We start from the raw sequence: 143,571 nt of genomic DNA on the forward strand, positions 1-143,571 counted from the left end.
TCATTAGGATATCTTCATATGTAACAGTAATGAAACTTTGTTGTTTCAGTAGAGCAACTCAGATGTAACATTAGTACTGCCCATTTGAAATGAGTGCCCTTCCTTCGTTGATGGCCTTTCTCATTGGAACGAAACAATGTATATACACCTCACGTACGAGATCCATCTTGGCGATAGTCCATGTTTCATTTATCTTGGTGTAAATTTTCTTGAGAGTCCCATCATTATTGAAAGAAGCTGGATCCACACTCAAGAATGACTGTGCAGCACACACACAAAAAAAAGGTTGGAAAAATAAGAAATGAAAAAAGCTAAATAAAAGATGAGTTCGAGGAATTCATTTAGAAATAGAAAGTCACAGGTATTGTATCATTACCGTGGCCAACTGGGGGAAAGCAAATTTAATATCTCTTGTTTTATTCTCTTTAAGCATTTGAAGCTGGTCAAGATTGAACTCATAACTCCACAAAGCCATTACTTTGTTACCAACCAATCCCCTTGCCTTGAAGGAATCATAGAACTCATCGTACGTAATGTGAAAGTGATCAATCTCAATGAAAGGTGGCCTTGTAGAAAAAGGAAAGGAGATATAATCAAAACTTACTACAAGAAAGATGAGCGAAGTGCTACACCAAAAGAAGCTTCAGTTCGTATATAAAACTAAATTGGTTTATAATTTATAAATCAATGTGTGCCTCATATATACACTTATTTTTGTTCAAGGAATATAAATCTACAGCTTTAACTCTGTGTCCCTTAGGTGCATTGCTGCCGATAAGAACTTGCACGTCTCCACACCGTGGCCTTCTTCGTGGCATACCAAGCACACCGACTCTTTGGCTTTGTCTTTCTTAGCCTTGGACTTGTTCTTCTTTATTGCTTTTTCTTTCACTTGTTGTACAAAGGTCTTCTTACGGTCAACCTTGTTCCTAGGCCTCCCTTGTGGATCTTTTGCTGGAGGGTTCTTGAACTTTGTTTGTTTCACCCCTCTCTCCACCTCCTTTGCACCCTCAACTACATTTGGGGGATCATTTTGTCTTGAAATCAATGCTTTCGTAGTTTCCTTCGCCTTTTCCCTCAAATGATCGATCCCTTGTGAACCCACCATGTACTCTTCTGGACCCACACAAGCATCAGCAGCCAGCTGTGTCATTTTCCTACACAATGCATTGTACCTCAGCTTATTTGTCGCTGGAACACCAAACACTGGTTCAGGACCTGACAAATGTTGAGGAACTTTCAGCGTAGCTTCTTCAGACCACCTATGCAGCAGATACTTCTGCGGTACATGTTGCACATCAAGTGTAGTAAAGACTTTCAGGATGTGAGGACATAGGAGACCATCTTGGTCAAACATGTTGCAAGAGCAAGTGTATGTTTCAGACCCCTGATTCGCAGCAACATTGTATGTTTTCAATGTCACCTCACCTTCCTTGTATACTCGTTTCAACACCTACAACATAAGTACAAAATAGGGGTACCATCAATTTACAAAGTCACCCAGAATTATTGTTTCAATGGACTCTAGATTCTGTTTCACTAGTAATGAATAACATGTTTCAGTATTTTTGTAAAACAGAACATCTATGTATGCTGCAACAGAAATGTGCAGTCTGTATGTACACCTTACCTGCACTGTCATTTGGCTTCCCTCTTTAGCAATCGAATCTATAGTTAATGCCGTGGAATCACGCAGCAACTCTTGAAACTTGAAGAAAATACTTCTAGTGTAGAACTTAGATACTTGCTTCTCAATTTGAGACCTCCCCCACAGCGGTGGATTTGTCGTTTCACCTTTTGCTGCTTCTCGATACTCCTTCTCAATCCTTGTTTCCATTATGTACTCATATTGGGTAAGGAACTGCAACACTGAGTCCTGTGGGTGCACCATTGTCTTGAATAATGCATTCATACTCTCAGATCTTCCTGTTGTGCTTGTGAAGGGAAAGAAGCATTTCTTGAAATATGCAGGTGCCCACATAGACTTGGTTGAAGACATGTTTTGAAAGTGATCATTGCTATGCATATCATACTTCACCCCTATGTTATGCCACAACGTCTCAAACTCCTCTGGAGACTCGGTGAAGTTGATGCAATAGTCAAACTCATCTGCAAATTCTGGGTTGTTTCTAATTAACCAACCAAACTTCTCACAAGCTTTGCTGACCACATGAAACTTGCAGCACCTATGTGTTGTAGAAGGGAATACCTGTGCTATTGCAGCTTTCATGGCCCTATCCTGGTCAGTCATGATGTTGGTTGGTGCTATTCCACCCATTGCATCCTTGAGCGTTTGAAGCACCCACACAAATGTTTCAGTAGTCTCATCCGGAAGCAGAGCACAACCTAGTAGGATGCTTTGGGCATGATTGTTGATCCCAACAATTGGTGCAAAGGGCATGTTGTAACACTCTCGTGTTAAGTGAACTAAAACATGACATGTCATCATGAGCATTGCATCGTAAATTCGTTAAGCACACACTAATGCATTAACTTAAAATAAGTTTAAATTGGATGAATGTGTTTAGGAAGTAAAGTGTGTTTATTTTATGTATGGATGTTTGTTTTGGAGTTTAAAAACCTAGTGTGAAAGTTTTTCCGAAAGACTTAGGGGGGAAACCCTAGTTTTCAAAACCTTAGATTTGTCCCCTTTTGTGTGATTTAAAAACTAAGCAAAATTTGAAGTTGAGTTCAAAAGCAAAGTTGTCGATCTTGTCAAGATGTACAACTTTGGTGTTTTGAGTTTTTGAAGTTTCAGTACAAAATTCAAAGTAATTTTGAAAATACAAATTTCCGAAAAGTGTCCCCTTTTCAAACTTAAATCTCCAATTCAAAATCTGTTTGGAATTTTGAAAAGTGGTCAACATGAAAGTTGTAGAGCTTGAAAAGTTGAACAACTTTCATGTTGGGAGTTTTTCAAGTTGTTATGCAAAATCAAAAGTAATTTTAGAAATTCTGTTTTGCCCCAATTCAAAAATTTGGAATTGAGCTTGAATTTCCAACTGTTTGGCTCAAATTCATCCTTTTCCATTTCAAATCAGTCTTTGGTCGTTAAAGATGTTTGGTAGCTCATCAAATTTTACACAACTCTTATTTTGGCATATTTTCATCTTCTATTCAAAATCTCAGAGTAATTTTAAGTTTTCAGAAAGGGTATTTTGGGGAAAAGGGGGATAAGCTCGGCCCCTGTTCATGGCGGTGTACCGCCGAGCGTCGATCGGCGTTTGCCGACTCGTGAACCGCCGTTTCATCTCGTCCAAGCACGTGCTCGCGTCCGTGGCAAAGTGGAGCAGCTGCTGGCGAAGTGGAGCGCGACGTGCCCTTCTCTTCCGCGAGCACCGACCTCCTTTTCGCCACCGGAGCACCGAGGAGCAGTACCTTGTCCCCATCCAAATTGGCCGTGCTCGATCCTCCTCGTATCAAATTGAGCCGTCCACGATGTTCGCCACCTCCTTGCGAATCCAGAACACCACCAAGCTCGCCCCATAACCCTCTCAATCGCCGGGACACCTCCATCCTCTCCATCTCCGGCCAGAACTGCCGCCGTGGGGCTCTTACCGTGGCCACGGTGTTCTAGTCGGTATCATGTTTCCCTGGCAGCTGTTTCGAGTTCCTCTTGTGTTCTAGTAGCTCATGCTCTCTCTCTTTTCCTTTGGGCGCGAACAGAATCGCCGGAATAAGCTCGCCGGGGCCGGAGCGCCCGCCCGATCGCACTGTCACCGTCGCCAGCAACTTCAACTGTTTCTCCCGTCGTGGTGATGTGAGCATCGTGTTCCCTATACCTCCTTGAAGCTCCTTGTTCCTCTTGTCTACGCTCTACCGAGCTCTAGTGTCCGGTCTACGGATGACCGCCATGGCCGTCCGCCATGCTCGCGGCCGAGGTAGAAGGAGGGAGGTAGAGTCTCTGCGAATAGTACCTATGGGGTCGTTAACTCGAGGCGAAGCCGATGCGCGCGCACGCGAGGGCCGAAGGCCTCTCTACCGGCCGCTGGAACGGCGGCAGTGTCGCCGCGCGTGAAAGGGACGGAGCTGACAGGTGGGGTCTGCCTGTCAGTGTCCCGTGTGAGAGAGAAGGAGAGGACGCGGGCGTGCGCAGCGCGCATGCGGGCCGGAAGCAGTGGGCCGGTCTGCGGCCCAGTTTCGAAGCAACCCACTGCACAGTGTCTTTTTCTTTTTCTTTTGTGCAGTTTTTGCTTGATATTTGAAATTGTGTATTAATTTGTGTAGTGATCCAAAAATAGTGAAACTTTTTGTATAGCTTACATAAAATGGATAGAGCCTAAGAAAAATGTTAGGTTTGATTTTCTGATAATTTTCATGTATGCATAAATTGCCTTTGTATATTAATGAATAAATCTTCCATGATTTTTAGTAAATTATGGGTATATCCAAAAATCATGAAATTTAAAATGTAAGCTTGTGTTAATGTTATTTAGCTTCATGATTAATTTCAGCTCTGTTTGATCAAGTATGCTCTGTTTCTTGATAAAGCTATTTAAAATGCTTATAAAAGAAATAGAAATAATTAATCCCTTTAGGCTTTGTGTGATATTTTGGATTGATTGGCAACCAGTGATTACTTAGCATGATATGCTCCCTGGTTATGGTTTAATTCATGTACATGATCCTTATGATATGATAGGTCCACAACATTGCTTAATAAAGATAATAAAATTGATTTAGTAATAATCCATGTTTTTGGGTAGCTAAATTAATTTGTTTCTTTACCATGAAGGTAAAGTGTACTCGAGATAATCATATTTTGTTGTTATCATCTAAGAACATGTAACCTGTCTTTATCATGCCATGAGTATATCATAATCATGCATATGCACTTTTACGTATAGAGTACGCTCCGGAAGAATCTGATTCCCAGTGGGTTTCTTCCGAGTTTGTGGATCCTTCGGGTGTTGTTGAGTTGCCGAACGTCCCCTCCGACCAAGGCAAGCCCCGGACATTAAACCCTATCCTTGTATTTTCATAAAGTTATTTATATCATTTGAGTTAATATGATGCATTAGGTGAATAGGAGTTGAGTGAATCCTATTTGCTGCATTATCTACCTTGATGATTTCCATATTAACCTTGATACCTGCTTTATGAAAATGCTTAGTATGCTTAGCCCTGCTTATTAGATAAGTTTTCAAATGAGAACGTTTGAAGGGTCGTTGTGGAATACTTTTATGGTTAATAAAGTTTAAACTTGAGACCGGTCGGTGGACTTGCTTTAAGAATGGAGTCTTAAAGTAGTGTCTCCAACTGAGTCGATTAAGGACCGTACCGTTGATTGGCCTGTTGTGATTGAGACCTTTGAGTACAGCCCACATGCGCTGGTAAGCCTTACCTATAGCTATTCCGATACTTGAGAACGGCTAACCGCGTACTGGGAGTGGAAAGATGGCGAGAGTAGCGTGTACCCACCTTACGGATCTGAGATGACCGGGAAACATCTAGATTGGCTGTAGGATGGTGGTGTACTGTACTCTCGGGTGACGCTGGACCCGTTCTTGTATGGGAGGATCTATAGAAAAGGTTGACATATGCAAGATTAAGTTCTACATATGTCGTGTGGTACTGAATCCCCAGCTGGGTTTAATCGATTCGAATCGCCGTGTTTCCTCGGATATGGAGCCTCAATCCTCACCCCATCATCGTAGTAATAAGTGAATCTTTGGTATAAGAAAGAGATGTTTTGCTTATGAAAGTTGGATAATGATCTTGGCTAGCTATAAGTGATAATCTTGAGTTAAAACTTGAAAGTAAGCTTTACTCTTAGTAAGCTTTTATGCAAAAGAAATATTTGATCTTGATAAAGCTTTACCTTGAATCCCTATAGCCTGCATACCTGAGTCTTCATCTCTTTTATAGTCGGTTAAGTCTTGTGGAGTACTTTTGTACTCAGGGTTTCTTAACCCATGTTGCAGGTGAGTCTGTTGATAATCCTTTTGATGGTCATGGTTATTTTACTCTTGTGGAGGAGAGTGATGATGATGAACCTGATGTGTGACCTTGGGCAAGTAAAAACTTGTTGTGTGATCTATGGTTTATGTAATATAATGTTCCGAAGCTTTTATGTATCAAATACTTATGGTTTGTAAACTATGAACTTAAGTTTCAATCTATGTTATGTAACCTTTCCGCTTTTACTCTGATTTCTCTTATCTATGAAATGTGGTAATACTGTGATACTTGATGAGGGAATTCCTGAAAAGATTGTTACGTGGATGATTCGGGTTTCCCGAGGACACCCGACAGTCTTCTTGAGTCATTTGGAACTCGTGCACGTCGATCAGAAGTCTTTGGGACAATGATGTGTGCATGTGGGCCACTTAATTCAGGAGGTTCTGCCACAGCTGGTATCAGAGCAGGTTTCCCTTAGAAAGTATAGCAGTATTCGGTTTTGAAAACTTCAAAAGTTTTTGAGTCAAACCAAATTTCAAATTAGTTTGAGTCCAAATTGCTTCTAAGCTTGTCTTATGCTTCTAACTTGTCTCAGTTCATTCTTTAGACTTATCCTTCTATCTAAATGGATATGTTCTTAGTATAATTATGGTGATATTTATATACAAGGAACAATGCTTATAATGTTATAATATTGCCCTATTTATGAAAAGAACGTTTATGCACTTTTATATCAAGTGCCTAACTTAAAGTTAATTATTTGTTTGATGTATGCTTGGTTCGTAAGTACGTTTCATGCATCATTATTGATAACATGTAATTAACTTTCCTCCTTAGAGTTGTTAATAATTAGAGGTAATATGTCCATCTAATTGTAAAACTCTATCCTTTAACCTTGGAACATATATAGTTCTAATATTCAAAATAAAAATATTTTGGCAAATGGCTCGTACCCGCCTAACCGCTCGCAAGTCCACCGGAGGTCGTGTCCCCAGGCACCAGTTGGCATCAAGGGATCCGCCACCCTCCGACAGCAGCGACAGCAGCACTGATAACTCCAGCGACGGAAACGGGAGTGACACCAGCGGAGGTCCTCCTTCACCAAGGACTTACAGGCTTATGAAGAATGATCTGCGCCTGATGCTCACTGACAACATCAATATGGAAGTTCAGCTGTACCATATGGCGGGGTATGTGGTCAATCTGGAAGCCTATGCCAACACCCTCCATGAGGAAGTGCACCAGCTGCAGGATGCTCTCAATCCACCCGAGGCTCCTGAAGCAGCAGAGGAAGGACCAGTTGTCATCCAAGTGGATAGTGATACTTCTGAGGATGAAGCAGAGGAACCAGGAACTCCCACTCCAGATGAGGGTGTTACCACCAGTGAGTCGGAGATGGATGACGACTAGGTGTTGAGAAGGCAAGAAGTATGACCGAGTGTGATCTTCTGACTTTGTAACTTAGTTAGTCAGAAAACCTCTAGTATGGGAAGTGTGTAAGATAGTGGTTTCGGAAGTCCTGCCCAGGAGCGGACTTGTATGATAAATAAGATGAACTGTTTGTGCTATGTAAGCCATGATGTATGATGTTTAAGTAAGTATGTTAATTAAAGTGTGATGTGTTTTTAAACAGATGTCTGCTAACAACCATGGAGCTAGTTCGTCCCAGGGTGGGGATGATTTTCCTAATGCACCACCAGTTCCACCCTCTTTGGCTGATGCAATTGCAGCATTGGTCAATGCAACAACTCTGTTAGCACAAAACCAGAATGTTGGTCAGCGTGGCCGTGGTCGCCATAACCGAGAGGAAACCACATATGTTGACTTCACAGATACTCGTCCCCCAGTTTTCACAAAAGCTGATGAACCTCTTGAAGCTGAGGATTGGCTTCGCACTATGGAGCAAAAGTTCAGTCTCATCAACTGTACTGAAACCCAGAAGCCAGCTTTCGCCGCTCAGCAGCTGAGAGGAGCAGCAGGAGTTTGGTGGGAAAACTTACTGGCTGTTCAACCAGCCCGTCACCGAATCACTTGGGGAGAATTCAAGGAAGCCTTCAGGGCTCATTACATTCCTAAGGGAGTTATGAAAATGAAGCTCGAAGAGTTCTTAGCTCTCCGTCAGGGGGATGACTCAGTTATACAGTATATTGGAAAGTTTAATCATCTGTCCCAATATGCAATTGAGCAAGTCAACACTGATGAAAAGAAGAAGGATTGTTTCATGAGAGGCTTGAATACAAAGCTTCAACTGATGATGGCATCATGTGGCAATATATCTTATCATGAGGCAGTGAACATTGCTATCTCCAGTGAAGAAAAGAACCGCAAACATAAGGAGGCTAAGAAGAAGAAGGGGTTTGTCTCAGGGTCTGGATCATCTGGCGGCAACAAGAAGCGCCAGAGGCTCATATATCATCCAGCTCAGCAGTTCCGCCCATCTTATCGTCCTTCTTATCAGCCACCTCAGCAGCAGAATATGCAGAGGAATTTTGCAAGGCCGCCAATGCCATTCAATGTTCAACGTCAGCCAAATGTTCCTGCCATTCGTCCGCCAATGCCACAAGCTGCAAACAACCCTTGTTACAATTGTGGGAAGAGTGGACATTTTTCTCGTGAATGTCCATATCCAAGGCAAAATGTTCCAAATGTCAACGCACCAAGGCCAGTTGGAAATCAACAAACAAATCAGAACAAAGGTCATGCCCAGAATCCGCAGAAGGGTAAAGGTACTCAGAAAACAGGAAGGGTTTTCCATACTCAAGTTGAAGCTATACCTGAGGGAGAGCCAGTGATGCTTGGTATGTTCCCTGTTGCCCAACACCCAGCACTTACACTTTTTGATTCTGGAGCATCACATACTTTCATGAATAGAACATTTGCGGAAAAGCATAATATACCTATTGGTGCAACCAAAGATGAGTTCTTTATACAGTCACCTGGGGGTCGACTATGCACTAAGGAAATGGTACATCAGGTGCCAATAGACTTGGGTGGATATATATTTCCAACATCCATGATAGTGTTAAAAGATCCAAGTATAGATGTGATCTTGGGTATGAACTGGATGAGCCAGAGAGGTGCAGTTATAGACACCTTAAATAGAACTATCAGGGTCAACTTACCTTATAGCAAGTCTCAACTTCTTATCCATCTTCCTACCCTTAAGAGAGCAGTTGAGCAAGTATGTGCTACCTCTGTTAAGGAAATCAAGGATATTCCAGTGGTCTGTGAGTTTCCTGATGTGTTTCCAGAAGATTTACCTGGTTTGCCACCGGATCGTGATGTGGAGTTTGAAATAGAGCTCAAGCCAGGGACAGCACCAATATCTAGAAGAGCTTATAGAATGCCACCAAAAGAATTAGCAGAATTGAAAACGCAGTTGCAAGAATTGATGGATAAAGGTTTCATTCGACCTAGTTCATCACCATGGGGTTGTCCGGCAATCTTTGTGAAGAAAAAGGACCATACCTTGAGGTTATGTGTGGACTATCGTCCTTTGAATGAGGTAACAATCAAGAATAAGTATCCTTTGCCCCGTATTGATCTTCTCTTTGATCAACTAACCGGTGCTAAGGTATTTTCAAAGATAGACTTGAGATCTGGGTATCATCAAATTAAGATCAAGCCAAAAGATGTTCCGAAAACAGCATTCACTACCCGATATGGTCTGTATGAATATCTGGTCATGTCTTTTGGTCTGACAAATGCCCCAGCACATTTTATGTATTTGATGAATTCAGTGTTCATGCCAGAGTTAGATAAGTTCGTGGTGGTATTCATTGATGACATTCTCATCTATTCCAAAACTAAAGAAGAACATGAAGAGCATCTCAGGATAGTGTTGACTCGCCTGAGAGAACATCAATTATATGCTAAGTTTAGCAAGTGTGAATTCTGGATAGATGAAGTTCAATTTTTGGGTCATGTCCTGTCAGCTGAAGGTGTTGCAGTAGACCCAAGCAAAGTTCAAGAAGTTCTTGACTGGAAGTCACCAACTTCAGTACATCAAGTTCGGAGTTTCTTAGGATTGGCGGGGTATTATCGCAGGTTTATCCCTGACTTCTCCAAGATCTCTAAACCAATGACAACACTGCTGAAGAATGATACCAAGTTTGTGTGGTCATCCGAGTGTGAAGAAGCTTTTCGGACCTTAAAAAAGTTGTTGACCACTGCACCAGTGCTAGCTCAACCTGATATTGAAAAATCTTTTGATGTGTATTGTGATGCTTCAGGCAAAGGCATTGGGTGTGTACTAATGCAAGAAGGCAGAGTCATTGCATATGCTTCACGACAACTTAAGCGTCATGAAGAGCATTATCCAACCCATGATCTAGAGTTGGCAGCTGTAGTCCATGCTCTGAAGATCTGGCGACATTATCTATTGGGCAATACTTGTCACATATATACTGATCATAAGAGTTTGAAATACATCTTTACTCAGTCAGAGTTGAATATGCGCCAGAGAAGATGGTTAGAACTGATAAAAGATTATGATATTGAGGTACATTATCACCCAGGCAAAGCCAATGTGGTGGCAGATGCACTCAGTCGAAAGAGCCATTGCAATTGTCTGGAAGTCAAGCCTATAGACCTTACCTTATGTTATGAATTTGAAAAGTTAGGTCTTGAGATGATTCCACAAGGGAGTTTGACAAATATGACAGTTCAGTCATCCATCAAAGATCAGATTATTACAGCCCAACAAGAAAATAAGGGTATAATCTTTTTGAAAAGAAAGGTTCAGTCTGAACCAAATTCTAAGTTCAGAATAGATGAAGTTGGAGTGATTTGGTTCAAGGATCGTTTAGTAGTTCCAAAGGTCCCTGAACTCAGAAAACAAATTCTTGATGAAGCTCATGCAACAAAACTTTCAATCCATCCAGGTAGTAATAAGATGTATCATGATCTAAAACAAAGATTCTGGTGGACTAAGATGAAGCTTGAAATTGCTAGTTATGTGGCTAGATGTGATACTTGTCAAAAGGTGAAAGCAGTTCATCTTAGGTCTGCTGGAGAATTGCAACCGTTGCCAATTCCATCTTGGAAGTGGGATGACATTAGTATGGACTTCATAGTGGGTCTACCTAGAACAATGAAAGGGTTTGATTCCATATGGGTTATTGTTGATCGTCTGACAAAATCAGCTCATTTCATTCCTGTAAGAAAGAAGTATCGAGCTTCCATCTATGCTAAGATATACTTTAACAGAATTGTAAGTTTACATGGTATTCCAAAGACTATCGTATCTGATAGGGGGACGCAATTTGTAAATGCTTTCTGGAAGCACTTACATAAGTCCTTGGGTACTAAACTTCTGCATAGTACAGCTTATCATCCACAGACTGGGGGCCAGACTGAAAGAGTCAACCAAATCTTAGAAGATATGTTAAGATCTTGTGTGCTCAGTTATTCAGAGAAGTGGCACGAATGTTTGCCTTTAGCAGAATTCTCTTATAATAATAGTTATCAAGAGAGCATTAAGATGGCACCATTCGAAGCTCTGTATGGCAGAAGGTGCAGGACACCTTTGAATTGGTCAGAACCTGGAGAACATAGTCTCTTCGGGGTTGACTTAGTCAAAGAAACCGAAGAAAAAGTCAGGCTCATTCGAGAGAATATGAAGATAGCACAGTCCAGGCAAAAGAGTTATGCTGATAAGAGACGCCGATCTCTTAGCTTTGAGGTTAGTGACTATGTATACCTCAAAGTGTCACCTATGAAAGGAGTCACTCGTTTTGGAGTAAAAGGAAAGTTGGCACCTCGATATATAGGTCCATATCAAATCCTTGAAAGATGTGGAAAGGTGGCATATCGTCTAGATTTACCACCACAGTTGTTATCAGTACACAATGTGTTCCATGTCTCTCAGTTGAAGAAATGTCTTCGAGTGCCTGATCATATCATTCCTGTTGAAGGAATTGAGTTAAAGCCTGATCTGACATATTCAGAGTATCCTATCAAGATTTTGGATCAAAAAGATCGAGTCACTCGTAGAAGAACTATCAAATTTTACAAGGTGCAATGGAATCAACATACCGAAGAAGAAGCCACGTGGGAATCCGAAGAGTTTCTCTTAGAACGTTTTCCTGAGTTCTTTTCTTCTGTCTTATCCTTGTAATCTATAGTATAATGATCTACCCCTGTTTTTGTAAAAGTTGGAAATGGAAGTGCTTGACAAATTTCCTTTTCCAGTAGTTAGCCTTTAGGGTAAATCTCGGGACGAGATTTCTTTAAGGGGGAAAGAGCTGTAACACTCTCGTGTTAAGTGAACTAAAACATGACATGTCATCATGAGCATTGCATCGTAAATTCGTTAAGCACACACTAATGCATTAACTTAAAATAAGTTTAAATTGGATGAATGTGTTTAGGAAGTAAAGTGTGTTTATTTTATGTATGGATGTTTGTTTTGGAGTTTAAAAACCTAGTGTGAAAGTTTTTCCGAAAGACTTAGGGGGGAAACCCTAGTTTTCAAAACCTTAGATTTGTCCCCTTTTGTGTGATTTAAAAACTAAGCAAAATTTGAAGTTGAGTTCAAAAGCAAAGTTGTCGATCTTGTCAAGATGTACAACTTTGGTGTTTTGAGTTTTTGAAGTTTCAGTACAAAATTCAAAGTAATTTTGAAAATACAAATTTCCGAAAAGTGTCCCCTTTTCAAACTTAAATCTCCAATTCAAAATCTGTTTGGAATTTTGAAAAGTGGTCAACATGAAAGTTGTAGAGCTTGAAAAGTTGAACAACTTTCATGTTGGGAGTTTTTCAAGTTGTTATGCAAAATCAAAAGTAATTTTAGAAATTTTGTTTTGCCCCAATTCAAAAATTTGGAATTGAGCTTGAATTTCCAACTGTTTGGCTCAAATTCATCCTTTTCCATTTCAAATCAGTCTTTGGTCGTTAAAGATGTTTGGTAGCTCATCAAATTTTACACAACTCTTATTTTGGCATATTTTCATCTTCTATTCAAAATCTCAGAGTAATTTTAAGTTTTCAGAAAGGGTATTTTGGGGAAAAGGGGGATAAGCTCGGCCCCTGTTCATGGCGGTGTACCGCCGAGCGTCGATCGGCGTTTGCCGACTCGTGAACCGCCGTTTCATCTCGTCCAAGCACGTGCTCGCGTCCGTGGCAAAGTGGAGCAGCTGCTGGCGAAGTGGAGCGCGACGTGCCCTTCTCTTCCGCGAGCACCGACCTCCTTTTCGCCACCGGAGCACCGAGGAGCAGTACCTTGTCCCCATCCAAATTGGCCGTGCTCGATCCTCCTCGTATCAAATTGAGCCGTCCACGATGTTCGCCACCTCCTTGCGAATCCAGAACACCACCAAGCTCGCCCCATAACCCTCTCAATCGCCGGGACACCTCCATCCTCTCCATCTCCGGCCAGAACTGCCGCCGTGGGGCTCTTACCGTGGCCACGGTGTTCTAGTCGGTATCATGTTTCCCTGGCAGCTGTTTCGAGTTCCTCTTGTGTTCTAGTAGCTCATGCTCTCTCTCTTTTCCTTTGGGCGCGAACAGAATCGCCGGAATAAGCTCGCCGGGGCCGGAGCGCCCGCCCGATCGCACTGTCACCGTCGCCAGCAACTTCAACTGTTTCTCCCGTCGTGGTGATGTGAGCATCGTGTTCCCTATACCTCCTTGAAGCTCCTTGTTCCTCTTGTCTACGCTCTACCGAGCTCTAGTGCTGTAACATCCCTGATGTTACGAACACTAAAACTGGATCATGTCATCATAAGCATTTCAAAGCATATTTGTTGAGCACATCATTATGCATCAACTTAAAATAAGTTTATTTTGGTTGATTGTGCTTAGGGAATTAAAGTGTGTTTATCTTGTGAAGTGATGCTTGTGATGGTTGTTTAATCCCTAGTTAAGGAGGGTGGTAAGGAAATAGCTAAGGAAAAACCCTAATTTCAATCCTAGTTTTTACCCCCTTTTGTGCAATTTAAAAACTAAGCAAAATTTGAGGATGAGTTCAAAAGAAAAGTTGTAGATCTTATCAAGATGTACAACTTTGGTGTTTTGAGTTTTTGAAGTTTCAGTACAAAATTCAAAGTAATTTTGAAAATACAGATTTCCAGAAATTGTCCCCTTTTCCAATTTGAATCCCCAATTCAAAATCTATTTGGAATCTTGAAAAGTGGCCAACATAAAAGTTGTAGATCTCAAAAAGTTAAAAAACTTTCATGTTGGGAATTTTTCAAGTTGTTTTGGAAAATCAAAAGTAATTTTGGAATTTCTAATCTGCCCCAATTCAAAATTGGAAATTTTCCAATTTGAGATTTGAATTTCAAACTGTTTGGCTCAAATTCGTCCCTTTCCATTTAAAATAAGCATTGGACCCTTAAAGATGTTTTGTAGCATTCAAAATTCTGAACAAGTTTTATTTTGGCATAAATTTGACTTCTATTCAAATTTTGGGAGTAATTTAAAGAAAAACCAGAGAAGGGATAACTCTCTGCTACAGTGCACCGACCAACGTCGGTGGCCAACGCCGCTCCGTGGCGCTGCCGAGCTCGCGCTGGCACTCTGCATGAGAGCCCACGCAGCTGCTAGACAGCTGACTTGCCGCCTTCTAGAGCTCGGCCACCCTGACTCGCGAGCTCCATGTGTGTGGACTCCTCTTCTCTTCTCTTTGAGCTCGCCACCGCCATCGCCGTCGTCTTACTGGCCACCCCGAAAATTCGTCGTCTTCATAGCTCCTCCGCCTCCCCAGTGTTTCTCTTTAGCTTCGCCCAAAGCCTATCTACCTCTTGAGCTCCCCTGCGCGCGCTCTAGCCCACCATAGCGCCTGCTTCACGCATCTTCCTCAGCTCCGGCCAAAAGCGCCGTCGAGGAGCACCTCACCGTGGCCAAGCCACTCTAGTGCATCTCCACGGCTGAAAGGCACCGGTATACACTCCCGGTGAGTCACTGATGCTCACGCGCCCTTCGTTTTGCTCTCTACCACGCAGTAGGTAGTGGGCCGTGACATCGCCGCCAGTCTGCACAGCCGAGCTCCACCTCCGCGTGGCCATGCCTCTGCAGGCCACCTCCGACCGAGTAGAGGACACCATCAAATGCGCATGAGTCCGAGAAAGCTCCCTCGCCACTCCGTTGCCACAGATACGCATCCCACCGTCGAAACCGCAAGCTCCGACGAGCTTCCTCTGTTTTCAGTTCGCGCCAGGGACTTCGCGTTTGAATTCAACACAAGGCAAGGGTCTAACTGCGAAGTTCGTGACTCAGGTGAATAGTGCCATCAGGACCTGTTTGTAGATGTTTTGTTAGATCTTTGGAAATTCATATCTAGAGTTTGGTAGCTCCAATTTTGGTGAACCAAATTTTGTTGTGCTCCTTGAGATGTCTAGTTTTTATTAAAAATATGAAACTGACCATGTTTTGTAGTAAAATAATTAGTTATGATTTATGTCTTTTAATTATGCTTAAAGGGAAGAAATTCATATCTATTGCTGTATAGCTTCTTTTAAGATGAAACTTTTATGGTAGGCTAATGATTATGTGTGTGTGCTGTGGTTAAGTTTTTAGATTCATTGGATGAAATATGATTAAGTTATTAATTTATCTTGTTTAGTGCTTATTAAATAGTTTACAATTAAACTAAAAAATTAATAAATGTAAAATATGGTTCCTCTGCCTTTATATGAGATTGTTATATCATATAGATACATAATTTAGCTATGTGTTTGTAGAAAATGTCGAGTTTCTTATTTATCTTGCTGTTACATGCTTCCTTGTGATGGAAATTTATCTTTTTCATGGAAATTGCTATACTTATCCAAATGGCATGAAATTTATACAATAGACTTTTGAGAACATATATGAGCTGATGTAGTTTTCTCAGAATTTACTGTGTACTTTTGATATATGGTTATTACTTAGTCTATTTATCTAAATAAATTAATAAAGACATGAAATGTATTTATTTAGGGATGACCATGATATTTTTCTAGTATCTCTTTGATGTATTTCAACTTTTGGTGAGCTGGGTTTTGCCCAGGTCCAAGTTTGGAACATAAATGAAATGTTATTTGTCTATAATTAAATTATTAGTGATTTCTGGACAGTTTCTGGAACCTTATGAATTGCTCTAGGTAAATAATGTTGGATATGAAACTTGTCTATAACAAAGTTGTATAGAATTCATGTATCTAGCTGGTGTTAAATTTTGGTGGCATTTGGCCCTATAGTTTCTGAGTTATGCCTGTTTAAATTTAAGTTCAGAAATGGTTCCTCTCTGTCAAATTCTGGATCAGTTTCTGTAGTTGTGAAATTACAACCTACTAAACTTATGAATCATGCTTTCATGATAAAAGATGAATTGTAGTAATTTTCATAAGCTTTCCAAAATGTTATGGATCATGAATTTTGATGATCTAGAACTCTGGTTATAGATGTATGAAGTTTAATGTCTGATTCTGTCCAAGGTCTGGACAAAATTGTTTATTCATACTGTTTGGCCATTTTATCTTTTAAATCAGTTCTCGAAGATAATAACAAAGTTGTAGAAAATTATCTAAGCTTTCCAGAAAGTCTAATATCATCTTTATTGGATGTTTGGATCTCTAATTATGGTTGAATGAAGTTGTGTATATGCTGCTGTCCCGGTTATGTGTGCAAATAGAGTTGTTTGTTTTTAGCTAGCCTTTAGCTTAATTTCCAAATTAGAATTTGAGTGCTTTTGGGATTGTGTGATGACCTGAGGTCATTATCTTTAATGACCTTTGGCACTTAATTATTGTTTGATGTTAATACTTAATTACTGCCATTAATATTTAATTAAGAATTGAATAAGATAAATAGAAAACCTAATCATTTTAGGTTTTGATTGATCTTTGGGATTGATTGACAACCAGTGGTTACTTGGCATGATAGGCTCCCTGGTTATGGATTATTTCATATAAATGATCTTTGTTGTCTGATAGCTACACAACCTTGCTTAATGAAGATGATAAAATTTGCTTAGAAGTAATCTATGTCTTGATAGCTAGATTAGTTTATTTCTATACCATGAAGGTAAGTTGTACTCGAGGTAGTTATGTTTGTTGTTATCATCCAAGAACATGTAATCTGTCTTTATCATGTCATGAGCATCTCATTGATCATACATATGCACTTTTACGTATAGAATACGCTCCGGAAGAATCAGATCCTCAGTGGGTCACTTCCGAGTTTGAAGAACCATCTGGTTTTGCTGAGTTGTCGAACGTCCCTTCCGGTCAAGGCAAGCCCCGGACATTAAACCCTATCCTTGTATTTTCATAAAGTTATTTATATCACTTGAGTTAATATGATGCATTAGGTGAATAGGAGTTGAGTGAATCCTATTTGCTGCATTATCTACCTTGATGATTTCCATATTAACCTTGATACCTGCTTTATGAAAATGCTTAGTATGCTTAGCCCTGCTTATTAGATAAGTTTTCAAATGAGAACGTTTAAAGGGTCGTTGTGGAATACTTTTATGGTTAATAATGTTTAAACTTGAGACCGGTCGGTGGACTTGCTTTAAGAATGGAGTCTTAAAGTAGTGTCTCCAACTGAGTCGATTAAGGACCGTACCGTTGATTGGCCTGTTGTGATTGAGACCTTTGAGTACAGCCCACATGCGCTGGTAAGCCTTACCTATAGCTATTCCGATACTTGAGAACGGCTAACCGCGTCCTGGGAGTGGAGAGATGGCGAGAGTAGCGTGTACCCACCTTACGGATCTGAGATGACCGGGAAACATCTAGATTGGCTGTAGGATGGTGGTGTACTGTACTCTCGGGTGACGCTGGACCCGTTCTTGTATGGGAGGATCTATAGAAAAGGTTGACATATGCAAGATTAAGTTCTACATATGTCGTGTGGTACTGAATCCCCAGCTGGGTTTAATCGATTCGAATCGCCGTGTTTCCTCGGATATGGAGCCTCAATCCTCACACCATCATCGTAGTAATAAGTGAATCTTTGGTATAAGAAAGAGGTGTTTTGCTTATGAAAGTTGGATAATGATCTTGGCTAGTTATAAGTGATAATCTTGAGTTAAAACTTGAAAGTAGGCTTTACTCTTAGTAAGCTTTTATGCAAAAGAAATACTTGATCTTGATAAAGCTTTACCTTGAATCCCTATAGCCTGCATACCTGAGTCTTCACCTCTTTTATAGTCGGTTAAGTCTTGTTGAGTACTTTTGTACTCAGGGTTTATTAACCCCTGTTGCAGGTGCTGACTTAGACTGCTAATGGAGGTCATGTCGGTGGGCGCGACATGATTTATCCACCTCTTCTACCTTAGAAGCTTCACCTAAGATGCTTCCGCTACTCTATACACCTTTTGGAAATTTAGTTAAGTTTATACTTCATCATATGTTGTAAATTAAGTTATAAATCTTCCGCACTCTGATCTAAGTTATTTTTGTAACAAATGTTGTAATGTTGTGGTAACTCCATGTTGATCCTGTATGAGTTAAAACGTGGATGATTCGGGTTTCCCGAGGACACCCGACAGACTTCTTGAGTCATTTGGAACTCGTGCACGCTGATCAGAAGTCTTTGAGACAATGATGGGTGCATGTGGGCCACTTAATTCAGGAGGTTCTGCCACAAGTGTCCGGTCTACGGATGACCGCCATGGCCGTCCGCCATGCTCGCGGCCGAGGTAGAAGGAGGGAGGTAGAGTCTCTGCGAATAGTACCTATGGGGTCGTTAACTCGAGGCGAAGCCGATGCGCGCGCACGCGAGGGCCGAAGGCCTCTCTACCGGCCGCTGGAACGGCGGCAGTGTCGCCGCGCGTGAAAGGGACGGAGCTGACAGGTGGGGTCTGCCTGTCAGTGTCCCGTGTGAGAGAGAAGGAGAGGACGCGGGCGTGCGCAGCGCGCATGCGGGCCGGAAGCAGTGGGCCGGTCTGCGGCCCAGTTTCGAAGCAACCCACTGCGCAGTGTCTTTTTCTTTTTCTTTTGTGCAGTTTTTGCTTGATATTTGAAATTGTGTATTAATTTGTGTAGTGATCCAAAAATAGTGAAACTTTTTGTATAGCTTACATAAAATGGATAGAGCCTAAGAAAAATGTTAGGTTTGATTTTCTGATAATTTTCATGTATGCATAAATTGCCTTTGTATATTAATGAATAAATCTTCCATGATTTTTAGTAAATTATGGGTATATCCAAAAATCATGAAATTTAAAATGTAAGCTTGTGTTAATGTTATTTAGCTTCATGATTAATTTCAGCTCTGTTTGATCAAGTATGCTCTGTTTCTTGATAAAGCTATTTAAAATGCTTATAAAAGAAATAGAAATAATTAATCCCTTTAGGCTTTGTGTGATATTTTGGATTGATTGGCAACCAGTGATTACTTAGCATGATATGCTCCCTGGTTATGGTTTAATTCATGTACATGATCCTTATGATATGATAGGTCAACAACATTGCTTAATAAAGATAATAAAATTGATTTAGTAATAATCCATGTTTTTGGGTAGCTAAATTAATTTGTTTCTTTACCATGAAGGTAAAGTGTACTCGAGATAATCATATTTTGTTGTTATCATCTAAGAACATGTAACCTGTCTTTATCATGCCATGAGTATATCATAATCATGCATATGCACTTTTACGTATAGAGTACGCTCCGGAAGAATCTGATTCCCAGTGGGTTTCTTCCGAGTTTGTGGATCCTTCGGGTGTTGTTGAGTTGCCGAACGTCCCCTCCGACCAAGGCAAACCCCGGACATTAAACCCTATCCTTGTATTTTCATAAAGTTATTTATATCATTTGAGTTAATATGATGCATTAGGTGAATAGGAGTTGAGTGAATCCTATTTGCTGCATTATCTACCTTGATGATTTCCATATTAACCTTGATACCTGCTTTATGAAAATGCTTAGTATGCTTAGCCCTGCTTATTAGATAAGTTTTCAAATGAGAACGTTTGAAGGGTCGTTGTGGAATACTTTTATGGTTAATAAAGTTTAAACTTGAGACCGGTCGGTGGACTTGCTTTAAGAATGGAGTCTTAAAGTAGTGTCTCCAACTGAGTCGATTAAGGACCGTACCGTTGATTGGCCTGTTGTGATTGAGACCTTTGAGTACAGCCCACATGCGCTGGTAAGCCTTACCTATAGTTATTCCGATACTTGAGAACGGCTAACCGCGTACTGGGAGTGGAAAGATGGCGAGAGTAGCGTGTACCCACCTTACGGATCTGAGATGACCGGGAAACATCTAGATTGGCTGTAGGATGGTGGTGTACTGTACTCTCGGGTGACGCTGGACCCGTTCTTGTATGGGAGGATCTATAGAAAAGGTTGACATATGCAAGATTAAGTTCTACATATGTCGTGTGGTACTGAATCCCCAGCTGGGTTTAATCGATTCGAATCGCCGTGTTTCCTCGGATATGGAGCCTCAATCCTCACCCCATCATCGTAGTAATAAGTGAATCTTTGGTATAAGAAAGAGATGTTTTGCTTATGAAAGTTGGATAATGATCTTGGCTAGCTATAAGTGATAATCTTGAGTTAAAACTTGAAAGTAAGCTTTACTCTTAGTAAGCTTTTATGCAAAAGAAATATTTGATCTTGATAAAGCTTTACCTTGAATCCCTATAGCCTGCATACCTGAGTCTTCATCTCTTTTATAGTCGGTTAAGTCTTGTGGAGTACTTTTGTACTCAGGGTTTCTTAACCCATGTTGCAGGTGAGTCTGTTGATAATCCTTTTGATGGTCATGGTTATTTTACTCTTGTGGAGGAGAGTGATGATGATGAACCTGATGTGTGACCTTGGGCAAGTAAAAACTTGTTGTGTGATCTATGGTTTATGTAATATAATGTTCCGAAGCTTTTATGTATCAAATACTTATGGTTTGTAAACTATGAACTTAAGTTTCAATCTATGTTATGTAACCTTTCCGCTTTTACTCTGATTTCTCTTATCTATGAAATGTGGTAATACTGTGATACTTGATGAGGGAATTCCTGAAAAGATTGTTACGTGGATGATTCGGGTTTCCCGAGGACACCCGACAGTCTTCTTGAGTCATTTGGAACTCGTGCACGTCGATCAGAAGTCTTTGGGACAATGATGTGTGCATGTGGGCCACTTAATTCAGGAGGTTCTGCCACACATGTTGTACCGGTTAGTGCAGAACGTCGTGTCAAAGAATATGCAATCCCTGAAGCACTTGTACAACTCCCTTGATCTGCCATCAACCCAAAACAACCCCCTTACAGCATTCTCAGCATCTAGCTTGATAGCATAGAAGAAGCTAGGGCTCTCGGCTTGCAACTTCTGAAAATACTCTAGGACAGCATCCATGTCTCTGTACCGTAGTCCTGCCCTCAAGTGTGTCCTCATATTGGAGACATCCTTACTGTTGAAGGTTAGGTTTCCCACGCCTCCATGGAAGTCTCCTAGCACTGCCATGATTTGCATGGTGGATATGTTTCGATGGTGCAGTGTCTTCAATAGCTCATAATCTGCCCATGATATTCGTCTGTGCGACCGCAGCTGCATTACCCTGCCCTTTATCTTCACCAAAGGGTGTGTATGCTCTGCTTGAAACACAACAACCCTCCACCTTCCGTTACGTAGACCCACAGCCATATGTGCCTTACAATCTGCCTTCTTTAACGTGCTTCGTTTCCTTGTTGCAGTGGTCATTACCGCTGTTGCACTCTTCTTCTTGGATGTAGCTGCTGCCGATGATGATGCATTACTCGATGCACTTTCTTCCTTTTCACCAGGTGTAATCCTTGCATGCGAACATTCAAACTCCTTCCTTATCAATTGTTTAGTCACACGACTACTTCTTGATGAGCCTATCCTGATACTGAATCCCATCTTGAATGCATAAGCGTTGTACACCCTCCTTGCTTCATCTATTGTATCAAACTCCATCCCTTCAAATGGAACAATTGGTTGGGAGCTAACAACGTCCTGTTCTTCTTCATACACCAACTCGTCATCAGTTATCTCCACATCAACACCCTCAAACGGCTGAACTGCTGCCCCGTTAGAAAGACTCTGATCAAGAATAGGGTCAATGGAACCCTATGTTACAAATACATTGTCAGATTACACACGCAGTCAACAACAGCTAATTATTTTGAAGGAAATAAATAATTTTAGTTAGAGTTTCCCAGAAACATACTTCTGAAACATAGGCAGCCCTGTTAGTGCTTGAAGTTGCAACAATCTGGTGATGTCCACTAACAGAATCGTCATCAACCTCCTGCACGTTTCAAAGTGTCATCATAGAACACACAGCAGAACACACAGACAACCAAAATTCTTGTTGCAGTGGACTCTGGTAAATATTTGAGTACTATTGTAACACAAGTTTCAGTAGCAAAACAGAGGAATTACACGCTGATTGGGTTGATTTGAATTCGTCACCACCATCTCCTTGCCTCTGGTGATTGCAACAGGCACTCCGTCCCTTGATCCCCGGTTTGGGCCCTCCTTGCGCCCGTCTACCCATAGATCTGTCTCACGGCCCTCAACAATCGCCGGGGGACGGCAACCCGTGGGGATCTCGGCGTTGGCCAGCAGATGAGACATGAAGCGGTCGAAGGCGACGGGGGAACGGGGTTTGCCGGTGCCAGCGCGGGGAGGACCTCTGCGGAGGGGAACACGGAGGAGGGGAACTGCGGGAGGATGGGCGGCGTGGCGAGACGGGCGGCGCGGCGGGATGGCTTCGCGGGGCCACGCGGACGGCGGCGCGGCGGGATGGCTGCGCGGGGCTCCGCGGACGGCGGCGCGGCGGGATGGTTGCGCGGGGCCGCACGCGAGCGCGCCGCGAGTCGGGCCGCACGCGAGTCCGGATTGGTTGGGTCTCTGTCCGTTGGTCGGGTGTTAGGTGCGTCCGGACACACACGTACGAGCCGGACGTCCGGGCGCTAGGTGGACCGTATTTTTTTTCTTGTCACGAAGACATGAGTTAAGATAAGACTAAAGAAAGTAGTTTAATTTAGCTCTCTCTTATTTCTTTCTTTCATCTATGCAGCTGTTTTTCCTCTTGCACCAACTACTCACTCTAGCACTTGAATCAGCCGCTAGCTGAAGATTGAGGCCCCGTTCGTTTCTACAGGAACGATTCCTGGCCGCATAATCCGTTCACAAATTTATACAAACCAGGAATTATTCCAAGCCGTTCCTGGCCTGTTCCGACGTAAACGAACATGGCCTGAGGTTGTTGACGAGTGATCAGTATGGTCATACCACGCGTGCACGTACGCCAGCAGGCCGGCCAGTGTCAGCTCGATATAGCCGATGGTCGTCTCTAGCGGCTGGGGCCAATAAAATTCAGGACTTCGGGGAGCTGATCACGGAATTTCTTTGTGGTGATAATATAGAACAACGATACTTTTGAGTTTTTTCTTGGAGGAGATCATGCGAATATAGAAGGAATGGGCCGGGATATTTTGACGAGGGAGATTATCATACTATTGATTGAGCTACCATTAAACCTCAAATGAATTTTATCAAGATGGAATACATTTGATATATACCAAAGCTCTACTATAACGTTTCCCTAAAATATAATGAGGGCTTCATATATCCTGTGCTGGTGAATCATCACTTTCCATTAAAAGAGTATTTTAATTCCTAGGTGTGGCTCAAACTGTCAATAAGGAATAACTAGTTTTGTTTTTTAAAAAAAGGATGTGGTTATGCATTATTTGTCCAACGCTCACGGAAAAGGATGCTACACCAAATATTTGGCATGCCTGGTCACCTCAAAACTATAGTGATTCTCACATACCATCAGGAATGAAAATGGCCAGAAGTGGTACTATAATACACAATACAAAAACAACCGTTACAGAATGTTTTTTTTTGTTTTTATCAAAATATCTAATAATGAAAAAGAGTAAAAAAATGTTGTGCTAAAATTTGAAAATAGCATTTGTCATGTTTCCATAACAAATTAACAACATAAATAAAAAAAATATAGAATCATACCTTACTTTTCTCCAAGAATATATTTCCTTTTATCATAGTGTTAGTAGAGAAAAAAACCGAGAGTTGTGCCCCTAAGTCAATGCCTACGCCCTCCATGTAGCCTCCTCTATCATGTAAAACAAGTAGGCCTTGTTTAGTTTACCTCTAAATTCAAAATTTTTTTAAGATTTTTCGTCACATCAAATGTTATGGCACATGCATGAAGCACTAAATATAGATGAAAACAAAACCTAATTAGATAGTTTATCTGTAATTTATGAGACGAATCTTTTAAATCTAGTTAGTTTATAGTTGAACAATAATTATCAAATACAAACAAAAATATTACAGTATCGAAATTCAAAATCTTTTCACAGCTAAACAAAGCCGTAATCTCCTAAGGGCGGTCCCCAATAGCGCCATAGCGGTAGAAATAGCTAGTATGTAATATATTTTATTATACTTGGACGAGAGAGAAAGGTAAAAAACGATCTCGCTAGTGCTTGCTCAAACAGTAGTCTCGTACACAATCCAAAAAGTTTAGGCCTTGTTTCTGAAAATTTTTTGATTTTCGGTACTATAGTATTTTTATTTTTTATTTAATAATTATTATCCAATTATAGATTAACTAGACTCAAAAGATTCATCTCACAATTTATAAGTAATCTGTGTAATTAGTTTTTTTTTGTCTATATTTAATACTTTATGCATATGCCGTAAAATTCGATGTGATAAAAAGTTTTTAGTTTTTGAGGTAAACTTCAAACGAGGACTTACTGACACTCCATTGCCTTTTGGTCTACCATGCGCACAGCCCTGTTTGGTTGCTATGTATAGAGTACTAAATATAAATTATTTATAAAATAAAAAAAAATACTACTGAAGAGTATTTGACAAATATTACTCAATTATAGACTAAAAGATTTGTCTCGCAAAAATACATGTAAACTTTATAATTAGTTATTTCTTTTATCTATATTTAATATTTTATGTATCTGCCGTAAGATTTGATGTGACAGAAAATCTAAAAATTTTTGTAAAATCTTTTAGTAACTAAACAAGGCCTACGTGGGTGAAGGTGAACAAGCCTCCGCTCCACACTGTTCATCTTGCCAGAATACAGAAGGCACTATGTAGTCACGACCATCACTCTTTTTTAGTGAAATCCAACAAACATGCTATATACTCAATTCTACACAACCAAACATGCAGATTTGTCCCTGACCGCTGATCTTTTTTTCTCAAATCGACAATCATCTAGGTTTCTAACATGTATCATATTATTCTCCTTGAAATAATTTTGCATTTTTTAATCCAACTTTTACCGTACACATGAATGAATAAACGATTTACAAGGTCATGGACACTTAATCCAACTTTTACCGTACACATGAATGAATAAACGATTTACAAGGTCATGGACACGCGCAAAATCACTAGTAGTGTCATCTAAAAGGGTATAGAGGTTCAAGAATTTGTTCAAAAGTCATGAGTATATCTTTATTTGTTCAATGTTCACAGCAGTTATGCGACGATGACATCCATCTGCAACAATTTGACAAAAGAAAACAGACGGATAATTCCAACTCACTCTTAATTAACTGTGTTGTAATCTTATTCTTCGGCCTGATGATCAGTGCATGATCGAACAAATTAATGCCAAAGAAAAACTCACAGCGGCTATATCTCAAATAGATAGTACTAGTACTACTTATTATGCCGTAGATCTTTGCTGAATCTACGTATAATATTAACTCAACAACGGACGCGAAATCAGCAGTAACAGTGGCACTTGTGGTGGCCACCGCGCAACTTGCACTCGCCGCCGCGGCAGGAGGTCTCGCACCACGAGTTGCAATCATCGTTCTGATTCGAAGAGCACCCGTTTATCTGGTTCTGCGAGCCCCATGAAGGATGGTCGTTGCAGCACATAGGATTGGACGAGGCTGCGGCAACACGCAGATATATCACATGGACAAGAAACAAAGCATGCATTCCGTTAGCTATTAGTTCTAAACAAAACTGACAAACGATGGCATTATAGAGCGAGCTGCAGCTACTGAGAGAATCAGGCGTTGTCATCGTCATCGTACGTCGAATTATTACCTGCCGAGGCAACAAGAAAGGCGAGCACGATGAGCACAACTACTGCATCTTTACGCTCCATGATGCTCTGTATAAGAATTTATTTACGGGCTAGCAGAAAATATTTTGATCTCGGTCGATGATGTTATAGTTCGTCTTTGGGTGCCTACGGCTATTTATACCTATAGAGACAGCAATGACTTTTGATTCTGCCAGTGTCCAAATTAAAGCAAATTAGTATTCTGTTATTTACCATGTACGCATATCATCAATTCATCATTATAGAGGGATTTATGCCGTATACAATTATATCGAAGTTAAATAGTTTCCTATATTTTTTTATCTATTTCCTTCCAAATTGTTCCAAAAATGAATGTCTTCTAAACCAAAATACAGGACGTATGCAGAGGAAAGCCGGTTTTCAAAGTTCACCTCGAGGCTGGATGCATAGGTAGGGCAGCATGCATGCGATTCAGAACGATACATTCATATAGTATTGGTCGATAGCGAAAGTGCTGTAGCCTAAGTTACAAGAGCCTTAGAGCATCTCCAATTGTTTGGAAAAATTCACTTAGAAAAAATTGTCATTTGGCAACTTGCTAAACCTTTTGGCAAGTGAATTTTTCTTGTATTCTCCAATTGTTTGGTAAATTGGGCTTGGTAAATTGTTCGAGGGCAGGGTCGAATGTGGGATATGAAGTCGATGTATTTAAATTTATATTTCATCCATACATTTCAAATTTATATTTCATCCATACCTTATCGAACATCTGGGCACAACAACAGCTGGGGAATAATCATGCAGCAGCAGCAGCAACAGTATGGAGCAGAGAGCAGCATCTTCCGATTGCCTAATCATGCAGCAGCAGCAGCAGTCTGTCGCCGAGAGCATGAGCAGAATAATCATGCAGCAGCAGCAGTATGGATATGGCAGAAAGCAGCATCTCCTGATTGCCGAGAGCAGCAGCAGCAACAGTATGGAGCAGAGAGCAGCAGCAGAACCATGCAGCTCATGATTGCAGCAGTAGCAGAACCAATCAGCATCAGCAGAACTCACTCGCGGCCGGGATAGCAAGTCACGCCGAGCGCGGATAGATCCGCGCGCGACCCCTCCGTTTTCCAACTTGCCAAACTTTAGCAAGTTCTATTCCAATCTGTTGGAGAAGGATTTTTCTTCTTTTTCTAAATAAACAAGGATAGCAAGTCATTTTTCCAAACAATTGGAGATGCTCTTTGTTTAGTTCTAATTTTTTTTTTGAAAAATGACACTGTAGCACTTTCGACTTTAAGCCTTGTTTAGTTCCGAAAAGTGAAAACTTTTCGGTACTGTAGTACTTTCGTTTGTTTGTGACAAATATTATCCAATCATGGACTAATTAGGATCAAAAGATTCGTCTCGTGATTTCCAGCTAAACTGCGTAATTAGTTTTTATTTTCATCTATATTTAATGTTTCATGCATGTGCCACAAGATTCGATGTGACGGGGAATCTTGAAAACTTTTTGGTTTTCAGGGTGAACTAAACAAGGCCTTATTTGATAAACATTGTCCAATCAAGTAGCAATTAGACTTAAAAGATTCGTCTCGTGATTTACACATAAACTGTGTAATTAGTTTTTATTTTCATCTATATTTAACGCTTCATACATATACCGCAAGATTCGATGTGACGGAGAATCTTGAAAATTTTTGGATTTTTTGGGTGAACTAAACAAGGCCTTAGTAGTGTCTAATGTCCGGTGTTCGATTCTATATGAAAGTGAATATTTTATGATTTAACGGCGTTGTGCTTTCAATAGTAGGTGATGTTCTCGTCGACAGTGAGACGTTTATGATAACTTTGTCAACCTCAAGGGTTCGTCGGCTCAATCTTCGAAGATGCTCATATATAGAGGTATATTTTGTGTGCTTGTGTTTGGTAAGCGTGCGTGCATTACGAGTATTTGCATCGTATCGTGTAATCGCAAAAAGAAAGTTATCGATTGGTAAGGTACCACTTTCGTCCCTACCTAGTACGCCAACATGGAATGCCGCGTCATTGTAGGATCAAGGACCTGTGTTGAAAGTTATGGTGAAGGAGCCCACATTATAGTGGTTATAAGAGTCTCCGTAGCACCTCAGTCTCTGGGTTCGATTCAACGTGAGAGCGAATTTTCTAGGCTTTAATGACATTGTGCTTTTAGTGGTAGAGGACATTTCTATCAACAATGAGGTGCTTGTGGCGACTTTAACAATCTCGACATCATTTGTCGGCCTAGTCTTCGAAGATACTTACAGAGGTAGGATTGACATGCGTGCATATACAGATGAGTACGTGTGCGTTGTCAAATTGAGCTTTCAGAAAAATTTATAAGATTAAGTAATAACCTGCCTGAAAGTGATGGTGAGCGATAGTAGAATTGAGCTTTTGGGGAAATTTGAAGGACGTCAAAGGTTAATTATTTAACCCTTAACTCATTACTTGAACGAAGATCTCGACGGAGACAGGGCCGTATGTATCCAATCTAAGGCTTTCTTTGTCTACTAGATCACTAGATGGCCGTCATCATGAAAGTGGTGGTGAGGAATAGAGAATCGAGCTTCCGAGAAAATTTGAGGGACGTCGAAGGCTATTTCGCCCTCAACTCATCATTACTTGAAGGAAGATCTCGACGGGACAGAGCCGTATCCATCCAAGCTTTCTTTGTCTACTTGAAGGCCGTCGCCATGCAATCATCCATGCTGCAAATTAAACACACATCCAATATCCATAATTCTTCCACTAGTCCCCGACGCCGACGCGCGTGCACGACGACCCTAGCTGTGTGGATTACCCTCGCTGCATGTCTCAGTCTAATCGCAAGACCGGCACGCAAGATAGCAAATTTCTTGACAGGGACGGTACGGTGCTCCGAACGAACTGCCGAACCCAAATTCAAGTCGCGGCGGCTTGTTCGAGCGTCGCTCTCTCCGCACCTGCAAAAATGTCCGGATGGATGGGTGTGCCAGCCAGGGTATGCTACGAGCTAGTGACCTATACTTACTCGGTACCACATCCACAAAGTGGACCGTTTGAACAGGTTGATTGAATGATGGATGAACCGTGGAGGGCGACGAGCGAACGGACATGGCAGATGGCACATTATTTTGGCACTACAACTGCCTCAAGTTGACCTCTAGCACATGACCAACGGAAACGCACATTTTTTCTGGATCATCGAAAGCTATTATTTTCATACCAATAGGCGTTTGTTCTGAAAAGACTTCCACTCCAGATGACAAATCGATCCGCCGATGTGACCTGCGGTGATCAAAAGCCGGTGGTGGTGGTGGTGATGGCAAAAGCGAACAAATAATAGACGCCAGCGCCATCAACGCCCGCATCGCACTCTCGGATACCATACGATACGTCCCGAAAGGCGAACTGCAGGAAATGGTGCGTACGTGGGAAACGTACGTGCAGTACGTGTGTGTGCCGTGTGCGGTGCCTAGCACTCACCGTGAGTCCGTGACGCCGCCGTGGCCACGCTCTCACTGGGCAAGCCGGCCGCAAGTGAGCATGTGCAGCCATTGGTTTGGCGACGTCCACGCGTACGCCGCGGCCGCGCGACCGTTTGCACGCCAGGAGATTTCGCGCGTAGAATTGGTCATGCATCGCTGCGCGAGGCCGGCACAAGGTGAGTCGTGGACTCCGCCACGGCGGCGCGCGCGCATGGTTCTTCTGCCACTGCCATCCATGGAGAGCACATGCCACGCGCGCGCTTTTTGTCACTGGTGCTGTGGTGCACGCCTCCTCAATTTGGCCAGCCCATCGCACGCCCGCGGCTCGGCGCTCGGGCACGCGCGCCACAGTCCAGGAAGGGCCGGCCGCCGGCCGCCCGGCCGGGCCTTGCGCTTTTACGAACACTGGAACATGTCTTGAGCTCCCCGGGCCATCTCGTCCCGTCTTCACCAGCTCAACTAGCGGGGGGCTAGTGAGTCCTAGCTGCGCCAGGAACGGTCTGTTCACTCATGGCGCGAGTCTGTCTATATAATGACTACGCTCAGCACCCATTCCTTTAAACTCAACAATACTGAAAACACTGCCGTTTCCAAGAATACAAGCACAAGCCATATTTCTCGTGTTCAGGTGCGCCCACAGCTCAGATTGTCCCAACACTACTGCTGATTTCAGATGCTGGAACGATCCAGGGAATGAACCCACACGGAAAAGCGAGGAACACCTAGTTTTGGTGCGAAGCCAGCAGTGATTTCCACCTGATCGAAACAAGAAATTAAAGAGAGGCAGCGTACAGGAACATAAATTTCACAAGTACTTTTCAGCGGAGGAACAATATTTTCCTCTCACAACATTTCAGCATCAGCCAAATTTCAGCGAAACGATCAGGGAAGAAGCTCCACGCTAAAAAGCACAATTGCCATCTCAGTTCGGCACAATCCATTGCTGATGCGAGCTCAGAAACCAGGCTAACTGACCAAAACAAGGTCCACGAGATGACAGGCTTATCAAGATGACAGTGCTAAGTACCCAGCGAGCTAAACAAAGGCTGGTTCTTCGTGATGGCTTGGACTTTGAAGATGCTGAAGCTTAACAGCTCAAGATAAGAGGCAGGAAAGGTGAGCAACACAGGTAAACTCTACGAACCAAATCAGAACCAAAACGGATGGGTAAGGCCAGGATTTGACTTGCCTTGTTAAGGTCAAGAACCAAATTGGCACTGGCCCAAAATGCACTGACAGAGAACCAAAACGGATTGGTTCACGGCATGACAAGGCAGATTGGTTTTGAACAGATGCGTCATAGTTGAAGTGTAGAAATGGAGATGACCGATCCATAACTCTGTATGTGGAAGTGGCACTGCAGCTCAAGCCTTAAGTATCCGTGAATGCAACCGACTGGACATCATATGTTTCTAGGTTTCCAGCTCACAGATTTATTGGTTTTCAGCAAAGACAAGAAATGTTAAAAAAAGTTAACATTTTTTCACTCACCTAAAAGGAAAGGGTAAATCCATCACATGAACTTAACTGGTATGAACCCCATTATCTAAAAATGCTGGTATCGATCCTCACATGATTATCGAATACCGAGTGTTTCCAAACCAGGTGTACAGAATATTGGTGTTCGTGTTAGATTAATTGAACTGAATTTATGTTTGTCAAAGACAACAAATGTGAAGAAAACACACAATTCATAGAATGGAGAATGGACAGTACACGGGTCGTGGTGGCAAAAACCAATGAGCTATATTGAAGAGATACAGAAGACAGCTGCAATAATGCATGTTCAACTAATTGTTTCAGCACAAGCCCAGCGCATGAACTGAATGTACTAATGTAATCTGGAAACACAAAACAGTGGTATAACAAAAAGTGGTACCATCTACTAAGCTACAACAAGGCTAGGGGTGGCATAAGAGACGCCAACAACACAGTCGAAAATATCCTCTGAAGCATAATATTTCATAATATCAGCTCACCTTAGCACACCAAATGTTCAGGAAGAAGCTGGGCATGTATTCACGCCGTCCTTGCAATCACGTGTAAGCTCGTTGAACGTCTCCACGTGCCTCTTCCCCCTCAAGAATACCTCCGTGTCAACTGCAATCCTCATGTAACCATCAAATTCTACTGGCTTACCATTGCTCAGCTCCTTAGTTTCAGTGAACCACTCACTATTCTCATCCCACAGGTACTTGAAATCATCGAGGAAGTGTGTTTTATACTTTTCCTTAAGTGGGTCAAAGAACGATTTGTCAGGCTCATTGGTAGCAATGTACAAATACCGGCCAGCACCAACCTTATCATTAAGTGACGCAAGAATACTGTCTGGCGAGGTATCTCTATCAAGGTTTGGCCAAAGTCGTGTGTTCTGCGCTTTCTCCCCTCTGACAACATGGACCGAGTCGAAGTCCCAGTTCATCCGTGAGGCAATGGCAGATACAATCTCCATCAAGCGACGAGATTTCCACAGGAAATGCCAAGGGCGCTTGATTACTCCCTCAGTCTCACCCTCACACACACGTGACCAATAGTTATCAGGCTCAACATTCCCAAACTTCCTCATGATCAGTGTGTCCTTGATGTCACGAAGTTTCATTGGGGTCATCCTGATGTCTTCAGTGTAAAAGTTCTTGAGCCTATCTTTCTTGTGCCACTTTCCCCAATCTTGCCAGAACTGGCTTTGGTCGATCACAGACGCCGATTGCTTCAAATGCTCAAAGTCAAAGTAGAGCCTGAAATCTCTATCTTCATCCTTGCCACTCGAAGTATACCGTGCATTGAGGCAGACATTCAAGTCCATGACAAGAGTCCGGTTCAAGAACTGTGCCTCACCGAGCGCACACAAGAACCCCCAAATGAAGTGGTTCATGCTCTTGCACCTCTCGCCACCACCAATGTAAATGAGGTACTTTCCACGGCTGAAATCGGACTCAGAAGCAACCACTGGCAAGCTGTCATTGACAGCTTCACCAACAACAAACACCGGCTCCGCTGCAGCCCCAGCAGCCTCATTGTTGGCAGTGTTCTCATCCAGCCTAATCTGTGTCTTAGCCGGCACAAAGTCCGTCACTGGCGCATCCTGCTTCCCCTTCTTCCCTTTCTTCCCCTTGCGCCGTCCGTTGCGCTTGGCACCCACACCCGAGTGGTACTCACCCACGGTGTCGACGACGAGGGTGCAGGTGTTGATGTCGCGGGTGAGCGTGAACCGTCGGTAGTCCTTGTAGTATGTGGTCCGGCCGGTGCCGATGGCGTCGGCAGCGGGGCGGAAGCGCCAGGCGAGGTCACACTCCATGGGACTCCCCGGCACGGCCACGGGACGGCCGAAGCGGTAGAAGTGGAGGTCGGGGAAGCGCTCGATGGCCGCGCGCATGAGCAGGTTGAAGAGTTCCCTGTCCCCCGTGCAGTCCACGGGCGCCTCCGTGTCGCAGGAAACCGCCTCCGCAACGGCGGTTTCCTCCGCCACCGCCGCACCTTCGCCCGTGGCGGCATCAGTGTCGACGGTGACGGCCCGCTCCGTCTCGGGCTCCGTCTTCTCGGCCTCGGCGCCAACCTCGGAGAGCTTGATGAACGGGACGGCCTCCGCAACGACTTCGACACCCCCAGCGGCGGCCTCGCCGGCGGCGCCAGTGGACGAGGAGTTGAAGTCCTCCCCGGTGCGCAGCACGGAGTCGTCGGTGAGGAAGGTGGAGGTGGATGTGGAGGAGGTGAGGAAATCGGTGAGCTGGTGCGAGGACGGGTGGAGGAGCGGATCGTCGGGGCTGTGGACCGCCGCGAGGAGCGTGAATGCGAGCACGGCCGCCACGAAGAGCGCGAACAGGAGGTTGCCCCCCGACCGCAGCGCGGCGCGCAGGTCCGGCACACCGCCGCGCCACCGCCGCGCGGACAGTGCCGCCGCCCGCCCCAGCATTCGCGCGGATCTGGGTTGGGTTCGGATTGGGAGTGCAGTGGGGGAATGGGAGTGAGGCGGGCGAGGGATCTGGCTGCTGGATGGGGGTGAAGGTGAACGCCGACAAGGCGACAGGACGCGAGCGAGGGGCCGTGAACGTCACTCCTCCGTTGTTTTTTTCCTTGTTTTTACTGGGAAGCACGCGACCGTCGGCAGCGGTAGCTTAACGGAGTTGCAACATTTGTCGATCGGCTCTTGTCAAAAAAAAAAACATTTGTCGATCGGCCAGCCGGCCCGTTGACTGATGCGGAATTGCGGCCCAGGGGTTTCGGGTCTGTGCTTCGGGGTCTGACGGGTCGCGTTGGGCCAGGGTTATCCATGGAACTTTTCTATTGCGCCATTTTCTTTTTTAGGGAATGTCATGAGGCGAGCTTTATTATCGAGGGCCTGTTTAGTTCCTAAATAATACAAAACTTTATAACCTAAACTTTTTTATAAATTTTACAAATGCAAATTTTATAGGTTGGTGTTTAGATGCATGCCAAATCTTTTGGTCTATAACAAACAAGTGTGAGAGTATGCACGTCACCCAAGACCATTTTACACAGTTTTAGACCTTTTGTCTCCTAAAACCCAAAAATTTACAGGATACCTTTTGGGTAAATTTTATAAGGTGCTATTTATTTTTCAAATACAAAAGAGTGGTCTAAACCCAAAATTAAACAGACCCTGAACAATTAGTTTTCAAAAACTAAAAGCTCGCCTATTATTTAAGTCCTTGAAGTACTTGGAAGGTTTGTTTCAAATTGTCAAGGAACAAGTATTTTTTTAACAAGATCGTGTAGTTGTAAATACACGATCTTTTCATAGATCCATTGTAATCTTGAAATTCTATAAAAATGGAAACAGCAACTTTAGTCGCCATCTCCATATCTGGTTTACTTGTAAGCTTTACTGGGTATGCCTTATATACCGCGTTTGGGCAACCCTCTCAACAATTAAGAGATCCATTCGAAGAACATGGGGACTAATTGAAGTAAGAAGTCTCCCCGGAACTGTGTGCTACTCGATTTGCATCCCTTTAATAGTGTTCAATGGAGATATTACCGAAGTCCATCCACAACGAATACATTTCATCATAAATTGCAGCCGCCGAAGTCGATAAAAATTCTCAGGTCTCCATTTTCAGGCTGTCCTCCTCCACCAAAAAGCACTTCCCATATGTTTGGATCTTGGTTAAGGAGCTTTGCTCCAAGTTTAAGAGGCCAAATAATGGTGGGAATGGCTGCCATGTGTTGGGTCTGTGGTTGAATAGAAACGATGCAGTGTTCTAAGGAATAGTTGCTAACTCCTACTTGCAGGTAATTTTCAGGGGATCCTTTTGGATCAGACAATGGTCCCTGCTGTCTAAAGAGGAAGATGGGAGAATGATGAAAGAAGGTTGCAAGCATCTTGAAGGAATGACGCTTCAGCTCTTTGGCTCCCGTGTTTGGAAGAATCACAAAAGACTGGAAGCGTAAAGCCTTCCGGTGTTGCTTTTTGAAGCTGTTCTTAGTTTTCCCGTGTTGATTTTGAAGCTGCTGTTAGTGTTTTTTTAATGTAAGACCAGTAAAGTGGCTGTTAGGCTTTTCTGCTGGTAGTCTCTTTTGTAAGGCACGGTGAAGTGTCAGGTCTTGTCCGCCTAGCGGAGCTTGGGCTCAGTTCGATACCTGTTTGTTTTAAGCTATAAGCATTTTTGTGAATGTGAAGGCTGGGATGCTTATTCCATGATTAAAAAAAATATGTCATCAGCTACCCACCCCCAAAAAACTAGCTATTAGAACTCTAAAACTAGCCATTGGCCATGTAGAGTGTAGAACTTCCGCACTTGTCAATCCAATGGTTAGTTTCAGTGTTCTAAATTTCCACCTCTCTTGAAAACTCACATGTATACACAAAGTCAAGTCAATCGTGTCAATTTCTCATACAAGATTTATTTATTTTTATTTCACTAGCATTTATTATGAGCCATGGAATCTATGTGATTTAATGTTACACTAAGTCTAATTAAATTCAACAAAAATAACTATCTCATTAACATTGACACAAGTGTTACACAATAAATTATATGTTCCGCTGTAAGGCCAGTCTCAATGCATAGTTTCATGGCGCAGTTACTAAGACTATAAACTAGATAACCGAGCCACAAGAGTTTCATGGGGATGAAACTCCTCTCTCATCTGATGAAACTCCTTCATTTAATGACTCTGCCAAATCAGCAATTTTGCTTATGTGGTACCCTATTTAATGTGCATGACACTCCCATGAAACATGCATTGAGACTGGCCTAATGCATCTTCATATTTGCTATAATAATTAATTAAATGAGAGATTTATAACCATAGATTTTCTAGGTGTAGATTTTTTTTTCAGAGTGTAGGTGGACGTCACGGACAGATCGGAGTTAAGGCCTCGTTTAGTTCGCAAAAATTTCCAAGATTTCCTGTCACATCGAATCTTTGGTCGCATGCATGGAGCATTAAATATAGACAAAAATAAAAACTAACTGCACCGTTTATCTGTAATTTGTGAGATGAATGACAATGTTTGTCAAATAAAAACGAAATGCTACAGTAGCCAAAAATAAAAAATTTTGCGAACTAAACAAGGCCTAACTGTGCCACCAGCCCGTCACTCCTCATGTCATCGTCATTTTGTCAAAAAAAAAAGATGAGGAAGAAGAAGAAGTCCCCGCAGCGTCGACCTACCTAAACTGGTCAATTGCCAAGCCGCTGTACTCGATAAAAAAAAAAAAGCTGCCAAGCCGCCTCTGACGAGAGCCGTGACGTCCGAGCACCTGCGACAACCTGTATAAAGTAGGGCCCCGCGCCAGTCCGCAGAACTCGCCTAGACGCCTACAGTAGACACACACACGACACGGGCAAACCCGCACAACGGCACAAGCAAACCGCAGCTCCCAGCGTGCTCGCCATCTCACCGACCGTGCCGCCGGCAACAAGTCAGTGAGCAACTCGCCATGGCAGCAGCGTCGTCCACCACGCCGCCGTTCGACGGCCGCGTCGCGATCGTCACCGGCGGGTCTCGGGGCATTGGCCGCGAGGTGTCCTCCCACCTCGCCGCGCTCGGCGCACGCGTCGTGGTCAACTACGCCTCCAACCCGGGCAAGGCCGAGGAGCTCGTCGCAGAGCTCGCCTCGCGCGGCCTCCGCGCCGTGGCCGTGCGCGCGGACGTCTCCGACCCGGCCGCCGTGCGCGCGCTCTTCGACCGCGCCGAGGAGGCCTTCGGGTCCCCGCCGCACATAGTGGTCGCCTGCGCGGGCATCATGGACGCCAAGTACCCCGCGCTGGCCGACACCGCCGTGGAGGACTTCGACGCCACGTTCGCGGTGAACACGCGCGGCAAGTTCCTGGTGTGCCGGGAGGCCGCCCGGCGCATCCCTCCCAACAGCGGTGGGCGCATCGTGACGTTCTCGTCGTCGACGGTCGCCGTGCTGACGCCGGGTTACGCGGCGTACGCGGCGTCCAACGCCGCCGTGGAGGCGATGACGAGGATCCTGGCCAAGGAGGTGGCGGCCAAGGGGATCACGGCCAACGTGGTGGCGCCGGGCCCTGTGAACACGGACCTTTTCTTTGCCGGGAAGGATGAGGCGTCCCTAGAGAGGGTGAAAAAAACCATAGGGCGTATAGCCGAGACGACAGAGATCGCGCCCGTGGTGGCGTTCCTGGCGAGCGAGGCCTCGTCCTGGGTGAACGGTCAGGTTATCAGGGTCAACGGGGGCGTCGCGTGAGTGCGCCGCTCGCTGAAAATTTTACGTTGTGTTGGTGTGCTGGCATGCGTTGATAGTAGCAGTATCTGTATGCGTCATTCATGATATTTTTGTCTAGCCTGGTTTCATAGTACTACCATGTTACAAGTATTCAGCGGTGCCATGTATTTCTCAACACGTCAATCTATGTGACTGAGTAAAAAAAGTTGTTCATCTCATGCTCCAGGAAAATGATCTTCAGTTCTCAGTTGCACACTTGTACGGTTGTTTGGGGGGAAATGTCGTAGCAAACGATTATGCTGACAACAGGCAGGCAATCACCTTCGCCTGTTATCATCATCCGCGCCTTCGTCGAACACACCAGATGAGCCAACACGGAAGTCGAGCTGCTTCTGATGTTTCTGCCTCCGCCGCTCGTCGAACTCCTCCCACCCCTCCACCTGTTTGGGAATTGGAACAGGTCAATTTGAGAATGCCTCTATCAGAGCCCAAGGCCAAAACTTGTGCAGCCAATTTAATCAGCTATAAACACGTGCTTTACTTGTCTCAAAAAGGAATAAATATATAAAAACTGCATCTCTACTAGGCCACTGCTAACAAATGATGATATTAAAAACATAACTATTATGGGGTGTAACCATACAAAGCAGATCACAATACATCAATGAAGGGAACAAAGTAGTATCAATACTAACAAAGTGCGAAAGGGAAAGTATGAACATGCACGGGCAGGCATGCATGGAAATGGTACCTGTCGAAGAACATCATTTGTAATTTCTGTGCCATGGAGATCGAGTGTAATAAGCTGCGAGCACTTTTTGAATAACGTTGCTGGCAAGGACGTCAGGCCATTGTTCCTTATATGCAAAACCTGTTGAATAAATTTGTTTCATATAAAGAATGTTACACACTGGTAGATATATTCCTTATATGCAAAACTTGTTGAATAAATTTGTTTCATATAAAGAATGTTACACACTGGTCGTTAATGTGCAATTGTGAATGAAAAATGAGAACAAATCTGTAGCAAAAAAAAAGACACAAATAAATATTACCCTCAACAAATATTGTAGAAGAGCCAGAAGCAGCATAGTACAAAAGTTTCATCAAGTTAAACTGAACTGGTCCACTGATAGGTGTTAATGAAATAATAGTATTCAAGAACAATTGACTCTTTGTGGCTGTCCCAGGTCACAAACCCAAAGTTCCATGCATGATATACTGAGAAACAAAGAAAATAACTCCGCTTTCATAAGACCACAAAACTGCATGCACAACTTTTGTTGTACACTATTAAATCTCATACATCATGTAGCTCTGCTGCTATGCACTGGACTAATAACTTGGTGCTCATTTATAAACCTTCTATGTGAACATATTTGCAATTGGACAATGAATATTTTGTGGTATCCTCCATATTGTGAAAATCATTGCTATTTCACAATGAGACATTTAGAATTTTAACAAATTAAGATAACACAATATGCTAATTCAGCACTTCATTTGCTGTAAGTGATGATACCTCAGTATATCATCTTAGTAATTTTATGTTTTTGTTACCAATGCACCTTTCATGCATCTAAAAGCACACACCTTAAGATTACAAAGGTACCCAAAGGCCTCTGGCAGTTCAGTTAAGAGATTTGATGACAGGTCAACCTGAAAATTTCAAAAATCAGGTTCAATACAGAGTGCTCTACAAGAATATACGAGGCAGAAGCAGGCCATATAAGAGGGACAACACACCTCAGCGAGAGATTCACAATCTCCTATTGATGAAGGCAATGAAGTTATCCTGCCAACAAGTGTAAACAAGTCAAATGTGGCATTCACTATAACATTTAAGTTTTAATTCCTTAACAAAACAGTACTAGTATAATTTTCATAAGTAACAGAAAAAAAAGCATTTCCTTCTCCCAATAATTTTTTTCTATGATAGAATAGAACTAATAACAACCTACTAGTGTTTGCACATTACTAACTAAGAAGTGCCCTGAAAACAGAAACTGACTAAGGTCTTTGACTTTTACTGGGCTGCAAATGTACTCTTTGGGTTACATAAAAATAATAAAGTTGTATTAAAAATAGAATCAGCACTATATAGTTATAGCCGTCAGCAGTCTCAATGTCAACTCGTAAGAAATTGGTCTATCAAACCATCCAGACATGGTTCTTTTCAACCTTCAACATGATTGACAAACAGTCAATCTCAAATGGGAACACATCAGTAACATCGTATCACTCTTGATCTGAAGCATTCCTTTACAAGTATGTAGAATTAACAAAATTACAAAATCGGAATTCAGCTATACATATGTAAAAGTATGACAACAAATAAGGTACTGCTAGCCAAAAATGATGAGTTCTGGCACAAACCTATTGTTACTTGCTATGAGAATCTGGAGGTGCTTCAGCTGTCCTATTTCTATAGGCAAATTATCAAGCCTGTTATTTGCAACACGTAGTTCACGTAGAGAAGTCAGCAAGCCCAAAGTTGATGGCAAGCTAACCAGTCTGAAAGATAAAGAAGAAAGTGAATGATCACATTATCTTATTTTTATGTATAACAAAAACATGTTTATCAGTCATCATGCCCAATAACACTAAGAAGATAAGAGATACTGTATTCTAATTAGAACTATGAAATATCCCCTTTTTGTACCAATGTGATACTTTACAAGTTTACATACATCTTGGTGGCAGGAGTCAACTGCGAAATTTTCTATTCAACATGTTGACAGAAATATAGGTGAAAAACAATGCGGTCATGAGGTTTAGTTGCTCAATAGGATAATTCAACTATCCCATTTCCCATTTAACTGAAAAAAAATCATGAATACGTATAGGCATCTTCAGAGAACTAGTGGGATGTTTAGCACAATAATCTGCACCCGATTAACCACTCAGATGCATCTCCTGCCTCAAGGCTTCCACCACACACTAAAGAAAAAGTTAGAAGCCAAGATTTAGTATGCACTCTTATACTTTCACATATGGCATGTTTCAGCTCTTTCTGTCACCTATTGGTTGATTATAGGCCAATACTTAGCTGCTAGCTCGCAGAGCAAAAGTTTGAGAATATAAAGAACAAAAAACAGTTTTGGAGAACACAGCTATAAACATTGCTTTATATCCACTGGCAACATCACAGAATATTCATAGTGTACTACTATGAATAACAGTAACAGGACAAGAGTTTCAGAATCGGACATACCGGTTTTTGCTTAAAGATAAATTCAATAACTTTTGAAGACATGATAGACCTTCCCAGCAGATGCTATCATCAGCTATATCATTGGCAGTTAGGAGCAATTTCTGCGATATAAAATTAAGTCATGGACGCACAATTATAGTTCCTTATGGAAGGAAAAAATAACCCAATTCACTCGGTGGGAAAGAATAATTACATTTAGAGATTTAAGAGCAGAGATTTTGTGTGGAATTTCCTTGATACTGTTGTTGTTGATGTCTAGTATTCGTATCGAGGGGCCACAATCCCAGACTTCTTCAGGCACTACCTATAGAGAAAGACACCCACAAAGATTAAGTCTAACTTTGTTCAAAGGGACTTGGTATAGGAAAATAACCAAGTGATAACAAATCAATATCATCAAATCTCATAAGGCAGGAAGCGATGAATGTTGAGTGGTTCAGGCAACAGTAGCATAAGTGGACAAATAATTAAATAGCATATCTGTTTCTACATTTGGTGATAAAACTGTAGGCACCAAACTGAGATGCCATAACTAATTCAGTATATAGTTTACGGGTACCGACCAGCGACCATTGAGTCAATCATGACCAGAAATCTACAAAAGGATCCTTGCAAAACTAGCGTTAGATATTTTCTACTAGGGTCTGTTTGCAAATTGTAATACAGCATATAATGGTATTTCTTCATGACCAATATGCTGAGAGCACTTCCATTGACCACAGGTAGATTTGTAGATTTCACAAATTCAAATCACAATTATCCTATGCCAATATGCATCCGCAGGACCTTCATAAAAGTGATTCGAACAAATCGGAATAAGATACCTTCAAGTCACAATCATGTAGCGCAACAACACCTGTTAACTTCCAGCGCTCAGATCGACTTTTGGTGACAACTGCCTCTGGTTTTTGTGCTTGATTCTCCTTAGCATTTGAAGGCCTTCTTACAGTTGTTGCTGAGCTATTGCTATTCTTTGTGATAGGACCATCCTGTTTAAGAGTAGACAAAAAAAAAAAGAAGATTATGTAAACACTCCACATTCACTGGTCAAATTAAGCAAGTTACCCTATTGTCTATGAAACACTTGTCAAGTACAAGGAACAACTGAAGTTTTCCTCTCTCCACTTCTAGCTACCAGCACAGGTCACCCGTAAAAACTAAAAACTTAAGCACATGCTCATGGGCATCCTACATTCCTACTCCTACTCAACAAATTCAATGTTAATTGTTATAATCTGAACGAAGTAACAGAAAGACCACAGCAAAGCAGCACAGATATGGGGAATTAAGACAGATCGAGGTCACTGATGCCTTACCCCCTGATGAAGCCCCTGCGACGCGATGAGCATGACCTTGGATCCGTCCACTACTTGCATCGAGCTCAGGCTTGCGGCATCCTCGAGCACTTTGCCTGCGACCACGAGGGAGTGAGGAGTTAGTTACTATGGGAGCGAATCCGCGGACTCAGGAGGTAAAAAGGGGGTCTGCGGATCGGTGCCTTTGCAGATGAGCTTCTGGCCGCGCGGGAGGACGTTGGTGAGCGGCTGGAGGAGGCGCTTCAGCTCCGCGCCGGAAGCCGCGGCCGGGACCTCCACGGGGATGGTCCGCCCGGCGAACTTGACCTGGACGGTGATGGTGGTAGGCGCGGCCTCCATTACCTCTGTACCGTCAGTCCGTCACAGCCCAAAGGCACGACTCATCACAAGTCCGGATTATGTTTGGCCTGTGCTCTGTTCAGATTAGAAACAACTTTTTTTTCCCATATATTCTCCGGTTTTTCTTAGGCCTTGTTTAGTTTCACCTAAAAATATTTTTTTCCAAAATTTTCCGTCATATTATAAATCACACATGTATAGAGCAGGAGTATTAAATATAAATAAAAAAATAACTAATTATACAATTTGCTTGTAATTTGCGAGACGAATCTTTTAAGTCTAATTAGTTTATGATTGGATAGTAATTGTCAAATATAAATAAAAGTGTTATAGTAAAAAAAATCGGGTAATGAACTAAACAAGGCCTAGTTCTTTACTCTCTTCTCATATCAAATCAAGTTATAAAAAGTGACTTCCGCATTACTATAAAACATTACGTCAACAGTACAAGAACTTGTCTTATACTTCATCCATCTTCAAAAGAATGCAATTTATAGAAAGCATGCCACTCAAGCAGTCCAAGTTTGATCAAATTTATAATAAATAGTATTAATATTTATGTCTCTAAATAAATTTATCATGAAAAATTTTATATGTGTTGGCACAAAGACAATTTAAAAATTGACAATTATCTTCTACAGTTAGACAATGACAAAAAATCAATATTTTATGATACAAAGATAAATATGAATAACAAATTATAAAAGTAAAAATTTACTTGTACTATAGTACAAGAGTGTTGCCTGAAATCATCTTAAAATTCAGGCACCTGAAATATAGGAGAAAAGGGATGTGCTAAATTTCAGGTGTCTAAATTTTAGTTTTCCTTTGGGCGATGGTTATGGCATATATTTCATACTAAAGTTGCAGTTTTAATTCGTTATAATTTCAGTAAACAAAATCTGTAATTTCGTTAGACAAAACCACAAATCTGACAAAATCTTATATGTATTGGCACAAAGACAATTTAAAAATTGACAATTATTTTCTATACTTAGACAAGGACAAAATTTTGATATGTTATGACGCAAAGATAAATAAAAAATCACAAAAGTAACAATTTACTTGTACTAGTTATAGTACAAAGAGTGTTGCCTAAAATCATATTAAAGTTGAGGAACCTGAAATATAGGAAAAGTGCTATTCTGTCAGTCAAAGGGAAATATGGACAACATTAACATTGGTGGTGTAGAGCCCTTGTTACGTAATAACTTGATATGATGTTGATATATTCTCAATCTACATGGAGCTAAAGGAAAGAGGGACATATAGATGGAGTCCTAGAGATTGACACGTGGGTCTACCCTTCGTGTGGAACCTACTGGTCAAAACATGAGCCATAAGTAAATATCATCATGACACATGTCACATTGGTGCAGGGAGTGAAATACCTCTATGATATAACGAGACAAGTTTTGATAATGTCAAGATATATTTTGAGAGTTCAAGGTTTAGTTTACATCATCGTACGAGTCACTAGTATAAAAAAGCTCTACGCTGGAGCGTAATTTTTATAGATGGTTTCAATTAAAGAATGTCTGTAGAAAGAAATTGGCTTGCCCGACTCAAAAACCACGTATGAAAATTAATTTTCACTGGCCAGTAGAAATGGTACATTTCCACAGGCGATTTCTTAAGAAAATCGCCAATGAAATTGATTTTCACATGCAGTTTTTCTAACAAAGAAATCATGTATTTTCTACCGGTGGTTTTCCTAAGGAACCGCCACTAAAAATCATATTTATATGGACGTTTATTAAGAAAATCGTATGTAGAAATAATTTAGAGCAAACAACTATAGGACCACACAGAAAATTGGGGATCTATGTGGGATTTAAATTTCTGTCGATCATTAAGTATTTAGAGCCTCTCACGAGGGATCTTTTTACAGCTCGGTTCGCTGATTGTATTTTTAATGAAGATCATTTCCTAGCATTAGGGGAATAAATGTACAAAAAGATGAATGGCGAGAAATTAATTGGAATGCAGAAGGAATTTCATTCTTTGATCCATGTACTATGGAAACTAAACTTCAGGTTCAGAGACTTATTGATTTGCAAAATATTGCAAACAATCTGCCAGATGTGTTTACTAACTATAAAGATGTTGTTAAATCTTTCTATCCTGCAAGTAATGTGCCAGAAAGAGTGGAGGTACCAAATAAAACCACTCAAATAATCCCTTTTAGAAACAAGAGGGGGAGAGGCAATTCTAAGGTGCAAGATAAGAAACAAAAGCAAGTACTAATTGAAGATTAACTTTCTGTTGATGTACACCTAGTGACTAATCAATATCTCTTGGAAAGATTTGATATATTACCTAACCCACTTATGTGTATAAACACTAAAATTGGGACATCAAGAAACCCTAGATCAATCATTTTGGGAAATCATGATGATCTATTAAGGGTAGACGAAATTGCCATTAATTATATAGTGACTGGAGAGTCCTATGATCGTAAAGCTACAATTTTCGACATTTATTTCTCTGAACAAATTGCTAAAATCCTTCACAATAATCCAGATCCAAAATCCATGGTAGAGTGTAAAAAATGCTCGGACTGGAATAAGTGGAAGGATGCAATAGAAACAAAGATAGCCTCGCTTTCGAAAGGGAAGTGTTTTCGGCCGTATTGCCAACACCTCCTGGTATCCATCCTGTTGGATATAAATGAGTTTTCATCCGGAAACGAAATGAAAACAACAAAGTGGTGAGATATAAAGCAAGGCTTATAACAGAGAGTTTTACACAAAGACCTGGTGTTGATTTCAACGAAATATATTCTTGAGTTATGAGTGACAAAACTTTTTGATATTTAATATCTTTGGTAGTGTAAAATCGTCTATCTATGTAGTTGATGGAAGTAGTGACTGCATATTTATATGGGTCATTGGATTCTGAGATATACATGAAAGTTCCTGATGGAATTAGTATACCAAATTTTGAGGCAAACCACAACATGTTTTGTGTTGAATTGCAGAAATCATTAGAACCAGTTAAGTGAATTACTTATACATAAAGGATACACAAATAATGATGATTATCCATGTGTCTTCATTAAGAAATCCCAAAAGGGTTTTTGCATTGTATCTGTATATGTTGATGATACAAATATCATTGGCAACCAGCATGACATTAATAAAGCACGTCATCATTTAAAGGCGGATTTTGAAATGAAAGATTAGTATCAAACCAAATTTTGCTTAGGTTTACAACTTGAGCATTTTCATCTGGGATTTTTATTTCCCAAGCTGCCTATATCTAGAAAATGTTGGATAAATTCAATATGGATAAAACATACCCATGTAAGACCCCCATGGTTGTAAGATCTTTGGATATAGAGAAAGATCCTTTCAGACCTAGGGAGGAAGGAGAAAAGATTTTGGGATCTGAAGTTCCATATCTAAGTGCTATTAGGGCACTTATGTATCTTGCTAATAGTACCCGGCTGGATATTGCTTTTGTAGTTAATCTATTAGCAAGACACAGTGGAACTACCACCAAGCGTCATTGGGTTGGATTTAAGACCATATTTAGGTATTTTAATGGTATAAGGGATCTTGGATTATTTTACATGAAAAATCAAGATCAAAGTTTATTGGGTTGTACGGATGCTGGCTACTTATCAGATCCCCATAATGGTAAATCTTAAATTGGTTTTGTATTTCTAAATGGTGGAATAACAATTTCTTGGAAATAATCATCCAAACAGACATTAGTGTCTACTTCCACAATCATTCTGAGATCATTACATTATATGAAGCATCGCGTGAATGTGTATGGCTTCGCAGAATGGTAGACCACATATTAAAATCATGTGGAATTGGTGCACTTGATACACCAATAATTATCTTTGAGGATTATGCTGCTTGTGTTGTACAAATAGAGTCAGGATATATCAATAGTAACATAACAAAGCATACTACTACAAAATTATTTTTATCCCCATGGGTTACAAAAGAATGGAGAAATTGAGATTTTGCAGACTAAGTCATGTGATGATCTAGCAGATTTATTCACTTTGCCATATTCTATGTTTCACAAATATGTTGAAGGATTTGGTATGATGAGACTTAGGGACTTGCAGAAATCAAAGAGAGTATCTCTTAATAAATGATCCATTTGCATCATATTATACTCTTTTTTGTATGAGTTTTACTCTAAAGTTTTTTCATATAAAATTTTTAATGAGAGAATATCTGCATTTTATATATGTCATATCATCCAGTTTTTCCCATAAGAAGTTTTTTTGAGATGATATTTTAAGACATTATTATAATGATTATCATGGTGTTTTTCCTTTATTTTTCCATCGGATTTTGAGGAGTTTTATCCTGATATATCAAAGCATTTCTAATTTTTCCACAAGATTTTTCAAAGGATAATAATAGCGATAATTATGATGAATATTGGAGTTATCAGAAGATAATTGATCAGGGAGAGTGTTAAGAATATTCTTATATTCTTAGTGATCAATTGAAGGCTAATTAGTAACTGCTAATAGCAGTTGTCGCCACGAGACATTGTCGTGGGAGTAGGAACTCCCCGCTCCATCTAGAACTGCTCCATTGAGAATGTGTATATATACTTTTACTGTTCATTAATAAAGGACACACTTTTATTTTTACTGTTCCAATCTACTGTAACAAGAACATAGCAGTAGACCTATCCAACTAGACAACGCCTTATGTAAGTTGAGTTATACTGCATGATCCCCACTAAGTACACTCCTATACTACCGTACTTTTATTCAACAAAAAAAACGCTCTCGTACGGTACACGCATTTCTTCAACTTGTGTACGTGTGTGTGTGTGTGTGGGGGGGGGGGGGGGGGGGGGTAGATGCCACTATATTTGAACACCTGTTGGCTGTCGCGCTTAGACCCTTATTAGACGAAACCACCATTGACCCTGATGACCTGCCCGTTCACCCATACCGCGGCGTCGCTGGCCAGGAACGCCACCACCGGCGCCACGTCCGTCGTCTCGGCGATGCGCCCCATGGACTGCTGCTCCACCTTCCGCAGGAACGCTTCGTCCTTCCCGGCCAAGAAAAGCTCGGTGCGCACGGGCCCCGGCGCGACCACGTTCGCAGTCACTCCCTTCGCCGCCACCTCCTTGGCTAGGATCTTCGTCATCGCCTCCACGGCGGCGTTGGTCGCCGTGTACGCCGCGTATCCCGGCAGGAGCGTGCCGACGATGGACGACGAGAACGTCACGATGCGGCCGCCGCTGTTGGCTGGGACTCGGTTCGCCGCCTCACGGCACACGAGGAACGTCCCGCGCACGTTCACCGCGAACATGGCGTCGAAGTCCTCGACGGCGGTGTCCGCGAGCGCCGGGTACTTGTCGCTGAGGACGCCTGCACAGCAGACGACGATGTGCGGCGGGGACCCGAACGCCTCCTCGGCGCGGTCGAAGAGCGCGCGCACGGCGTCCGGGTCTGACACGTCCGCGCGGACGGCCACGGCCTGGTGGCCGCGGGAGGCGAGCTCCGCGACGAGCTCGTCTGCCCTGGCGGAATTGGACGCGTAGTTCACCACGACGCGCGCGCCGAGGGCGGCGAGGTGGGAGGACACCTCGCGGCCGATGCCGCGGGAGCCGCCGGTGATGAGCGCGACGCGGCCGTCGAGCCGGAGCAGCGACGACGTGTTCTCGGCGTTTGCGGCTGCCATGGCTGCTGGCTGCTTGCTGCCTTAACCGCGGAGTCACGCACTCTAGTCTTGTGTCTTGTGTGGTTGCTCAGCACGAGTTTTGTTTTGCTACTATGCTCCACAACGCGCGATGGCTGTGGATTTATAGAAGGTATTATAAGTAGTCAAGGCACGTGCGATCGTCTCTCGAGTGGGATGTGACATGGGTAGTGACAACTCACAATATTAATTCTTTCTTGACCGGTATAGCACCGGTGTGGCAGCTTCGGCAGGTTGATGACGTACAAGGTGAGAATATATGGAGCAGGCAGGATTTCCTGTGAGTATGCACACATTCTTATCCTATGGCCTTGTACTCCATATCAGAACTCACAATATTGAAAACTACCTATCTAGCTGAAAGAAAGGTTTAAAAATACAAAAAATTGCCTCGTTAGTAGAACACCAAAAAGATCCAAATGTTACGAACTACTCCTTTCATTCTAAATTGTAAACTTGTTTCGGCTTTTCTAGATTTTCTAGATATATATCTTTTTAATATGCATTTTGAGTTTTTGACATAGTTTACATATCTAGATGCATAACAAATAACATGTATCTCGAAAACCCAAAACGACTTGTAATTTAGAATATGAGATATATTTGGAATAGAGAGACTACATCATGTTTGCCAAAAGCCTATTTTCATCTCCTCAATGAATACACAATTATTGATATAACATGTATGCATGATTAAGTGTTTATGAATCCCTATGATTTCTATCTCAGTGATGTCAGCTTTCTCTATGAGACTTTAAGAGACAAGCTGAATCTGCTAAGGCCAATGGGCGATGGTTGTTGTGTTCGTCAATTAAATCCTTCATAACCAATGTCCTATATTTTTTTTTGATGAGGATTGGGTGCAAACCACCCTCTCACTCCAAATGCAATAGATCAAACAGGGATCCCACGATGAAACGTGTGCCTCCAAAGTCAACATCGGAGCCGGTGTTGGCTCATTTGTTGTGAGAGAAAAACACTGCTAAATGACTGACAGATTCGGCTGATACTTGAGCTTATTAGCCGAATCTGCCAGCCATTCAGCAGTGTTTTTCTCTCATAACAAATCAGCCGACAATACTTTCTGTCATGGTTTATTAGCCAAACGAACAAGACACCGCCACCCAAGATCCTCCGCCGTCCCGAGCTAGCCTTGCAGATCCACTCTACCTCTGCCTCCCCAACAGCCGCACCACCCCTATACAGCCTCGGCTTCAAGAGCGCCTCTACAGCGGTAGATCGACACATCGACCTGCTCGGGACACCTCCACTGCCGCCGCCATTCCACACCAGGTGACAGGACCGGATGATGACCTGGTGGTCTTGGACACATCGGAGCAGCTCGGTAAGCCATCCTACATGGGCATCATCAAGCGACCTGCAATCGAAGTTATGGTGGCACACCTATCCCAACCCCAAGTGGCTCTAGCCCTCAAATCCACCATTACCATGCCAAGGGGAAACATCTACTACCGGCGTGGTAGCTCTACCGCTCTGTCCTGTTGCCGCATGTCTCCTAGAGGCCACCATGACGACTGGTCTCCTCGCCGTGCTACGCTACATAGCCAGGCTACTGCACTTGGCGTCCACCTTCAATTCGCTTGAAGCTGGTTGGTTCGAGGCAAGAGTGAAGTGTTGGTGGTGTAAATTTTGCTGCGAGCCAACCTCAAAAAGTGTGCAACACCTCAAGCTTTCAAGTCGAGCGCCGCGTCATCCTCCAAGCCACTAGCGAGCAGAGTACACCACACCCTCCTCTACACTTCAAGCTTTTTGCCTCAAGACTAAAGGAAGGTGCATTGTGTGCCTTGCCATGGACCATCATGCTGCTTCCTATCTTGACCTAGTTTGGTGCTTCTGCTGCCACAGGCTTGGCCACCGAGAGAAGGACTGCAAGTATGCCTTTCTTCGAGGAGAAAATAAAGAACATTGTTCACCAATGTCGCTAGCCCTAGGGCCTGATAGATACACAATGATCTTTTTTGAATCCAGGATATTATTAAGACGGATGTTGTCAAGGTTGCAAATGCTTTCTACTCGCTATGGATAGGCAACATGGACATCTTAAATTCAGCAAATGTGGTCCTAATTCCAAAAAATATGGCACCGAGTCCATTACAGATTTCATCCTATTAGCTTGATTCATTTCTTCATCAAAATCATCGCCAAGCTATTGGCACCATGTCTAGCACCACACATGAGCTCCATCATATCCACAACACAAAGTGCTTTCATAAAAAAAGAAGCATATATGATAATTTCATGGCCGTTCGCAACACAGCAAGAAGATACCACAACTCTAAGCTATCAACTCTATTCCTCAAGCTTGACATTAAAAAAGCTTTTGATTAAGTGAAATGAGAATATCTATTGAACCTAGTAAATATTTTAGGCTTCCCTCGTTGATGGCAAGATTGGATTGCTGCACTCTTTTTCACCTCTTCTATGAGGGTGCTGCTGAATGGCATTCCAAATGGGCCGATGAAGCATGGTAGAGGGCTACAACAAGGCAAGGAGATCCCCTCTCAGGCTCTCACCTTGCTATTCGTCGTAGCCATGGACCCCCTATAAAAATTGCTTCATCTAGCAACAGAAATGGGTATCTTTCTAGACTAAGGGGAAGAATGACACAACTAAGGGTGTCAATGTACGCGGACGATATGGTATTTTTTGTCAAGGCAACAAGGGAGGACCTCCTCAATTTTTTTGAGGAGGCTTTGGGGCTCAAAACAAATTTATAGAAATCAACATTCATCCTGATTCACTACGAAGGATGGAATCTAAACAACATTCTAGCCAGCTCTCCTACTAAGGTCTCACGTTCCCCAATCAAATATCTAGGATTGCTGCTAACGGCCAAACGCCTAAAGCGAGTGGACTTTCAAGCATTGGTGGACAAAAGTGATCAGCAAGCTCACCCTCTGGAATGGGCGTCAAATGAACCCAGTAGGCTACTTGACCTTGGTTAAAGTGGTCATTACATTGTAGACACTGTACTTCCTCACAGATTGCATGCCCCAATGGAAACACTCAAGGACATTGATTGACAGAGGAAGAAATTCCATGGGGCGGGAGCCAAGGTGCTATCTAGAGGAACGTGCAAGATAAACTAGCCTTGATCAACAAGACCCAAATATTCAGGAGGCCTAGGCATCCTCTATCTTAGGAAGTTTGTGAGCAGCATTAGGTTGTGGTGGCTATGGCCAGGCACATCGATCCCGTTGACAATGGGGACAACAGACACCCTCATATGGAAATTCAAGGAAAATGGAGAATATTCTGCTTCGTGAGCTTACCATGTCTAGTTTATAGGTGCAACCCACAATAACTTTGAAACAATTACATCAAAATCTTGGGCATCAGCTGGCTTGCCATTCAGAACCGATTCTAGACTACTAACAGATTGGAAGCTTGGAACTAGCCAAATCAAAGGATCTGCCCACTTTTGTAGACTACATGCAGAATTGGGTCTACATCTTTTCAAAGACCGTAGGTTCACAAAGCGTTTATGGAGCGAAAGCATTGTTTGGACGACAGATCATAATTTGCACCCCGAATGCCTCGCCTAGTGACACCTTCGAGAAGTGGTGGACGACCATATCAACTGTACCTAGTGCAAACATGAGAGGCCTCCACTCGATCATCATCCTAGTTTGTTGGGAAATTTGAACGAAAGAAATACGAGAGTATTCCAACAAGTGGAGTCCACAAAATTTAGGGTGCTTTAGAAGATCAAGGAAGAGGTGAGAGTGTGGATCATGGCGGGTGCAAACACTACTGGAAATCTTATCTTTGCCGAGTGCAATATTTCAGGCACTCGAGAAACAAGTTTTTTGCCGAGTACAAAAAAAAAACACTATGCAAACAAGACACTCAAAAAGTAAGTACTGTTCACTAATTTGTTATTAGAGAAAAACACTCTTGAATAGTAGGCAGATTTGGCTCGTAAGCTCAAACGAATAAGGCCTAAGTTATTATCCTTAATTACCTTTGATTACCAATAGTTTATTCTTCTTTGATTACCAATAGTACATGTGTACGTAAAACTCGACGGATAAAACTTGAGTTTACATGATCGTGGTAGGCACCACACGAGGCAGAACCTCGCATACCCTCATACGTAGGAAAAAATCTACATAACCCCCTAAACTATTAAGGGTGGACTACTTCACCTCCCGAACTATAAAACTGGATATTCTACCCCCTAAACTTTCAAAACCGGTCAAATAACCCCTAGAGTGGTTTTGGATGGTGGTTTTGTCTTTTTCTTTTTTATTTATTTCCGCTAAATCTTTGAAAAATCATAATAAATCATAGAAAAATCATAAAATGAAAATTTCAATTTTGTTGGACTTCTAATGAGTAGATCTACACAGTGAATATATAATATGGTATACTTTAGTATAAAGTTTTAGTTGTAGCTTTAAATCTATGTTTTTCTGTAATTAAATTAAATAATTGATATATGCAGTTCCTATGATCCAATTGTGATGAAATTTTTATGGTGGGCTCATTATTGTATGCTTGAACTATGATAAACATTTCATACCCAGTGGATCACCTATAACTTAGATATCAATTTATTTAGGTTTATTCTTGTTAAATCTATGCTTTATCTATAACTAAGTTATACGTGATCCATGAGTATGAAACTTTTACCATAGTTCAAGCATACAATAATGAGTCCACCATAAAAATTTTATCACAATTGGACCACAGGAACTGCATATATGAATTATTCAAATTAATTACAGAAAAACATAGATTTAAAGCTACATCAAAAACTTTGTACTAAAGTATACCATATTATATATTCACTGTGTAGATCAACTCATCAGGAGTCCAACAAAATTAAAATTTTAATTTTATGATTTTTCTATGATTTATTATGATTTTTCAAAGGTTCAACAAAAATAAATAAAAAATAAAAAGACAAAACCACCCTTCAAAACCACTTGAGGGGGTTATTTGACCGGTTTTAAAAGTTCAGCGTGTAGAATATCCGGTTTCATAGTTTGGAGGGTGAAGTTTGGAGGGGTTATGTAGACTTTTTTCCTCATACGTACGTTATTTGAACTTCGTTTCGACCTTTTCAGATGCCATGGATACTACTACAATCTACAACTGAAGAAACTGTGCTGATTACTGAACACGAAGCACCCTTAGGCGAAGCCGCCATTGACCCTGATGACCTGGCCGTTGACCCAAGACGCGGAGTGGCTCACCAGGAACTTGACGACCGACGCCCCGTCCGTGGTTTCGGCGATGCGGCCCATGGACCGCTCCTCGACCTTCGGCACGAACGCCTCGTCTTTCCCAGCCAAGAACAGCTCCGTGCGCACGGGCCCCGGCGCCACCACGTTCGCCGTCACCCCCTTGGCCGCCACCTCCTTGGCCAGGATCCTCGTCATCGCCTCCACGGCGCCGTTGGTCGCCGTGTACGCCGCGTACCCGGGCAGGAGCGTGCCCATGATGGACGACGAGAACGTCACGATGCGGCCGCCGCTGTTTGGCGGGACGCGCCTGGCCGCCTCGCGGCACACGAGGAACGTCCCGCGCACGTTCACCGCGAACATGGCGTCGAAGTCCTCCACCGTCGTGTCCGCGAGCGCCGGGTACTTGGGGTTCAGGAGGCCCGCGCTGGCGACCACGATGTGCGGCGGGGACCCGAACGCGTCCTCGGCGCGGTCGAAGAGCGCGCGCACGGCGTCCGGTTCCGACACGTCCGCACGGACGGCCACGGCGCGTTGGCCGCGCGAGGTGAGCTCCGCGACGAGCTCGTCAGCCTTGCCGGAGTTGGACGCGAAGTTGATCACGACGCCGGCGCCGAGCGCGGCGAGTTGGGAGGAGATCTCGCGGCCGATGCCGCGGGAGCCTCCAGTGACGAGAACAACGCGGCCGTCGAGTGGGAGCAGCGACGACGTGTTCCCGGCGTTTGCGACTGCCATGGCTGGCTCAACCCCTCGCGGCGTCACGCACTTTAATTAGTCTTGTGCTAGCTTGTGTTATGTGTTGTCTCAGCACGAGTTTTGCTATGCTCCACACCGCGCGATGGCTGTTGTGGATTTATACAAGGTTTGCCGATCTTCTCTCGGGTGTGGAATGTGACATGGGGAGTGATGACAAATGACAATATTAAATATTCCTCCCGCTCCATCCTGGTTACCAGTAACACTAACACGTACCTACCACCAAAGTCTTGATATAGCACCGGGGTGGCCACGCCAAGAAATCGGCAGGTTGATGACGTACAAGGTGAGAATATATAGATAGAGCTACGATCACTGCTGCAGAATTAGGCATTAGCACCGGTGTCGGTAACGACATGTTGCTTCGGTTTCCGAGCCAGTACTGCCTTTCCGGGACTAAAGGCCCACCCTTTAGGCTCGGTTCGGGCAACCGTGGCTAAAGCCCCCCTTAAAGGGTCCTGCTTAAAGGGTTTCTTTTTTTTTTCACTTCTTGGGTTGCGTTTATTGTTTTTATATAATAATAATAGGTTTTTCAATATATTTTTTGCTGATACAATAATATATTTATATTACACGCATATTAAGCATATATAAATGAAAATTATAGGCTTAGCTTAATAATTAAGCTTTGCCTATAATAAAATGAATAGGCCACATCAAAAATTAAATAGATATGTAAAAAGCTTTATATATATATAGTTTTATATGTACAAAATTCGTAACACATATATACATAGAGTTTTTTCTCCCAATGATGTCTACAAACGATACAAATGATCATCGTTGTTTGGAATAAGAGTTTCGTTGCCGTTGAAGTGAAACTCGCCGTTTAGATTGATCACTTGCTCGCGGAGAAATCCTGCTATCGTCTCTTGGATAGCTTTGATTCGGTCTTTTTGTATGACCTTTTCCCTCAACCATTCCGTCTTTAATTTAAAATAAATAAAAAAGGTATTAGTTATCTAAATTATTCAATATAATTCAGGAGATAATGAAAAGAGACATGTAACGTACTTTGAGCGTCTCTGTGGGTGTTTGATTGACTTGTGCCATCATAAATTTGCACACGTAATATGCACATAGATTGTTCCCCCTTCTTGTCTTAAACACTACTGTACGATACATATATATATAAAATATTCACGACCACGACAATAAGAAGGCTAAAAGTTAGCGAAAGTTTGCTAGCTAGTAGAACTTACTTGTTTACTCCCTCTTTCGACACTTTGTACTCCATCAAAATCTTCTGCCCACACTTGCCACAAGTAATGAGAGGGAGTTCCGGACGGTATCGCTTTTGAACCCGTTGAGAGACCGAAGACCCGGTCACGGTTGCCATCTACTATCCATACTCAATTTTTAAACAATTATAAATTCCACATTTACTAGTAAACATGTATGATTAAAGAAGAACCTAATAATATCCTTTATTTGTCTAGTTACTTCAACAAATCTTCTAAATTATACAATGGACATTATGTAGTAATAAAAATAAATCAAGTGATATTAACAAACCAATTAATTTGAACTATCCTACTTTCTAAGATCATAAAAAGATACTATAATTCATTCTTGCAAACTACATTAATACTAGGTCAACCATAAAATATGATATATATATATATATATGGATACTAATTCATGTGAATGATTCGGAATAACAACGTGGATTTGAGCTAAAAATAATGGGAACATCACAAGCCAAAAACAACATGAAAAAGACAAGAAAGACAAAAGTTAGTCACCTCCAAACACGAAGAAACGATGACGGGGTCGAAGAAGATTAACAATGGGCGTCGGAGATGAAGAACAAATGAGGAAGAAGAAGCTCCAAGAACAACAATGGTGAATGGTGCTCTCGGTTTCAAATGGGCAGAGAGGAGGAGGGATCCGGCCTATAAACCGGACCTTTAGAACCGGTTCAGGGACAAAACCGGTGCTAAAGGGTCACCCTTTAGCACCGGTTTGAAGCTTTGCCTCGGCCCGTGGCGCTGGCCGGTGCTAAAGGGGACCCTTTAGCACCGGTTGGTAACACGAACCGATGCTAAAGGGTTCCTGCCCTGACAGCACCTGTCAGTAGCCGTTGGGCAGGACCCTTTAGCACCGGTTCGTGTTACGAACCGGTGTTAAAGGGGTTTTTAACCTCGGGCCGCAAAAAAGCCGAGGTTTTTAACCATTTTGGGCATCAACCAATGCCTCATTCTGTAGTAGTGGATTTTCAGCGAGTGTGCACACACTACTATCCTATATGGCCTTGTACTTCACATCAATATGAAAAACTACGTATCTAGGTCAAAGATAGATTCAAAAATATAACTATTCCTTATATTCTAAACTGTAAGTCGTTTTAACTTTTCTGGATATATATTTTTTTTTAAATATATTTTGACGTAGTGTACAGTAGATGCATATAACAAAAGTTATGTATCTCCAAAAGATAAAAATGACTATAGTTTGGAATGGAGGAAGCACGTTATGGTCACCAAAAGTCTATTTTCATGTCTTCGATGAATACAGAATCATGATATAATATGTACGCATGATTAAGTGTTTGTGAATTCTTACAATTTCTATCTCAATGATGTCCGCTTTCTTTGCGAGACTTCAAGAGACAAGCTAAATCTGCTAAGGCCAATGGTTGGCTGTGTTCATCGATTAAATCCTTCATATACCATTGTCATGTATTTTTGTTGAGTGCAAATGTGCAATTACCATTTTGGCTAGACACGCATAACAACTAAAGTTTTGTAGCTTTCTCTTCTTATTAATTGCTTTGTTCATGTGCTTAGGCCAATACCAATGTATGTTTTATGGGAGTTTATGTGCATTAAATAAGTTAGTGTGATTGTTTTGTTCCATTTTTTTTTTGCAAAATGGACACTGTAGTACTTTCGTTTGTATTTGACAAATATTGTCCAACCATGGACTAACTAGGCTCAAAATGTTCATCTCGTAAATTACAGGTAAATTGTATAATTAGTTTTATTTTCATCTATATTTAATGCTCCATGCATGCGTGTAAAGATTCGATGTGACGGAGAATATAGAAAATTTTGCAAATTTTTTTGGAACTAAACAAGGCCATAGTTTAAATGAAGAGAGAGATGAAAATAGTTTTATAGAGATAAAACTTGTTTATACTGTTTTCAATACCAGTGAGTCTTAGAATAAGAGCCATGAAACGTCCACTGACACTGGTCTTAGTTTCACGAAACCTCGGACGACCATAGACATATTTCTTAGTTGTTAAGTCTCTTTCCACGTAGCAAAGACATATCTCCTCATTGCAAACCCTTTCTCCATGCCATAGCTATTGTAGAACCACATTCTTCTTAGCTAAGAAACGTCTTGCTAACAATTTCATGATGATAATCTTATAGCTATTCACTCAGATAAACCATCTTTTCTTGCATCTCACATATTGTTTATGATAAGAGTTACTACACAAATATCAATTCACTACCACAGAATTGACTTTCACTGCTGGACCATCGTTGTTATTTCTTACAAACCCGCAGGGATAGTGACTGCTGGTCTATCACTGGCTCACTACTGGTTTTTGGCTTGAATAAACAATGATAGGACCACCCGACACTGTCGGTTTCTGGCAGGAACCGTTACTGATATTGCGTCATCACTGCCCATTTTTGGCTTGAATGGGCACCGCACAAAAAAACTTTATAGGTGTGTTTGGTTCGATTCCTATATTAGCCTGGCTAGTCCAACCAAACCAGGCTAGTACAAGCCTGCCTCTAGCAAGCCAAAATATGATTGTTTGGTTGCCTGCGCATTTGAGTCAGGCTAGGATGTGTTCGTGTTTGGTTGGTTTACTTGGTTTGCATACAGTCACCTTTCTCACGCTGGTGAGTTTATCCCTCTCTCTGTCTCTCTCACACATTGCCTCGAACAGGTTATGGGCACAACCTGCTCCGGCTCCTTCACCGCCACTGACATCGCACCTGGCCGGAGGCCGTCATCCAGTGCCTCCTCTTCCTCCTCGCCGCGGGCATGCTCGTCGCGCTCCACTCCCTCCCCCGCGGCGCCGCCCTCGGGCTGTGCCGCTCCAACGTCGGTGGCTCCTCCCCGCCCAGTCGCACCGACGCGGGAAGGACTGGAGTGGGAAGTTGACGCCTTTGCCCCCTAGACGTCGCCGGCCAGAGCCCACTACTTTCCGGCCAGAGCCCACTACTTTCCGAATGACGCTGCCCAGCCAGAGCCCACTACTTTCCGCCGTCGCCGGAGCCGACCCCTCCGTCTCCGCGCGCGGCAATTGCATTCTCCTTCGCCTCGCCGTCGGCTTCGAACCCGTTCCAGACGCCAGCCGCGTCGAATCTCTTCTAGATGCCAGCTGCGTCCAACCCCTTCCAGACGCCGGCGGCGCCGAATCTGTTTCAGACACCGGCTTCGGCCACCTCGCAGGTGCCGTCCCTATCGCCCTCGCCGTTCTACTTTAGCTTCTAGCACCAGCAGCAGCCGCGGCCGCAAGTGGCGCCGGTGGGGGGAGGGGGAGGTCGACGGCGATGGGGACGCGGCAAGGAAGACGGTGGAGGATCAGGGGAGGGCGATGGCGCGGTCGGCCTCGACTCGGTGGAGGAGAATCGGTAGGTGAGAGAGAGCACTGACGAGAAAGCCACACAGGGCTGGCTCGGGCCTAGCTCCAGGAGAACGGCCGACTCGGCCGTTCGATCCTGGCCAGGCTCCAGGCTTATGGCCGGCTCTGGTTAGCCAGGCCCCAAGCCCAATTCAAGCAACCAAACATCTAAAAACTGGCTAGAGCCATAGCTACAATGGGCTGCCAACCAAACACACTCTATAACTTTCTCATATGGTATTCGTTGAAGATGAACTTTATATCAAAATTATGTTACTTTTCAAGATATACAACTTTGTAGTCCAAATATTTTTGATTTAAGGTCATTTGCATGTCCAAATGTGTATCATAAGATTTTATAGAGTTAATACCAAAGGAGTACATATGCTCTAAAGTCACAAGTGAGTGGTAGAAAATGATCTCAATGGAGGAACAACCAAACAAAAGTAGTAGATCTCTAAAATTTTTCCAACTTTGTAGTTCACAATTTTTTATTGGAATTTGTTTTGATATTGAAATGTTTGTTTCACAAGATTTTATAGAAGTTAATACCAAGGGAAAATTTGCCACGCGACATCCCAAATGACCTCTCTTTGCTGGTGGACACTAAAGATAATCAGATTTGCTGAAAGACATTCTACTTTTTGTCAAATTTGCTAGCAGATACTGCGTCTATTAAAATATCCATTTTCAGGCTTTTGAGGAGAGACAAGCACAGGAAATGTCCTTTCTGCCCATGTATTTTCTTCTTCCTCTTGCCCCCTTTGTTTTTTTCCTTCGCTCACGTGACTGCGCTGTGGGCACATGGGGATGCTCGGTTAGGCGGCAACTAGGGAGAAGCACGCACAGACAGTGGCCATGCTGCTGGTGCCCTCACGTGCACGAGCTCTGTATAGGGCCATCATTTGGGTGTACATGCTTGCAAAGAAAATTTCAAACTATTTCGACATAGACGGGGCATACATGCTTCACAGAGCAATACAACCCGTCTAATGTTATAATAACTAAACACTTGGGTTCCCAAGTTTCTGTGGTTCATATGCATTATGATGCCGTATTGGTCTCAAATTTTTTCTTATGCTTGTGCCATGGGTGATCAAACCACCAAGTTTGGGTTTTTTCTGAGATCGTTTGCTACTTTTTTGGTTTAATTGAATTTTTGCGTGACGTCACCGGTTAATTAGAGGTTGTACTGAGGCTACCCCTGAGTCGATCCGGAATGGTGCCAAACTTTACCATAGGGTCCCATGTGCCCTAGGGACCAATTTTCGGTCCATGTCAATGGAAAAATTCTATTGTGCCCTATAAGTAAGTGGCCCTCTTTTGTCTTGTGTAGCACAACAAAAAATATATTAATATTAAAATGATCAGAAAAATCTAAGATCTTGTGTGGGGCCATCATTTGGGTGTACATGCTTGTGAAAACAATTCAAACCATTTCAACACAGGTGGATCATAAATGCTTCACAAAGGAATCCAACCCATCCAATGTTACAATGACTAAACACTTGGGTTCCCTAGGTATGGTTCATATGCATTCCAGTGCCATGTTGGTCTCAAACTTTTTCTCGGGATTTCACGTACCACGGGTGGTGAAACCAAGTTTGGGGTTTTCTTGAGATCGTTGCTACCTTTTCTAATTTAATTGAATTTTCGCGTGACGCCACCGATTAATTAAAGGTTGAACTGAGGCTACCCCTGAATCAATCAGGGGATGGTGCCAATTGCCACAGGGTCCCATGTGCCCTAGGAACCAATTTTCGGTTCATGTCGATGGAAAATTCTATTATGCCCTACATATAACTGGTCCACTTTTGTCTCGTGTACAAAAAATATATTAATGTTAACAATGATCAGAAAAACCTAAGATCTTGTGTGGAGCCATCATTTGGGTGTACATGCTTGTGAAAAACAATTCAAACCATTTCAACATAGGCGGATCATAAATGTTCACAGGGAATTCAACCCATCCAATGTTACAATGACTAAACACTTGGGTTCCCTAGGTTTCTATGGTTCATATGCATTCCGGTGACGTGTTGGTCTCAAACTTTTTCTCGGGATTTCACGTGCCACGGGTGATGAAACCACCAAGTTTGGGGTTTCTTTGAGATCGTTTGCTACTTTCTCCAGTTTAATTGAATTTTCGCGTGACATCACCAGTTAATTAGAGGTTGAATTGAGGCTACCTCTGAATCGATCCAGAATGGGGGCCAAACTTTTCCACAGGGTCCCATGTGCCCTAGGGACCAATTTTCAGTCCATGTCGATGGAAAAATTCTATTATGCTCTACAAGTAACTAGCCCTCTTTTTTCTCATGTAGCACAACAAAAAATATATTAATACTAAAAAAGATCAGGAAAATCTAAGATCTTGTATGGAGCCATCATTTGGGTGTATATGCTTGCAAAAAAATTTCAAACCATTTCAACATAGACGGATTAGGAATGATAATATCTCAATTTATTCTCTTTGGGATTCTAAAAATCTATATATAAAAACATCACTGTCTTAGGGTCTAGAGTTTAAAAAAGAGTTTTCTATAAGAAATATTTCTAAAAAATTCAAAAAAAAGGTTTTTAATCTTATACACTGTAGTTAGCTTATAGCAAAAATTAAAACAAAATTTGACCAGGGTTTGAATTTGGGTCTTCATTAGGTATAAAGTTTAGTGCCTTGACCGCTATGCTAGAATAGTGTTTTGTGGTGGGTTGATTCTTGATTGTTTATATTTTTATTCGATACTATCGCAGTCGGTTTCAGCTAAAACAAAAACAAAAGAACTTGAATAGTGTTTGTGGTGGGTTGATTGTTTATATTTTCTATTCGATACTGTCACAGCCGGTTTCAGCTAAAACAAAAACAAAAAAGTTTTTCCACATAAGGTTTGAACTTGGGTCTTAAGGTTTAGAGTTTACTGTCCTAACCACTGTACTAGAATAGTGCTTGTTGTCGATTGATTATTTATTTTTTATTCGGTTGTGTCGCAGCCGGTTCCAGCCCTTGTCACTGTTGGTGCCAGCCCTGCCCCGGCACCGGCAGTGAGTCACCCTCATCACTGTCGGTTTTAGCTTTGCCCTGGTAGTGATGATGGGGCACTATAAAGTAGCAGAGCATGCGCTGGTGAAATATTTAGCCTCTTTCGAACTGGCGCGTCGCTCTATTCCTGCACGCTGGCATACTAGCGTCTCCACCCGTGCCCTCTTCTTCCCCGATGCTGCAGGAGCACCACTGCCACCCATGCCCTCTTCTTCATCGACGCCGCCCGAGCACCGATGACACTATGTCGTCGTCTACCTCCTCCACACGCACCGCCATACAGTGGCGGAGCTAGAAATATTTTCTAGGTGTGGCGGCTTATAATGATCAACCATGTATAATATAACTATCAAATATGAGGACACTATGAAATGACTTATTGGGACATTATCAAAATGTTTATATTACTTTGTGATCAGCAAATAAAATAGACATGGGAGACAGTGGCTCCGCCATTAAATCCATCAGTCCTGTATAGTGTTTCACATATATACATAATAGTCTTTCATTCTTTTGTATAAAATTTAGGTATGGCAGTTGTCGTACCTTGCCAGACAGCTGCCTCCGCCCCTGCCGCCACACCTGCATCTCCAAGGACAGAGACCCCTAAGAGCGCATAGAGAGATGTTACCGCGCTCCCACAGTGAGTGCCTTTGGTGCCATGCCCCATTGGTGTTCATTGAAATGCTTGTGAGGCTGACAACCTTGTGTAACTGCCTTTTTCTCTTGAATGTGTAGCAAAACTTCAAATTTTCTTACTAGCAAATGTTTTTTGACCTATGTGCTTTGTTATGCAATAATTTTTATGCACCAAATAAACTATTGTAGCATGCGGTGTCTTCAAACTATTATATCTAGAAACCATAAGATGATTTGACATTTGTAGATACACTACTATAATAATATACTTAAACATAGTGTACATCTAAGCATATAACAAAATCCATATATCTAAAAAAAGCCAAAATGTCTTGTGGTTTGAAATCGAGAACTTTATTTGGACATGAAAAACAAAACTATGCACATTTGAATTTTCCATAGACAAGGACCCAACCTGGCCCGACCTGCCTTCCCCGAACTCATTCTCTTCTAAGGTCGCTAGAGTTGGGGAAGAAGAGCAGGAGGGGGATTGAGAGCAGAGGACACATCTACACTAGGGTAAAACCCCTACATCATGGAGGATCTAGAGTCTTGTGAGACTTTAGATTAAATGAAAATTATAGTTTAAATGAAATTTCCTCGGTGCTTAGTGAAAATATGACACTGATATTACTAGCAGTTGCACACATCCAAAACTCACCTCTATCATGACACAGGCATGGCTCGTCACCCAACTAAAGATAGGCAACAAGAAGGGGTAATTTTGGTGGGATGGGAGAACCGCATGATCTGACAAATGCTAGTGGTGACAATCACGGTAAGAACAAGGCACCATGGACCCCTACCTATTGTCTCTAGCTAGATCAAGATGACCATGTAACTTAGGTATCATTTGACTAGGTAGCCATACATGTTAATTAATTCAAACAGTCGTAGCTTACTTGATGTACGTAGCAGGAGGTTCAGTGGATTGATCAGCCAGAATGTTCTAGCAACAGCAAGGCTAGAACCACATGAGGTCTGTCAAATGTTCTAGAAGGCCCCAAGGCACACTGGACTTCCACTTACTTTGACAAAGTCGATGAGCTGCTTGCTCCTAAAAAAGTAGCATCCAAATACAAGACTATCATCGGGGCACTTGCAAGGAAGTACATCCCTATAAAGTACAGGAAGTGGATCGGGAAAGAAGATGACCCGTGGAGGGTTGTTGAACATGTAAAGAATGTCATATAGGGAATGGATCCCAAAGTTTTTCACTTTCCCAAAGGACTGTGACATGGAGACAATCAAGAAAAGAACAAAAATGATCATTGGGATATTCTTCAAGAATTTTAAGGGGTCATTGTATAGGGAGTTTGTCATTAATAATAAAGAGCCAAAAATAAAGAGCCACGCTGAAGGACTTCTGGGAGGATTTCAAGGATTAAAGGAATACAAATCAGTACTTGGAAGTGAGCAGGAAGAACAAGGAGAACTCAGAGAAAGCTACGCTTCCTCACTAGTTCAGCTCTCGAGGCTACTTTGGTCAGATCAATAAATTTCATGAAAAACTTCACGAGGTGGATAAACATGGTGTTCAGCCTGAGACTACCTTTGGGAGCCTAGATCGTTAACTTTCTATATGGCGAGGGGGTACACCACGACGTGGATAGGAGCTTTAGCTCTAAAAATCCATCCATGAACAACCTTGTCACAAAGACCTATGAGGTAAATAAGAGGTGAAACAAGGGACCCACTCTTCTTTTAGGGATGATGACATGCTTACCCAAGCGCTTGGAACCAAGGAGCATGGTGGTCATACTAGAGGCTCTGACACCATTCCTTAGAAACTTGCATTTGATGATGATTTGTACACTGGTCGGAGCTACTCCAAGGGTAAAGTGGCCAAAGAGTCATAGGTTGAGAGGGCTCTGAAAGAGATGGAAGCCAATTTTGACAAACGGGTCGAGGAGAAGGTTAAAGAAAAAGTCAAGGAAATGTTGGCATCTAAGGGAGCACTAGAACCTATTGGGACTAGCACTGGTCCACAGGTCATGGGTCGTAGCAGCTACAAATCGACCCCGCCCGACAATGTAGAGGTGAATGTGCCTCATCTGATTGATAACATCACCAAACCTATGCCTGTCAAGTTGTACATCCATCAGCAATGGACAACTGACAAGGTGGCGCTCGGCCAGGCCTAGCCTATGGGAGATGAGGTAATCTATGGCCACCCAATCCCATTACGGTATGCCTACATCAGCATTAATAATATACTTGATAAGAAGTATAACAAGGTCCACGTTGATTACCTCATACATCAAGACAGGAAACGCCTTGTTCAGAACAAGGGTGCTCATGTCGCTTGATGCAAGCACTTCATTATGCTTGATGACCAGTTGTCTTCAGATGATAATGATAGGGAAGAAGACAAATTGCCACTGAGAGATCATGAACCCATCTATCACTCTCCTATGCCTCAACATCCTACCTCTTCCTTTCCTTCTCCCCACACCAGACAAAAGAGGTTTTCCTTCTCCTCCTACTCCACATCACACCTCTTCCTATCCCTAACCCTAGAGAAAAGAGGATTCTCCTCCCCCTCCTCTTCGTGCTTCCCTACCAAGATCTAAAGAAGTGCCATCTCGATGTATAGAAAGCACAAGGGCAAGCACAAGGGCACGATCAGCGTTGAAGAGAGCACCATGTGCTTCGGTAGATAAAGTTCCAAAAAACGACTATAAGGAAGAAGCCGATGGATAAGGTAGAGCCTGTCAAGCATCACTACACAGACCCATGTGTTATTTTTTAGAACTTAATCACCTCGCAACCTAGGTGGATGAGTGTCACCAATACAGATCGGTAAGACAAGAGCAGGCACAATGAAGAGAGAGCCTGAAACCAAGAATTTGAATATCAGAGAACAATAAAGAAGTTTGTTGAAGATAGGGCATAAGCGAAGAGCAAGCTGAGTTACTTTATCTACAAGAAGTAGGCAAGATTGAAACGGTGAGCGTCGCATACCAGTATAAATGTGGGGAACCTTTGTTGAAAACTTGGAGTGAATATAATGATTTGCCAACAAATATGCGTCTACTGCATGACTATTACATTATTGATACCCAAAGCAGATAGTACACCGATTTGAAGCTCTCATCTTATCTAGAGTGGTGTTTGGGTGACAAGAAGAACACTGCATCATATTATCATATCAGATATGACTTCCTATTTTAGCTCTTCCACAGGTGTGTCCTTGACAACCAAATTATGATGTTGTGGAATTTATAAGTACCATTCTAGTACAATGCTATAATATACCACTTCAACAATGTTTAACATATCCCATGCTTTATGCAGGTGGTTGGCTTCATATTGCGCTGAGAAAAAGCTTTGGCACATTGGATTCTTGTACCCAGTGATAGTAAATGAGAAAACATGCAGAGGCGATAGAGGATATGACAAGGCCCATATGATAGATGTGGTGACCATGGCCGTCAAATATTTCGTCCAATAGAACACAACGAGCATGTTTCTAGCCTACAATTGCAAGTATGTGTTCTCATCCTTTAATTTGGTCATCACAACTATTTTTTAAATATTTTGATTAACTAGGACTTTGTGATTGCAGGTCCCATTTCATCTTTTTCAATATCAAACTTTATGAGTCATGTATCGAGGTGTGGGACTCTAAGACGAAACCACTTTTTTCTGTTGCTCCCTTATGCACAGTGTTGAATGAGTAAGTGAACCCAATAACATATTTTTTAATCACATAGAAGATTCTCATATTTTTTTATTTTAGACATTATATAACATTGTCAAGGCACAAGTGGTTGTGCTCCCAACCCCACTATTCGAGGTTCACTAATAGAGCAGTCGATGGCAAACAACGAATGCAGGTGTTGACAGTTGTTATTGTTCATTATAAACCATCCACTTCGTGCATATAAATGATCACCAATAGAAACTTAGGGTTTTAACTGATAATTTCCACAAGTTTTGATGAATTATATTTTTCTATAAGGTTATGCCAGAATATAAAAGGAGGATTAGACCATCAAATACAATGAAATTTAAGTGTGACAAAATCTATCTTAGACGGATCTAGAAGACACCAAAAGGCACTCAGCGCTAGGGGGAGCCCGAGAGACTGCTAGGAGGGGCTGACCGGGCCCACCCTAGTGTCGCCCAACCCCCATGGAGGGATTTCACCGCTGTCTTCTAGAAGCTTCCTCCACCACCTTCTAGAATGCATCTCCACCATTCCTTAGGTCGGTTTGATCCAAGGGTTGACGTCCTCTCCACCGGGCTATAAAACCAGACTTGACCCCCTGGAGCAAAGGAATATATGCATTAGATCCAAGAAATCTAGAAATTAGGGTTTCTAGAGATTAGAGAGAGCTCTAGTTCTTCAATTTCTAATTAGTAGAGTCTTTCTAGCAAGGTTCAAGTAGCGTTGGGCAAGTTGCTCGGGATTCCAGATCTGTTTGTCTAGAGACTGTAATTTTATCATTGTATATATTTATGACTTTGCTCTATTTCAATATTATGTTGCTACTTATTACATTCTTAGTTTGCTCTACTTATATATTTGATATGATTATAATTGATAATGAGTATATGCATATATTCATAGAGCGGTTAATCTAGTACTTGAGTGGGTTAAGTGGTATGTATTATATAAGCATGGTGCTTAGATATTATTTACCTACGGAAGAACTCTATATGTCGGTCCACATGGTAGATCACGAGTGTGACAAACCTGTTGAGTCCTCTAGAGTCCACTCCCCGTATATAAAACAAGTAGAACCGGATCACGAAGGAGCACACTCTGTTTCCAATCATCCCTAGTTGATGTTCCCTATGCTATATTTAAAGTTGGTTATGCTATAAATGAGAGTATATATTTTACTTAACATACCCTGCTAAAGCATAAGAGAGGTTGGTTTATCAAAGGTATGCACATTTATTCACGTCATAAATATTGGTCTCACAGTCCTTCCTAGTGGTAAAGTATAAATAACGATACCTGGAATATTTCTGAGTGAAATGTTACAACAGGTGTATTCTATTTGTGCGCTTGCGGATAATTTTTATTTTATATTCTTAAGTGTGATGATCATAAGTACAACCATATTTCTGATATCATGCTACAGATGACAACTTAGTGTGTAGTGATGTTAGAAATGTCAACAATGGGTTCTACGTATTGTGGGCAATATACCATTACGTTGGCGGGAAAACAGAAGCCTCACATAAACCGGTGTGTATGCTTCCCATATCATGTATTTCGATGGAACAAACTACTATTTTTGCTAATATTTGTTTATTTCGAGACAACGGAATGAACTGAAGTGTTGCAGGCTTCTAGAAGGCGACATCCAATGTTTCCACGATGTGCTAGCAGCCTTCATTATGGATGAGGTGTGTAGTAAGAAGGGGTTCTTCTCCCTTTGTTAGGCCAAGACCGAGGATCACAAGCAATATGAAAAGCTACCTATGATAAGTTACTGTAGAAGAGAATTTTGATGGACATCTGGTCATGTAAATCGCTCTATTTTTGTAAAGTCATTGTTACAGAATGAGGCATTGGTCGATGCCAAAAATGATCAAAAACCTCGGCCTTTTTGCGGCCTGGGGCTAAAGACCCCTTTAACACCGGTTCGTCACACGAACCGGTGCTAAAGGGTCCTACCCAACGGCTATTGACAGGTGCTGTCGGGGCAGAGACCCTTTAGCACGGGTTCGTGTTACCAACCGGTGCTAAAGGGTCCCCTTTAGCACCGGCCAGCGCCACGGGCCGAGGCAAAGCCTTTGGCACCGGTTTGTAACACAAACCGGTGCTAAAGGGTGACCCTTTAGCATCGATTTTGTCCCTGAACCGGTTCTAAAGGTCCGGTTTATAGGCCGGATCACTGCTCCTCTCTGCCCATTTGAAACCGAGTGCACCATTCACCATTGTTGTTCTTGGAGCTTCTTCTTCCTCATTTGTTCTTCATCTCCGACGCCCATTGTTGATCTTCTTCGACTCCGTCATCATTTCTTCGTGTTTGGAGGTGACTAACTTTTGTCTTTCTTGTCTTTTTCATATTGTTTTTGGCTTTTGATGTTCCCATTATTTTTAGCTCAAATCCATGTTGTTATTTTGAATCATTCACATGAATTAGTATATATATATATATATCATATTTCATGGTTGACCTAGTATTAATGTAGTTTGCAAGAATGAGTTATAGTATCTTTTTATGATCTTAGAAAGTAGGATAGTTCAAATTAATTGGTTTGTTAATATCACTTGATTTATTTTTATTACTACATAATGTCCATTGTATAATTTAGAAGATTTGTTGAAGTAACTAGACAAATAAAGGATATTATTAAATTCTTATTTAATTATACATGTTTACTAGTAAATGTGGAATTTATAATTGTTTAAAAATTGAGTATGGATAGTAGATGGCAACCGTGACCGGGTCTTCGGTCTCTCAACGGGTTCAAAAGCGATACCGTCCGGAACTCCCTCTCATTACTTGTGGCAAGTGTGGGCAGAATATTTTGATGGAGTACAAAGTGTCGAAAGAGGGAGTAAACAAGGGTCGTATATTCTACAAGTGTCCGGATCATAATGTGAGTTATTTTCAGATATTTGCTTATATATGTGCATATTTTTTAAATGATATTAATTAAACTTTTGATTCTCTCTTTTAATTTCAGTGGGACGGTACCGGCGGATGTACAGGTTGGTACTGGGTGGAAGAATACATTGAACACATTAAGAAATCTTTTGCACAGGTGGTTGAGGCTGAAGGTGGTGAGGCAGTGAGCCGACGAAAGGAGTTCAATGATGTTGATCAAGCGAATGATCTATCTATTATAGTTGGGATCGGACACGAACTAATTATGTTGCTTAAGTGTGTTGACGGTTCTTAAGTATCAATTTTAATTATCAAATAAACAAGGGAAAGGACCCATATGCAACCAACACCTAGAATTAGGGTTTGATCTGACAGAATTCCACGAGTTTTGTTGTTTATCTGTTTCTGCAGGGGGTTATCCGGAAATAAGGAAGAAAGGCCCACATGTCGGGATTACATAGAGATAACAACGCACCACACGATTTTCTACCATCCAGAAGACTCCAGAAGCCACGGGAAGAAGACAGAGGCCGAAAGGGGCCAGGCCCAGGGCGCCCGCCCCCTATTGGATCTAGTTCGGGACTCTCTTCGCACGGGATATTCCACTGACCTATTGGATCAAGAAAAACATAGTACCACCTCGTCTACCGACCCAAAAACGCATAGAAGGGAAGGACTATATAAGGAGACCCCCCTGGCCCCTGGAGAAGACATGAAGAAATTATCATAGAGACTGAGTGGTGCCCTCGAAGGAAAACCTCTTCTCTAATTAATATTTCTTTTTAGGCTTAGCAACCAATGTAAGGTAGAAATAGATCTTCTAGTTTCTACTAGATTGAGAGAGATAGAGTGGAGGTGTAGATTGGAGGAAGCCCGGCCTGTCGGTGTCTACTCCAAGCTTGTACCTGCGGGATCAATTTCTCCTCACCCGAAGCTTGCTCCTAGGATTTTTCAGTATTTCGACTTCTAAATTCTAGTAAGTTCTTGTTTTATTGTTCTTATGGTTTATGAGTTTACTTTAATCTCTTTGCATAGAGTTTAGAGTAATCATTGCTGGCGTAAACGTGGTGTTTAGGCTGGGGTACTCATAGATATTCCCTGACTAGCTGGACCGTGGTAGTAGTGAGGAACGTGACAATTCCGAGTTACCTTTGTAGATCACATCTCGTTAGCAGGAAGGATAGGGTTTATAGGTGCGGGTTGAACATCCTTTGTGGTGTCTAGATTCCGTTAGCCTCCCCATTAGAACAATAGATCATCCTTATCAAGGTTAGAAGGAGACTACGGTTCCAGTCTTCTCTATTTATCACTCACATCGAAAGACATTCTTTGTGCCTAAAGGTTAGTAGTAATAGACCGGTTAGTCAGATGCACTCTTTCTCCTAGTGGTAAAAAAATAAATACGATACTCTGGATAACCTCCCGGGTGAAGTGCTCACCGATATCCGTGCGCTTGCGGATCAATTCCTTATTGCGTTCCCAAATATGAACAAGCATTTCTGGCGCCGTTGCCGGGGAGAAAGACGGTTGCTGAGATAACCTGAGTCTTACTACTAGCTTGTATCTATACTTTTATCTTTTCTTATCTTTTATATTCTTTATTCTTACCTTATGGAAAACCAAAATTCTAAATCGATCCATGAGTCTGCAATCCCTTCAGCAACTGACCTTTTACCATGGGAATCATCATAGCCTATCCAAACATCCCAGTATAAGTTAAGTTCTAGGTTGATTGCCATGATTCAAAACCTATCTTTTTCGGGAAAGGAAGACGAAAACCCTTACCTTCATATTAGAGATTTTGAGCAAACATGTGATTGTCTTCGCATTGAAGGCATTTCTGATAAAACTTTACGTTGGAAGCTTTTTCCTTTTTCCTTAAGGGGAGAAGCTAGACAATGGTACAGTCAGAAGGTAAGTCAACAACAAGGTGAATGGGGAGTTTTACGAGCCAACTTTTGTCTAGATTTCTATTCCCTTGACCGTATAGCCGACCTTAGACTTGAAGTCCTATCTTTTAAACAAAAAGATAATAAAACTTTGGGAAAATCCTAGAAATGTTTTTCTGATCTTTTAGAATCTGGTCCAAACCTTAATCTTGAAGACCATGTTCTTTTATTCCACTTTTTTCGAGGTCTTCATAAAAATCACAAACAAATGCTACACACAATGTCTAGAGGTTCTTTCTTTCGCATCCCTGGTGATGAAGCTAGAGTGATCCTAGATAGAATCCTAGAAGCTGAGATGGATAATACCCTTCATGATGAAACCTACGAAGCCGAAGTAGACACTCTACCAAATTCTTTAGCTACTTTAGCTATCCCAAGTTCTGAGCCACAAGAGGAAGAAATTCCACCACCGGACTTCATGCTGGATATAGAATCCGATCTTTTTGCCGATTTTGGAAATATTTCAAACTACCATTCTATTGACAAACCCCAAAACGGTAAGTTTAGCATTTATTTGCCAAGTGAATATAAATTGAGAGAGCTTATCTCAGTCATGAGTAGCGAATGGTTGGAGGAATCAGAGCTTTCCTCTGAGGTGATCCGTTTGGACACACCCTCTATAACTATACGCTGTGCTTATAATTCTGATCGATTTAATGCTCTTTATAATCCTGTTGTGGGGATCAACATCATGTCTGAATCTTTTGCACTTAAACTATTTAAAAATCTTGTCTTAACCCCCACAACAAAGGTCATAAAGGAATCTTCGGGACGATTAGTCCCCAGTCTTGGAATTATTAATGTCCTACCTCTTACGGTAGAAGGCTCCAAGGTTCATTTGAACTTCTATATCTTTGATACATGGGACTTCGACCTATTGATAGGACAACCTTTTAGAAGACTCCTTTATGAAGGTCATACTGGAAAGCTACACATTTCTTTTGGAAAAACTTTTAAATTCCCGATAACAATTTCACATTCCTTAAACAATAAGGCCGAGTCATATCTTTTGCCTGATCCTATGGAGGAGGTAAAGGCTGCATCTCTAGAGCTTTTAGATGAACCAGACTTAGAAGACGAAACTCCTTTCTTCACTGAAGAAGAAGACGAACCTTCTGAGCCTGAACCCTTAGATGAGTTTGCAGAAACACCTAGACCTCCCATAGAGCTTAAAACTTTACCACCCGGTCTTACCTATGCTTTCCTAAACAATAATCCAGAGTTCCCTGTAATCATTAGCGATAAACTCACTCAGGATCAAACTCTGCGATTAAAGACCATTCTTGAAAAACATCACTCAGTTTTTGGCTACTCACTTCAAGATCTTACAGGAATCAGTCCTATGATTTGTACCCATCGTATTCCAACAGATCCCTCTGTTACACCCTCTCGAGAACCCCAACGTAGACTTAACAACACTATGAGAGAGGTAGTTAAAAAGGAAGTTATAAAGTTGCTGCATGCAGGGATTATATATCCTGTGCCGCACAGTGAGTGGGTAAGCCCAGTGCAAGTTGTGCCTAAGAAAGGAGGCATGACTGTTATTATGAATGAAAAGAACGAGCTAATTCCACAATGCACCGTCACAGGATGGCGGATGTGTATAGACTATAGAAAACTAAACAAAGCCACGAGAAAGGATCACTTTCCTTTGCCTTTCATGGATGAGATGCTAGAGCGGTTAGCAAACCATTCGTTCTTCTGTTTCTTAGATGGATATTCAGGGTATCACCAAATCCCGATCCATCCCGATGACCAAAGCAAAACCACTTTTACATGCCCACTTACCGTAGAATGTCTTTTGGGTTATGTAATGCACCAGCTTCTTTTCAAAGATGCATGATGTCTATATTTTCTGATATGATTGAAGAGATTATGGAAGTTTTCATGGATGATTTCTCTGTTTATGGAAAAACTTTTGATAGTTGTCTTGAAAACTTAGACAAGGTTTTGCAAAGATGTGAAGAAAAGCACTTAATCCTTAATTGGGAAAAATGTCATTTTATGGTTAGAGAAGGAATAGTGCTAGGACACTTAGTGTCTGAAAGAGGTATTGAGGTAGATAAAGCTAAAATTGAAGTAATTGAACAACTACCTCCACCTGTGATTATAAAAGGAATTCGAAGCTTTCTTGGCCATGCTGGTTTTTATCGTAGATTCATAAAAGATTTTTCATTTATTGCTAGACCACTTACTCTTTTGCTAGCCAAGGATGTTCCTTTCGAATTTGATGATGCATGTCTAACATCTTTCAATTTATTAAAGAAAGCACTCATCTCTGCACCAATCATTCAACCCCTGATTGGTCGTTGCCTTTTGAAATTATGTGTGATGCTAGTGATTATGTTGTGGGGGCAGTATTGGGACAAACTAAAGATAAGAAGCATCATGCAATTGCTTATGCCAGTAAAACTTTGACAGGAGCTCAACTTAATTATGCAACCACTGAAAAAGAGCTTCTGGCTGTTGTCTTTGCCATTGATAAATTTAGATCTTATTTAGTTGGAGCTAAAATAATTGTTTACACTGATCATGCTGCACTAAAATATTTGCTCACTAAAAAAGATGCTAAACCTCGCCTGATTAGATGGATCTTATTACTCCAAGAATTTGACTTAGAAATAAAAGATAAAAAAGGAGTAGAAAATTCTGTTGCAGATCACTTGTCTAGAATGTATTTTAAGAGTCCACAGGAAACCCCCATCAATGATTCACTCCGGGATGACATGCTCTACGGGATTAACAGGTCTGACCCCTAGTATGCAGATATTGTTAATTTTATGGTTTCAGGGTAGGTACCACCAGGAGCAAACAAGAAGAAGCTTATTCAAGAAAGTCGTTCACATATATGGGATGAACCATACCTCTTCCGAGTATGCTCTGATGGCTTACTTAGGAGATGTGTGACCACTGAGGAAGGATGGAAGATCATTGACAGATGTCATTCATCACCATATGGAGGTCACTATGGAGCATTCCGTACACATTCAAAAATCTGGCAGTGTGGATTCTACTGGCCTACAATGTATGAAGACACGAAGCAATATATCAGAAGATGTGGGCCATGTCAAAGGCACGGAAACATAAATACAAGGGATGCAATGCCACTCACCAACAACCTTCAGATTGAGCTCTTTGATGTCTGGGGAATAGACTACATGGGTCCATTTCCTCCATCAAAGAAGTGTGAGTACATCTTGGTGGCAGTTGACTATGTCTCCAAGTGGGTAGAGGCATTACCCTACAAGCATGCCGACAACGTCAGTTCAAAGAGGATGTTTGAAGAAATTATATTTCCAATATTTGGAGTTCCCAGAGTAGTGATAAGTGATGGAGGAGCACACTTCATCGACAAACGCTTCAAGCAATATCTATCAAAACATGGAATCCGTCACAACGTCGCTACCCCTTATCATCCTCAGACAAGTGGCCAAGCAGAGACTTCCAACAAACAAATCAAGAATATTCTTCAGAAGACAGTAAATGAAATGGGAACAGCGTGGAAAGACAAGTTACCCGATGCACTCTGGGCATACCGGACAGCATACAAGACCCCAATTGGAATGTCTCCATACCAATTGGTGTACGGGAAGACTTGCCATCTACCTGTTGAACTAGAGTTCAAAGCACACTGGACCATAAAGAGATGGAATATGGACCTGGATGTTGCTGGAGATTATAGAAGAATGCAACTATCAGAATTGGAAGAATGGCGAGAGAAAGCATATCACAATTCAAAGATTTACAAAGAAAGAGTCAAAAGGTGGCATGACAAGAGAATCAAGAAGAAGGAGTTCACACCCGGAGATAAGGTATTACTTTTTAATTCCAGGGTGAAGCTTTTCGGGCATGGAAAACTCCGGAGCAAATGGGAAGGACCATTCAAGGTAATTAACTCATCATCCCACGGAGCTATCACACTTCAAAATAGCGAAGGTACGTTATTCAAGGTAAATGGTCAACGTCTTAAATTATTTTTAGAGCCCAATGAGGAATTTGAAGAAATAGACGTAGTCCATTTTTACCTTCCCATGGAGAATTAGAGCCCGACACTTTTAGTCTGATGTTTTTGGGTCATATATATATTTTTCTGAATAATTTCGCATCTAGAACCGCGCTCGGAAAAGTGGGCCCACAGAGGGGCCAGAGAGAGGGCGGGCGCCCAGCTCAGGTGGGCGGGCGCCCAGCTCCTGTTCCCCCTCGGTCCCGACTTTCTCTGTTATGGAAAATGCAATTATGGTAATTCGAATAATCCCTCAGATAGAAAGTTTCGCACGCACGTCGACGGGAGAAACCCGGACAACCCATAGAGGCACTTTTTGACCCCTATATAAATAGACCCCTGACCTCAGTTTTCAAACACCAAACCACCAAGCCTTCTCTCCTTCAATTAGAGCTTGATTAGTTCCTTGCTGCTCCAATGGCCGAGAAGTACCACGATGATTGGGAAGTCGTCCCCTTCAACCTCAACATGGAGCCTATGGAAGACCCCGATGCCCGTGCTCTCGTTCCGGCCAACACAGAAAGACAGCTAGAAGCCATGCCATTACGCCAATGCAGCTCCGCCAAATCCTACCATGCTCAACCAGTTCTCACCGCACCGCCACAACCCCTACTCCTCAAAGGATCATCATCCAAGACGAAGACCACTATCAAGGTGCCAACCGGCACGAGGATCCTTCCACCTAGACCTAATGAGAGGGTCGTTGGAGTCAAGACCAACCGAAGCGGCGAGATCAGCAGCGTTCGCTACACTACGGAGGAGGAAAGGCCTTACTTTAAAGGGATTAGAGCAGCCAAAGTCCGTTTCATCCCTCCAAAGGCAGCCCCGAAGCACTCTCTCAATGCTTTCGAGACACCTCCCAAGCGTCGCAAGACTATAATGGATATTGATGAGGAAGTTCGCAGGCTAGATAGAGTTATTATAGACCTCCAGTCCTCGATTAATTCCCTCACTAGGCAGCTCTCTAACCACAACACCATTATATTAGGCCTTAGGCAGGATCTTGCCAGTGCCAACAAGAAGATCAAGGAATTAGAGCGCCGCTAAGTTATCTAGATTAGACCTTGAGGCAATACATCTTAGTCATTTATCTTTAAATTCGGTTTAGGTTTGCTATTATCATCAGTTTACTATTATCATCAGTTTGCTATCAGTTTGCTACTAGTCTTTTGTAATAAATGCCTCAAGATTAATAAAGAGTATTATTATTATTATGTCTTGTGTGTCTCTACTTTATTTTTGTGCAAGAAAGCAGAAAACAAGTATGGGGGAGATCCCTCAACATGCTAAACATACTCCGACCACACCACTCCACGATTCAGGTACACACTCTGCACACTTTACTTTACACATACATATTTTGATTATGCAGATTACTGTTTCCGACATGATAAATTAAAAAGATTAAAATATTTCTAATCATGATTAATCTCAATCTGTGATATTTTCTGGAAACTTGCAATTATTATAAAATCATTTTAAAACCCTGTGTTACTTAAGTCAATATAGAATATGTGATGGTAGAGTATGAGTTTCTTATTCTTGATATCATTGTTGCTTGGAGAATTTATTTCAAAATATTCAAAATTCTAGCTACCATCCTCAGTGTTTTATATGCCTGATAAAACTGAAAATATTAATTATGATTACAAAAGCTATCTACTCTGTATTGAGTTTGTTCAAAATGAGTTAGACCCTTGTTGAGAGATTTATCATGCTCCTAAGATCAAGACATTATTTCAGAAAGATTCACTCTTCCGAAGTATTATTGCATTAGAGGCATGGGCTATGCAAAAATAGAGATATTTCGAGGAAATAAAAAGGAGCAAGTGCTCGATAACCTCACAGAAAAAATGGACAAGTGTCCGGCAGTAGAATTAGGGGTACCTCGGTATCCACTTAAAAAAAAATGATAGCCCATGGTCTCTCTAATAAGCAATATGCCAGCAAGAGTTGACAAAGATTTTAATTTCCAAAGTCTTTGATCTAAGAGTATGACATTCCCCTCCTCGGATCCCGTTTTGATCAGGCAATAAATGCAAATTAAGTATGCTTGAGAATTTTTTGCAAAATAAAACAACCTCAGTGAGATATATAAAAGATAATGAGTGATCTGAGAAGAACCTATGAGGATAAAAAGGTCTGCTAACTTTCTTTCAAAAATATACAAAAGCTCCAAGTGACAGGATTGAGAAGAAAGGATCTTTACTCTTAACCATAAACATCCCTGACTATGGTACACAGTGGATTTTTAACACCCTGCAAATATAAAGAATGTTTTAAATGTTTACCCTAGATATTTTTTCTTAAAAATCCTTTTCTCGAGGACGAGTAAAAGCCTAAGTATGGGGGTATTTGTTGACGGTTCTTAAGTATCAATTTTAATTATCAAATAAACAAGGGAAAGGACCCATATGCAACCAACACCTAGAATTAGGGTTTGATCTGACAGAATTCCACGAGTTTTGTTGTTTATCTGTTTCTGCAGGGGGTTATCAGGAAATAAGGAAGAAAGGCCCACATGTCGGGATTACATAGAGATAACAATGCACCGCACGATTTTCTACCATCTAGAAGACTCCAGAAGCCACGGGAAGAAGACGGAGGCCGAAAGGGGCCAGGCCCAGGGCACCCGCCCTGGTGACCTGGGCGCCCGCCCCCAGTTGGATCCAGTTCGGGACTCTCTTCGCACGGGATATTCCACCGACCTATTGGATCAAGAAAAATATAGTACCACCTCGTCTACCGACCCAAAAATGCATAGAAGGGAAGGACTATATAAGGAGACCCCATGGCCCCTGGAGAAGACATGAAGAAATTATCATAGAGACTGAGGGGTGCCCTCGAAGGAAAACCTCTTCTCTAATTAATATTTCTTTTTAGGCTTAGCAACCAATGTAAGGTAGAAATAGATCTTCTAGTTTCTACTAGATTGAGAGAGATAGAGTGGAGGTGTAGATTGGAGGAAGCCCGGCCTGTCGGTGTCTACTCCAAGCTTGTACCTGCGGGATCAAGTTCTCCTAACCCGAAGCTTGCTCCTAGGATTCTTCAGTATTTCGACTTCTAAATTCTAGTAAGTTCTTGTTTTATTGTTCTTATGGTTTATGAGTTTACTTTAATCTCTTCGCGTAGAGTTTAGAGTAATCATTGCTGGCATAAACGTGGTGTTTAGGCTGGGGTACTCATAGATATTCCCTGACTAGCTGGACCGTGGTAGTAGTGAGGAACGTGACAATTCCGAGTTACCTTTGTAGATCACATCTCGTTAGCAGGAAGGATAGGGTTTATAGGTGCGGGTTGAACATCCTTTGTGGTGTCTAGATTCCGTTAGCCTCCCCATTAGAACAATAGATCATCCTTACCAAGGTTAGAAGGAGACTACGGTTGCAGTCTTCTCTATTTATCACTCACATCGAAAGACATTCTTTGTGCCTAAAGGTTAGTAGTAATAGACCGGTTAGTCAGATGCACTCTTTCTCCTAGTGGTAAAAAAATAAATACGATACTCTGGATAACCTCCCAGGTGAAGTGCTCACCGATATCCGTGCGCTTGCGGATCAATTCCTTATTGCGTTCCCAAATATCAACAAAGTGCATTTTAGTTTTGGTTTTTTTTAGTGCTAGTTGCGATTGTATTTGTTGTAGCCAAGCTTTCCTAAATTAATCACTATGTATCTTGGACATGTTGTGCAATAAGATGAGAAACTATATATGTGCATGGTTTTCATAATATATATGTTATATTTAATCCAGATGGTAACACGTAATTGGATGTATAATGCCGATCGGCGCTCCGAAGAGTTCATTAATGGTGTGCACTATTTCTTAAGTGTGGCCGAGACAAATAAGTGGGACGGTTTCATGTGCTGTCCATATGCCGTGTGCAAGAATTTGACGGAATATTCTAACTCAAGAACTCTTCATTCACACTTATTAAAGTCTGGTTTCGTACCAAACTATATTTGTTTGGCCAAACATGGAGAAAGCGGGATTATAATAGATGAAGATGATGAAGAAGAAGAAGAAGAAGAAGAATTGGACCATGCCAATATTATTGCTCAGTACGGTGGCTTCAATGATGTTGCAATGGGGGGAGATAATGAAGAAGAGGTAGCGGCAGAAGATGATCGGGGCGATGATGCTTTTGGTGATGCCATCCGTGATGCACAAAGAGAATGTGAAAATGATAAAGAGAAAGCCAAGTTTGAGCGCATGCTAGAGGACCACAGGAAATCGTTATATCCCACCGCTGAAGAGGGGCAAAAAAAGCTGGGTACCACACTAGAATTGCTGCAATGGAAGACAAAGAATGGTACATCTGACAAGGCATTTGGGCAGTTATTGAAGATCATAAAAAAGATGCTTCCGAAAGGCAACGAATTGCCCACCACTATGTATGAAGCAAAACAGGTTGTCTGCCCTTTGGGATTAGAAATCCAGAAGATACACGCATGTCCTAATGACTGCATCCTCTACCGTGGGGAGGAATACGAGAATTTGGGTGCATGTCCAGTATGTAAGACATCACGGTATAAGATTAGACGAGATGATCCTGGCGTTGTTGAGGGTGAAGAACATCATAGGAAGAAAATTCTTGCCAAGGTTATGTGGTATGCTCCTATAATACCACGATTAAAATGTCTTTTTAGAAATAAGGACAATGCAAAGTTGTTGCGGTGGCATAAAGAAGACCGTAAGATAGACAATATGCTGAGACACCCTGCCAATGGATCCCAGTGGAGAGCGATAGACAGAGAATTCTCAAATTTTGCAGATGATGCTAGAAACTTGCGGTTCACCTTAAGTACAGATGGTATGAATCCTTTCGGTGAGCAGAGCAGTAGTCACAGCACTTGGCCAGTTACTCTATGTATCTACAACCTTCCTCCATGGCTATGCATGAAGCGGAAGTTTATTATGATGTCGGTGCTTATCCAAGGACCGAAGCAACCTGGCAATGACATAGATGTCTACCTAAGGCCATTAGTTGAGGAACTTCAACTTTTATGGAGCAAACCAGGAGTTCGCGTGTGGGATGAGTACAAACAAGAGCACTTTGACCTGCGAGCATTGCTGTTTGTAATAATCAATGATTGGCCAGCTCTGAGTAATCTTTCAGGCCAGTCAAACAAGGGATATAATGCATGCACACATTGTTATGAAGACCTTGACTGTGTATTTTTGAAAAAATGTCAAAAGGTCGTGTACCTTGGCCACCGTCGGTTTCTTCCTGTGAACCACCCAGTACGAAAGAAAGGCAAGCATTTTAAAGGCAAGGCAGACCACCGGACCAAACCTCTCAATCGAACCGGGGATGATGTACTCGAAATGGTCAAGGATATAAAAGTGGTATTTGGAAAGGGACGAGGCAGCGAACCTATTCCCAAGGATGCTAAGGGACAAGTATCCATGTGGAAGAAGAAATCCATATTTTGGGAGCTACCTTACTGGAATGTCCTAGAGGTCCGCAACGCGATCGACGTGATGCATCTGACAAAGAATCTTTGTGTGAACTTGCTCGGATTCATGGGTGTCTACGGGAAGTCTAAGGATTCACTTGAAGCACGACAAGACTTGCAGCGCATGAAAGAACGAGACAACCTGCATCCAGAAAAGACAGATGATGGACGTCATTACTTAAGCCCTGCTAGCTATACTCTGAGAAAAGAAGAGAAGGAAAGCATGTTTGAATGTCTTAGCAGCATCAAGGTCCCATCTGGATTCTCCTCCAATATCAAGGGAATAATTTTAATGTGCCAGAGAAGAAATTCCTGAACTTGAAGTCCCATGACTGTCATGTTCTAATGACGCAATTGCTACCGGTCGTTTTAAGAGGAATTTTACCTCCACACGTACATCTAGCCACCGTAAAGCTATGTGCATTCCTCAATGCAATTTCCTAGAAGGCAATCAATCCAGAGCAACTAGCTACTCTGCAGAATGATGTCGTTCAATGTCTCGTCAGCTTTGAGTTGGTGTTCCCTCCATCCTTCTTCGATATCATGACACACCTCCTAGTTCATCTGGTCAAAGAGATTCGTATTCTCGATCCTGTGTTCCTACACAACATGTTCCCCTTCGAGAGATTCATGGGTGTCCTAAAGAAATATGTCCATAGTCGTTCCTAGCCAGAAGGAAGCATTACCAAGGGCTACAGAACAGAGGAGGTCATAGAGTTATGTGTTGACTTTATTCCAGACCTTGACCCAATTGGCATTCCTGAATCTCGACACGAGGGTAGACTCAGCGAAAAGGGAACACTTGGGAAGAAAACATATATTGGTACGGGAGACGATTACTTCAATAAAGCACACTACACAGTTCTCTAGAACTCCTCATTGGTGGAACCATATGTTGAGGTACACAAAGATTTCCTACGGTCCCAGTGGCCTGGGAGGAATGAAGCTTGGATAATGCATCAGCACATGGAAACTTTTGGCGATTGGTTGCGCAAAAAATGTCAAGGTGATGAAAACATTGATGAGCAGCTTTATTTGTTGGCCAGGCAACCATCATGGCATGTCCTCACGTACAAAGGGTACGAGATAAATGGTAACACATTTTACACAGTTGGCCAAGATAAAAGGAGCACCAACCAAAATAGTGGTGTATGCGTGGATGCCACGGATCCAAATGGGAACAGACAAACATATTATGGACGCATAGAAGACATATGGGAACTAGTCTATGCAGCTAATTTTAAAGTTCCATTGTTCCGGTGCCAATGGGTGAAGATGACCGGAGGTGGGATAAGAGTCGACAAGGAGTATGGGATGACAACCATGGACCTTAACAATAGTGGGTTCAAAGACGAACCATTCGTCTTTGCTGCAGACGTGAGTCAGGTGTTCTATGTCAAAGATATGTCTACGAAACCAAAGAGAGGAAAAAATGATGACCACTCAATCATCAATGAGCCAAAGCGCCACATTGTCCTTTCTGGGAAAAGAAACATTGTCGGAATTGAGGACAAGTCAGACATGTCAGGCGATTATGAAAGGGATGATCGAATTCCGCCCTTCATAGTCAACAAAGACCCAAGCATTCTGTTAAACAATGAGGATACTCCATGGTTACGGCAGGATCATAACCAAGGGTCATACGTCAAGAAGAAGTTCACTGTTGTGTCGGCTTAACATAAAGTCATGTTTAATAGTATGTGTTGTAAAATGTACGAATTCTGAGAACTGTATGAAACTATATTTGAGAATTGTGAATTTTGAATTCATGACTTTTCCATTTTGATGAGTGGAACAATATTGGTATTCATGACTTTTCCATTCGAGACCATCTATGGTTCCGAAACCGCTGCGTGGCTATGAATTCTATGAAAATTAAAAATTCAGTGGTTCAAACTTTTCCAAATGAAAAGTTGACCATTAGACAAAATATAGAACTTGATGAGTGTAGAAAACTTTGTATTCATGACTTTTCCATTTGGGACAATCTAGGGTTCGGTCAAATGGTGTTTTTGTAAAAACCAATGCTTTGACTTTGGTCAAACTTGATCAAACGGCCCATTTGATGACTTCACATGAAAAACTTTTGAATACAAAGTTGTTAGAGATCATCAAGATCTACATTTGATATATTGACCATTTTTCCATTTGGATAAATTTGAGCCAATCCTAAGCACATTTGTTCAAAATCCAAGATGGGTTTTGGTCAAACTTGGTCAAATAACAAACTAAATTACTTCAAATGAAAAATTTTTGAATACCAAGTTGTTAGATATCATCAAAATCTAAACTTTTTATATACACAATTTTTCCATTTGAGAAAGTTTAAGTTAACAATACGCACCAATTCTTAAATCTCACACAAACTATATGAAACTATATGTGTCAATTGTGGATTTTCAACTACACCTTCCCAAAACTTTTTCAAATGCAAAAATGGTCTATATATTAAATGTAAATTTTGATGAGTGGAACAATATTGGTATTCATGACTTTTCCATTCGAGACCATCTAGGGTTCCGAAACCACTGCGTGGCTATGAGTTCTATGAAAATTCAAAATTCAGTGGTTCAAACTTTTCCAAATGAAAAGTTGACCATTAGACAAAATGTAGAACTTGATGAGTGTAGAAAACTTTGTATTCATGACTTTTCCATTTGGGACAATCTAGGGTTCGGTCAAAGGGTGTTTTTGTAAAAACCAATGCTTTGACTTTGGTAAAACTTGATCAAATGGCCCATTTGATGACTTCACATGAAAAACTTTTGAATACAAAGTTGTTAGAGATCATCAAGATCTACATTTGATATATTGACCATTTTTCCATTTGGATAAATTTGAGCTAATCCTAAGCACATTTGTTCAAAATCCAAGACGGGTTTTGGTCAAACTTGGTCAAATGACAGACTAAATTACTTCAAATGAAAAAATTTTGAATACTAAGTTGTTAGATATCATCAAGATCTAAACTTTTTATATACACAATTTTTCTATTTGAGAAAGTTTAAGTTAACAATACCCACCAATTCTTAAATCTCACACAAACTATATGAAACTATATATGTCAATTGTGGATTTTCAACTACACCTTCCCAAAACTTTGTCAAATGCAAAAATGGTCTATATATTAAATGTAGATTTTGATGAGTGGAACAATATTGGTATTCATGACTTTTCCATTCGAGACCATCTAGGGTTCCGAAACCGCTGAGTGGCTATGAGTTCTATGAAAATTCAAAATTCAGTGGTTCAAATTTTTCCAAAGGAAAAGTTGACCATTAGACAAAATGTAGAACTTGATGAGTGTAGCAAACTTTGTATTCATGACTTTTCCATTTGGGACAATCTAGGGTTCGGTCAAAGGGTGTGTTCATCAAGATATATTTTTATATGATTTTTTATTTGATGAAAACTATACCCAACTAGCATTCCTAGTAATAAATAACAAAAATAAAAAGTTTTACGTCAATATGATGTGAAAATAAATTTCCAGTTGATTGGGTATAGTTTTTGTAAATTTATTGGAATAATATATTTTTGCATTAACAAAATACTAAACATTTCTTACAAAATCATTGCAAATTATAAAAATACAATAAGATATTTAAGGTTAAAAATTTTCATGTGTACATTACAATATATGTCACTGTTTAAAAAATATTATGCAAAATATTTAAATTACTATATAATTTATAATATAAACTGTATATATAAACAATTGAAAAACCCTAAACTAAAAAATAGGGCCTTTAGCACCGGCCCATAGTGGGAACCGGTGCTACAGGGTCCTGAAAATTTCAGGAGCCCGCCCTAGCGCGCGCAGGACCCTTTAGCACCGGTCCGTGGCTGGCACCGGTGCTAAAGGGTCCCTTTAGCACCGGCTGGTAATACGAGCCGGTGCTAAAGGGTCACCCTTTAACACCGGCTCTTGTTACCAGCCGGTGTTAAAGACCCTTTAGCACCGGTTCCAGCCACGGAGCGGTGCTAAAGGGTCCGACCCTATATATGTGCGCAGGAGCACTGGATCCGGCAGTTCATCTTCGTCTTCGTCTCCAGCGCCGCCGGGTTCATCTTTGCCGCCGTTGTTTGGACTCCGTCGCCGCCGCGACCGTCTCCACCAGCGCCGCGGCGGCCCTCCACCAGCGCCGCGGCGGCCCTCCGCCAACGCCGCCGCAGCGGGCCACCACTTCTCCACGTCGATCTCAAGAACTCCGGCCGTCGATCTCCTCGCTCCTATGTAGATCAATCGAACTTCGGCTAAATAATCTGCAAAATGAATGAATTGTTATGATATATATATATAATAAATGTATATATATATGTATATATATATATAATGAATGTATATAATAAATATATATTTTTATGGATTGTATATTTTAGGGTTTTGTAATTCTAGTGTTTTGTATATTTAAGGGTTTGTACTATTATTCTATTATTTTTAGTATATTATTTTAGTATATTAGTAATTCTAGTGTTTTGTATATTTTATTGTTTGTACTATTATTCTATTATTTTTAGTATATTATTCCAGTATATTATTAATTCTAGTGTTTTGTATATATATTATTGTTTGTACTATTATTCTAGTATTATTTGTTTAGTATATTATTCTAGTATATTATGAATTCTAGTGTTTTAGTATATTATGAATTCTAGTGTTATTGTTAGTATTATTTTTTTAGTATATTATTCTAGTGTATTTCTTATCTTATATAGAATATATATATGTATGGTTGCAGACATAGAAATGGCTGACCGTGCTCATGATGATCCTGATTATATGGAAGATACCATTCAAAATATAATCGACGACGGTAGTCAGTACTTTATTTATTACCACGAGATCATGCAAGGCAATCCTACTGAGCAACAAGAGGGCAATGCCCCTGAGCAACAAGAGGGCAATGCGCCTGAGGAACAACTTGTCGTGCAACAAGAAGAAAATACTGGCGAGGTATGTAAATGTAAACATATATAATTAATGCATCTCTTACATTAGGTTTTAGACTTACTAGGTTATTAATTTAGTATTTTTGTTTCTATATCTACGTGTAGCCTTCTGGATCGACCTCTACGGGGAGAAGCGTACCTCCACGAGGGCCAAAGAAGCCGTTGGAGGGCAGCTATGTAATCTCTGAGTTTGAGATAGCTACAGGCAGACCACTTGGTGAACATGCAAATAAATATGTTAGTCACTGTGGATATCTTGTGAGAGATTAAATACCGATCAGTGCTCGTGAATGGGGAGAGAAGCGAGGTGCTCCTGAGATCAGTTTTGTCTCTGATCGTGACAAGGAGTTAGTTTGAAAAGCCGTCACAGACGTTTTCACCTTCGACACCAACGATGAAGAGTTGAAGGTGCAAATTTATGACTGGACTATGAAGAAGATGGCAGTACTCTTTCAGAATTGGAAGAAGACTTTGTACAATAAATATGTCAAAAAAAATAAGACTCCAAATTTCAACCTCAAGCAATATGTAAAACTGAGGGCCTTCTGGGATGACTTTGTGCAGTACAAAACATCAGAAGAGGGCGAAGAACGAGCCATTAGAAACAAAGAGAATGCAAGTAAAAAGACATACCACCATCATATGGGATCAGGTGGTTATAAGAGTGCTGTTCCCAAGTGGGACCGAATAGAACAGGAGATGCTTGCTAGGGGGGTCACACCCGAGACAATAGCAAAGAATTAGAGCGAGCGCTCCAAGCATTGGTTCTACGGTCATGGGGGAAGCGTGGACCCAGACACCGGGGCGCTAATTTGGGGCCAAGAAATCTCTAGAGCAGCAGAGAGACTAGTCCGTGCACGAGAGGCGGTTCAGTTTGGTGAGTTCAGGCCTAACAGGGAGAAGGATGAACTCACCTATGCGCTTGAAAATCCTGAGCACGGTGGGCTTACGAGAGGCTATGGGGCAGTTCCGTGGCTGCAATCATTCCAAGCCGATCAAGATGCCTACAGAAGCCGCCAGAGAAAGAAGGATGAGGAGGCAGAGCGGATCTGCCGCCTGGAATCTTTTGTTCTGCAGTCAGAAGAGCGCGAGAAAGCTCGTGAAGAATGGATGTAGGCGGAGATTCAAAGGCAAGTGCAAGCAACACTTAGTCAAATGACGAAAGGGCAAGGTACATCACAGCCTGAGGTCAACGTTAGCCCCCCAGGCCAGTTGAAAAGCAGCTGCGCATCCACGGAAGTACCAACCATTCAGGATGACACGAAGCTACACTTCCCTGTGGATGATGTCACAGAGGCTTTTACTACCTGTGAGCTGCATGTACCAGATGGGAATGCAACAAAAAAGGTGGCTATCGCTGTTGTCAACCGTATCGATCGAACGAGAACTCCAAGAATCCATAATCGACCAGTACCTGGTGGATATGCTAGCGTCTCGGTTGATAGGGTTGAGAAAGGTTGTGGCAATGTGCCTCTAGACATAGAAGGAGGAGACGGAGAGAAAACCTTACGTGAAGCTGAGAAGACATTTATTTGTTGGCGCAAGCACTTCATAATTATTCCTCAACATAGGTTTGTGTGTGATTTTACTTCTTATATTATTTATTATGTATTGAAATTAAAAAAAGTTTGCTGATTGTTTTCTTTGCAGGGACTCCTCCAACCTAAGTCCAGTTCTCTCCCCAGCGCATCATAGTGCTGCGGGCGGTGACAATGCTGGATCTCCTCCAACACCTGCGGCGGCCACACCGACCCCGCCACCGCCTCCACCACGGTCTCCACCTCCTCCACCGAGGTCTCCAACTCCTGCACCGCGTTCTCCAACGCCGAAAAGATCGGCCCCACCACCTCCACCGTCTGCACCGCCCTCTCCAAAGAGTGCACGGTCGGTCCCCTCACCTCTGAAGCGAGGTAGTCAGAAGCGGTCCGCCCAAGAACGACCGAAGTCATCGGTCCCACCTCCAAAGAAGGCTGCCTCAGCAAAGAGAGCTAAGACGCCAGAAAAATTATCTTATGAAAAGAGTGAAGAGGACTTAATTGCTGCATCCAAAGCTGAGGTCAAACAATTTTTTGATAAATTAAAGGAGGATAGCAAAAAGCGGCGAAACCCAGAAAAGCCGTACTTTTATGTAAAGCCATCGGAACTGAGGCAGAAGGTGGCGGACCAGCAAAAGAAGCAACGCGAAGCTCAGAAAAAGCCAGCACTTTCACACTATGAGCGGTCTCTGGTCAAGTCTTCACAGGCTAGGAAGAGAGTAGGAAAGGGGGTCCCACAGCTCGGAGAAGTATCAAAGCCGGTGCCCCCTTTGATTGTGCCAAATCAATACGTCTCAAATGAAGACTTGATGCCAAAGAAATCCTTAACGTTGTCTGAGCTAGACTCGCTTGAGCGTTACTTTGGACAGAGCAGATGAAATATAGAAGAAATTGCCGCTATTCTTGGTTGCCAAACATTTGAAAAAGCTGAGGTAGTTGATCAATATAGGGCAAGATATGAACCGGACAGGAGTCTATTCGACCCTCAACGTTTACATGAGCTTGGCAGACAAATGTTTGCAATAAACAAATGGTGCATTGAGGCGTCTAAAAGGGGAGACAATTGGATTTCTGTTCGTATTAGACAACATCACTACTTCCGTAGAGATGACCTCATATACGTGCAGTTCGAAGAAGTGCACCAATTATGTCACCTCGACGCTCTCGACAAATCTCTTGTCAGCTGCTTTTGTCTGTAAGTATTTTTTTCTTTTTATTATACTTCTAACTTCTTTAATTACATGTATATAATCCTTACACACTTAGGATTTGTATGTATATATGCAGGCACCCAATGAGAGAGCTCAGAATGAGAAATGACAATAGTATTGGGTTCGTTGACCCTTATATTGTTTTCAAGGCTCCGCAGGCAGTGTGGACAGCAGCTCATGAGACAGAAGTCTGCACCAATCTTATGAGGTTCTTTGTGAACCAAAAAGAAAAACAAAAAATACTCTTCCCCTTAAGCTTCTAGTGAGTTATATAGTTATTAAGTGCATGCATATTTTATTTTACTTATTATTACTCGAGACAAGTTTTATATAGTTATATATAGGTCTGACTATATATATGTGTGTAAACAGCTTTCACTGGATACTCATGGTCATTGAAATTCCCAAGAACCGGTTGATAATCTTTGACTCAATGAGAAAACTACAAGAAAATTATCAACAAATGGTCAACATTATTCAAAGGTACGTAATGTCGATCTCAGATAGAAGAATATCATAATATAACTCTGTAATTATTAGTTCACGATCCACAATGGCTGTGTGTAGGGTTTAGAAAAGATTCATTGACCGTGAACATCTCAGTGGATGTAAAGCGCCGCTTAACATAATACATCCACAAGTAAGTTCTACTAGCTAGCAAACTTTCGCTAACTTTTAGCCTTCTTATTGTCGTGGTTGTGAATATTTTTTATATATATATCGTACAGTGGTGTTTAAGACAAGAAGGGGGGAACAATCTATGTGCATATTACGTGTGCAAATTCATGATGGCACAAGTCAATCAAACACCCACAGAGACGCTCAGAGTACGTTACATGTCTCTTTTCATTATCTCCTGAATTATATTGAATAACTTAGATAACTAATACCTTTTTTATTTATTTCAAATTAAAGACGGAATGGTTGAGGTAAAAGGTCCTACAAAAAGACCGAATCAAAGCTATCCAAGAGACGATAGCAGGATTTCTCCACGAGCAAGTGATCAATCCAAACGGCGAGTTTCACTTTAACGCCAACGAAACTCTTATTCCAAACAACGATGATCATTTGTATCGTTTGTAGACATTGGGAGAAAAAACTCTATGTATATATGTGTTACGAATTTTGTACATATAAAACTATATATATAAAAAGCTTTTTACATATCTATTTAATTTTTGATGTGGCCTATTCATTTTATTATAGGCAAAGCTTAATTATTAAGCTAAGCCTATAATTTTCATTTATATATGCTTAATATGCGTGTAATATAAATATATTATTGTATCAGCAAAAACATGTATTGAAAACCTATTATTATATATTATATACAAACAATAAATAGAACCGAAGAAGTGAACAAAAAAAAAGAAACCCTTTAACACCAGTTGGTAATACCAACCGGTGTTAAAGGGTCCTGCAACGTGGCAGCCCTGGCAGGACCCTTTAACACCGGTTGGTATTACCAACCGGTGTTAAAGGGGGGCTTTAGCCCCGGTTACCCGAACCCGAACTGGGACTAAAGGGTGGGCCTTTAGTCCCGGAAGGGCAGCACCGGCTCGGGAACCGGGACAACAGGCCCTTTCCGACCGGTGCTAATGCCCGAACGTGTGGCAGTGATATTGATGGATTTGTGATGTTTTATTTCTAATTTAAATTACGAACACTGATTCCACCAAAAAAAATATAAAATAAATTATTAGAAAAAACCAAAAACAAATAGCTACTGGCTAGCACCGAACCGGTAGTGATGGCAACAGTAGCAGCTTGAGCTTGGAGCCGGTAGTGTTTCTAAACCTCTCACGGTCAGTTTGAGCCACAAGCCGACAGTGATGGCATGAGCATCACTATCAGCTTGATCCAGCAGTGATGTTTTGAGAATCACTATCGGCTCAAGCGACAAGTCCGTAGTGTTAGCTTGAGCATAGTGTTAACTCAACTGACACTGCCGGCCGGGGGGAGCCTTGCACCGGCACTCTTGGCTCCTCATCACTGGCGATGTTTCTGAACGGTAGTGATATGAGCCCCTATCACTGTTGATTGTGTACTGCGTTCAAAATCCATCAATGATGGGGGATTTTGAACTGCTATTGTTATGAAAAACAGGGGTAGTGGGAGTTCGCACTGCGAGATGGTTCAAAATGGTAGGAACGGTTTTGTCTTAAAAACATGCTCGAGCCAGCTTGTTGAGCTCAACCGAAAATGACAGTCATTTTATGGTTATTTATTTATGCTGCTACAAATTCATTTGTTCTCCCTTGTCAAAAACAAAATTTTCTAGTATAGCATCCCATGTTTTGAGACGCTGCCCGGAACAATCGCTGGCGCCGCAGCCCTTCCTGGCCCATAGAGCGCTCGGTCCCCCTCCAGTCTCCCATCTGGCGATCTTACTGGAGGCTAGAGGAGTGGGGACCCGATCTCTCCATAGGTTTTAGTTTCATTAATCCTTGTTCTTCTAGGTGTGGTTTGCGGCATCGTCGTCAACAAGGTGGTGGCGACGATGACACACTAGAATAAGATCTCTTTGGCCTCTCCCTAACCAACGTTTGATTTGGCGTTGACGAAAGGCCAGAGAGAGTTTGGTCTATCAGATGTGTTGGTCTTCAGATCTTGGTAGATAGTTAGTGTGTTTATCAGGGAAGTAGTCAGATGGCTTTCTTTATGGTGTTTTAACCTCTTCTTTTGGTTTGTTCTATTGCAAGTTCTGACATCTTCAGTACTCTATCTTGATTGTAAAGGATTATAATAAGCCTTGTATTCCTTGGAGGGTTCCTCCAGCTGATATTTTTTTCAATGTGTTCTAGGGCCTTGTGTAGTTCCCAAAAAGTTTTGCCAAAAATTTTAGATTCTTCATCACATTGAATCTTGCGGCACATGCATGGAGTATTAAATATAGACGAAAACAAAACTAATTATACACTTTACCTGTAATTTGTGAGACAAATCTTTTGAGCCTAGTTAGTCCATGATTGGACAATATTTGTCAAATACAAACGAAAGTGGTACAGTACCTGAAATCCCAAAATTTTGCCAACTGAACAAGGCTAGATACCAAAAAGTTTTTGGATTTTGACATTGTAGCACTTTCGTTTTTATTTGACAAACATTGTCCAATCATGGAGTAACTAGGCTTAAAAGATTTATCTCGCGATTTATAGGCAAACTGTACAATTAATTTTTGTTTTTATCTATATTTAATGCTCCATGCATGTGCTACAAGATTCGATGTGATAGAGAATCTTGAAATTTTTTGATTTTTGAGGTGAACAAGGCCCTTGTATGGCGAGGGTGTTCGCAGATGTCCCTTTCCTTTGTTGTCTCCTTAGTACGTTCTTCAATCTTCGACAAGCAATGCACGAACAAATGAAGATAAGATAACTAATTTGGTCTTTTGATGCACTCTTGTTTTTTAAGGTCTTTTTGTGTTAAGTCGTTCTTTTGTATAAGCTATTGTTTTCTTGATATATATTAGATATGACACACTTAATATCTTGATTGTCTTTCTCAAAAAAGAAAAAAAAATCTTCTCTTCCTCGCCAGACCTAGCAAAGCAGTCTTGCTAGAGATCTGCGTCTGCCCCGCGTGCAATGTGCATCGCATTAACTATCAATTTTCTGGTGTCCGTGCTTGCGCTGCATGTTTATCGGCTACTCCTGGATTTGTCAGAAGTCAAATGCGCGAACCTCGAGGTCGTCGTCTGACGCGCAATGTCAACGGCTGCCGCAATACGAAGTCGTTCTAGGCGTTGTTTAGTTCCAAAAATTTTTGCAAACAGGCACTGTAGCACTTTCGTTTGTATTTAACAAATATTGTCTAATTATGGACTAACTAGGCTCAAAAGATTCGTCTCGTCAATTTCGACCAAACTATGCAATTAGTTTTTATTTATATTTATATTTAATACTTCATGCATGCGTCTAAAGATTCGATGTGACGGGAAATCTGAAAAATTTTGCAAAACTTTTTGGGAACTAAACAAGGCACTACTGAATTGGCTAATATACATTGTTTACATTGCTTCTTCATTGCCAATTGTTACTATACTATATACCACACCCATGATTTCGATACCAAATTCGAGCAAAACTCTATAAAGAGAAACAGGGAATTTTCTGCTAATAGAGAACATTTCCGAATTACTCACTCAATAGAAGTCTATCTCCGTGATCGCAGTACGTCCCAGACACGAAGGCCTGTGCCGCGTCTGGCACCAGCGGCCGTAGTAGTCTATACGGCCTCTCATGGTTCACTGATGGTAAGTTGTTATACTTGCCCGTCATTTACTGCCAGCATATATCCATCGATCACCTACAGTACTCGTAAGCCAAGAATCATGTATGTTCTAATAGTCATAAATCACCACCATATATATAAACAGTCAACACTTAGCAAAGTAAGCCATAACGTATAAACACTCAAGTGGACATCAGGAACTTGCTCAATGCAAACCAAAAGCCTCAAAAGCGACAGTTTAATAGTTCAAATATCTGCATGCATATATGCAAGGGGTACACTTAGCGGTGTGCATATGGTTGAATCGCTACCGGCTATACGATCCCATATGCATGTCCCATGCACGTACGGTGTCAAAATCGATCAATTACAAGTACTTCGAGGTCGCCTATGCAATGTCAACTAATAACCACGACTAGATCTCACAGAATAATTGTAATAATAAGACAGCAATATCATTACTATCAATCTCGCATTTATTTTGGCCTCATATATGTGGTTGTTTATTAAACGGTCATCAAGTGCGTGGACCAAACTCTTTCCCTGAAGCTTCGATCTACATATGGGATCCAATTAAGCACTTGTGCTTACTTCTTGATTAAATCAAAGTATTCTAATCACATATCGTAACAGCACCACTTTCTACTTAGATAGTACTCTCCACTTGAGTGTGTAATGAACTTGTCAACTGTACACAACCACAACGTGCTATTAAGATAATTAACAAATGCCTGTTTGGAGCACTATAAATGCCCATGCAAGCTTTAGCTCAGCAACCCACCTCATCTCATCTCACACTAGTAAGGGCACACAATGGCAGGCACTAAACTAGTAGCCCTAGGTCTCATTGTCCTCATGAGCATAGGATTAGCCAATGCTGCAAGGGTGACTAGGTACTCTAGATCCGAAGGAACTGGTACTGGAGAAGGTGGTGGTGTTGGATATGTGAATGGTGGTGGCTCTGGATCTGGCAGTGGCGCGGGATCTGGCGAGAGCGGTCCAAATGGTGTCCATGCTAGTGGTGGAGGTGGAGGTGGCGGCGGTGGTAGTAGCTACAATGGTGGCTCTGGGTATGGTGGTGGGTCTGGCTCGGGTTCAGGTTCGAGCCAGTATAGTCAAGGTCCATATTATAGCTACAACGAGTATTCTAATGCCGGTGGTAATGGAGGTGGTGGTGGAGGAGGCCAAGCTGGAGGTTACTACGGGTCTAGTGGACACGGTGCTGGCGGCGGAACCGGTTATGGCTCTAGTGAAGCTGGTACGAACTGGTATGGACAAAGTCATGCAAATGCTAATGCAAATGGCAATGGCGGTGGAAAAGGCACTAGTCAGAATGGTGGTAGTGGCGGCGGTCAAGGTGCCGGATCTGGGTACGGTAATGCAAACCCATAGATGTTTCACATTCGAGAAGATGGAGCCCAACTTGTGGTGTTTTTTTTTTAAGATTGTTACCTTAGAGTTTACTTACTTTTGGTTGTAATCTTTATTGTATCTGCTAGGTTTTCTTACAAAATAAAGGGCTCCATCCTTGTATTGATGCGGAAAATTTATAGCTTTAAATAGATAATTAGGGATAAATGAGTATTACACTGATGTTCACGTAGAAAAAAAAATACCCTCATCTTGAAATATTTCTTAGATCCTTCATGAATTTAGCTTGAAATCTTGATGAAGAACAATGATCCGTATTCAATGATTGGAAGCCTAATAACAAAAACACCAGTCGATCAATCAGTATATATCTCTTCTTTACAGAAAAATTAATGATGACAAAAGTAAAGACATCCAACTACACACACGTAAACACTTCTCATGTGCTCGCAAGCAGCATTGGGCCTTATCAAAAAACAAGGAAAACAATTGCTGAGGTTGTGTTAGGCTCACAATGGGCCTGCTAAATAGGAGGATCTATCAAAGATTCAAAGCCCAAAACCATCCACCACCGTCTACTCGTTCGGTGGTTAATTTCGCTTTGAACAGATATCATTGATATTATGTCTTTTTTTTTAATTTATAATTAGCGATTTAGATTTGAATACAAATAATGTAAAATATGTTAAATAGAATATAATTAGATGTCAATGTTATAAATACACGATTTAAGTATTTAGATAGAAAAAGACTTGTATTCGACGTTATAATGTAAATCATGTAGAAAAATCTTATGTTAGAAAAGATAGTTTCTTATACAATCTTCTATACTATAGAAACTATTAATGATTTCATGTATTTGAAGTGCTCAGGATCTACTACCTTTATTGTCGTCCCAGACCATGGTGAGCGCGAGGCTGGAGAGGCCAAACTGACATGTACGGGTTCACGGTTCGCCTCCAAATTTTTAGGCATTGTTTAGTTCCCCCAAAAAAAACTAAATTTATTTTAAAATTTTTTATCATATTGAATCTTGTGGCATATATATAGAGTATTAAATACAGATAAAAAATAATGAATTGCACAATTTACCTGTAATTTGCTAGACAAATCTTTTGCGCTTAGTTTGTCTATAATTAAATAATAATTGCTAAATACAAACGAAAGTGATATAATATTAAAATAAAAAAATTCAGATGCCCTGTTCTTCTCCATCCGCAAGAGCTTGTCAAAGGCCACCGTACCGTCCATGCACCTCAGAGGCTCAGAGGTCAGGACACGCTGATGCGGGCACTGAGACGCGATGTGCACTACCAGGTCACATGGTCCTCAATGTAATTCATCATCTTACAACATGTTTGGTTGAAGGTGTTAAAGTTTAATAGTTGTAGTTTTTTTATTTTATTTGGCAATTAGTATTTAATTATATACTAATTAGGCTTAAATAATTTGTCTCGCAAATTACGCTCTAGCTTTATTTTTAGTTTCGTAAATAATTTATAATTAGTACTTCATACATATATCTAAACATTTGACATAATGGAAGTTAAAAACTTTACCAATAAAAACCAAACAAGGCCTTACATGAGCACTCCGAAGACATTTTTATGGCCGCTCATGGGAAGGGGAAGGAGAGCAGACACCAGGAACCATCGGATGGATGACTGTTCAGTTCCTATAGCACGAATGAAGAGGTCCCTGTCTAGTGACATGTGAACTAGGGATGAAAACGGATCGAATACGGACGAATATTATTAATATTATATTTATTTTTATATTTCTGGTCGGATTCGGATTCGAATACGGATATTGTCAACCATATCGGATAAGATATGATTAAATATCGATATTACAAATATACAATTTTAGTACTCGAATACAGATACGGTATCGGATATTAAATATTTGGACTCGGATACAGACAAATTTGTACCCCTCTAAAAGAATTCGGTTTCAAATACGGTCGGAAAATATCCGTACCATTTTCATTTCTGCATGTGGTTGACGATTGTTCAATTCCTGTAGCACGAATGGGTTTTCAAACAGCTAACAAGCAGCTATGATAGAAAGTACTATTCACTAATTTGTTGTATGAGAAAAACATTGCTAAATAGCTGACAGATTCGGTTGATAAGTTCAAGCGAACGGACTGTAAATTAGGCGATAGTAGCTCACAACAACTAAATTGTATGTACGATTTGAACAAAAAAAACTATACACTTCTCAGATAGTTATATCTACAGAGAGCTCCCCGGTTCTGGTTCTCCTATAAGTTTATTGTACATGTACTTTTCATGCTACCACTAATATAACTTTGTACAGGTGGTTTATAACCTATTTGCACATGCGTTATTAGAACCGTCAGTGCTAGGAGCTAGTGAAAATAAATCTTTCCACTGGCGGTTCAGACAACCGTGTGTGAAAATATAAAATGAGTGTGTTAAAAATAAAAAAATCCTAGAAAGGGCCCACTGGAAAGTCATATACTTTTTCCGTGTAAAATTGCGTGCTACGCGGATGACAAGATTCAAATCCGCAACCTCCCCCTCGCACATAACCTTCTCTACCACTCCACTGTAATACCCAATTTTAAGGACAAAACCAGATATACACCATATGTGAGTTTTAGAAGTCAGATCTCACATATAGCTACAATTAAGGGGTAATATCAAAAGACAATGCATAAATATATAACGTACTTAGTATAAAAGAAATAACCTTTGATAGCAAACAACGGATCAACAACTCCAACTTCGGGTATTAACTTCTCTCTACAGGATCCAACTGACTGGTTGATCACAAGCCCAAAACATCTCCTGAGGTGTGGATTCTTATTTGATTCAATGCCAACTTGCTCTTCAATATTATTGTTGATAATACTCAGCTTCATCATACTCATAACATCCTTCAAAAGCAGGATCATTCTCTTCCTACATATCCGCGAAAGGCATCATCTAGGACTCCTGAGTCATGGGGTACTACACTTCATGTCATCAAGTGACTAATATTAGTAACACGGCAAGGATAGATGATCATAACCATAGAATATCTCAAAAGACAACTCTCACTTCAGCATGCATCATCCCGTGATATCATGGTACTACCCCCTTAAGATGAGATTGACAGGGGGACACTAGGGACTAGTTCTCCTATCCTTTTTTGGACGCTACACATCATAGTCTTTTAAATTTATTGTACCAAGTCTCTTAATCCAAGGTTACTTTCATCACTAAGTTCCAACTATTGGTACCTTTATCACAATCAAGTTGTTTCGCTCTCCATTACGTATAACTTTGCAGACTTTGGTGTCATCTGATCCTCATAAACATAACTCTCAATCCATAAGTATCAGCAATGACATATATCCCCATTAATATTCTCTAAATGGGATGATATCTTGAGTCAAAACCAAATTCACCAAGCACTTGTACTTTTATATGATTTAACTTTTACCAATCATTCTCCTTGTAACTCCTTTAATTAGGCTACCTCTCTTAAGAAAAGTCAACTAGGGGCACAGGAAAGGTAGCTTGCATGTTTTCTAGACAAGTTAACTAACATTGAGAACTTCTGACATCCCAAAGAACTTATGTGCAAGAGAACAATAGGTATCCTGAAATTTTCTCGTGATATGAAAACACCAGCGTAGTAAAATAGGTATAACTCTTATTCTGTTAATCCAATAGAGTTGTAGCTTATACCGTTAGAAAGGTTATGAAATTATCTACAACTTTCATGTAGAATACCTCCTTAGGTTCTGTCTTTAAGCTTAGATAAATCAACCAAACTTAATATCCATCTTGACAATGTCTCAGCAAAGGTGCAGTAACTTCCAGAAGTTATATCTCGAGCTACTTAACTCATCTGGAGATGATCCTTACATTTTTGAAAAGCTTAGGACATCCTCTACAACTTTCATATACAACTTGTTCCGAGATTCTGACTTCAGTTCGGCTGAAAATAGGAAATTACTAGATCTGTCCAGTTTTTGAAACAGAATAGAAACATCCAAGTGTAAATACCATATCTCAGATTCTACTTATCCAAATAAGTTCCAGCTTATACTGTTGGAAATCTTAGAAAATTTGTCTACAACTTTTCTATAGAACACTTTTCCAAATTATATAGTATATTTGTCAAAAATAGTAATCAACCGAAACTGGTCCAGATTCTTAACAGCCCATCTGTATCATCCAAACCATAATAGCTATGAGGGTGATTCTTGCGGTCAGAGAAAGATCTTGATCACTGAAGTACTGCTCACCGTCTAAACTCGATCATCGATCACACAAACAATCGGAGCCAAACATACACGAAGCAAACAATAGAACTTGAACAAACACCAAACAATAAAATGATTTGAAAACTAATCTAGCTACAAGCATCCATATATTGTAAACTCCTGCACCCATAAAGGCAGACGCACCCCTATCAGATTTATTCTAGCTCCGCCACTGGAAACGGACATAAAACGAATAAACAGCGGAGGTATTATGAAACAGTGGCAAAATCGTAATTACGCTTATCTTCTACCCTGGTCGTCGTTTCCTTCTGGACGTGGTCTGATTGGGCTGCTGCTGTTCGTGGAGGGAAGGGCAGGAGTTGCTTGGCCAATGGGTTAGCACCACGGGAGACAACGCTGCAATCTGTTAACGAAGGAAGATGGCTAAACATAAGCCGGAAGCAACGGGATCAGCATAAATAGCTGCATACACAGATCGAGTAGATAGGCTCACCATTGCCAGCGACGGTGGCTCGCTGTAGGAGCCGAGCGGCCACATGGAGTTGACATAAGGACGAGGTCAAGCTGCATACGCTAGGAGCTAAGGCCTTGTCAGCGGCTGGTCACGGTGACACGTACATAAGCTGTAGGTACATAGAGGTGATGAGGAACCGGCTGTTGATATTTGGTAACGCAATAAGGAAACGATCCGCAAGCGCACGGATATCGGTAAGCATTTCACCCGAGAGGTTATCCAGAGTTATCATATTTATATTTTTACCACTGGGAGAAAGGGTGCATCTGACTAACCAAATCTATTGCTACTGTCCCTTTAGGCTACAAAGAATGTCTTTCGATGTGAGTGATAAATAGAGAAGACTGCTGTTGTCAGTCCTTAAGTATCAAATTTAATTATCAAATAAACAAAGAAAATGATCCAAATGAAATCAACGTCTAGACTTAGGGTTTTATCTGACAGAATTCCACGAGTTTTGGTGTTTGTCTATTTCTACAGGGGGTTATGAGGAAATATGAAAGAAAGGCCCACACGTCGGGATTACATAGACATATTAATGTGCTGCGTAATTTTCTATCATCTAGAAGACTCCAGAAGCCACGGGAACGAACGAGAGGCCGAACGGGCCCGGGGGCAGGGCGCCCGCCCACTCCCCTTGGGCGCCCGCCCAGTTGTTTCCACCAGTACACCATTGCAAAGATCTCGTCGAGCTGATCGAAATGCATATATTATTTGCTATATTTGGAGTTCGGAATCAAAAGATATTAATAAAAGAAGGACTCCACATAAAAGAGCTGCGGGATTAATTGGGCCCAAATCAGATTTTGGTCCATTAAGGCCTATGTGCATTTTAATGAGATATGGTGGAAAGTTTAGTACCACATCGCCTGCTGAACCAAAAACGCACAGAGGAGGAGGACTATATAAGCAAGGCCCCTGGCCCCTGGAGGAGGACAAGAAATTATCATAGAGATTGAGGGGTGCCCTCGAAGGAAAACCTCTTCTCTAAATAATATTTATTTTTAGGCTTAGCAACCAATGTAAAGTAGAAATAGATCTTCTAGTTTCTACTAGATTGAGAGAGATAGAGTGGAGGTGTGGATCGGAGGAAGGCCGGCCTGTCGGTGTCTACTCCGAGTTGTACCTGCGGGATCAAGTCTCCTAACCCGAGGCTTGCTTCTAAGATTCTTCAGTAATTCGACTTCTAATTACTAGTAAGTTCTTATTTTATTGTTCTTTGGTTTATGAGTTTACTTTAATCCTCTTCCGGTTGAGTATTAGAGTAATCACTTGCTAGCGTAAACGTGGTGTTTAGGCTAGGGTACTCATAGATATCCCCTGACTAGCTGGACCGTGGTAGTAGCGAGGAACGTGATATTTCCGAGTTACCTTTGCAGATCACATCTCGTTAGCAGGACGGGTAGGTTTATAGGTGCGGGTCGAACATCCTTTGTGTTGTCTAGATTCCGTGAGCCTCCCCAATAGAACAGTAGATCATCCTTACCAAGGTTAGAACGAGACTACGGTTGCAGTCCTCTCTATACATCACTCACATCGAGAGACATTCTTTGTAGCCTAAAGGGGTAATAGCAATAGATTTGGTTAGTCAGATGCACCCTTTCTCCCAGTGGTAAAAATATAAATACGATAACTCTGGAAAACCTCCCGGGTGAAATGCTCACCGATATCCGTGCGCTTGCGGATCATTTCCTTATTGCGTTACCAAATATCAACAAGCATTTCTGGCGCCATTGCCGGGGAGTAAGACGGTTTGCTGAGATAACTTTGAATGTTGCTATTATCTTGTATTATACTTTTATACTTTTATTCTTTTATCTTTTTATCTTTATGGATAACTCAAATTCCATATCTATTATTGAATTCTTTGCACCTTCAGAGACTAGCCATAGACCATGGGAGTCAACACGTCCTGCCCCTAATTATGATCTGTGTCCGGAGTTGATTGCAATAGGTCAAAACCAACCCTTTTCTATAGCTGAGGTCCTATCTTTTAATCAAGAAGATAATGCACTTTTAGCTACACCTAGGGAATCTTTTAATCTTTCTATAAATTCTGGTTTAGACCTAGCCTTCATTCGTGGACATCCTTCTTATACTAGTCTTCATAGAAAAATCTTAGAGATAGAGAAGGAATCATCTCCCATACAAGGAGAGGAAGTTTCAATAGCCGATTTCCAAACATTCCAATCCCATGATTCGGCTATCCAACCCATCCTTGAGCTTAACAATTTCTACTATGCTCTTTCTCTTGAACCTCTCGATAATCCTATGAATCTCTCTAGACATCCCATGCATAAGAAGGAGGATCGAGAAGAGCAACATCAATGGCTAGAGGGCATTAAAAATCCATGTGCTATCACCATTGAATGGATAGATAAAACAAACTTGAGAGACAATCCTAGAGAAATTTTAAGCATTCATGAAGAATCATCCTTGGAGTTTGAGAATGAGAGAAACAATAGTGAGCATGGAAGTTATTTCATAAATACCTCACCCAGTCCTTGCTCATATAAAACATCTCTCCAATCAATTTGTCTCTCCATCCTTACCACATTTGAGATCTCCAACCCCCTCTTCCTTTCTATTTATAAAAACTTTAAAAGAGCGGTTGTCGATGCATATGTCTATAATAAATATTGCAGATCTCGTTGAGTTAATTGATGGTTTCCCAAGGACAAGCTTAGTGTCCTAAAACAAGCGCTTCTAATTATTTGCAACATTGCCTTGTGTATTGAGCATATAAAGATAATTGTAGAAATATTCCTTCGGGTATTCTTGCCACTAACCTTTCTAGGATTGGAGCAAGAAGATCGGATGAATGACAAGCACAAGGTATGTCCAACCAATCATCATGCAACATTGAATTAAATTCATCCAATCTTGAACTTTGTAAAATTCAAGCTTGGGGGGAGTACTTTACATAAAAACATCTTTTGCCATGTTGCTACGTTGGTTGTCCTTACCTTTGAGACATGCTCAATTTGTTAAATATTAATTACACTACTTCATCTCCACTTAAGTAGATCTCTATAAATGCTCTCATGCTACCTTTATTTGCTTTAGTATATGCCTAGGTTTGGAATAGTTTCATTATCTCTTAATTAAGCATGGTGCTTAGTTTAGGAATGATGATCTTACTTCCAAGGGATTTTAAATTAAGCATGGTGCTTAGGTTAAAATGCCCTTCTAAATCAAATTAGACATGGTGTCTAGGTTGATTTTTGAGCCGATAGTATGCTATAGTAGATATTGGATATTTTGTTGGACTAACCCCTGCAGGAAAACTTTCAATATCAACCTGGGAAGTCCTGAGATAAACTCGCATTGGAGATGAAGAAAGTGACACATGAAGTTTAACAATTTGCACAAGAAAGACATAGCTCATTCATCATAAAGAGGTGATTCATGGAGGGTGCCACAAACACGATGCACAACCGCTAAAGAAAAGGAAAGCTTTCACAAGGTGATACTGTACCGTCACTCTTCAAGTAAGGTAACATTTTAAGGTACTTGACTATCACTTTTATAAGCTTCTCCTTGGTTCTGGCGTTCACATAAAATAAAGAGACAAACATGTATGATCTGTAACTCCAAATTAACCAACTCAATTAATTCAACATGTTTAGTTCTTTAATCTTTGTTCTTAATACTACCTTCGTGATCCCACACTCCTAATCATATAAGCTAAAATGTTGCACATTCAATATTTGGAAGATATAAACAAAACATAAATATAGATAGATTATCTTTCCATTAGGTTGAGCCATATGATCTGACAAATGTTTTAAATGCTACATCTTATTATCCACCAACTTTGTCTTGCTCACTATGCTTAAGGTTAGAGAAGAACAATTACACTTCTGGTTCTGTTGGTGTTCTCCACCAACAGGGCCCATGCACTTGATCTCGGCCTTGTCTCTATAAACAGGTACACTTCAAGCAAAACAAGGAGGAGTTTTATAACTCCTAGACTCCACCAAGTGAAGGACCTGGATCTACGAGCACAAACACACTGAGCAGGATATTGCCAACACCGCACTTCGAACTGCTGGGCAATCAAAGAACATGGGTGACACCGTATCAAGAGGTGCAGACGTCAAGGTCCATACCTAATCAAATGATGCACCTAAAGGATGAAGACAGTGAGAAGTCTTGACCAGAATACTTAAAACATTGGATCATTGTCGGAGGAGGTCAAGATCGTCGACTCAAGTCACCTTTCTTGATCAAGAAGGACGACCCTGGTGTTCCAAGCATTGAGTGCACAATCAACAGATACTCTTTCAGAAGACACTCTACGACACCGGATCTGACGACAACATAATGGACGCAGTCACTTATCAGCTCCTGCATGGAACCATGCCCCTACAACCAATATACATTCAGCTCTAGATGATTTTTAGATCATTGACATGGGAGAAGACGAGTATGATCCACCCACCATCCTTGGAAGACCGTTCCTCAACACTATCAAAGCAATCGTCTACATTGGAACCGGAGAAGTCCACATGCACTTCCCCTCTGAGAAGGTACGCCGTATTTTACTGACCCTAACTATATAGTTGAAGACTCTAAGCAGGTCAGGACAAGAAGAAGACAACGCAACCGCAACCAGAGGAGGCAAATCATCAAGGACAGGTGGGCAGACTACGAATGAGAAGTGGTAAGGTCTGAAGACATACAGCTTGAACAGAACTGTCCTGAAGAGACCGTAGCACCGAGTCAAGTGTGGAGAGAGAAGATAGTTACACACGAAGAGGAGGCACTGCCGGAACCACCGACTACGCCACCTAGCGAATCCCAGGACGATTGAAAACACAAGGAGTCCCGTTCGGAGGACTTAAAAACACCGAACGTCTTGCCATGAGGTAAACTTGGTAGTTATCTTTTTCCTTCAATTATTTAAAATAGTTTGCTTAGTTAATCAGGTTCATATCATCTTGAAAAGAAAATAAAAATGTTAAAAAAACAGTAAGCCCCATGTGAGTATACGAGTGGCATAAAACCCATAAATATATTTACTGTGGTGGCATAAAAATAAAATAAATATATTTTCATTTTACAATAAAAATATAAAAATAATAAGTGCATGATCCTGCTAAATAAATAACATTTATTGAGGAGGCTCAACATGATAAAGGCTAGATATTTATGCTAACACTTAACCAGTTCCACAAAGCTTTATTGTCTATTTGAGCTCCACAGGATTCAAGGATCAAAAAAGACTAGCAGACGGAGGACATCCTAATCGCTGTCAGGGTACTGCCGACATTCAAATATACCTCCGTCACCTGCTAGCTACATCAGAAGAAATTACGTCAAAATCCAGCTTGGGGGAGAGCACCCCCATTTATCCAGCTAAGTATTTCTACCTATCTTTATACTTATATTATGTTAGAATATTAAAATACATAAATTATGAAAAACCCAAATAAAGATTTTGTGCTTTTATATATATATCTTTGCTTAGTTTGCTAAATAAATAAATAAATAAAATTTGCTATGAACCCTCATGATAAGCTCTCTCATGGAAATGATGAATAGTTGCTCTGCCATGACTAGTTCTCAAAATTGAAATCTCTCTCAAGTTTATGCATGACTGTTATGAAGTAAGATTTGCTCTAAACCTGAACTTGTGGGAAGAGTACTTGATCTAAAGTCTAAGTCGTTAACGGATATGATATGGGAAGGTTGAGCTACTGTTTATCTGTTCCTAGAGATGCTAGAATTCTGGAGAATTTTATCTTTGAAAAATCTTTAAAATAACACATGATGAGTTCCTATATGATGAGAGTTTAAATTCCTACCACAGCCATATATACATGCTTGCTAGACTTTGAGCCACATATTTACTTTTTACTGCTTATGAGCATTGAGTGTGGTCAAGCTGTGTAGACCCTTAGGAGCTTGTCATGTGGTTAAAATCAAGATTCACTTGCACGTTCACTCATACAAGCTACTTCTACTCCGGAAGTACCATCCACATATATCCACTCATTTCCATCTCCACATTCACCCAAAATTATTCTACTCCTAATCCGGGAGAGAATAGCCAAAAATATTTTCCTATCCCTGTTATTCCCTGTGAAATACATGCTCGAGTTATCTTGGTTACTACCACTTGCTATATTATCTCAGGAGATGAGTGCTCTAAAAAAAGAAAAAAAAAGGAAGAAAAAAATACGAGGAAATAAAAAGGGGCAAGTGCCCGGAACCTCGAAAAAAAAGTGAGACGAGAGGTAAAAATGGACAAGTCTCCGACAGTAGAATTAGGGGTACAAGATACCCACCTGAGAGGAAAGAAAAAGAAAATATAGAGCATCTCATTCTCCCCAAAAAGGTTCAGAGTGCAAGAAAGGTATGTATCCCCCAAAAGAGCAAAAGTAGAATTAGACTTTCACCATGATTATCATCATCATCACCATACACCATTCATTCGCCACACATGCACATCTTGATTTGACTTATTGACTTGATTCTCTAGATCCATGGTTTGACTATGCAATAAATGTCTTATAAGTATGTATTAGCTGTCTCCCACCTATGAGCTCCAGATATCAGAACCTTATTAGAGTAGGGTGAGAGAGAAGGCAATATCACTATGCCTCATACCAAAAATACCACATACTTTGAGAGAAGGCATATACCATTACTTCCTTGGTAAGGATCCAAAAATACCACAAAAGAGAGATCTGAGAGAGTCATATAAGGAATCTCTGAGTTTTATTTGAAAATCTGCAAAAACCCCAGGGCTATAGCTGATCAAGAATAAGAAACATGGCGCTTGACTTGACCGTTCTATCTTTTAACTGCTCAAGACACAAGTGAAGGTTACAAGCCCTATGGTGAAAGGTAAAATGAGTAAAGTTTTAAGTCTTAACAGTTTATTCTAACTCAGAGATGAGATCTTGCTTGAATGCGTGTGTACTTTTAAGAAATGAAACCACTGCAGAAACTCTTGAGTTCATCCTTGCTCATGGACGAGCAAGAGGTAAGCTTGGGGGAGTTTGTTGACTGTCCTTAAGTATCAAATTTAATTATCAAATAAACAAAGAAAAGGATCCAAATGAAATCAACATCTAGACTTAGGGTTTTATCTAACAGAATTCCACGAGTTTTGGTGTTTGTCTATTTCTACAGGGGGTTATGAGGAAATATGAAATAAAGGCCCACACGTCGGGATTACATAGACATATTAATGTGCCGCGTAATTTTCTATCATCTAGAAGACTCCAGAAGCCACGGGAACGAACGAGAGGCCGAACGGGCTCGGGGGCAGGGCGCCCGCCCACTCCCCTTGGGCGCCCGCCCAGTTGTTTCCACCAGTACACCATTGCAAAGATCTCGTCGAGCTGATCGAAATGCATATATTATTTGCTATATTTGGAGTTCGGAATCAAGAGATATTAATAAAAGAAGGACTCCACATAAAAGAGCTGCGGGATTAATTGGGCCCAAATCAGATTTTGGTCCATTAAGGCCTATGTGCATTTTAATGAGATATGGTGGAAAGTTTAGTACCACATCGCCTGCTGAACCAAAAACGCACAGAGGAGGAGGACTATATAAGCAAGGCCCCTGGCCCCTGGAGGAGGACAAGAAATTATCATAGAGATTGAGGGGTGCCCTCGAAGGAAAACCTCTTCTCTAAATAATATTTATTTTTAGGCTTAGCAACCAATGTAAAGTAGAAATAGATCTTCTAGTTTCTACTAGATTGAGAGAGATAGAGTGGAGGTGTGGATCGGAGGAAGGCCGTCCTGTCGGTGTCTGCTCCGAGTTGTACCTGCGGGATCAAGTCTCCTAACCCGAGGCTTGCTTCTAAGATTCTTCAGTAATTCGACTTCTAATTACTAGTAAGTTCTTGTTTTATTGTTCTTTCGTTTATGAGTTTACTTTAATCCTCTTCCGGTTGAGTATTAGAGTAATCACTTGCTAGCGTAAACGTGGTGTTTAGGCTAGGGTACTCATAGATATCCCCTCACTAGCTGGACCGTGGTAGTAGCGAGGAACGTGACATTTCCGAGTTACCTTTGCAGATCACATCTCGTTAGCAGGACGGGTAGGTTTATAGGTGCGGGTCGAACATCCTTTGTGTTGTCTAGATTCCGTGAGCCTCCCCAATAGAACAGTAGATCATCCTTACCAAGGTTAGAACGAGACTACGGTTGCAGTCTTCTCTATACATCACTCACATCGAGAGACATTATTTGTAGCCTAAAGGGGTAATAGCAATAGATTTGGTTAGTTAGATGCACCCTTTCTCCCAGTGGTAAAAATATAAATACGATAACTCTGGAAAACCTCCCGGGTGAAATGCTCACCGATATCCGTGCGCTTGCGGATCATTTCCTTATTGCGTTACCAAATATCAACAACTGCAACCGTAGTCTCCTTCTAACCTTGGTAAGGATAATCTACTGTTCTAATGGGGAGGCTAACGGAATCTAGACACCACAAAGGATGTTCAACCCGCACCTATAAACCCTATCCTTCCTGCTAACGAGATGTGATCTGCAAAGGTAACTCGGAATTGTCACGTTCCTCACTACTACCACGGTCCAGCTAGTCAGGGAATATCTATGAGTACCCCAGCCTAAACACCACGTTTACGCCAGCAATGATTACTCTAAACTCTACGCGAAGAGATTAAAGTAAACTCATAAACCATAAGAACAATAAAACAAGAACTTACTAAAATTTAGAAGTCGAAATACTGAAGAATCCTAGGAGCAAGCTTCGGGTTAGGAGAACTTGATCCCGCAGGTACAAGCTTGGAGTAGACACCGACAGGCCGGGCTTCCTCCAATCTACACCTCCACTCTATCTCTCTCAATCTAGTAGAAACTAGAAGATCTATTTCTACCTTACATTGGTTGCTAAGCCTAAAAAGAAATATTAATTAGAGAAGAGGTTTTCCTTCGAGGGCACCCCTCAATCTCTATGATAATTTCTTCATGTCTTCTCCAGGGGCCAGGGGGGTCTCCTTATATAGTCCTCCCCTTCTATGCGTTTTTGGGTCGATAGGTGAGGTGGTACTATGTTTTTCTTGATCCAATAGGTCGGTGGAGATCTCCCGAGAGAAAGAGTCCTGATTGGGCTCGGCAGGTGGGCGGGCGCCCAGGTCCTGGCCCCGTTTCGCCTCCGCTTCAGTCTCGTGGCTTTTGGAGTCTTCTAGATGGTAGAAAATTGCGCGGTGTGTTGATATCTCTATGTAATCCTCACATGTGGGCCTTTCTTCCTTATTTCCTGATAACCCCCTGCAGAAATAGACAAACACCAAAACTCGTGGAATTCTGTCAGATAAAACCCTAAGTCTAGATGTTGATTTCATTTGGATCCTTTTCTTTGTTTATTTGATAATTAAATTTGATACTTAAGGACCGTCAACAAACTCCCCCAAGCTTACCTCTTGCTCGTCCCTGAGCAAGGATAGACTCAGCAATGGATTAGAAGTTGTTGCAAATATCTTTAAAAATTGACGGTACACATGCTTTTTAAATAAGATCTCATCTCTGAGTTAGAGTAAACTGTCAAGACTTAAAACTTACTTTACCTTCACCATGGGACTTGTAATCGTCACTTCTGTCTTGAGAGGTTAAAAGATAGAACAGTCTAGCCAAGTGCCATGTCTCTTATTCTTGATCAGCTATAGCTCTGGGTTTTTTTTTGCAGATTTTCAAATAAAACTCAGAGATTCCTTGTATGACTCTCTCATATCTCTCTTTTGTGGTATTTCTGGATCCTTACCAAGGAATTGATGGTATATGCCTTCTCTCAAGATATGTGGTATTTATGGTATAAGGCATAGTGACATTGCCTTCTCTCTCACCCTGCTCTAATAAGGCTTGATATCTGGAGCTCATAGATGGGAGACAACTAATACATACTTACAAGACATTTATTGCATAGTCAAACCATGGATCCAGAGAAACAAATCAATAAGCCAAATCAAGACGTGCATGTGTGGCGAATGAATGGTGTATGGTGATGATGGTAATAACAATGGTGAAAGTCTAATTCTACTTTTGCTCTTTTGAGGGGATACATACCTTCCTTGCTTTTTGAAACTTTATGAGGAGAATGAGATGCTCTTCTTTTTCTTTCCTCTCAGGTGGGTATCTTGTACCCCTAATTCTACTGTCGGACACTTGTCCATTTTTACCTCTCGTCTCACTTTTTCTTTCTTTCGAGGTTCCGGGCACTTGCCCCTTTTTATTTCCTCGTTTATATATATATATATTTTTCTCTTTTCTTTCTCTCTTTTTTTTAGAGCACTCATCTATTGAGATAATATAGCAAGTGGTAGTAACCAAAATATTTGGAGCATTTATTTCACAGGGAATAACAGGGATAGGAAAATGTTTTTGACTATTCTATCCCGGATTAGGAGTAGAATATTTTTGGGTGATTCTGGAGACGGAAATGGATGGATATATGTGGATGGTACTTCTGGAGTAGAAGTAGTATATATGAGTGAACGTGCAAGTGAATCTTGATTTAACCACATGACAAGCTCCTAAGGGTCTACACAGCTTGACCACACTCAATGCTCATAAGTAGTAAATACTAAATGTGTGGCTCAAAGTCTAGCAAGCATGTATATATGGCTGTGGTAGGAATTTAAACTCTCATCATACAGGAACTCATCATGCAATATTTTAAATATTTTTCAAAGATAAAATTCTCTAGAATTCTAGCATCTCTAGGAACAGATAAACAGCAGCTCAACCTTCCCATATCATATCCGTTAACAACTTAGATTTCAGATCAAGTTTTCATCCCACAAGTTTAGATCTAGAGCAAGCTTTAAATTATAACAGTTATGTCTAAACTTGAGAGGGAACTTCAAAATTGCAAATTAGGCAGAGCAACTATTCATCATATCCATACTAGAGTTTTATTATTAAGATTCAGATTAGCATAGCCACTTTATTTATTTATTAAACATACTAAGCAAAAGATATATATAAGCACAAAATCTTTATTTGGTTTTTTCATAGTTTATGTATTTTAATATTCTAACATAATATAAGTATAAAGATAGGTAGAAATACTTAACGAGATAAATGGGGGTGCTCTCCCCCAAGCTGAATTTTGACGAAATTTCTCTTGATGTAGCTAGCAGGTGGCAGAGGTGTATTTGAAAGTCAGCAGCATTCTAACAGCGATTAGAATATCCTCCGTCTGCTAGTCTTCTTGATTCTTAAATTCTGTGGAGCTCAAATAGACAACAAAGCTTGTGGAACTAATTAGGTGTTAGCATAAATATCTTGCCTTCATCATGTTGAGCTTCCTTAATATTTAGCAGGATCATACACTTATTATTATTATATATATATTATTATTTTTTTATTTTTTTTATTTTTTTTATTTTATATATATTTTTATTGTAAGATGAAAACTTATTTATTTTATTTTTATGCCACCACAGTGAATGTACTTATGGGTTTTATGCCATGAGCATACTCACATGGGGCTTACTATTTAACATTTTTATTTTCTTTTCAAGATAGCATGAACCTGATTAACTAAGCAAACTATTGAATGGAAAAGGATAACTACCAAGTTTACCTCTTGGCAAGGCGTTCGGTATTTTTATGTCCTCCGAACGGGACTCTCTGTTTTCTTAGTCGTCCTGGGATTCGCTAGGTGGCGTAGTCGGTGATTCCGGCGGTGCCTCTCTTCGTGTATAACTATCTTCTCCCTCCATACCTGACTCGGTGCTACGATCTCCTCAGGACAGTTCTGTTCAAGCTGTATGTCTTCAGTCCTTATCACTTCTCCTTCGTAGTCTTCCCATCCGTTCTTGATGATTTGTCTCCTCTGGTTGCGGTTGCGTCGTCTTCTTGTCCTGACCTGCTTAGAGTCTTCAACTATATAGTTATGGTCAGTAAAATAGTTGCGTACCTTCTCAGAGGGGAAGTACATGTGGACTTCTCCGGTTCCAATGTAGATGATTGCTTTGATAGTGTTGAGGAACGGTCTTCCAAGGATGGTGGGTGGATCATATTCGTCTTCTCCCATGTCAATGACTTGAAAATCATCTGGAGTTGAATATATTGGTTGTAGGGGCATGGTTCCATGCAGGAGCTGATAAGTGACTGCGGCTATTATGTTGTCGTCAGATCCGGTGTCGTAGAGTGTCTTCTGAAAAGAATATCCATTGATTGCGCACTCGATGCTTGGAACACCAGGGTCGTCCTTCTTGATCAAGAAAGGTGACTTGAGTCGACGATGTTGACCTCTTCCGACAAGGATCCAATGTTTTAAGTCTTCTGGACAAGACTTTCCACCATCTTCATCCTTTAGGTGCATCATTTGATTAGGTGTGGACCTTGACGTCTGCATCTCTTGATACGGTGTCACCCATGTTCTTCTTTGCCCAACAGTTTGAAGTATGGTGTTGGCAATATCCTGCTCAGTGTGTTTGTGCTCATAGATCCAGGTCCTTCACTTGGTGGAATCTGGGAGTTGTAAAACTCCTCCATGTTTTGCTTGAAGTGTACCTGTTCATAGAGACAAGGCAGAGATCAAGTGCATGGGCTCTGTTGGTGGAAAACACCAACAGAACCAAAAGTGTATTTGTTTTTCTCTAACCTTAAGCATAGTGAGCAAGACAAAGTTGATGGATAATAAGATCATGAGTGTAGTATTTGAAACATTTGTCAGATCAGATGGCTCAACCTAATGGAAAGATAATCTATCTATATTTATGTTTTGTTTATATCTTCCAAATATTGAATGTGCAACATATTAGCTTATATGTTTAGGAGCGTGGGATCACAAAGGTAGTACTAAGAACCAAGATTAAAGGACTAAACATGTTGAATTAATTGAGTTGGTTATCTGGAGTTATAAATCATACATGTTTGTCTCTTCATTTATGTGAATGCTAGAACCAAGGAGAAGCTTATAAAAGCGATAGTCAAGTACCTTAAGGTGTTACCTTACTTGAAGAGTGACGGTACAGTATCACCTTGTGGAAGCTTTCCTTTCTTAGCGGTTGTGCATCGTGTTTGTGACACCCTCCATGAATCATCTCTTATGAGCCACGTCTTTCTTGTGCAAATTGTTAAACTTCATGTGTCACTTTCTTCATCTCCAATGCGAGTTTATCTCAGGACATCCCAGGTTGATATTGAAAGTTTTCCTGCAGGGGTTAGTCCAACAAAATATCCCATATCTACTATAGCATACTATCGGCTTAAAAATCTACCTAGACACCATGTCTAATTTGATTTAGAAGGGCATTTTAACCTAAGCACCATGCTTAATTTAAAATCCCTTGGAAGTAAGATCATCATTCCTAAACTAAGCACCATGCTTAATTAAGAGATAAATGAAACTATTCCAAACCTAGACATATACTAAAGCAAATAAAGGTAGCATGAGAGCATTTATAGAGATCTACTTAAGTGGAGATAAAGTAGTGTAATTAGTATTTAACAAATTGAGCATGTCTCAAAGGTAAGGACAACCAACGTAGCAACATGGCAAAAGATGTTTTTATGTAAAGTACTCCCCAAAGCTTGAATTTTACAAAATTCAAGTTTGGATGAATTTAATTCAATGTTGTGTGATGGTTGGTTGGACATACCCTGTGCTTGTCATTCATCCGATCTTCAAATCCTGGAAAGGTTAGTGACAATAATACCCGAAGGAATATTTCTACAATTATCTTTATATGCTCAATACACAAGGCAATGTTGCAAGTAATTAGAAGTTCATGTTATGATCTGATAAGTGCTTGTTTTAGGACACTAAGCTTGTCCTTGGGAAACCAAGTTATGTTGGTGAAGTGGTTTCCCCTCCAACACCTACCTATATCAAGATCAACTCAACGAGATCTACAATATTTATTATAGACATATGCATCGACAACCGCACTTTTAAAGTTTTTATAAATGAAGAGGAAGAGGGGGTTGGAGATCTCAAATGTGGTAAGGATGGAGAGACAAATTGATTGGAGAGATGTTTTATATGAGCAAGGACTGGGTGAGGTATTTATGAAATAACTTCCATGCTCTCTGTTGTTTCTCTCATTCTTAAACTCCAAGGATGATTCTTCATGAATGCTTAAAATTCCTCTAGGATTGTCTCTCAAGTTTGTTTTATCTATCCATTCAATGGTGATAGCACATGGATTTTTAATGCCCTCTAGCCATTGATGTTGGTCTTCTCGGTCCTCCTTCTTATGCATGGGATGTCTAGAGAGATTCATAGGATTATCGGGAGGTTCAAGAGAAAAAGCATAGTAGAGATTATTAAGCTCAAGGATGGGTTGGATAGCCGAATTACGGGATTGGAATGTTTGGAAATCGGCTATTGAAACTTCCTCTCCTTGTATGGGAGATGATTCCTTCTCTATCTCTAAGATTTTTCTATGAAGACTAGTGCAAGAAGGATGTCTACGAATGAAGACATACCTTCCTTTACTAATAGATAAAGAAATAAAGACTCTACCAAAGGTTATATGATTAAGACCAATGTGAAAATATCTAGGAAAAACATGGTCTTGTAGGGCTAGGTCTAAACCAGAATTTATAGAAAAATTAAAAGATTCCCTAGGTGTAGCTAAAAGTGCATTATCTTTTTGATTAAAAGATAGGACCTCAGCTATAGAAAAGGGTTGGTTTTGACCTATTGCAATCAACTCCGGACACAGATCATAATTAGGGGCAGGACGTGTTGACTCCCATGGTCTATGGCTGGTCTCCGAAGGTGCAAAGAATTTAATAATAGGTATGGAATTTGAGTTATCCATAAAGATAAAAATAAAAAGATAAAAGAATAAAAGTATAAAAGTATAATACAAGATAATAGCAAGATTCAAAGTTATCTCAGCAAACCGTCTTTCTCCCCGGCAACGGCGCCAGAAATGCTTGTTGATATTTGGTAACGCAATAAGGAAACGATCCGCAAGCGCACGGATATCGGTGAGCATTTCACCCGGGAGGTTATCCAGAGTTATCGTATTTATATTTTTACCACTGGGAGAAAGGGTACATCTGACTAACCAAATCTATTGCTACTATCCCTTTAGGCTACAAAGAATGTCTTTCGATGTGAGTGATAAATAGAGAAGACTGCAACCGTAGTCTCCTTCTAACCTTGGTAAGGATAATCTACTGTTCTAATGGGGAGGCTAACGGAATCTAGACACCACAAAGGATGTTCAACCCGCACCTATAAACCCTATCCTTCCTGCTAACGAGATGTGATCTGCAAAGGTAACTCGGAATTGTCACGTTCCTCACTACTACCACGGTCCAGCTAGTCAGGGAAGAGATTACTACCTGATCTATGAGTACCCCAGCCTAAACACCACGTTTACGCCAGCAATGATTACTCTAAACTCTACGCGAAGAGATTAAAGTAAACTCATAAACCATAAGAACAATAAAACAAGAACTTACTAGAATTTAGAAGTCGAAATACTGAAGAATCCTAGGAGCAAGCTTCGGGTTAGGAGAACTTGATCCCGCAGGTACAAGCTTGGAGTAGACACCGACAGGCCGGGCTTCCTCCAATCTACACCTCCACTCTATCTCTCTCAATCTAGTAGAAACTAGAAGATCTATTTCTACCTTACATTGGTTGCTAAGCCTAAAAAGAAATATTAATTAGAGAAGAGGTTTTCCTTCGAGGGCACCCCTCAATCTCTATGATAATTTCTTCATGTCTTCTCCAGGGGCCAGGGGGGTCTCCTTATATAGTCCTCCCCTTCTATGCGTTTTTGGGTCGATAGGCGAGGTGGTACTATGTTTTTCTTGATCCAATAGGTCGGTGGAGATCTCCCAAGAGAAAGAGTCCTGATTGGGCTCGGCAGGTGGGCGGGCGCCCAAGGAAACTGGGCGGGCGCCCAGGTCTTGGCCCTGTTTCGCCTCCGCTTCAGTCTCGTGGCTTCTGGAGTCTTCTAGATGGTAGAAAATTGCGCGGTGCGTTGATATCTCTATGTAATCCTGACATGTGGCCCTTTCTTCCTTATTTCCTGATAACCCCCTGCAGAAATAGACAAACACCAAAAGTCGTGGAATTCTGTCAGATAAAACCCTAAGTCTAGATGTTGATTTCATTTGGATCCTTTTCTTTGTTTATTTGATAATTAAATTTGATACTTAAGGACCGTCAACACCGGCAACGTCATTCACTAGCGAATCACAAGAAGGAAGAAAAAGGATTACCAGGTTTAACAAGTGCTTCGATATATCATCGATATGTCCGGGGGTTGGTACAACTTTATAGCATGGGAAACTCCGTACATTATATCAATTAGTAATATGGTACTAATTGATATTGCACCCTCTAATTTTACTAACAGGCTTGATTTACTAAGGCCGCACCCACTGAGTACACTGTAGCTCCGCCCCTATCCATTTCGAGTGGTCCTAATTGCGTTAGGTACATGTCGTTACGCTCTACCTAGTTGTTCTAAAGTTTAGCATGTCACTTGATTATAAATTTCTAAATTTAAATACTAATAAATTAATATTTATTTAATAAGCTTTCTACTAACTTGAACATAAAGGGTGGAATGAACTCTAGCTTTTGCTAGATTGATCTTGACCCTCCATAAGGACTTATCCCTTGGCAAAAGCTGGGACAACTCGTACAACCATAAGGGCTATATGGCTCTGTCTTTAGCTCAGTATGAAGACCTTATCTAGCTTGTTAGAGGTTACCCGAAAGGGCGCGAGAGGGGCCTAACCGTTTTGGGTATAGGCCTATGTCTGTATGAGTATAGGCTGCGCGTCATTGTGCCATCGGAAGGGGGGCTCTATATCTACGCGTCCGGGAAACCTTGCGGCCCCTAACTTGTTAGATGAACTTTTGAAAGGCTTCATAGTGAACCCTGCCGACCTCCCTAGGAAGGGGGTTAAGAGACTCATGACCTCGGACGAAAGGGTAAATCACGGCTCATGGGTAAAGATATACAACCTCTGCAGAGTGTTAAATCTGGTATACTAGCCGTGCCTACGGATACGGGCGGCCTGGAAAACTGACGGAATAGATGGACACTGATAAACATGATTAATGATAATAAATGATGGTTTATTATGTTGTTTATATGTGTTATCCTTAATTCTTGTATACATTGACTATGTGGTTATGGGATTAATTATGCTACCCTGATATTTGCTATCCAATGATTAAATATGCTATCTACATCTAAAAGCTAAATGCAGTCAAACCAGTGTTAGCTAATTGAGCCTCATGAACCCCTGGTTATACTTGTTGAGTACGATATGTGCTCACTTTTGCTATTTCCCACCACTCCAGTTTACTAGTAAGAGTTGATCAGAAGAGCGATGGAATCATGAAGGATGTCGTCAAAATACAAGAAGTGCTAGGCATATGTTACCCCAGTCAGCCATCCCTGTGAAGATTGAGCTTGAAGATTAGATATTGTGTTACGATTCTCTGATGTAAGTCTTATTTATAAGTACGTATGTTTTCGTTATATAACATTGTTTTTGATACTATTGTTTTTGTTGTTGTATGTGTGGACTTCCTGGGCACTGTAACACCCAAAAATGTGAATTTCTATTAATAGGAATTAATTTGATTTATTTAAGTATTTTTGCGAGCATTTGAATCTAGCAAAATAAATAATTTTGTGCAAATTAAAATTTACCATAAATTTAGAAACATGAATATGCACTCATGCTGGAGCATGTTTTATTTTGTGTTGTTTGTATTGCTTTGAATTTGTTTGCATTCAAATTTCTATCTAGGAAAAGCTTTGGAAAATTGTTTTGGAAAAGAGAAATAAAATAAAAAGAAAAGGGGAGGAGCCCCTGGAAACCAGGCCGCAGCCCAGCCTTTCCCACCCCGGCCTGTTTTCTTTTCCCCCAACCCGCGGCCCAGCCTACGGCCCAGGGCGAGCAGGCGCGCCCCACTTCCCTCCTCCCTCCCTTGCTGGCTGACGCGCGGGCCCCTCAAGTCAGCAGCGTCCCCTTCTCCTTCCTGGAACCGGCACCGAGCAGGACACCACCTACCAAACCGGTTCCATGATAACCAAGATTTCTTGGCAAATCGTGTGCACGAAGCCCCTATAAAGGGTGCTGGACTCGCCCCGCACCCCGTTTTCCCATCGTGCCGCGAGATCAAGCTCTAGGTGCCCTACACAAGCTCGGGTTTGGATCTAGCCTAGGCCGAGCCGTTCCCACACGCCGCGCGAGTTCTTCGCTCCCTCTCGGCCCGAGCAAAGGCCCTAGTCGAGACCGCGGTGAGCTCCTCGTTCTCCTGGTAATTTTCTTTTGTATTTTAGTGCACGGAACTGAGAAATCCCCCATTGCCGGCGAAGCTCACGGCGGCGGCCATGGCGCCACCGCACCGGCGCCTGCATCCGGCCGGCCGTCGGCCCGCCGTTGCCCCTGGGAGCGCCCTCGACCGTCGGATCAAGATCCTGCGGCCGAGATAGAAAGATACCCCTTGGGGGGGTATTTTTGTTAAAGAGCCCTCAAACTTTTCTGGATTAGGACCTGCAGTCCATAGCCCCTTCAGGGAATACGTTTTGCTCTTAGGGAAGCGTAAAGCCTCGGGTTAATGCCAGAATACGTTTTCCAGTATTTACAATTTTGCCATTGAAATTGTTTTGATCATAAAATGTTCATTTTAACTCCGTTTTTGTCCATTCAAATTTCGTTAGATTCGTATTTCTGAGCTCTACATGTTAGAATTATTAGTTTACTGTTTTGGAACCTTTTAATTTCCTGGTACTATTTAATTAATTATTTCTCTATAGGAAATCTTAGAAAATTCATATCTTTCACGTTTTAATTCCGATTTTCGTGAACTTTACGTTTGTGTGATCGTAGCGCTGCGTAGATTATTTTCGTAAACTTTTATATTTGTTTTACCACTGTTTGGTGTATTGTTCTAATTATATCTTGTTTGCTCCGTGTATGATTGTCTACATTGGATTTCGTGTTGTTGATTGATGATTGGGATTAGACGGTGAGCCGTACGTTGGTGACCAAGACCAAGCTTTTGAGGACCAGCAGGCTCAGGAGAGCTTTGAGCAAGGCAAGTATAACTTGGGATTATCCTTATTACCTACACACAATTAATATAACATTTATCATATGCATGCTATCACCTTGTCGACCTTAGCAAAATCATAGATGATTGTTACTTGTATTCCTTGCTACCTACTTGAGATGCATTTGATGTAGATGTGCTAGTGCTTGATATAATCCATGATCTTGTAAGATGATTAATAGCTAGGCAATGAATGTTAAAAGATGACAAATAACTATATGAGATCTTGTCTGTAAGTGATCACCGGGACAACAGTGCAACCATGAGGGCTATAATAGCTCTGGCTTTAGCTCAGTATGAAGCCCTTTTCTAGCTTGTTAGAGGTTACCCGAAAGGGCGGAGGGGCTAAACCGTTTTGGGTATAGTGTGGCCTCTGTCTGTATGAGTATAGGCTGCGAGTCATTGTGCCATCGGAAGGGGGGCTCTATATCTGCGCGCAAAGGAAACCTTGCGGCCCTAACTTGTTAGACGAACTTTTGAAAGGCTTCATAGTGATCCCTGCCGACCTCCCTAGGAAGGGGGTTAAGAGATTAGCTACCTCGGGCGAAAGGGTAAATCATGACTCATGGGTAAAGATGTACAACCTCTGCAGAGTGTAAAACTGGTATACTAGCCGTGCTCACGGTTATGAGCGGCCTTGGGGGTTCTTGCTGTGCCGACGATGAGCTTGTTAAGTTGTTATGTTCATTTGATTATCGTTTATGCTAAGAATTAATTATGCTTACACATGATCATGGGATTAATGGATTATTTATGCTACCTTGACAATTGCTCATTAATTATGAATATGCTATCCACCAGTAAAAGCTAAATGCAGTCAAACCAGTGTCAGCTATTTGAGCCTCATGAACCCCTGGTTATACTTGTTGAGTACGATATGTGCTCACTCTTGCAATTTCCCAACACCTCAGGATATGATAATGAAGATGATTGGAATGAGGATTACCGCTATGAGTACTAGGTTTGGAGTCAACCAGTCAACAGTGTCCCTATGTGGAGCTTCCGTCGAGAGCGTTGTTTACATCTTGCTATCATTTATGTATAAGACTATGTGATTTATTATGTTCCGCTATGTAATAAACATTGCAATGGTACATTTGAGATTTGTCTACTTATTTGTGCGACGGTTTCTGGGGCACATATGAGTCTTTTATGTATCCTATTTTGTTCTTAAAATATGGGTGTGACAAATTGGTATCAGAGCTTTGTTGACTGTAGGACGCAAACCTAGTTAGCAAATGGTCGAAAATTTAGGTCCTTATTTTACTTACTTCATGCTTCCCACTATGGTCTTGTTATTTGCTAAAAGTTTATGCTTCTCTATCTTGCTCTATTGTGAAATTATTGCATCCATGTGATCTATGTCTAAAAACTTTTTGTAGATGCCGCCCCGTACTCGTAATGCTGCACGCATGGCTGCTGAGGAGTACCGTGCCATGTTCAATCTAGGAGGACAGCATGTGGATGGAGTTCCTGAGCTGGAAGATGAGGAATCAAGGGTGGAAGCTCAGGAGGAAGTGCCTGAAGATGAGGAGATGCAAGATCCACCTCCACCACAGTCTGTTAATGCAAGGATGGGATGGACTACTGAGCTGTGGATTCCAGAAGCAGATCCCAAGGCCTTCTTCCATGAGAATTTGGTGTTGACATTGAAACACCATTACCCGGATTTGCAAGCCACACTGGAATATAACTGCACTGAGCACAAGCACCCTCTGAGGAGATCACTTTGGATTGCAGAGCTGATAGTCAAGACACTGGATGCCACTAAGGGGATTCGAAAGGTGGAATCAAAACACATCGCTCGAATCAGCCGGGACACGATGAAGGAGAGCATGGCAGATGCAGCTTACCAGGCCTTGATCTTTTACCGGGGTAGACGCTTTGAGGATGTTCAGTACAATGCAACATATCACTATCCTCGCTTTGTACCAGAGAAGATGACTTGGGCCATAGAATTTGCAGATGCTTCACAACCAAAGCTTCAAGCACAAGTGGAGTTGACCTATGAGCTGACCGTCAAGGTGATAGAGTTGGAGAATGAACTGCACCGTGAGAGGAAACTGCTGGAGAAAGAGCGACGGGAAGCAGATGACCTTCGAGCGGAGTTAGGCCGTCCCAAGCTCCATAAGAGCCTGCGTGATGAACCCATCTTGAAGGATGCTGCACCCGAAGAATAGAAAAGAACCCATATGTAATAGGAACGTTAGTAGTTTACGAGTTATTTCGAGTCTTTTGCTATTGTGGTGTGAACTTGGTGTGCTTGCTGATTTGTTATTATGAATATGTGTGATTTGGATTTTTATAATGAGTGCTGGGACTTTGTGGGCATGTCCACAAGTTCTCTAGTTAAGAACCTTAAGTAAGAACACGAATAAATAGTGGTTTGGGGTCATATCCTGTTTCTGTCTTTTGCTGTTTTTTTTTCTGGAGCAGTCTGCAATGATTCTGGTATAAATCAAATTCTGTTCGTGCAATGTTCATCAAATTTTTCTGGGAAAAAGTAGACTCTCATATCTTTCCAATGCCGCAAGAATGACCATATTATCTATTATGAGCTGTGAGTTATGACTGTTTAAAGTTGAGGTTTCTGTGCAGTCTGGAATTCTGGAACAGTTTCGGTTTTACACAGTTTTTAATTAACCTAACGTTGGAATCTGGTAATATGATCTAAATGAAAGTTGTAGAAAATTTCTTTATCTTTCCAACGGTGTACAGAATGTATCCTTTTGAATTCTGGAACTCGAGATATGACTCATTTTCGGATCTACTGATGTTGGACATTACTAAGATATGTTTATATGCCTTGGAATGCAGATGGCAGCAAGGGGAAGAGGCAGGGGCAGAGGCCGTGGCAATGGCAATGGCAATGGCAATGGTGGCAATGCCCCAATCACCGTGGAGGAACTCATGCAAACCCAAAATCAGATGATGCACGTTTTCATGCAGCACCTGCAGCAACAACCTCCACCGACACCACCACCTGTTCATGTGAGAGATAAGTGGGGGGAGTTTATGAAGGGAAGACCCCCAGTCTTTACACACTCAGCTGATCCCATGGAGGCAGATGATTGGTTACGTGTTGTGGAGAGGCAACTGAACATAGCACAGTGCAATGATTTGGAGAAGGTGTTGTATGCATCTGGACAGCTTCAGGGGGCAGCTCAGACATGGTGGGAGTCATATCAAGCTGCTCGTCCCAACAATGCTCCTCCTGTCATATGGCTGGAATTCTGTAGAGACTTTAGAGCTCGACATATAAATGAGGGAATGATGGAGCTCAAGCAAGAAGAATTCAGATCACTCAGGATGGGCTCCATGACTGTGGCAGAATATCATGACACATTTGAACAGTTGGCACGCTATGCTCCGAACGATGTCAGGGAAGATGCTGATAAGCAGCGTCTATTCATGAAAGGTCTCTACTACGAGCTCAGGTTGCAATTGGCTGGAAACACCTATCCTACCTTCCAAGCTCTTGTGAATCGTGCCATTGTGCTTGATAATATGCGGAAGAGTTAGGATAGGAAGAGAAGGATGCTGGCACAAGGTTCTGGGAGCAACAACCGTCAGCGTTTCAGTTCCCATCAAGGCCATCAGCAGAGGTTCCTGGGACCAGTTAGTCAGTGGAATCGTAACCAGCAACCCCAGCGTTTCCAGAATCAGTCGCAGAGTGGGAACCAACGTCCTCCATTCCAGCAACGTAATCCCAGACAACAACAGAAGAGTCAGCAAACCCCTCGTACTGGGAATTCAGGTGCTACCCCCATGAAAAGAAGTGCTTCCAACACTCCCACGAGGTGTTTCCAGTGCGGGAAGGAAGGACATATGTCATATGATTGTCCTGAGAAGTTTAACAAGCAGAACAACAACCAGAAGTCTACTGCTTATGCAGCAACAGTGAACAATGTGGCTACAGAGACAGTTCAGGAGGGACCAGAAATCATGATGGGTACGTTCAGCATCAACTCTATCCCTGCTACAGTTTTATTTGATTCTGGAGCTTCTCATACATTCATATCACAAGCATTTGTTAGAATTCATAGCCTTCCTCTAGTTGCAATGAAAACTCCTATGCTAGTTAATTCACCGGGTGGGACTATACCAGTTTCTTTATGTTGTCCCTCAGCAAGTCTTTCTTTAAGGGGGGTAGATTTTCCTATCAGTCCCATGGTTATGAGAACTTCAGGCATAGATGTGATCTTGGGTTTGGATGGGATGAAGCAATATGGCACAGATATTAAGTGCAAGGAGAGAGTAGTGGCTCTGACAACACCAAAGGGAGAAAGAATCAGTGTTGATGTAACAATGCAAGCACCACTCACCGCTAAAGTGAACCAACTGAATGATGTTGTTGATCCTCAGAACCTAGTAGTGGATGAGTTTCCGGATGTCTTTCCAGATGAATTGCCAAGTATGCCACCTGACCGAGACATTGAATTTATTATTGAATTACTACCTGGTACTGCACCCATAGCTAAAAGACCATATAGAATGGGGGTTAAAGAACTAGAAGAACTTAAGAAACAAATTAAGGAATTGCAAGATAAAGGGTTCATTCGTCCTAGTTCATCACCATGGGGTGCACCAGTTATCTTTGTTGATAAGAAGAATGGTAGTCAGAGGATGTGTGTTGATTATCGGTCACTTAATGAGGTCACTATCAAGAATAAATATCCCTTGCCTAGGATCGATGACTTGTTTGATCAGCTAAGAGGGGCTTGTGTGTTCTCTAAGATTGATTTGCGATCTGGTTATCATCAATTGAAGATTCGGAATTCAGATATACCAAAGACAGCTTTCACAACAAGGTATGGGTTGTATGAGTATACAGTTATGTCTTTCGGTTTGACCAATGCACCAGCTTACTTTATGTACATGATGAATAAAGTATTTATGGAGTATCTTGATAAGTTTGTGGTAGTCTTTATTGATGATATTCTGGTATTCTCTAAAACCAAGGAAGAACATGCTGAACATCTGAGATTGGTCTTACAGAAACTTAGAGAACATAAGCTGTATGCTAAGCGTAGTAAATGTGAGTTTTGGTTGGAAGAAGTTTCTTTCCTTGGTCATGTTGTCTCTAATGGTGGTATTGCAGTGGATCCTAGTAAGGTGAAAGATGTGCTGAATTGGAAACCACCTACAGATGTAAGTGAAATTCGTAGTTTTCTTGGTTTGGCTGGTTACTATCGTAGATTCATTGAAGGGTTCTCAAAACTTGCAAAGCCTATGACTGCTCTGTTGGAGAAGAATGCTAAGTTTGTGTGGTCTGATAAGTGTCAAGCTAGTTTTGAGGAGTTTAAGAAGAGATTGACTACTGCACCTTTGTTGGTTTTGCCAGATCTGAGTAAGAGTTTCTCTATCTATTGTGATGCTTCTCGTCTGGGCTTGGGTTGTGTTCTTATGCAAGAAGGTAGGATTGTTGCTTATGCATCTAGACAGTTGAGGAAACATGAACTGAATTATCCTACTCATGATTTGGAGTTAGCAGCTGTGGTTCATGCATTGAAGATTTGGAGACACTATTTGATTGGGCATAAGAGTGACATATACACTGATCATAAGAGTTTGAAGTATATCTTCACCCAGACAGATCTGAATTTGAGGCAACGAAGATGGTTGGAACTGATAAAGGATTATGATTTGGAAGTGCATTATCATCCTGGAAAGGCGAACGTCGTAGCTGATGCACTTAGCAGAAAGAAATATGCTAATGAGCTTCGGGCGACACCTGAATCTGAGGAGTTGTGTGCTGAATTTGCATATTTGAACTTGGGAATTGTAGTAAATGCTATGGAAATTGAGATCACTCCTACACTAGAGGAAGAGATATTGAAAGGACAGTTGGAAGATGAGAAACTAAAGGAGATTGCACAGAATGTGGTATTAGGCAAAGCACCAGGATTCTGAATAGATGACAATGGTGTATTGTGGTTTGGAAAAAGGATATGTGTTTCGGAGGTGAAGGCTATATGAGATATGATTCTGAGAGAGGCTCATGAGTCAGCATACTCCATTCATCCTGGCAGCACTAAGATGTATCTAGATCTGAAGCAGAAGTACTGGTGGTATGGTTTAAAGAGGGATGTGGCTGAATATGTTGCTTTGTGTGATACTTGTCAGCGAGTGAAAGCTGAACATCAGAGGCCAGCTGGACTGTTGCAACCAATGAAGATTCCAGAATGGAAGTGGGAAGAAGTGGGTATGGATTTTATAGTGGGGTTACCACGTACACAAAGAGGGTATGACTCAATCTGGGTGATAGTGGATCGTTTAACCAAAGTTGCTCATTTCATACCTGTCAAAACTTCATATAGTGGAGACCGACTGGCAGAGTTATACATGGAAAGAATTGTCTGTTTGCATGGAGTACCTAAGAAGATTGTGTCGGATAGGGGTACTCAATTCACATCTCACTTTTGGAAAGCAGTGCATGATTCATTGGGAACAAAGTTGAATTTCAGTACAGCATATCATCCACAGACAGATGGGCAGACTGAGAGAATCAATCAGATATTGGAGGATATGTTGAGAGCTTGTGCTTTGCAGTATGGGACTAGTTGGGACAAGAGTTTGCCATATGCAGAATTCTCCTACAACAATAGCTATCAGCAAAGTCTTAAGATGGCACCGTTCGAGGCACTGTATGGTCGGAAGTGCAGAACACCTTTGTTTTGGAATCAGACAGGAGAAACTCAGGTGTTTGGGACAGATGTGCTTAGACATGCAGAACAACAAGTGCGGACCATTCGGGATAACTTGAGAGTTGCTCAGTCTCGTCAGAAAAGCTATGCAGACACACGTAGGAGAGAGCTGGTTTTTCAAGTAGGTGATTATGTCTACCTGAAAGTGTCACCAATGAGGAGTGTGAAAAGGTTTAATATGAAGGGAAAGCTAGCTCCAAGGTATGTTGGTCCGTTTAAAGTATTAGAACGGCATGGAGAAGTAGCATATCAGTTAGAATTGCCTGAAAGCTTATCTGGTGTGCATGATGTGTTCCATGTGTCACAACTTAAGAAGTGTTTGCGTGTACCTGAGGAGCAAATACCATTAGAAGAGCTTTCTGTAAAAGGTGATCTCACTTATGAAGAGTACCCGGTCAGAATATTGGAGACAGCGGAGAGAGTCGGGTCATCAGGATGTGCAAAGTGCAGTGGAATCGGTACTCGGAAGCAGAGGCAACTTGGGAAAGAGAGGATGATCTGAGGAAATCATACTCATACCTGTTTGAGTAAGCACCTTTCAATCTCGAGGACGAGATTCTTTTAAGGGGGTAGAGTTTGTAACACCCAAAAATGTGAATTTCTATTAATAGGAATTAATTTGATTTATTTAAGTATTTTTGCGAGCATTTGAATCTAGCAAAATAAATAATTTTGTGCAAATTAAAATTTACCATAAATTTAGAAACATGAATATGCACTCATGCTGGAGCATGTTTTATTTTGTGTTGTTTGCATTGCTTTGAATTTGTTTGCATTCAAATTTCTATCTAGGAAAAGCTTTGGAAAATTGTTTTGGAAAAGAGAAATAAAATAAAAAGAAAAGGGGAGGAGCCCCTGGAAACCAGGCCGCAGCCCAGCCTTTCCCACCCCGGCCTGTTTTCTTTTCCCCCAACCCGCGGCCCAGCCTACGGCCCAGGGCGAGCAGGCGCGCCCCACTTCCCTCCTTCTCCCTCCCTTGCTGGCTGACGCGCGGGCCCCTCAAGTCAGCAGCGTCCCCTTCTCCTTCCTGGAACCGGCACCGAGCAGGACACCACCTACCAAACCGATTCCGTGATAACCGGGATTTCTTGGCAAATCGTGTGCACCAAGCCCCTATAAAGGGTGCTGGACTCGCCCCGCACCCTGTTTTCCCACCATGCCGCGAGATCAAGCTCTAGGTGCCCTACACAAGCTCGGGTTTGGATCTAGCCTAGGCCGAGCCGTTCCCACGCGCCGCGCGAGTTCTTCGCTCCCTCTCGGCCCGAGCAAAGGCCCTAGTCGAGACCGCGGTGAGCTCCTCGTTCTCCTGGTAATTTTCTTTTGTATTTTGGTGCACGGAACTGAGAAACCCCCCGTCGCCGGCGAAGCTCACGGCGGCGGCCATGGCGCCACCGCACCGGCGCCTGCATCCGGCCGGCCGTCGTCCCGCCGTTGCCCCTGGGAGCGCCCTCGACCGTCGGATCAAGATCCTGCGGCCGAGATAGAAAGATACCCCTTGGGGGGGTATTTTTGTTAAAGAGCCCTCGAACTTTTCTGGATTAGGACCCGCAGTCCATAGCGCCTTCAGGGAATACGTTTTGCTCTTAGGGAAGCGTAAAGCCTCGGGTTAATGCCAGAATACGTTTTCCAGTATTTACAATTTTGCCATTGAAATTGTTTTGGTCATAAAATGTTCATTTTAACTCCGTTTTTGTCCATTCAAATTTCGTTAGATTCGTATTTCTGAGCTCTACATGTTAGAATTATTAGTTTACTGTTTTGGAACCTTTTAATTTCCTGGTACTATTTAATTAATTATTTCTCTATAGGAAATCTTAGAAAATTCATATCTTTCACGTTTTAATTCTGATTTTCGTGAACTTTACGTTTGTGTGATCGTAGCGCTGCGTAGATTATTTTCATAAACTTTTATATTTGTTTTACCACTGTTTGGTGTATTGTTCTAATTATATCTTGTTTGCTCCGTGTATGATTGTCTACATTGGATATCGTGTTGTTGATTGATGATTGGGATTAGACGGTGAGCCGTACGTTGGTGACCAAGACCAAGTTTTGAGGACCAGCAGGCTCAGGAGAGCTTTGAGCAAGGCAAGTATAACTTGGGATTATCCTTCTTACCTACACACAATTAATATAACATTTATCATATGCATGCTATCACCTTGTCGACCTTAGCAAAATCATAGATGATCGTTACCTGTATTCCTTGCTACCTACTTGAGATGCATTTGGTGTAGATGTGCTAGTGCTTGATATAATCCATGATCTTGTAAGATGATTAATAGCTATGCAATGAACGTTAAAAGATGACAAATAACTATATGAGATCTTGTCTGTAAGTGATCACCGGGACAACAGTGCAACCATGAGAGCTATAATGGCTCTGGCTTTAGCTCAGTATGAAGCCCTTTTCTAGCTTGTTAGAGGTTACCCGAAAGGGCGGAGGGGCTAAACCGTTTTGGGTATAGTGTGGCCTCTGTCTGTATGAGTATAGGCTGCGAGTCATTGTGCCATCGGAAGGGGGGCTCTATATCTGCGCGCAAAGGAAACCTTGCGGCCCTAACTTGTTAGACGAACTTTTGAAAGGCTTCATAGTGATCCCTGCCGACCTCCCTAGGAAGGGGGTTAAGAGATTAGCTACCTCGGGCGAAAGGGTAAATCATGACTCATGGGTAAAGATGTACAACGTCTGCAGAGTGTAAAACTGGTATACTAGCCGTGCTCACAGTTATGAGCGGCCTTGGGGGTTCTTGCTGCGCCGACGATGAGCTTTTTAAGTTGTTATGTTCATTTGATTATCGTTTATGCTAAGAATTAATTATGCTTACACATGATCATGGGATTAATGGATTATTTATGCTACCTTGACAATTGCTCATTAATTATGAATATGCTATCCACCAGTAAAAGCTAAATGCAGTCAAACCAGTGTCAGCTATTTGAGCCTCATGAACCCCTGGTTATACTTGTTGAGTACGATATGTGCTCACTCTTGCAATTTCCCAACACCTCAGGATATGATAATGAAGATGACTGGAATGAGGATTACCGCTATGAGTACTAGGTTTGGAGTCAACCAGTCAACAGTGTCCCTGTGTGGAGCTTCCGTCGAGAGCATTGTTTACATCTTGCTATCATTTATGTATAAGACTATGTGATTTATTATGTTCCGCTATGTAATAAACAATGGTACATTTGAGATTTGTCTACTTATTTGTGCGACGGTTTCTGGGGCACATATGAGTCTTTTATGCATCCTATTTTGTTCTTAAAATATGGGTGTGACATGCACACATATGGCTAGCCTGGTTTTGTTCTTTAAAACCAGGTGTGAGATCCACCCATCTCTCACTTGTGTCTATATTAGAGTGGTTTCTAATATATCAGTCTAAACCAAGTATATATTGATTGTTTGAGACCCTAAACGAATTCAAATAAAAAAGATGTCAAAACAAAATTTCATAATTTTTTGAGATCTACAACTTTTACATTGGTAGTTTCTCTATCCAAGGTCGTTTACAAAATTGAATTTTAAATTTGACAAATTCAAACATAGTTTTCGATGACAAGATGAATCAAATGAAAAAGTTATCAACTATAAGAATTTTATAATTTTTGAGATCTACAACTTTCATTTTGGTAGGCTTTCATACAAGGTCATTTGAAAAACTAAAAAAATTAATTTTAAATTATTTCTACAAACGGTTTTCTTAAAAAACCTCTAGTAGAAATCTGATTTTAGTGGCGGTTTCTTAAAAAAACCGCTTGTAGAAATACATGATTTTTTAATGGTGGTTTCGTAGAAAACCCGCTTATATAAATCTATTTATACTGGCAAAAACCACCTATGAAAATATGTTTCCACTGACTGTTCTTGAGCATGTAAAAAAGAATCGCCACCATCAGCATTGAGCTTTCTATACTAGTACAATAGGCATAGTTTTCTCTCACCCATCTGCTCCGGCTCTGACACTGTAGTGCCGAGCCGGTGGAGCTAGGTCCCGTGGCTCTACGGGCTCATCCTCTTCCCAGTTCATTTTTCACCTTAAAAAAACGTCTCCATATATGATACAGTGTCAAAACAATGCTGTTGCATCGTTTTCTAGGAGAAGGCGGAACAACTATGAACTATACCAAACACGGCCTGATTGAAGCTATTTTCTTAAGCTTCACCAGCTTTAGCTCTCATATCACCATAGCAACAGCAAGTGTAAGGAGCTCTTTCAGACGAGCCATTAGCCATCAGCAAGCTGTGCACTGCAGCTGAACTGATTCAAGTAATAATTAGGATGGTCAATTATACATGTCACTGTCGCTCAACTGATTCTCTGATTTTTTTGAAGATACTGATTCTCTGATTATAAATATACAATAATCGATCAATTGATTTACATGTCCAAGAGAGTTGACCTTGGGTCATTTATGTCACTGCAAGAAGTAATTAGGAGGCCTCGCTGTGAGTTCATTTCCTATTTTTCTGCCTGTCTTAAGTTGAGAAATCGAGAAGAGTTCAATATACGCTCAACGTTTCGCTTTCTCTGTTGCAAATTATAAGTCATTTCAATATTTTTGAAGAATCAAAACATTATAAAAAGAATTACAAACTTTTATAACATCAAATATGTATATTATGAAAATATAATTAAAGAAGAATCAAATGATACTTATTTTATATCATAAATATTTATATAAATTTGGTCAAACTTAAGATACTTTAACTTTCCAAAAACTTAGAATAACTTAAAATTTGGATGAAGGGAGTACAATATAAATCCTATTGTCAGACTTTTCTGTGTAATTAGTAAGTTACTCCTATATTAGTTGAAAAGGACAGTATACTCGCAGTATGATAGTAAGTTATTCCTGGAGCTGGAGCTAAGCTGTGTGCCAAATAATAGCACTTGCTCCACGAATTCCATGGTAGAGCTACTCTATATGGTAGAGTTGGTAGAGCGGAGCTGCAAAAACAAGAGTGGAGCAGTCTCAAACACTTCCTAAGAGAAAGCTAATTGCAGGTCATTTGATTATCCAAAACTTCAGCTGAATATTTGGAGGTATATATGGTGATACATTGGTACTTGCTCAACAGCGTCTGGTTGTTTTCATATTAAATAAATGGTGCACAACCATGCCTTATAATTGACATCATATATCTATATGGATATTTTGGTAGAAAATAAAATGATAGAGAAAGTGTGCAAAGATAAGCAAAATTTTCGTGGCAGGAGCGTCAAAAACTCAGATATCCGTGTGCGACCGTGCCAATACCTACAACTACGTACACAAAATGATTCACGTCCAGTGTGGCAGTGTACGTCTAACCCCCATGGACGTAAGTGGAGAACGTAACCAGCTAACCAGCTAGCCACCTCTCATGCATGCGCGTTAGTGCGTTACACTGCATGGAGAGGTCATTGGAAACAAGGTCACTGTAAGCAAAATAACTTGCAGTCCTGTGTTGTAACGCACTCATTTCTATTGATGACGGATCAGTTTTAGCACATCAATTCAAGATTCCACAGAACGGTCCTAGAAACAATATTAGGGATACATATATATATGGCCAGGATGACATGAGAACATAGAACACACAATGAGTTACTATGACCACACAATCTTCAGATCTGATATGTTGAACTTACATTGCTAGGTCATGGCTAGGGTTGCTGGAAACCATTATTAGTTCCTCTCTAGAAGTACAAAACAGGGGCAAAAAAAAACTAAAAAATTGCAAAGCAAATGAAAGTGAAATAGCATCTTTTGGCCTCCAGCTTGAAAACTTGCATTGTAGGAAACCTTCAAGGCTGTCCTTCACCGAATCCAGACCCGTTGCCTTTACCACCACCAGTCCCACCATCGCGACCGCCGCCCATGCCACCACCATTGCCAGAAGCGTCTGCACTTGCATACGGTGGTGTAGCTGAGGGTGGGTCGCCGGAACTAGCCTCACTAGAGCCGGATCCCGTGCCACCTCCGGTACCATAGCCACCAGAGTCTTTTTTCTCCGAACCTTGTCCGCCGCCACCGCCACCACCGATGCCCCCAGCAAGAGTAGACCCACCATTACCGTAAGATGGTCCTGAGCTATACTGACTGGAACTGGATCCCGTACCAGACCCACCACCAAACGCAGAACCACCATCCTTTGAATAGCCACCGCCTTCACCTCCGCCTCCAGCACTTGCATAGACTCCATCCTTACCACCCTCACCGGATCCCGAACCAAGTCCAACCCCTGAGCCTGAACCGTTTTGATACGCCCCACCATGGCCCCCTCCTTGTCCCATCCCTTGAGAACTGGAGTATCTAGCCACCCTAATGGCGTCGCTTAATCCAATGCTCAAGAAAAGAATGAGGCTAAGTGCTACAAGATTGTTGGTGCTAGCCATTGCGACTTGCCAAGCTTATTAGCAAAGTTTGACAAGCTAGCGATAAATGGTGACCCAAGGACCGCATGCATATTTATAGCATTATGGAAGATGTTGATGACGACCTGACTTCTAAACCCAATGCAAGATCTAGCTGGTGGTGTTTTCTTATTTAATTAATCGCATCGAACTATGATGACTGCATCAGAGGCGCTGACTTTGGATCAAAATTAGGAGAACTCAAATAATCAAAGTAGTAAGTGAACCATCGAAGTTCTCGCTTAGGATGGATCCCTTCAGAGCATGAACATCATTGATGAGCTGCCCTAGTTTGGCCAGTAAACCTGTACTGGTGCCACGTCTGGTCATATGATCAAGAGATGAATATAACAACGTATGGTTAATTAGAAAGATGTTAGGTCAAAAAGGAGTAAATAAAAAGGATGACAAAAGTAAAAGATGCATTGGTTTTGTTGGATTGGATCCCTCCCAATGGCCGTGACCCTTCATGTTAGACCATGCCTTATTAATAACTATGCTCTATAACAGAACATATAGCTTGTGTCACGTTTTGGAATCTGGCTCTTTACCATAGCTTGTGCACTATTCTAGCGTGTGTGAGTGTGAGTCATGACTTAGGAGTTCAAGCCACAGATGGTACAATAAATCAATTATAACTCTAATATCTACTCCATCTCCTACTACTACTCTTAGTAAGAAAACCTGCTAAAATTCTTGTGTTTTGGAGAGTGGACGAACACACAAAAAGGGAGAGAGGGTACCATGGACTGAAATTTGGAGGAAAAAATATTTTGCTCTTGGGTATTACACTACTACAGAACAGGCCTTTGGTCACTTGCCCAAAATGAACAATAATCTCGACCAAAACAGCGTCCAGGACAAAAACATATTTAGTCCCGGTTGGTGAGACCAACTGGGACTAAAAGTCCCCTCTGACACAATAGCCGTTGGGCAGGGGACTTTTAGTCCCGGTTGGTCTCACCAACCGGGACAAAAGCCTAGCCCTTTAGTCCGGTACCACCAACCGGGATTAAAAGCTGTTGTCCCGGTTCGTCCCACCGGCCGGGACTAGTGTTGGAATTTAGACCCGGTTTTTAAAAGGAACCGGGACTAAATGTCCCTCTCCATATTTGAACTCTTCTTCCCGTGGCCGAGCCCATCGATCTTCACTCTTTTGCTGTGTTCTTCATTTGGAGTTGCTTGTTCTTGCTCTCATCTCCGGCTATTGATTCATTTCATCGTTTCTACACCGTCATCGACTTGTTAAGAGGTCACTAGCTTCATCTTCTCAACATTTAGAAGTGGCATATGTCATTTCCTAGTGTTATGTATATTGTTTTTTATTTTATGGTTTTTTAAGAGGTTATTAGCTTCATCGCCATTTCAAAAGCGACGCGTTTTTTTAGAGAAATAGTGGTAATATGTTTTTTTATTTTAATTAGTTTAGAAAAAAATAAAAACATATAATACTTTAATTTGTAATTTTTGACCGATTTAGTTAGTTAATTATAACTAGTATGCATACCACATTTCATGATTATTTAGGAAAATAGAGAATTTTTGTGCTTTTTTAATTTAGCTTGTTTAGAAAAATTAGAAATAGAGAATTTAGGTTTTTTTTTACTTTAATTTCTCTATTAAAAATTAGAAACTTATAATACTTTAATTTGCACTTTATGACATGGTTAATTAGTTAATTACTAGTATGCATGCCACATTTCATGATTAGTTAGAAAATAGAGAACTTTTATGTCTTTTTAATTTTGTTGGTTTAGAAAAACCAGAAATAGAGAATTTTAGGTTATTTGTTACTTTAATTTCTTTATAAAAAATTAGAAACTTATAATACATTACATTGCAATGCAGACAATGACACGTCATTTTACGTACAATGCCGATCGCCGCTCCAAAGAATTCATTGATGGTGTGCTTTATTTCTTAAGAGTGGCCGAGGAAAACAAGCGGGATGGATTCATATGTTGCCCATGTGCCTTGTGTCAGAATTTGAAGGAATATTCTAGCTCTAGAAATATTCACTCACATTTGTTGAAGTCGGATTTTATGCCAAACTATATTTATTGGACCAAGCATGGAGAAAACGGGATAATGATGGAAGAAGGTGAAGAAGAACAGTTGGAGCCTGACGACATTATTGCTCAATACAGTGACTTCGGTGATACAGCAATGGGAGAAGCTGAAGATGAGGCAGGTGCAGAAGGCGCACCTGTTGAAGATGATGCTCTTGGTGATGTCATTCGTGATGCACAAAAAGATTGCGAAAGTGAAAAAGAGAAGACAAAGTTTGACCACATGTTAGAAGATCACAAGAAATTACTATACCCATCTGCCCAGGATGGGCAAAAAAAACTGGGTACAACACTAGAATTGTTAAAATGGAAGGCACAGAATGGTGTATCCGATAAGGCATTTGGGCAATTACTGAAGATAAAAAAACGCTGTCGAAGCCTAATGAACTGCCCACTACTACGTACGAAGCAAAACAGATCGTCTGTCCTTTGGTATTAGAAATCAAGAAGATACATGCATGTCCTAACGACTGCATCCTATACCGTGGCAAGGACTACGAGAATTTAGATAAATGCCAAGTATGTAAAGCATCACGGTATAAGATCAGGCGAGATGACCCTGGCGATGTTGAGGGAGAAGAACGTCCTAGAAAAAAATCCCTACAAAAGTTATGTGGTATGCTTCTATAATACCACGTCTGAAACGTCTTTTTAGAAATAAGGACCATGCAAAATTGTTGCGGTGGCACAAAGAAGACCGTAATGTAGACAACATGTTGAGACACCCTGCTGATGGGTCCCAGTGGAGAGCAATAGACAGGGAATTTCTAGAGTTTGCAAAAGACGCAAGAAACTTAAGGTTCGCTTTAAGTACGGACGGTATGAATCCTTTTGGTGAGCAACGCAGTAGTCATAGCACTTGGCCTGTTATACTATGTATCTACAACCTTCCTCCATGGTTATGCATGAAGCGAAAGTTCATTATGATGCCGGTGCTCATCCAAGGCCCGAAGCAACCGGACAATGACAGTGATGTCTATCTAAGGCCATTAATTGAAGAACTCCTTCTTTTATGGAGTGAAACAGGTGTTCGTGTGTGGGATGAGTACAAACATGAACACTTCGACCTACGAGCACTGTTGTTTGTGACAATCAATGATTGGCCTGCTCTAAGTAATCTTTCAGGGCAGACAAACAAGGGATATAATGCATGCACACATTGTTTTGATGACCTTGATAGTATATATTTGAAAAAATGCAGAAAGGTCGTGTACCTTGGGTATCGTCGATTTCTTTCTATGAATCACCCAGTTAGAAAGAAAGGAAAGCATTTTAAAGGTAAGACAGACCACCGATGCAAGCCTCGCAACAGAACTGGAGAAGATGTATTTGAGATGGTTAAGGATGTGAAAGTAGTTTTTGGTAAGGGACAAGGCAGCCAACTAGTTCCAAAAGATGCAGCGGGTCACGCACCCATGTGGAAGAAGAAGTCAATATTTTGGGAGCTACCCTATTGGCAAGTCCTAGAGGTCCGGAATGCGATTGACGTCATGCACCTAACAAAGAATCTTTGTGTGAACCTTCTAGGATTCATGGGTGTATATGGTAAGCCTAAGGATTCACTTGAAGCACAACAAGACTTGCAACGCATGGAAGAACGAGACAACCTGCATCTAGAGAAGACAGATGATGGACGCCAATATTTAAGACCTGCTAGCTACACTCTTAGCAATGAAGAGAAAGAAATCATGTTTGAATGCTTAAGCAGCATCAAGGTCCCATCTGGATTCTCTTCTAATATAAAAGGTATAATTAATGTGTCTGAGAAGAAATTTCTGAACTTAAAGTCGCATGATTGCCATGTGCTTATGACGCAATTGCTTCCAGTTGCATTAAGGGGAATTCTACCTCCACATGTACGTCTGGCCACCGTAAAGCTATGTGCATTCCTCAATGCAATTTCTCAGAAGGCAATCAATCCACTGGAACTAGCTACTCTACAGAATGATGTGGTTCAATGTCTTGTCAGCTTTGAGTTAGTGTTCCCTCCATCCTTCTTCGATATCATGACACACCTCCTAGTTCATCTGGTCAAGGAGATCAATATTCTGGGTCCTGTGTTCCTACATAATATGTTTCCCTTTGAGAGGTTTATGGGAGTTCTGAAGAAATATGTTCACCAACGTGCTCGGCCAGAAGGAAGCATCGCCGAGGGCTATGGGACAGAGGAGGTCATTGAGTTCTGTGTTGAATTCATTCCTGAACTTGACCCAATTGGTGTTCCTGAATCGCGCCACGAGGGGAGACTGAGTGGAAAGGGAACACTAGGAAAGAAAACATACATCGGTACGAGGGACGATTCTTTAATAAAGCACACTACACAGTTCTTCAAAACTCATCCGTGGTGGAGCCGTATGTCACGAAACACAAGGACTTCCTACGATCGCAATTCCCAGAGAAGAATGAAGCTTGCTTTATGCGTCAGCACATAGACACTTTCAGTGATTGGTTACGAAAAGAATGTCAGGGTAATGACCAGATTGAGGAGCAACTGTATTTATTGGCTAGGCAACCATGATGGCACATCCTCACGTACAAAGGGTACGAGATAAATGGAAATACATTTTACACCCTAGGCCAAGATAAAAGAAGCATGAACCAAAATAGTGGAGTTCGCGTAGACGCCATAGACCCGAATGGAAACAGACAAACATATTATGGCCGTATAGAGGAGATTTGGGAACTAGACTACGCACCTAATTTTAAAATCCCTTTGTTCCGGTGCCAATGGGTGAAGGTTACCGGAGGCGGGGTGACAGTTGACAAAGACTATGGAATGACAACAGTGGACCTCAACAATGTTGGTTACAAAGATGAACCATTCGTCCTTGCTGCTGATGTGAATCAGGTGTTCTATGTGAAAGACATGTCTACAAAACAGAAGAGAGGGAAAAATGACAACAAATCAACAAACGAGCCAAAACGCCATATAGTTCTCTCAGGGAAAAGAAACATTATGGGAATTGAGGACAAGTCAGATAATTCAGAAGATTATGAAAGGGATGACCGAATCACGCCTTTCAATGTGACCAAAGATCCGAGCATACTGATAAATGCTGAGGACACTCCATGGTTACGTCAAGATCATGACCAAGGAACATACGTCAAAAAGAAGATCACTATTGTGCCCGCCTAATAAATAGATTGCAATAGAGTATGTGTATGTGACAATTGTAACTTAAGATGTTTATATTAGTTTCTCTTATTTTATATCATTTCAAATAATGAAATGACATTTAAGTTTGCTATTATAAGAGATGTGTCAATTATTTGTCAAATGTAAAAATAGTCAAACTTGGTCAAATAACAAACTAAATTACTTAAAATGAAAAACTTTTGAATACCAAGTTGTTAGATATCATCAAGATCTAAACTTTTTATATAGACAATTTTTCCATTTGAGAAAGTTTAAGTTCACAGTACCCACCAATACTTGAATCTCAAACAAATTATATGAAACTACATGTGTCAATTGTGGATTTTGAACTACACCTTCGCAAGACTTTGTCAAATGCAAAAATGGTCTATATATTAAATGTAGATTTTGATGAGTGGAACAATATTTGTATTCATGACTTTTCCATTCGAGACCATCTAGGGTTCCGAAAACTGATACGTGGCTATGAGTTCTATCAAAATTCAAAATTGAGTGGTTCAAACTTTTCCAAAAAAAAGTTGACCATTAGACAAAATGTAGAACCTGATGAGTGCAACAAACTTTGTACTCATTACTTTTCCATTTGGGACCATATAGGGTTCGGTCAAAGTGTGTGTTTCTAAAAACCAATGCTTTGACTTTGGTCAAACTTGGTCAAATGACCCATTTAATGACTTGAAATGAAAAAAATTTGAATACAAAGCTGTTAGAGATCATCAAGATGTACATTTGATATATTGTCTATTTTTCCATTTGGACAAATTTGAGCCAATCCTAAGCACATTTGTTCAAAATCCAAGACGGGTTTTGGTCAAACTTGGTCAAATGACAAACTAAATTACTTAAAATGAAAAACTTTTGAATACCAAGTTGTTAGATATCATCAAGATCTAAACTTTTTATATAGACAATTTTTCCATTTGAGAAAGTTTAAGTTCACAATACCCACCAATTCTTGAATCTCACACAAACTATATGAAACTACATGTGTCAATTGTGGATTTTGAACTACACCTTCGCAAGACTTTGTCAAATGCAAAAATGGTCTATATATTAAATGTAGGTTGTGATGAGTGGAACAATATTTGTATTCATGACTTTTCTGTTCGAGACCATCTAGGGTTCCGAAAACCGATGCGTGGCTATGAGTTCTATCAAAATTCAAAATTTAGTGGTTCAAACTTTTCCAAAAGAAAAGTTGACCATTAGACAAAATGTAGAACTTGATGAGTGCAACCAACTTTGTATTCATTACTTTTCTATTTGGGACCATATAGGGTTAGGTCAAAGTGTGTGTTTCTAAAAACCAATACTTTGACTTTGGTCAAACTTGGTCAAATGACCCATTTGATGACTTGAAATGAAAAAATTTTTGAATACAAAGCTGTTAAAGATCATCAAGATGTAATGGTGAATATTGTTGTAAGCATAAATAAATAAGAAATAGAGAAATTGTTTTAAAAAAATAATCCGATGTAATGGTGAATATCACGTATATCATGATTTTGGAGATAAATGATGATAAATAAACAAAATTTATGTTAAAATATTGCACAAACAAATTTTTCTATCAAAAACATCTGCTTTAAGATATTAAAATTAAATAATATATTTTTGCATTAACAAAATACTAATTATTTTTCATATTTAAGTTTGCTAATATAAGTGATGAAAAGATTTTATGTTTCCAAATTGATTAAGTAAGCAATTAGACAAAAAGAAATGGAACTATTATTTTTTAACAAATTAATACCTATTATTCTATTTACTATGCAATTAACAACATTAATCTAATTATTGTATGCATAAATACATAAAGAAACTGAAAATACATTTAGTCCCGGTTCCTGGCTAGAACCGGGACTAAAGGTCCCCGTGGGTATTTAACCGAACCGTCGTCTTCCTCCTCTCGATCCACCAGTTCAACGTTGCCCTAATCTTCCTTCGTCGCGCGCCGCTCCCCACCGTCGCGCCCTCGTCCCCACCGTCGCGCCCTCGTCCCCAGGGAGCGCCCTCGTCCCCACCGTCGCGCCCTCGTCCCCAGGGAGCGCCGCCACCGCCGCCCCCACCTGTCGTCCCCGGCCCGAGCCGAGGACCGTACGGGGCACCGCCGCGCCGAGCTCTTCTTCTTCGGCAGATCGAGCTCGATCTTCTTCTCCGGCACCGACGTCCCCACGCCGAGCTCTTCGTCTCCGGCCAAGCTCTTCTCCGGCACCGACGTTCCCGCGCCGAGCTCTGTATTGTTCCTGGAATTGTATTTCATTTCCTACAGAGGTAGTTCAATGGCATATGTCGAAGCAATTGAGTATTTGTTTAATGGCATGTCGAAGCAATTGAGTATTTCTCCAAATATTGAGTATTTGTGGACAGTGTTTATTTGCAAAAAATTATGCAAAATGTGGACAACGTGTGATTAGTTATTTTTTACCTATATACAAATGTGGACAGTGATTAGTTATTTTTACCTATATGCAAAATGTGAACAAGATTCGATGTGATAGGGAATTTGAAATATTTTCCAAAATATTTGGGAAAGTAAACAAGGCCTCAGTCCCAATTTAAAGGCACAGTCGTAGAACTTTCGTTTGTTTGATAAATATTGTTAAGCGAAGTTACAAATTGTTATGATAAAGGCACAAATCATATAATTGCTTGAGAAATAAATACTATTAACTTGGTTAAATTTGAATTAGTTTCATCGACACAAATCACATAATTGCATTCTTTTATGGACGAAGAGAGTACATTATATTATATATTTATAGTATATTCCCAAAATTGATATACATAAAGTCTTTTGCCAAAAATAATAAAATAGACGAAGAGGAGATGTATAATTTCTATTTTATAATTTATCTTTTGTATTATATAATTTATATGATATAATTTATCATGTGTTGTAATTAGTTAGTAGGAATAGATATTGAGATGAGATGTATAATTTCTATTTTATAATTTATCTTTTGTATTATATAATTTATATGATATAATTTATCTTAGTTTTTGTATCGAATATTGTCTAAGTTTAGCCTATCCAAATAATTTTTGTTGATCGCGTTAAAAACTTTTAACACTTGATTAAATTTGTAGAAATGGCCAATCCGAATGACAACATGGATGATGCAATGATGGACCTAATCAACAGCGGTGCCAATCGAGATCCCCAAGGCGAAGATGATGGGAGTCAGTACTTTGCTGATTATGAAGAACTTGTGGGAGACAATCATGATCAGGTCTAGATTGTAAATCTAGTATATATATATATGAAATTAAAATAAATGACATTTATACTAATATATTTATACTTGTTTGTGTAGCCCTCTAAATCGGCGACAACTTCTGAGAAGAGTAGAAAAGTGCGCGGCCCGAAGAAGCCGTTGGAGGGTCGGTACATTCTGTCGGAATTCGATGAGGGTACAGGACAAGTACTTGGAGCTAATTCTAAAAAATTTGTTGCGCACTGTGGCTACCTTGTAAGGGACAGGCTCCCGGTCAGTGCTCGTGAATGGAGGCAACAGAAAGATAACCCTAATATTAGTTTTGTCTCAGATCGTGACAAGGAATTGATTTGGCAAGATATACTTCAACATTTCACGCTCGATACTCAGGATGAAGCTTTGAAGGAGAAGGTTAAAATCTGGGCTATGCAGAAGATGGCCAAACAATTTCAGGCTTGGAAGAAGACATTATACAAGACTTTTGTTGCACAAGGCCGGACACCAGATTTCACAAACAAGGCCTACGTCAAGTTGAGGCCTTTTTCAGAAGAGGGTCAGGCACGGATGATCAAGAATTAAGAAAATGCTAAACAAAAGCAATACCACCATCACTTGGGTTCAGGTGGCTACAGGACTGCTATTCCTAAGTGGCAAAAGCTGGAACAGGAGATTCTTGGGAGAGGGATCGAACCAAAATCAATGCACTGGCCCGAGCGCGCCAAGTATTAGTTCTTTGGTCATGGGGGAACCATAGACCTAGAGACCGGAAAGATAGTGTACGGCGAAAAGCTCGAGAGAGTAGGACAGAGAATGGCCTATGCTAGAGGATTAGTTGAAAGCGGCACCTGGCAGCCAAATAGAGAAAAGGATGAGCTGACATATGTCCTGGAGACTGCTGAACACGGTGGGCGAACTAGAGGCTATGGGGAGGTATCATGGGAGCATGGCTTTCCTAAAGATAGACTGACTTATAGAAGCCGCCAACGAAAGAAGGAAGAGGAAGCAGAGCGGTTGCATAGGTTGGAGGCAATGGTGATTGAGTCACGCAAAGCGGCTCGTGAAGCGATAGCGCGAGAGAAAGCGCTTGAAGAGAGAATGAACGAGGAAATAAAAAGACAAGTGCAGATTGCAGTAAGTTCTATACAAGGGCAAACTGCATCAGAGCCTAGAGTCAACATTAGCCCCCCCAGTCAGTTGAAAAGTAGTTGCGCTTCCATAGAGATGCCAACTATTCAAGACGATGTGGGGCTGCACTTTCCGGTGGATGACATCACCGAACCTCTGACAACATGTGAGCTTCACATTCCACAGGGGACTGCCACAGTCATGGTTGCTGTCGCTGTTGTAACTCCTGTCGACCCTACGAGGACACCAAGAATCCATGGGGTGATAGTTCCACCTGGATATGCTAGTGTCTCGGTGGATAGAGTTGTCAAAGGCTTCAGTAATGTGTAGCTTGAGATAGAAGGAGGTGATAGAGAGAAGACTCTAGGAGAAGCAGAGAAGACTTTTATTTGTTGGCGCAAGCACTACATCATTATTCCTGGGGCATCACCTAGTAGTCTACCACCACCTCCTCGTCATGAATCTAATCCTAGGTGCGGATGAAAATTGACTATACATTTGTTCACTAAATTTATTTTGCATTCTCTTAGTTAGTGGTTTACTCATATACCTTTTGTTTTCACAGTTGGTCACCGACATGTCATAGTGCTGCGGGTGATGACGAGGGAGTGCAAGACACGGCTGCATCGCCTCGGTCTCCAACGCCACCACCTCGGGCTCCAACACCGCCACCTAGGGCTCCAACACCGCCACCTAGGGCTCCAACGCCACCTAGGGCTCCAACGCTGCCTCCTCGGGCTCCAACACCGCCACCGGCCGCCCCATCGCCTCCACACGTGGCTCCAGCACGAAAGAAGAGGCCGGCCACACAATCAAATGTGTCGGCCGCCCCGCCGTCAAAAAAGAAAGCCTCCGAAAAGAAAAAAGCTATCATTCCTAAGAAGCTGTCCTATGAGAAGACTGATGCAGAACTAAATGCTTCAGTAAAATCAGACGTGGATAGTTTCTTCAAGAAACTTAAGACTGAAAGAGAAGCCAAGCGAAACCCTGAGAAGCCGTACCTCTTACTACGGTCAGAAGATCTACGACAAAGGGTTGAGGCTGAACAAAAAGGAGGCGTGAAGCTCAGAAAGAATCATCATCTTTATCGGACTATGATCACACTTTAAGGAAATCCATAGAAGAAGAGAAGAAGAAAGAGAAAAGAGCACGCAAGGGTGTAGCACAGCTCGGGGAACAATCAAAGCAATCAGTGCCCCCGCTAGTCATTGGAAATGAATATGGTTCAAACATTGACGTGCTAGACCAGCAGATACCGGCAGATTTAAAATTTGAAGAGGTTGAATTTTTTTTTTGCGGAAACTGGTCTTAGCTTAGCCCAAATGATAGCGGGGGCACCAATTGAAAGTGCTCCACAAATTGATCATTGGCAGAAGAAATATACATATGGCAAGAGTTTATACAACCCTGCGGCCCTCAGCAAGCTTGGAATACAAATGTACATGCTAAACAAATGGTACATGGAAGCTTGTGTCAGAAAAGTAGATGACTATATTTGTGTCCGAATTAGAAACTATCATTACTTCCGTGGTGATGATATTATTTATGTTCAATTTAATGAGCTACACCAACTATGCCACATGGACGCTCTTGACAAATCTCTAATGAGTTGCTTCTGTCTGTAAGTGATTCTTCCTTTCAATAATGTCTCTGTAACTTATCATGTATATATATAACTAATTACAAAAACCCGCTATACATATGCAGAAACATAATGAGGGACCTCAGAGTTAGAAATGACAAGGAGATTGGATTTGTGGATGCAAATGTTGTATTCAAAGACCACAAGACCCCGTATGTTTTATGGAGAACTCAAACGGAGAGAAATCTACGGAGGTTCTTGATCAACAAAAAGATAAAAGATATATACTCTTTCCCTACAACTTTAAGTAAGTGTCGTTATCGTGTGTACATTCTATTTAACTAATTAATCAGATCAATATGAAGATATATACTAATTTTGCCTACATATGCACACAAATGCAGCTTTCATTGGATACTAATTGTCATTGATCTCTGGCAATGTCAATTGGTAATCTATGACTCATTGAGAAAACCACAGGACGATTACAAAGAAATGATAGATATTATCCAAGGGTAACTCCGATCTCTATATATTAAATTCTGCTCTTTTAACTTGGTAATGGATAATTAATAATGATCGTTTTATTGCTAGGGTTTGGGCTGGGTTCGTGCAGAAACACCGTCCAGAGTTGAATGCAGCACTTTCAAAGCCCATCTTACTTCAGGGGGTTCTACGGTAGACACCGGGCAACAATTTGTGTGGCTACTATGTGTGCGAGTTTATGACGGTGTATGCCAAAAGAACTAATCTTGAGCACCTAAAAGTATGTAACATGTATATATAATAAGTTTATTTCATTTATTTGTTGCTATTTAATAAATCCTATTCATACCTCTAACTTTTTTCTTTAATGTCTATTAAAGGAGATGTGGCTGAAGGAGCAGGTGTTGGATGCGGTGCGCCTAAAAGGAATTCAGGAGACAATCGCAAGATTTCTTAACGACCAAGTCCTGGATCCCGGCGGCGAGTGCTACTTCAACCCTCAGGAGCAGATGAAACCAAATAACGATGATCATTTGTACGATGCTTGAGTGCCGGAGATAAATTGTGTTGTAAATACTTTGTCCGTGAAGCATATGTGTAAATATTATATTATGGACCTATAGATACATATTATATATATAGTGTTTTATAGTATATTTATATGTAATCCTTTAAATTATATAAATTATAGGTGCGTGTTTCATAAACTACCAGCAAACAATATGCATTCAAAAATAACAATAACATAATTGTAAACCCTAAATAGAAAACCAAATGAAAAGAAAAAGAAAAAAGTCTTTTGTCCCGGTTGGTAGCAACAACCGGGACTAAAAGTGGAGGCCAGGTGGCACACTCTGGCGCACCTTTTAGTCCCGGTTGCTGTAAAGGTGGACCTTTAGTCTCGGTCCACGGAACCGGGACTAAAGGTGGGACATTTAGTCCCGAAACCTTAGCCCCGGTTACGTAGCCGGGACTAAAGGCACTTACGGCCCGGGGCTAAAGCCCTTCCGTGTACTAGTGTTAGCAAATATGCCCGTGCGTTGCTACGGGAGAATAGCCACGTAGTTGGGAACTGATATACTTCTTCCTAGCTCCTTGCCAGCGTCGTCTCCACCACTACTCTCGCTTGCGCACACTGCCTCATGCACCACTTAGTCGCCGCTCTTTCCATTGGGCTTCTAGCACCCACAGTTAGCAACTCACACATATTACTGCCGCATCAGCTTCCCACACCACCCTACCCTAACCACAAGGATCCTGTCAACTACTCCGGCACGACACCCTAACTGCCAGCCCAACGTAAACTACAATCTCTCACTGCCACATCATCTCGGGCACCATCACCGCCATGTTGCAACCACTAACCCAAACTCTCTTTTACACCTATCTGTTGGTGAATTCTCTCCTAGAACCGTGACCCCAAGTGCTAGGTGGCTCTTCTTCCTCTCACTGGGGGCGCGGATGCACAATTAATCCATCTGAGTTTATGCTGGGAAAAATAAAAATATAAAAACCATGAAAAAACATATCAAATATAGTTGGGAAAATAAAATTATAAATATATTACAAGCAAACTTGCCTGTGCATTGCAACAGGAGAAAAAACTATCAAACATTAATGGGAAACAACGATGGGCATGATATATAAAATTTTAAATCTGTAATTTATTTTGTGACGACTATGACATCCATAATATAAATTAATATTTGCAATATTATGACAGTGTCACTACACATATTTTTTTGGGAGGCAAGCGTTTTTTTATTTTTGGAGGTGGGCAAAAGCAACCGCCATGAATGTAAGGTCACGGTTAATTGTGACTTTATAGAGACAGTTATCTTGCCTGCCTCCATTAATCAATTAGTAGAGACGGTTATTTTAGA

The 143,571-nt window shown here is 41.2% G+C and overlaps 8 protein-coding genes across 9 annotated transcripts; 2 read left to right on the forward strand and 6 right to left on the reverse strand.

Moving 5' to 3' along the window:
• LOC8070532 (protein FAR1-RELATED SEQUENCE 5) lies at positions 734 to 22,440 on the reverse strand. The gene is made up of 5 exons (XM_002467092.2): positions 22,246 to 22,440; positions 22,031 to 22,111; positions 21,007 to 21,930; positions 1,631 to 2,401; positions 734 to 1,453 (listed from the first exon to the last, which is right to left on the reverse strand). Exons 1-5 carry the CDS (start codon positions 22,438 to 22,440, stop codon positions 734 to 736), a joined length of 2,691 nt encoding a protein of 896 aa, XP_002467137.2.
• On the reverse strand, positions 31,113 to 33,442 carry LOC8059283. Its single transcript, XM_002467095.2, has one exon. The coding sequence runs from the start codon at positions 33,296 to 33,298 to the stop codon at positions 31,385 to 31,387; it is 1,914 nt and encodes a 637-aa protein (XP_002467140.1). The 5' UTR covers positions 33,299 to 33,442; the 3' UTR covers positions 31,113 to 31,384.
• On the forward strand, positions 36,141 to 37,256 carry LOC8059284 (NADPH-dependent aldehyde reductase-like protein, chloroplastic). Its single transcript, XM_002464490.2, has one exon. The coding sequence runs from the start codon at positions 36,294 to 36,296 to the stop codon at positions 37,062 to 37,064; it is 771 nt and encodes a 256-aa protein (XP_002464535.1). The 5' UTR covers positions 36,141 to 36,293; the 3' UTR covers positions 37,065 to 37,256.
• LOC8070533 (plant intracellular Ras-group-related LRR protein 8) lies at positions 37,118 to 41,982 on the reverse strand. Of its 2 annotated transcripts, none has more exons than XM_002467096.2 (10): positions 41,756 to 41,982; positions 41,574 to 41,668; positions 41,082 to 41,246; positions 40,451 to 40,561; positions 40,258 to 40,358; positions 39,420 to 39,557; positions 38,790 to 38,838; positions 38,637 to 38,702; positions 37,795 to 37,914; positions 37,118 to 37,483 (listed from the first exon to the last, which is right to left on the reverse strand). In XM_002467096.2, exons 1-10 carry the CDS (start codon positions 41,910 to 41,912, stop codon positions 37,361 to 37,363), a joined length of 1,125 nt encoding a protein of 374 aa, XP_002467141.1. In that variant the 5' UTR covers positions 41,913 to 41,982; the 3' UTR covers positions 37,118 to 37,360. The 2 variants fall into 2 exon arrangements, 1 of the variants encoding a protein (XP_002467141.1); XR_002449119.1 differs by lacking the exon at positions 37,118 to 37,483 and adding an exon at positions 38,099 to 38,264.
• On the reverse strand, positions 46,481 to 47,675 carry LOC8059285 (NADPH-dependent aldehyde reductase-like protein, chloroplastic). Its single transcript, XM_002467097.2, has one exon. The coding sequence runs from the start codon at positions 47,585 to 47,587 to the stop codon at positions 46,802 to 46,804; it is 786 nt and encodes a 261-aa protein (XP_002467142.1). The 5' UTR covers positions 47,588 to 47,675; the 3' UTR covers positions 46,481 to 46,801.
• Positions 52,673 to 53,640, reverse strand: LOC8059286 (NADPH-dependent aldehyde reductase-like protein, chloroplastic). The gene has a single exon (XM_002467098.2). It carries the CDS (start codon positions 53,548 to 53,550, stop codon positions 52,765 to 52,767), a length of 786 nt encoding a protein of 261 aa, XP_002467143.1. The 5' UTR covers positions 53,551 to 53,640; the 3' UTR covers positions 52,673 to 52,764.
• On the forward strand, positions 92,540 to 93,305 carry LOC8059287 (putative glycine-rich cell wall structural protein 1). Its single transcript, XM_002464491.2, has one exon. It carries the CDS (start codon positions 92,573 to 92,575, stop codon positions 93,149 to 93,151), a length of 579 nt encoding a protein of 192 aa, XP_002464536.1. The 5' UTR covers positions 92,540 to 92,572; the 3' UTR covers positions 93,152 to 93,305.
• On the reverse strand, positions 129,175 to 130,078 carry LOC8070534 (putative glycine-rich cell wall structural protein 1). Its single transcript, XM_002467099.2, has one exon. It carries the CDS (start codon positions 130,031 to 130,033, stop codon positions 129,443 to 129,445), a length of 591 nt encoding a protein of 196 aa, XP_002467144.1. The 5' UTR covers positions 130,034 to 130,078; the 3' UTR covers positions 129,175 to 129,442.

The sequence above is a fragment of the Sorghum bicolor genome, chromosome 1, assembly GCF_000003195.3.
Source record: "Sorghum bicolor cultivar BTx623 chromosome 1, Sorghum_bicolor_NCBIv3, whole genome shotgun sequence".
NCBI lineage: Eukaryota > Viridiplantae > Streptophyta > Magnoliopsida > Poales > Poaceae > Sorghum > Sorghum bicolor.

What these genes read in the sequence shown, in the direction of transcription:
- LOC8070532 (XM_002467092.2), bottom strand. Translation starts at nt 22,440, where the DNA reads ATGTCTCATCTGCTGGCCAACGCCGAGATCCCCACGGGTTGCCGTCCC. An exon ending in GGGCTGCCTATGTTTCAGAA is followed by an intron (nt 21,931 to 22,030) that starts GTATGTTTCTGG and finishes TTTGTAACATAG; the next exon opens with GGTTCCATTGACCCTATTCT. An exon ending in GAAGCCAAATGACAGTGCAG is followed by an intron (nt 1,454 to 1,630) that starts GTAAGGTGTACA and finishes CTTATGTTGTAG; the next exon opens with GTGTTGAAACGAGTATACAA.
- LOC8059283 (XM_002467095.2), bottom strand. Translation starts at nt 33,298, where the DNA reads ATGCTGGGGCGGGCGGCGGCACTGTCCGCGCGGCGGTGGCGCGGCGGT.
- LOC8059284 (XM_002464490.2), top strand. Translation starts at nt 36,294, where the DNA reads ATGGCAGCAGCGTCGTCCACCACGCCGCCGTTCGACGGCCGCGTCGCG.
- LOC8070533 (XM_002467096.2), bottom strand. Translation starts at nt 41,912, where the DNA reads ATGGAGGCCGCGCCTACCACCATCACCGTCCAGGTCAAGTTCGCCGGG. An exon ending in TACATGATTGTGACTTGAAG is followed by an intron (nt 40,562 to 41,081) that starts GTATCTTATTCC and finishes CTTTCTCTATAG; the next exon opens with GTAGTGCCTGAAGAAGTCTG. An exon ending in CTCATAGCAAGTAACAATAG is followed by an intron (nt 38,839 to 39,419) that starts GTTTGTGCCAGA and finishes ACTTGTTGGCAG; the next exon opens with GATAACTTCATTGCCTTCAT.
- LOC8059285 (XM_002467097.2), bottom strand. Translation starts at nt 47,587, where the DNA reads ATGGCAGCCGCAAACGCCGAGAACACGTCGTCGCTGCTCCGGCTCGAC.
- LOC8059286 (XM_002467098.2), bottom strand. Translation starts at nt 53,550, where the DNA reads ATGGCAGTCGCAAACGCCGGGAACACGTCGTCGCTGCTCCCACTCGAC.
- LOC8059287 (XM_002464491.2), top strand. Translation starts at nt 92,573, where the DNA reads ATGGCAGGCACTAAACTAGTAGCCCTAGGTCTCATTGTCCTCATGAGC.
- LOC8070534 (XM_002467099.2), bottom strand. Translation starts at nt 130,033, where the DNA reads ATGGCTAGCACCAACAATCTTGTAGCACTTAGCCTCATTCTTTTCTTG.